The 144,179-nt window shown below is 38.5% G+C and overlaps 7 protein-coding genes and 3 pseudogenes across 10 annotated transcripts; 9 read left to right on the top strand and 1 right to left on the bottom strand.

The window, feature by feature from the left end:
* Positions 1–52,665: 52,665 nt before the first annotated feature.
* Positions 52,666–53,670, bottom strand: LOC113350360. Its single transcript, XM_026594475.1, has 3 exons — positions 53,635–53,670; positions 53,107–53,553; positions 52,666–52,734 (listed from the first exon to the last, which is right to left on the bottom strand). The coding sequence occupies exons 1-3, from the start codon at positions 53,638–53,640 to the stop codon at positions 52,666–52,668; spliced, it is 522 nt and encodes a 173-aa protein (XP_026450260.1). The 5' UTR covers positions 53,641–53,670.
* A 7,553-nt stretch (positions 53,671–61,223) lies between these two features.
* Positions 61,224–65,140, top strand: LOC113299376 (cinnamoyl-CoA reductase 2-like). 2 transcript variants are annotated; one of them, XM_026548398.1, is made up of 9 exons: positions 61,224–61,386; positions 61,864–61,989; positions 62,128–62,203; positions 62,300–62,551; positions 63,099–63,268; positions 63,374–63,559; positions 63,925–64,087; positions 64,350–64,539; positions 64,787–65,140. In XM_026548398.1, the coding sequence occupies exons 4-9, from the start codon at positions 62,386–62,388 to the stop codon at positions 64,917–64,919; spliced, it is 1,008 nt and encodes a 335-aa protein (XP_026404183.1). In that variant the 5' UTR covers positions 61,224–61,386; positions 61,864–61,989; positions 62,128–62,203; positions 62,300–62,385; the 3' UTR covers positions 64,920–65,140. The 2 variants fall into 2 exon arrangements, with proteins under 2 accessions (XP_026404183.1, XP_026404190.1); XM_026548405.1 differs by having other exon boundaries at positions 62,294–62,551.
* A 115-nt stretch (positions 65,141–65,255) lies between these two features.
* Positions 65,256–67,295, top strand: LOC113299417 (annotated as a pseudogene).
* Positions 67,023–70,925, top strand: LOC113299391 (cinnamoyl-CoA reductase 2-like). Of its 2 annotated transcripts, none has more exons than XM_026548414.1 (7): positions 67,023–67,152; positions 67,377–67,943; positions 68,034–68,200; positions 68,301–68,486; positions 68,654–68,816; positions 69,067–69,256; positions 69,379–69,767. In XM_026548414.1, the coding sequence occupies exons 2-7, from the start codon at positions 67,787–67,789 to the stop codon at positions 69,509–69,511; spliced, it is 996 nt and encodes a 331-aa protein (XP_026404199.1). In that variant the 5' UTR covers positions 67,023–67,152; positions 67,377–67,786; the 3' UTR covers positions 69,512–69,767. The 2 variants fall into 2 exon arrangements, with proteins under 2 accessions (XP_026404199.1, XP_026404206.1); XM_026548421.1 differs by lacking the exon at positions 67,023–67,152 and adding an exon at positions 70,790–70,925 and having other exon boundaries at positions 67,174–67,943; positions 69,379–69,512.
* Positions 70,153–72,439, top strand: LOC113350350 (cinnamoyl-CoA reductase 1-like). The gene is made up of 6 exons (XM_026594465.1): positions 70,153–70,267; positions 70,790–70,959; positions 71,077–71,262; positions 71,446–71,608; positions 71,687–71,877; positions 72,054–72,439. The coding sequence occupies exons 1-6, from the start codon at positions 70,153–70,155 to the stop codon at positions 72,060–72,062; spliced, it is 834 nt and encodes a 277-aa protein (XP_026450250.1). The 3' UTR covers positions 72,063–72,439.
* Positions 72,377–75,546, top strand: LOC113299404 (cinnamoyl-CoA reductase 2-like). 2 transcript variants are annotated; one of them, XM_026548428.1, is made up of 7 exons: positions 72,377–72,436; positions 72,529–72,907; positions 73,699–73,866; positions 74,101–74,286; positions 74,482–74,644; positions 74,750–74,939; positions 75,219–75,546. In XM_026548428.1, exons 3-7 carry the CDS (start codon positions 73,735–73,737, stop codon positions 75,358–75,360), a joined length of 813 nt encoding a protein of 270 aa, XP_026404213.1. In that variant the 5' UTR covers positions 72,377–72,436; positions 72,529–72,907; positions 73,699–73,734; the 3' UTR covers positions 75,361–75,546. The 2 variants fall into 2 exon arrangements, with proteins under 2 accessions (XP_026404213.1, XP_026404220.1); XM_026548435.1 differs by lacking the exon at positions 72,377–72,436 and having other exon boundaries at positions 72,612–72,907; positions 74,099–74,286.
* A 369-nt stretch (positions 75,547–75,915) lies between these two features.
* LOC113350344 lies at positions 75,916–80,755 on the top strand (annotated as a pseudogene).
* A 1,089-nt stretch (positions 80,756–81,844) lies between these two features.
* Positions 81,845–82,606, top strand: LOC113350336. The gene has a single exon (XM_026594449.1). The coding sequence runs from the start codon at positions 81,845–81,847 to the stop codon at positions 82,604–82,606; it is 762 nt and encodes a 253-aa protein (XP_026450234.1).
* Positions 82,607–82,666: 60 nt separating this feature from the next.
* LOC113350326 lies at positions 82,667–83,248 on the top strand. The gene has a single exon (XM_026594442.1). It carries the CDS (start codon positions 82,667–82,669, stop codon positions 83,246–83,248), a length of 582 nt encoding a protein of 193 aa, XP_026450227.1.
* A 36,190-nt stretch (positions 83,249–119,438) lies between these two features.
* Positions 119,439–121,000, top strand: LOC113350314 (annotated as a pseudogene).
* The last annotated feature ends 23,179 nt before the right edge of the window (positions 121,001–144,179 follow it).

The raw sequence follows: 144,179 nt of genomic DNA, 5'->3' as shown, positions 1-144,179 counted from the left end.
AAGGTCTAAGTTATATGGATAATTAGAGCCTGATGAGGAAAATAGAGTTATCTTTATTTTGGTCTTATCGAATGAAGCGGTTGAATTTGTACAATCGGTTTAGCAAAGGGACTAAGGTGTTTAGTTGATTTTTGGTTTTTAAACTAAATTGGAAAAATAGCTTCGGGAAATTATTTCCTTGATAACATATCAAAACAAATTACTTTATAGTTTCGGTTTTGATATTGGTTATCAGAAATGGTGTGTGGAACCCTCGTGCTTAACTCTATAGGTTTGCAAGTCTATTGTGAGATTTGTAAGATTCTTTTCGGTTTGTCCTTTATTTTTTCGTTTCTTTGTCAATTTGTGATAAAAAGGGGGAGAAATATATGGAGTAAACAAGTGATACTGGCATTGATTTTATATTGATTGGTATCACTAAGGGAAAGGATAATTGTGCTTAAACGTTTATCTAATGAAAGAGTGAAAGCATAGACTAAGGGGGAGTAGCATATCATATTAATTGGTATAACAAAGACGTGTGGATTGATAAGATCTACTTATCTCACCTTTAGTGGGAGTATTAGCTTTGTTATTATAATGTCAACATCGGCATTTAAGGATTGAATGTATACAGGTTATTATGTTGTTGAATTCGGGAATCAAGCGTATGTGTAATGAATTCTTGTAATTTGTTTATCCATATGATTGTAAGAGTTTTGTCACTAAAATTGACAAAGGGGGAGATTGTTAGAGCATGGCTCGGTTGAACCCACCAAGCGTTGGTATGTCAAGTTTGGTTGTCATATTTTAGTGAATCAGAACTCATTTTAAGAGTCGCTTGATTATGTACTAGAGTCAACGTCGTATAGGTTCGCTTGAAAGTATAAGGATATGAGACATTACAAGTATTGCAAAGACTTGAATAAGTGAAGAAGTAAGAAGCTAAAATGACAACATCATCCTTCCACTTGAGGTTAGTGATATTTGACTTGAACTGTTTCATTCCCTAACGTATCTTTCAAGTCGTGCATATTGAAAACAAAACTGCGAAACATGAACACTCTAGATAGACATAGCATTAAGGAATACAATATGAAGTTTATTGCTTAACCATTAAACTTTGTAGATAAGACATCGACATAATCGTTTAAATGCTATTGTGATTATGTATGGGTATGAGGTGAGGATTTCATCCTAGGAAACAATGTTTTACATGTGTTTTAAGGAAGTAAGTTCATAAACTTGTTTATGAATCGAAAAGGAAATCGCCAGGCGTTATTGGTATTGTTATTCATTGCATATCTTGTAAACAACCAATATGTGTGATTTAGTATAACCGCTCATGACTTGTTTGTGTTCTTGGTAAAACTATTCACAAAGGCCTTACTTATGTATTGGTATGACTTTTATAAGTGAAACTGATCTTAAGTAATCACCTGAGATGGTATGATCGAGTTTGTGATTTGTGTATGACCGAATCTGGGTAAAGGGGAACCTATCCTAGTAAGAGGTGAAACACATCACAAAGGGGAATGGATCCTTGTATGCGGTGCAACAAGTTTTTAGCAGAAAGGGGAACCGATCCTATGAACATGTGCAACACGTTTTTAGGCAAAGGGAAACCGATCCTATGGACATGTGCAACACATATAAGTTAGATACCATATATATGTGGGGAACCGATCCTAGTACCTAGTTAGCCGAATTTTAGAAAGCTAGTGTGACTATGCACAATACTCACATGGAGGTAGAACCGAAACTCGTTTTGGTAGAACCGTTAAACCCATGATTTGTGATTGAGTGTTTTATCAATCACATAGTTCTTGAAAGTCAGATGAACCAATTCTAAACTTGTTTGGAAGGGTGGAAAATCGGTTTCAAGGTTGTAAGTATGAAAGAGGACTTACAAAGTAAGGATGTCAACATACTTTGAACACGTACAGTAATGTTTATCTTTTATTGTTCAAAGTTATTCCTTAATAGATGAAGGAAGAAAATACCAGGATCGAAATATAATAAGTTAAGAATCTTTTATTAAGGTTGTTAATTTTATTTTAGGAAAATGAGAATTAGTAATGTGCATTTACTAGTTAAAGATTTTCCAAAGAGATTTTCGGTCATTATTTTGGACAGAGCATTTCCAGGAATTATGGAAACCGAATTTGGAATATATTGCATATCTTGAGAATATTTTCGGTTTTGGAAATTCCTTGGTGTCCAACCTTCCTTGTCTATAAATACTTGAAGTTTGCATTTCAAGCAAACTAATCCTTCGTGACAGCAAACTTCCTCGGTTGTGCTGTTACTGGTGTAGCCGCCTATTCGGAGAGGAGAGTAACCTAATTAGGCGAAATCTCTTACGGCCGCTCAATTTAAAGTCTTCTTTGGGATTGAGAAGCTCTATTAGTACCGTTGGTGGGAAACTAGATAATTGCGGTTTATCTTGTGTTTTCGATTGATTTGATTGACTAACAGTGGTTGAACTTTGATTGCACCTAGTTTGTTTATGCTTGAGAATCTTCTCTTCTGATATAAGATTCACTTAAACTAGATCGAATCTTTAGACTGTTTTTAATTCTAAATACGATCTTGTGATAATTCATTGTTAACAGACTCCGTTCTGCACGTTATTGATCACAAGAGATTCAAGTTGTTGTGTGCAGGTTTTTATTGAAGATCTAAGAATATTAGAAGACAAAGAAGATATTGAAGATTTCTGATTTTGGGTTCATAATCTTTGGTGTGCACAATACTTGTTTCGGTATAAGAGGATTCAACTATAATCGGTTTATCCTTGTGGTAGATTGGATTGATTAGTTGTGTAGATTGGCATCAATACAATTCTTTGTGATTAAAAGTATTGATTGCAAAATCTTAACAATTACCTTTGGTAGTTAAGAATGAGATAGATCTAAGAACCTGGAGAAGGAGTTTATTTGAGATAAACAGAAGAGCCTTTGTCGAACTCACATCACTTGGTTGAAGAGAGTTGATACCAAACATATTTGTTGTTCCTTCACTATTTGGAATACGAACCAAGGAATTGTTCCAAGTACGTGACTTATTCATAAGTTGGAGGCGTGGGAATTCAGACGGAACTAGGTGAACTATAGGTTTAGTTGCTTGGTCTCAACTATACGAAGTTGGTTTAATTTTGTGTAGCAGCTTAATCCTGAGAGTATACAATTCTGGACAAGGTCCCAGGGTTTTTTCTGCATTTGCGGTTTCCTCGTTAACAAAATCTTGTTGTGTCATTTACTTTATATTTCCACATTATAATTGTTTTATTATAATTAAAGTAAAATTACACAAACGTTGATTCCTATTTACTTTATAAGCAATCCTATTATGTTTGGTTAAGTCCGAACCTTTTTATCAAGTAAACATACTTCGTTGTTGTATTGTCTCGATCTTGTATCCATAGACGATCACACGAAGTGTGAACCGATTAGTTGCATTGTCTCGACTCAGTCCATAGACAATCACTTTCGGAGAAAGGACTTATAGGTAGGAAAAGTTTTAGCTTGAGGTATATTTTGGTACCCTCGACTTTTCACATTTGTACAGTATCATGAGAGTAAAGATGATCATGAGAATTGTACTTACAATCTCGAGTGACACTCCTGAATGTCCTGATGTGCTTGCATGATCTTGGTGTCGGGTAGAAGTGTGCTTCGCCTTTGTATGGGCTCGTATGCCCTTCTCTGACTTTTGTCTCCTTGTAAACAAATAAAATAGTCAGCTACTGTACGACATTGAATGCCCCTCAACTACAGAGGCGCAAATAACCATCATGAGCTGAGATAAATGCCATTACAACATACTTTGCACAAATTTTTCATGAGACACCTGAAGCTCCAACAATATTCCCTTCCAGCTGTATGGAACAATTTACCTAAAGGGTTAGTGATATTATACATTAAAACCTCTATATAAGAATATCCTAGGGACCACAAAAAATATTCTTATATGGAGGTCTGACTTGAACAAACCAAAAGTTTTTTTTTCATATGTGTATTTGGGAATATTCATGCATATGCATAGAAAACACAATAAGTATATACAAAAACTATTTAAATGAGGATTTTCTTTTTATATTTATGTATATACAAAATTTGTAATAAAACAATTCACATAAATCACAATTATCACAACGAAAATTGACAATTAAAATTAAATGAACATGAAGATATTCGTACTAAGTTGTGCACAAATATTCAAAAAATTCATCTTGAAGCAAACTAACTTGTACTATTGTTACAAGAATCTCTTTATTTTAAAGTTTTATGTATGTCAAGTGTTACATATTTATATTATGATGTCAATTATTCTTATATGGAGGTAGGTAACTGTTGATGGTGGATTTTAGTTCAGGGCTAAAATTGTAAAACCAAATTTATACGCTGACATCCTGCAAAGGATAAAGCCACTGATAAGTGATGAATACTTCTCCACTTTACTAATTCACCTAAAATGGAGCATGTAGCAACAATCCCATATACCTTGTGAATTTATAACATTATTAATGTATGACCAGCCTTGTATTTCCTGTACTGCTCCACTCTTATCATTGGTGCGGCATGACGACTGAGTGTTGCTCTCAGCAGAGCAACATGAATCTCCAAGCATTAATAATGAAGCATGTACGAAATACCTGTACAGGCTATAACTCTCGGAGTGTTATACTAGCCCGATTGAGCATCTGGACTGTCCATATCAGTCTCAGAAACGATCACGACCATTCAACTTCACCAACATGATTGGACAGCTCGTATCGAATCCATAAGCCTCAAGCAGGTATTGGAGTATTCACCACCGGACCAATGCGGACCCCGCATGGTCGGCCTCCCCAAAAGAGTAGCATGGCTTGCCAATTCGTCCAGCCAAAGCAGCATGGACGAGAAACCCTAAATTAGGGTTTGCAGCACATTACATGTGTCGCAAATCAGTCTCAACCATCCATCTTCGCAGGCATAGATGGAGGGTGTAGATGTAGATTCAAAGGGCCAGGAGCATGTTAACACAAACACCATGGGCCCGCCTACATACATGACCGATCGGTAAGGACCAAACATGGATGGTCGTCCCAATTAGTGCGCCCAAACAAGGCATGACGCACGGCTGGCAAAATCCTAATTAGGGTTTTCGATCACGAGCGTCCATTTTCACCTGATCGAACGAAGGGCCTTGGAGTCGATTAAGCAGGTCCAGTGAGTATCAACACGATCGTTGTGGGCCCACATATCTCCACACCTGATCGGCCAAGGCATATCATGCCTGGTCGTCTCGATTCGCACGCCCAAACTAGGCGTGGTCACACCTCCCAATTGCAAACTAATCTCGACCACTCAACTTTGCCGGACAAATTGAGTGGATCATATCACGTTTCTATGGGGTATTAAGGTATGGACGTGTACACCAGCCCGCCGTATGTATACCAGACTAATCGTCCAAGACCGACCAAGCTTGGTCGTCTCGAAATGTGTGCCCAAAGTTGGCTTGACGCGTGGCTTTTCGGCACCGGATTTCTTTCGCAAATTGATCTCAACCACTCAACATCGCCGGAAAAATTGAGTGGCATAGATTATACTTTCACGAGACAATGAGGTATGGGCGCCTACACCGGCATGCCGTATACACGCATGCACGATCAGCCCGGCCAAAATTGCGTCCCAAGCTTGGTTTCGACCAAGTTGAAGAGTGATGCTTGCGCACCTCTTCATAAACCCTAATTCCACTAACGGTCGCAGATTAGTGTCTCAAAGATCATCTCGTCCGTTCAACTTCACCTGCTTGGTTATACAACCCTGGTCAGGAATTAACTGGTCAATGAGGTGTCGTGGTGATTACCATCCGCCACTCTACCACACCAAGTGATCGGTCAAATCAGGACTTACCTGTACAGCCCCAAACGATCACTTGAAGATGGCTAGACATGCATCTATTTTAAGACGCTTAATCGTGACTTACTCCATTAAGCCTTAAAACAACGATGCTTCATACATGCTGAATATATTCTATGCATTACATGCATAGAATTCACGTGATATTTTACAAGTATCAAATTCCAAATAACTTAGTTATTTAACGTAGCATTACATGCTACCTTCTGTGGGTCCCACGATCTACACACTTGAGAAATCAATCATGTCACAAACTGGGGGATACATACTGAGGTATTGGACTGGCGGTTTACAGCGTGCAGCGCACAACGCGCCATCACAAGAACGTGTCAGGAAGTCATGGACGGTTAGTGATGATGGGAGAAGTGGGCAAGACTGATCGTGTAACACTAACACCCGCAACTCCACTACTCCATCACTCCACTTTCTCCATTTCCCACGAGATACGTGAGTAAGGCTCAATGACTTGTATAAATAGGTTCTCCTCCCTATTTCGACAAGACAATACAACAGAAGCAAGTGTTGATACAACCGTATTCAAACGCCAGAACTGATAGCTTACATTCTGCAAGCCAGTTCAGCTTTCTGATACAAGTCATACATAGCCAACACCTTCACAATCTCAACACCTTCTTCGCTTCCCTCCCTAAGATCAACCTCATTTCCTTCACTTTGTGACCGAAGCAAGTCCGGAACGGCCATTTCTTGGTTTAGGCCAGAATTGTACAGATTGATTTCTCGAATCACAAAGCACTCCCGTGCAGTGCATTTGTTTAGGGTTTAGATTCATTCCTCATCCACACACTCAAATTACCAAATTCGGCAGGAATAATTTTCACCCATAAACAGTAACTTTAGACGGGACCAGAAAAAATTATGACTTATTCCAATATGGAGTTTATTCTTAAATATAGCTGGCCCAAGTCGGGATCGTAGAGTTTTATTCTTATATGGAGTTTGTTCATACAGGGAGTATTCTCTCAGAGAGGTTTTGCTGTATAGCCTAATCAAAATGAAAAAAAATGAATGTGATAAGAATTACCTGCATAGGTAACACTTCTGATGTGCTTGCATGCTCATGTGTCAAACTGAGAGGAATTACGGGGAGCACAAAATTACGAGGACCCTGTCTTACAATGGAAACACCAGGAATGGAATTCAAACGTGCTACTTGTTAATCAAGATTGCGATTTCTTCTTAACCTCAATTTTCTGGATAATCTCCAGATTATAAATCTGCGAAGCGTCTCTTGAATGCAACCATACAACGCTGTCCAGATTACTCCACCAATAGCCAGTACTTTTCCTATGAGAGTACCTAATCCGGAATGAGTACTTTTTCCCCCATATGGATATACGGGATCATCAATCACTTTAGGATTGGGCTGAGGAGATTCACATGAAGAAATGCAATTAAAATATTCTCGTAGTAATCTAGCAGAGCAACTTTTCTGCCAGTATCAGCAGTAACAGTACAATGACACTCTTCATTTTGAAAACAAATAGATGAAGAAGATGATAATGCACAGAACAACAAAGTGAGGGGATAACAGAAGAGTGAAAGCTTATATAAGTGATGAAGGAAATGCATTTGGGTAGCTCAAACAAATGGATTATCCTAGGTAGTTAAAACTACCTGGGATTCCAGCTACCCTGAACTCCCAACAACTAAAGAAACGGTAAAAAAGGCACTACTGCCATATTAATTTACTAGTGAAAACCAATGAGTCGAACTACTACCAACTACTAAGAGTTGCATGGACACACACACACCCAGCGTCTTGTTGATGAGCAAACGTGTATGTAAGGCGTGTTCGTCTTAAAATATAAAAATATATGTCTTCCAATTAATGAGTGACTGGCAAGTTCGGAAAGTATGTGAAAACAAGCGGTGGTTCCAGGGTGGAACTAGGATTTGGAACTAGGAGTAGCTTGGAAAAAGTTTATGCATGTTAGGAGTGTCTTGTAGCAATTTCAGCTAAGTTTGCATTGGAGTTGGCTAAGCTCCACTGCCTATTTAAAAAAAAAAAATCCAAGTTTGGGGGTGGCTTAAGCCAGTCCAAGTCTGGATGTAGATCCGCGTGGTTCAATGATTTGCTAGCAATAGGCTTGATCTTTGTGTTCCATTTGAAAAAGAAACATGGTGCGCAGTCTACGCATGACATAATTGGAATGTTCAACAATCAAGGGGAAATTTTTCAATGATATTTCTAGGAAAAATCCCATGAATTCTGTGTGCACATATTTCATCATCAAAAACGTGTATATAGGAACATACGTGGAGAGCATGTGGACAAAGTCATCAAAGCATGATGACACGCGCCCACAGCCAAGATACCCATCCCGTCGACGTTGGATCTTTGCCCGAACAAATCTAAGGGCAGAAGTTAAAAAGATGTACCGGTAACACGATGTACTGCGGAGCACCAAATAACTCTCGAAGAGTTACTTTATCTCATCCCCAAAAGAAGCCAAGATCAACGGTGGAGAGAAGGTGAACTGACATGGATGTGACAGGGGCAAAAGACACTTGCCTGAAACGAGCAGGCGCCTCAACTACCCGCATTAAACACTCTGAGCATCATACGTGTCGATCAACCCGTGGAACGAACGAGGACGACTCTGCGTGATGAAGTAATGAACGAAGACCCCCGCGTGATGGACACAAAACACAAGAAGATAAGGTTCCAACGGCCCTCAGAGATGGGTCCCACATTCTAACCCTATAAATACCCCCTCTCCACCAAGAGTAAGGGGATCAGAAAATTGAGGAAGAGAAGGAGAGAGAGATTGTGAGTGTAAGTTAGTCCTTTACAATATACAGACTTATGTAAACCCCAAAGTCACTCGACTATCTTTGTAACTATCAAGTATATAGTGAAACAACAACCCCGTGGATGTAGGCCTTAGTGCTGAACCACGTAAATCCCAGTCTTATTTACATTTCAGCACTTTATATTTGTCTAACGCTCCATGAGTTTTACTTTTATGCTTCGTTTTCTTTATCTTCCCCTACGTAAACGCCCCTCGCGATGTTATTAGATGAGGCTATGATAAACCCGAAGGTTTGGAGCCAAGAAATCAATGTCATTGTATTATCAGTGCGAGTCTGTACCTAGAGTGCGAACATTGTTTGTGAACATATAGATGCCTTTGTGATTTACGTGTTCACAATTTGGCGCTAGAAACAGGGACTTCGTCCCGGTAAAAGATTTATCTTATCCTGTGATTTCATATTAAATTAGCATATGATTGCTCTATTTCATTAGCTCTAGCAGTATTTACCTTTTGTTAACTTTACTATATTCAAAAACGCACCTGTTATCTTCGATGGTCCTGGCAGTATCTGTCGAAGCAATTTAAACTGGTTAAAAGATTTATCGTTAGATCCATGAATTTACATTTTTTAGATCTCGTACGGACCTGTCTTTCCAGTGGGTCGCTTTAAAAAAATTTCAAAAAGATCTACGTGCATTTTCAAGGGGATCCTTTCACGTTCCCGCGTACCTTCAATGAACCCGCATTTTTAAAAGTTCTCTGTGGCCCTCGGGCAGTTTTTCCCGGTCTTGGAGTAAGGAATTTTGTAAACTAACCCGATCCGCACGGACATTTCTGTTTCTCGCTGTTTGAAATTCCCTTGTGCAGAAAGAAAACGAAAGCGACAAAAGGACCCACGATGGAAAAGATGCAGGAAGCAGGAAAATCCAAAGCCACGTCAAAGGAAGCACCAAGGACAACCCCGGTCATCACCCGGAGCAAGCAGAAAGGAGACAAAGCCAAAATGACCAGTCAGAGGCAGGACACTGCGGAAATCACTTCACCTAAGAACGCTAACTCCGTCGCAGCCGCGGCCCTCAGAGCAGCGGCAACAAAGTATAGTACAACAGCGGCAGCCCCAAAGGCTGCGGAAGCCAGCAAAACTTTTGCTACGAATCAATTTCACCAACCAAAAGAAAGGGTGGATGAATCCAGAACACACCAACCCGCGCACCCGCCGACCTTCAGAATGCCATCAACAAACGAGCAGAATCAATCTGTGCCGGCGGCTCTAACGCCGCAGATGCGCACTACGCCCGATATGGAAATGCCAACAATCGAAGCTGAACCTCCCGCACCTTTAGTGCAAACCATAGAAGAAGGCGGCACCATGGACGTAGTAGCACGAGCTGGGACTCCCAATCAGGGGTCGAACCAATCACATCGATTGATGGTCGAGCTTGAGGAATTAAAGAAGAGCCAGAAGGTTTACGCAGATGTTGTAGCTCTGTTGGCCAGAGAAAACCAGGATTTAAAAGACCGGATTGCCCTAAGCACAAAGACGAGCCAACAACTCGATGAAGCAAATTCAAAGGCACCAGAACCAAATCGAGACCGAAGAGTCATCGTAGCAGCTGATGGAAACGCGGCTAGGGGAAGTAGCGCATCCGACCCGGATTATAACGACGGAGAGTCAAGCTATCACGAGTAGAAGAGCGTAGGGCACCACCGCGCGATGGAAGAGCTGCGTGATGAAATGATGGCAGAGATCAGGCAGTTAAAAAGTAGACAAGGTGGGGGAAGGTTAGAAGAGGTCATGAGAGAGGCTAACTCCACGCCCCTAACTCATCGCCTGGCCAACACCCGTATTCCACTCAAGTGCCCTGTCCCGACATTCGAATGTTATGACGGATCCAGTGATCCCGCTGCACACATTCGGTATTATAACCGTGTCTTGGATAGATGGAGTCAAAACGACGTAGTACTCTGTAGATACTTCCCATCGAGCCTGAAGGGATCGGCATTGTCTTGGTTTGATAATCTGCCACCAGACTCCATCCACTCCTACGACCAACTCGCAGAAAAGTTCTTAAGAACTTACATGTACAACAAGGCTGTTAATACTGGAATGGATAAGCTCTTTTCGCTGGCAATCGGCTATAAGGAAACCACGAGGGAATACACTAACAGATGGCACAAGGTCTGCCAAGCCATAAGAAGTGTGGACCCGGTGGTAAGTATCAACTGCTACAAGTGGGGATTAGACCGAATGAGTCCACTATTCTTTTGAGATTCATGGAAGCGTACCTAAGACAGAGGGAGATCTTCGAATAATTATTGAAAAACACACTCGTCTTGAAGAAATCCGGCGTGAAAACCCGAGGGCGTACACGCAGAGGTCTCACCGTACCAATTCAGCAGAACAAACCAATGGGGCCAAAAGGAATTGTTCAGCGGAGCGGACTCACGAAGACAGGAAGGAACGAAGGGACGAACGACGAACAGGCGACCGAAAATTCGAAGATCAAGTTTACACGAAGCTCAACGCTAGCTATGCTCGGATCCTGCGAGATATCAAAGGAAGGGAAAACCTGGAGTGGCCATGGTCTAAGGGAAAACATCCCCCGAGAACCGAGAAGTCTAAAGATTACTGTGAATATCACTGCTTCAACGGACACCAGACCGAAAAATGTAAAAACCTCAAAATAATGATCCAAAAATTAATCGATGCTGGCGAGCTCAAACATTACATACGAAAGGATGTCGCCGAGGATAGATCCAAACAAACCAAGCCAGTCCAGCTTCCAGAAGGGAACCGCACAATCAACACCATCTCGTGTTCTGAAGCCGCAGGGCCCTCACTTACAGCACAGATAGGAAAGAGGTTACGGAAGCAGTTCGAAGACCGCTGCGAATTGTATAAGATCGATGGGATAGAGGTGGACGAGCACGAAGAGTGGATGGACTCACCTATTATTTTCGATGCTGAAGATATCGAAGAAGATATGGAAGACCATAACGACCCCCTGGTCCTCACACTACCAGTGGCTGGATGTAACCTCAAAAAGATCCTCATAGACGGGGGAAGATCAGTAAACGTTCTATTCTATGACGCATTCAAACGAATGAAACTCCATGAAGAAAAGCTGATGACCTCTTATTACACCATCTACAGATTCAATGGGGCACCCACGAAGCCATTGGGAGACATCGTGTTGCAGGTTAACGCCGGACCCATGAAAGTAGAAACACGATTCAGCGTGGTTGACGCCCCATCCCCCTACAACGCCATTATCGGACGAAAGTGGCTACATAAACTCAAGGGAGTGGCGGAAACGTACTACCAATATCTCAGATTCCCTACACCTGAGGGAGTAATGCAAATCAAGGGAGATCGGGTCTCTGCAAGAGAGTGCCAAGCCACTCAGGATCGCATCAACAACGAACAAGAAGAGCAGCGAAAAACCCGAAGAATTAAAAATAAAGAAGCCGCGAAAGAGAAGTCCATAGACCTGTTCCTCAAGGAAACTAAAGGAAGGGGTTTGACCAAAGATGATAATGTCCTAAACACAGAGACAAGTACTTCAGCAGCCAACGAAGGACAGAAACACACCAAATAGCAATCAAAGAACGTCCCAGTTCTCGGGGATCCGAAGCCGGTGTTCACTCCAGTAGAGCCCGTAAAAGAAATCAACATAGGAACGGAAGAAAACCCGAAGATGATCAAAGTAGGGACCATAATGGACGAAAAAAGAGAAGATTCTCTAATCAAATTACTTAAAGAATACGCGGATGTATTCGCCTGGAAATTAGGAGATATGCCTGGGATTGACCCAAAAGTAATCCAACACGCGCTGCGCATCAAACCAGGCACACCACCTTTCAGGCAAAAAATAAGAAAAGTTGCACCGGAGTATCATAAGGCAGTGGAAAAAGAACTTCGGAAACTACTAGACGCAGGTTTCATCAAGGAAGTCAAGTACCCTACGTGGATCTCCAATATGGTCGTCGTTCCTAAGAAAAATGGAGGGGTTAGGATATGCATCGATTTTACTAACCTCAACAAGGCATGTCCAAAGGACATCTATCCCCTGCCAAGCATAGATCAGTTGGTATAAGCAGTAGAAGGATATGAAGAACTGCCATTCATGGATGGACATTCTGGCTACAACCAAGTAGCTCTGGCAGAAGAAGATCAGCCATACACGGCGTTCTACACGCCACATGGCCTTTATTGCTACACTAGAATGCCCTTCGGACTTCGAAACGCAGGGGCAACATACCAAAGAATGGTCGATGCTATCTTCATGCCATGGATTGGTAGTACCTTAGAAGTCTACGTTGACGATATGCTCGTCAAAAGTAAGCTGCGCAAAGATCACCACCAGGATTTGAGAGATATCTTCGAAGCAATGAGAAAACATCACATGAAAGTGAATCCAGAGAAATGTACTTTCGGTGTCACCTCGGGGAAATTCCTTGGGTATCTGGTAACAAAAAGGGGCATTGAGGTAGACCCAGTAAAGATTCAGGCCATAGTAGAAATGCCATCCCCTAAGAATTTAAAAGAAGTGCAGAAACTCAATGGGTCCATAGCAGCCTTGGGCAGATTTATTGCTCGATCCTCGGACAAATGCAAACATTTCTTCAATATTCTCAAAAAAGGGAGCAAGTTTGAATGGACCGCAGAATGCGAAGAAGCCTTCCAAAAAATCAAAGAATACCTAGCTTCAATTCTGATCCTGCAGAAGCCGGATCCTGATGAAGTTTTGGCATTATACATAGCAGCAACAGAAGACGCAGTCAGCGCAGTGTTGGTCAAAACCAATACGAAGATAGAACAGCCTATCTATTACGTCAGTAAGACCCTCAATTCTGCGGAAAGGAAATACACAAAGATCGAACAGCTTATCCTAGCATTGGTATGGGCTACTCAAAAGCTGAGAACTTACTTCCTAACTCACTTCATCTGGGTCCCATGCAAAGCACCACTGGAAGCAGTCCTCAAAAGCGCGGGAAAAGTGGGAAGAATAGCCAAGTGGAAGACCCACCTGGACCAATTCAACATCATTCATGAAATTCAACATTCTCGAAAATCCCAAGTTTTGGCGGATTTCTTAGCAGACCTCCCCCTGGACAACGACGAAGAGATTGAGGGAATACCAGAAGCCTAGGAAGAAAGCAGGATTCCAATGGATATCCTCGAACCTGCGAGTCAAAGACAATGGGAAGTCTTCGTCGATGGTTCCAAAAATAAGGAAGGAGCAGGAATAGGCATTGTCATCACCACCCCAACCGGGGAAAGGATTGTACAGGCACTCAGGTTAGAATTCAAAGAGCATACCAACAACATCGTCGAATACGAGGCAGTCGTACATGCCCTCCGTGTAATAATAGAGATGGGGGTAACCGACGTAAGACTAACAAGTGATTCGCAGCTTGTCATACGGCATATAGGGATCGAGCACAATGTGTACGATGACACCCTCTCAGCTTACATGGCCTTGGTCCAAACATTGGCATCACAAATTCCGAACATCAAGTTCCGGCACTTATGCAGAAGGGATCTCAGGCACGCGGATGCCCTAACATATATATCATCCATGCTGAAGGACGAAAGCGTCGAAGCTATTAAAATAACAAGGGTATAAGAGCCATCGATTGCATCTCAATTCTCCTTCGCTACCAATCAAGATACAGTGGAAGAAAATATCGAAGACCAGGTAGGAGAAGACATCCATAACGATTTTGACGAAGAAGATATCCTGTCAAGAGCAAATCAAGACGAAGACTTCAGCAACGAAGATGATTGGAGAATGGTGATCCATGCGTTTCTCTAAAAGGGCAGTTTACCCGCGGACTATAAACAGGCTAGGAAAATACTCTCCAAAGTAGGAAGATATGATCTTCGGGATGGGGTTCTGTACAAGAAATCCTTCCTCGGACCGTTACTACGTTGCTTATCTCGGAAAGAGGGGCATCGAATTCTAAAGGACATCCATTATGGCGACGCAGGGAATCATAGCGGTATGAGATCACTAGCCGACAAAGCAAAGACGCAAGGATTTTACTGGCCCACGATGATACAGGATGCCGCAAGAATGTCCCGACGATGTGAAGAATGTCAGCGTTTCGCCAAAAAGATACACGTGCCGGCAACAATGTTAAATTTTGTAGATAGCCCGTGGCCATTTGCAAAATGGGGCATAGATATCGTCGGGCCTTTCGTCGAAGGATCAGGGAAAAGACGATTTTTGATAGTATCCACGGACTACTTCAGTAAATGGGTAGAAGCTAAAGCCTTAGCCAGGATCAGAGACGTGGATGTGTTTACTTTCATATTCCAGAACATCATTTGCAGGTTCGGCATACCAGCAGAAATCGTGTCCGATAATGGTAAGCAATTAAAGGGGAAAAACATAGACATGCTCTTCGATACTTTCAAGATAAGGAAGAACAAATCCACCCCCATATACCCTCAAAGCAATGGACAGGCGGAAGCCACTAACAAGACCCTCTCTCTTATCCTCAAAAAATAATTAGACGAACATAAGGGGCGATGGTGTGAACAGTTGCATAATGTGTTATGGGCATACAGAACAACAAGAAGATCTGCCACTGGGGAATCCCCGTTTCTCCTCACTTATGGAGCTGAAGCAGTCATCCCAACAGAGATCCTCATGCCAACCACAAAGACCGAAGCATGGGAGAAAAATCTCACAACAGACATGATGTTAGAGAGATTGGACGATCTAGAAGGAAGAAGGGAAGCAGCATTGCAGAAGATGGAAAATTATCAACGAAGACTAGCAAGGGAGTACAACAAAAAATTAAAGCTTCGAAATTTTGTAGAGGGGCAGTATGTGTTGAGAACAATCCCACAGTATCAACGAGAAAAGAGATGGGGAAAGTTAGCACCTACGTGGGGAGGACCTTTTATAATACACGACATTGCGGGAAACGGTTCCTACTACCTTCGCAATCTGAAAAGCGAGGTCCTCCGGCATCCTTGGAATGCTAAGTGGCTTAAACTATATTACCCATAGGAGCAACGCAGCTTTGCATCTGCGTGAAGAAGACCAGAAGAAGAAGGCAGCGTGACCGCTCTACATGTTTCTATCTCTGGACGAGGAATTGCAGGCCTCAACCTATCAATCAAACAAGCTTTCTAAAATTCAAGTAAACAAAACCTATCAACAATATTGGGGAAAGTAGTTAATCTACAATCTCTCAGGGCTCCCCCATCAGTGTCCATAAGTGTAAGACCAGGGGGAAGGCACCCAGCAGAAAGAGATACCCAACCAATCTTAAGGCAACGGGTCGACGGAATGGGTGTATGTAAATATTTTAACCCCATATCCTAGAACGTTGCCTCGGCCCCCATCGTCTGGGAATCCTCTGGCCAAGGGTTCGCCAGCGGGGTGACAGGTCTCAAGCCGATCACGAAGGTACCTCCCTTCGGTATCGCACCCAAACACTTAAAAAACTCTTCTTTTGTTTTTAGCTTCTTTCATCACAATGCTTAAAATAAACAACAAACTGATATTGCAGGTATATCAAAAAAATGATCCATTTCATAAAGGTTGGTTACAAAAAGCGGCAAGGCCAATACAAGGAATACACATCAAAAATATTCTTTTTACAAAATACTAGCAAAATCTAACGGAAGGATAATGATGCCGCGGTCTCTACTTAGATGATGTCGCCCCATCAGCAGGTTTGTTCCGAAGAGTTGAAAGGACGCTCCCACCAGATGAGGGTCCCGAGGAGCCAGGCAAGGAAGCAGGCACTGGACGACGCGGATAACTCTTCACGAGGCCATGCTCGGTCTTGAGGCCAAGCTCAATCTTCTCCAGCATCTTGTTTGTCTCCTCAGCCAATTAACACCGAGCCTTATGCATAATAACTGTCGTCCGTTGTTGGGCTTGGGATAACAACGAAGATAGACGATTTACTTCTTTAGAAGCAGAACCAACGGCCTCCTCGCGGGATGCCGCCAAACTCTTAAAATGATTAGTCTGTTCTTCCTGTTGCGCTAAGGAAGATTGAGCCTTTTCAAATTTTTCATTTGAAACGCGGAGTTGTCCCTCGAGCTCTGAAAAAGACAACACCAGGGAGTTAGCACAGAAAAGAAGCAATCACACTCGATGAAATAGGGTTATACCTTCGACACAAGCCGAAGCCTCTTCATACTCATTAACAACCGCATCTTGCGCTTCATCAAGATGGTCATATTCCGCGGATAATTTATTATAATCTAGTTGAAGGTTGGTGAGAGTAAATTGACTGGCATCTAATTCTACCTGCTTCATCGAATCCATGTGACGAAGATGGTTGACTTCGTTGTTTATCTCTGATACCCCTTTGCTAAGTCTGTACATACATACTTCAAGATTTTTCTCAGACTCAGCCTGGCGAGCTATTTCAGCGCGAGACGCAGCAAGGGCCTTGCTTAGATCCCCAACTTCGTCTCGGGCATCGTCCCTTTCTCTGGTAAGACACATCATGCTCTCCTTAACTCCCGGAAAAGGAAGGGAGTGAGCCTTTCGTAATTCCTCTTCCAGAAGATGTATCCTAGACTCCAACAATGAAGTGCGCTCATGGGATTCCCGCAGATTCTCACGTGTCCACAGCTGTGTACCATTGAACAAAGTACGGTCATGGTTATACAGATTCTGCATATCAACCATTTGAACATGCCTTGCGCGCCATACCTCAACCCGAGCGTCCCACTTTTTGGCTTCGCTCTTAATTTTCTCGACCAGCTCTTTGATACGAGACTTTTGCCGTGCCCTTTCGTTTCGAAGCCATATCAGCTCGGGGACGCCACCTGCTGGAGATAGGGTGGGGAGACTCAGACAGAACAACTAAGTAATATAGAGGAATTACGACGCACTACAAGGGTAAAAGAGGAAAAAGAACCAAACCTGTGAAAGCTGAAACTTGGCCGCGAGTTTTCTCTAACTCAGCGCGAACGGCAGCAAGCTCTGAACGAAGACCAGCCTCCGCTTCACCCATCCTTTCTTTCTCTTTAAGGCTTTTCTTCAGTTCTTCTATTTCCACCTCAGCCGCAGACAATTCCTTTTCTCTGTGACGAAGCTTAGCCTCCAGCTTCAAAGATTTCGCTTTAAAGAACTGATACAGCACATGGTTACAATGCTCACTCCTCATCATCTACACATCAAAACAGCAAACATTATTACACCGAAGGATTCAATCGTCACGAAGAGATATGTACGAAGACACGAAGACTTACCTCCAAGACACGCTGCTGAGGAAAACCATATTGATACCCATTGGCTATGGCCATCATATCCGCGACAGAAGTAGGAGGCTCCGATACGAGGGAAGCTTCGGGAACACTCAAGATTTTCCCCCACATCTCAGATACCCGCGCCTTGGAAGATAGTACCATCATCCGACGGGTATACGCATTAGAATCCTTTTCACCAGCAACCACCGGGGCAGGATGAGGGACAAACAGCAGACCCTTTTTCTTGAGCCAATCCATTATGGCGTCCTCACCCTCAAACGTCAGCGAATGAGGGAAATCCTCGGAAGGCGAGTCAACCACGGACTTCCCCTTTGCTGATATTGCCCCATCAGCACAAGTTTCGGCATCAACATGCGCATCGTGATCATCCGCGCCTCCATCCTGAACAGCAGCGTCTTCCTTACCAGACCCCCCGAGCACATCCCAATCATCATTGGGGGAAAGTAGAGAGAAGTCTTCAGGAAAATCAAGAGCATCGTCAAAGAGTTCCCCTGCGGAATAAACCCTGTCAAAAGAGAACTCTTGAGAAATGGTGGGGAGAGTTTCCGCAGCATCACCAGCAGGAACAGACATATAAGCGATAACACTGCCGTCAGCTACCGCTGCATTATTTCTCCCTCCATCACCATCACAACCCGTACCAATCTCCTCCTCCGTGGCATTAGTATCAGTGCGTTCTTCCCCATCAGAAATCTCCTCATCCTCGGCAAACTCTTCGTTTACCGGACTGGTAACTTCTTCATGAACCTCAGCCTCACCCATCACAATGGTAGAAGACTGCTTCGGCCCAATCTTTTTCTTCTTCGAAACCTGCAAACCAACACATGTTCCACAGAGTTATTTTTTCGAACAGTTTGATTATCAAAAAAAAAAAAGAGGCGCGGCCAGAATCTGCAATAACCATACCTTGGCAGTAGTGGCACTCTTCGGTGGAAGTATAGCACCAGAACCTTCCTCCTCGTCTCCTTCAACGACGTCGAGGGCATAAGGAAAGTTCATACCTGCGAAGTTTAAACGCCAGGGACAGAAATCTCCATAACGAGCAGGAGGAGATTCACGTGGCCTGCTACTCTCAGAAGGACGCCAACCGCGTGGACCGGGAATCCAACCATACGCCCAAGGACCAACAACTTCGATAACAGTAGCGTGCCACTCGTAGTCATGGTCACGCTTGATCCTCTCACGTGCCGGAAAAAGTTTCCGCTGACTAGACCCCTCGGTGCCTGGAACATACTTCAGTTTTGCATCGCTGACCTCACTTAACAGACGAACTTCGCCCCGAGGAGCAGCGAGATTCCGAAGGCTAACACTCCACGGTTTACGGTTCCTACTATTGACGTAATCACCAAAGGAGCTGTTGAAGTTTTCAGGAGTATACCATTCCCTCTCCACGGGATTTGGAACGTAACACGTCATCGTCGTCTCCCCCTTACTCCGCAGATAACACTCCCTCAGTGCACGGAGATAATTCCCCGATAATTGCGACACAGAACGACTGTGAGTATTGGTGGAAGAGCCTTCACGACCAGCGAGCACATCGTAATAAAAGGATTCACCAGACTTGTACAACGGCAGCATAAGGCCCGCCTCGAAGGCTCCAACTGTAGTCAACAAGTGAAATTCATCGAACTGATACTTCGAGATGAGCTCGTAAGTAATATCATCCTCAGGGGCATAGAAACGAACCTCGAAGGCTTGAAGCTCATGCTTCTCCTTGAAAACTTCAAGGTCAATATGTTTAAACGTGACTTTCTTCTTGCTGACCGAAACGCTGCGTATCACCGGGGCAGCCTCATCCCCTTCCGCGGGAACGGACGAACCAGCAAAAGCTTCGGAAGATTCTCTTTTCAAAGGAGGATTCTTAGACGATTCGGCTCTCGGCACAACACCTTTGGAGTTCTTCCCTTTGAAATAAAGTACTGGAGGCGGCGGCAGAGGGTGCTGCACGGGCACTACTGAACGCAGAGACGGAACATCAAAGGAAACAGCACGAGGAGGTGTCTGCGTACACCTAACGTCATCACGAGGACGAGAAACCGCACGATCGTCAGCGTTTCGAGACCCGGAAGGATTTTTTGAGGGACCCTATTTCCTAGGAGAAGAGGCCTTCGCCCCTGAAGAAGAAACTCTAATACCATGGGGATCCATTTGAGACTCTCTGCGTGGAGGGGATCTCGGTAGACGAGAACCCGGAGTTTGATAAGGAATCCGCGGACGGTCAGACATGGCTGCGAAGAGGTACAACATAAACAACTTAGAAACAAACACAAGTATATCAACAAATATCAAAAAACCACAAAAATAGCAGTCCATCTCAACATAGCACAGAAACCCTAAAACTAGCATACATGTTTGAAATTCCCCAAAACCCTAAAACCCTAAACTCAAAAGTCCAATCAATACAAGTAAAACAATGGCCTCCTCGATTTGAGATGAAGAACAAGGGCAAACTAGCATACAAGCATTAAAAGAGGTTCTTCATCACAAACAAGGGACGACAGCAGCAGAAATAGGAGGCTACAATACGATCAACACCAGAAAATTTACAATCAACACAGCTTAAAGCAACAGGAACAAAGAAAAGAAACCTTACCACCACAAACAGCAGCAGAAAGAGGACAACAAACCAGAAACAATGAAGAAGTGAGCGTGATTAATGCTAAGACAGAGAATTTAATGGTTGAAGAACAAAGAATGAAGACTGACAGAGAATGAAATTAATTTTCAAGGAGAATGAAATTAATTTTTCTCCCCTCCTTAATATACTCGAAAGAAAGAGAAGGAAGTTAAGGGAGGAATGGGAAACGTGCCCATTAAATGAGCAGTTAATGCACGAATAAGAAACATGCCCAAGTATCTAGGAGAAGTTATTAGGAGAGAGGAAGAATATGTAACGACTGTTTTCTTCAATGCTCCCACTAAACACTCAAGCCCGAAGAAAAGGGGCAAATTGTGTGCACATATTTCATCATCAAACACTTGTATATAGGAACATACGTGGAGAGCATGCGGACAAAGTCATCAAAGCATGATGACACGCGCCCACAGCCAAGATACCCATCCCGCCGACGTTGGATCTTTGCCCGAACAAATCTAAGGGCAGAAGTTAGAAAGATGTATCGGTAACACGATGTACTGCGGAGCACCAAATAACTCCCGAAGAGTTACTTTATCTCATCCCCAAAAGAATCCAAGATCAACGGTAGAGAGAAGGTGAACTGACATGGATGTGACAGGGGCAGAAGACACTTGCCTGACACGAGCAGGTGCCTCAACTACCCGCACTAAACACTCTGAGCAGCATACGTGTCGATCAACCCGTGGAACGAACGAGGACGACTCTGCGTGATGAAGTAATGAACGAAGACCCCCGCGTGATGGACACAAAACACAAGAAGATAAGGTTCCAACGTCCCTCAGAGATGGGTCCCACACTCTAACTCTATAAATACCGCCTTTCCACCAAGAGTAAGGGGATCGGAAAATTGAGGAAGAGAAGGAGAGAGAGATTGTGAGTGTAAGTTAGTCCTTTACAATATACAGACCTATGTAAACCCCAAAGTCACTCGACTATCTTTGTAACTATCAAGTATATAGTGAAACAACAACCCCGTGGATGTAGGCCTTAGTGCTGAACCACGTAAATCTCAGTCTTATTTACATTTCAGCACTTTATATTTGTCTAACGCTCCATGAGTTTTACTTTTATGCTTCGTTTTCTTTATCTTCCCCTACGTAAACGCCCCTCGCGATGTTATTAGATGAGGCTATGATAAACCCGAAGGTTTGGAGCCAAGGAATCAATGCCATTGTATTATCAGTGCGAGGCTGTACCTAGAGTGCGAACATTGTTTGTGAACATATAGATGCCTTTGTGATTTACGTGTTCACAAATTCATCAATCAACCCGTGTTCAATTTACTATTAGCTTGAGTGGGAATAAAAAAGTGAAAGGTTCAGAAAAGGGTACATATAGGTTTCTTAGGTTTTCGCCGAGCAAAAGCGTCCACATTGGTAACGTCTTGGGTGAGCCTAACACATGTCTGGCACGGTCTCGTGTTAGCAATTTCAATTATCCTGCTGACTTCCATATACCTGGTAGCAAGTTACCAAAACATCACATCCAGTCGAACTTTACATAATTCAATACTATGACCGAAAAGGTTTCACAGCATTAAGAATTAGGTAATTACGAGTGAGCATGGAAAATATGTATACCAAACACGCTTTTAGGTTTTCGATCCCAAATATTAGGGAACTAACAGTCAACTGCAACAGCTGACATATAATAAGTGAGAAGGATGTTGAAGTTAGTTTTTAAAAGCGTACGTTTAAAAAAAAACAAGTTGTCAACTGCAACAACTGATACTATGACCGAAAAGTTTTCACAACATTAAGAATTAGGTAATTACGAGTGAGCATGGAAAATATGTATACCAAACACGCTTTTAGGTTTTCGATCCCAAATATTAGGGAACTAACAGCCAACTGCAACAGCTGACATATAATAAGTGAGAAGGATGTTGAAGTTAGTTTTTAAAAGCGTACGCTTAAAAAAAAAAACAAGTTGTCAACTGCAACAGCTGATATATAATAAATGAGAAGGATGTTGAAGTTAGTTTTTAAAAGCGTACGCTTAAAAAAATCCCCTAGTTCTAGGGGATTCGAACCTCGGACATCCAAACATCCCATTCAAGGGGAGTGCATTGAACCACTGTACCAGGTTCTTTGTTTTTGAAAATAACTAGACATATATAAAATTTATATAAATATTCTCCTTAGGTTTATGCTTCACCAACCAACCATAAATCAACGCTTCAACTTACGCATCGCTTGGAAATGAAAAACGAGTCACGTTTGCTTCACGCTTTCAAAACCTCAGTTGAACCAAGTACTACCAGAGGTGGTACATGCTCAGGAATAACTCAATTGGAGACTTGTGAGTTCGACCGAGCAATGCTCTAACAACTTGACTCACTACTATTGTAATGCATGTTTTGAGATTGAGAATGCATTCTACTGAGCTGTCATCTCACCTCATTTGACATTCTTGTTAATTTCTCGGAAGTTGGAAGTGGAAACTATAAAGTTAGTTTAATTATTTTATTGCTATGTAAATTCAAAATAAAATGTTTTAAAGTTTTTTAGTAAATTCATGTTTCATAAAGTTTCAATTATGTCTAGTACAAACATTTAAGTAAGAAAAATATATGCATAATTCTCTTTCCGACCTGTTACGCTTAGAATCTGGATACCCATACGGGTTTGACCCTGGTCTGGGAATCTGGGTGTTACACCAATAGCCATTTACATCATGCTTCTTGGATTTGGTTGATTTTTTCGACATACTAGTCCGTTTCTGGTTATCCATAATGACCAGAAAAGAATGCATAACAATGTAGTCACATGGGAAACGAAAAATTATTGCAGGAGTTGGGAGAGTGTTGTTTGAGGGGTTAGAATAATGAGGGAGAGTAGGAGGTTTCATGAATCTATGACGAATGGAAAATAAAGGAGAATGTGAGCGGCAGTTTCATGTTCGTAGTTGCATTGCGAGCACGAGGTGGTGTTGGTGAGTGGATATAATTTAAAATAATGAGGTTCGGTAGACCTTCGTTGACTGCCTTCCACAAGAAGAACTGTACTTTTGGGGGACACCATGGTATCCATAGGAACTTGGAAGGTGGGAAGGGGTATTGATGCAACTTATCCGATGTGCCAATGAGACATTTGTATTCAGAAGTCGTAGTATATCTTCCAGATTTGGTTAAATGCTAAATGATATTTGAAAAGAGGAGGGTACCCAAATACACCACAATCTTTTTGTTTCAACCTATAAGTTCTCTTCCGAATGTGATCGTCTATGGAAAGAGTCAAAACAATACAACAATTCGGTTTCACACCTTGTGTGATTGTCTATGGATACGAGATCGAGACAATACGACAACAATGAGTGCACTTGATAATAGGTTCGGTAATAACCGAAACTCTATACGATCAATATCAAGTGTTATGGAGTTAACCCACTTGTATATTTTAATAAATTATAATAACAATTATAATGTTTTATGGATAATTTATTTAAACGATTACAGAGTATTTAGTTGGTAGCCGAGCAACAAGCTGAGCACCAACTCCTTTTTGAATAGCAACACCCAATCTATGAAAAATAAAACTACCTAGACCGCTACCAGCGTCATGATTAACTAAACAATTCTTAAGACGCTTGAAAAAACTAATAGTATCTTCACTAAGTTCTCCTAAGGTAGTAAAGGCTAACACACCCAAACCATATCCATGCGAAGTACACTCGTCCAAATATTTAGAACATTTGCGCGCAACTGCTCTGGAGATAGCTTGGCATGGGACAAAAGAACAAACACCATCACCAGTAAAGGGTGAGACACCTGTGACATCCATACACACATCTTGGCCGTTCTCCCAATTGAGAACAAGGATATCCGCCGGAAGAAGACATAACAAGATTTTGTTAACGAGGAAACTGAAAATGCAGAAAAACTCTCGGGACCTAGTCCATTTTTGAATACTCTCAGAATTAAGCTGCTATAAAAAATCTAATACCAACATTGTACATGTGAGAACAAGCAGACTACCCCTAGCTACTTAGTTCCCTCAGTATACATGCGCCTTCGACTTCTAAAGTCACGCATGTGAATCACAATTTCCTTTGGATCGTATTCCACAGAGTAAAGGAAAAAGATGTTTGGTATCAACTCTATTCAAACTTGTGGTTTGAGTTTGACAAAGGCTCTTCCGTTTAATATAATAAACTCATTTGTCAGGTTTAGATCATTTTATCCAACAACTATAGAAATAGTTAAGTTTAGATTTACAACAATCAGATTAGGACACTGAAGAATTCCACCAAATGATTGTTGCGGATCTCAAGAAACTAGACAATCAAATCTATCAAAGATAAACAGATTCTAGTTGGATCCGAGCCTGATCAAGGTTTGTGCACTAGATCCACAAGATACGAAAACTAATAGGAAATCTTCTTCGTCTTCAAATCTTCGATTGCCTTCAAATACCTGCACAAAAAGACTCGAATCCTCTTGTGATCAATCACACACAAAACAAAATATGTTAACAATGGATTATCACAAGATGTCTTTAGATTTAAAAACATTTCTACAGATCCCATCGATACTTTGATCTAGTATGAGTGAATCTTATATCAGAAGAGAAAATTCTCAAGAATATACAAACTAGGTACAATCAAAGTTTCAACAACCGTTGGTCAATTAAATCAAATCGAAAACTAATAAAACTGCAATTATCTAGTTTCCCACCAACGGTACTCGTAGAGATTATTGATCCCACGGAAGTCTTTAAACGAGCGGTCATAATAGATTTCACCTAATGAGGATACTTTTCTCTCCGATTAAACGGCTCCATCAGAAACAACAAGAGATGAAGTTTACCTAACCCTTAAGATGTTTTGCTAGAAATTCAAACTTAGGTATTTATATACCAAGGATGTTTGGACACTATGAAATTTCCGAATCCGAAAATATTGTCAAGATACGCAATGAATGGCAAAATTCAGTTTTCCTAATTCCAATAAATGTTTTTCCAATATTTCTGAAATCTCTCAATAGAAAATCTCCAATTAATAAATGCACATTACTAATTTTTATTCTCTAGAGTTATGCATTAATTGCTGGTAATTAAAGCATATAAAATCAAAAACCTTAATTAAAAAATATTCTTAATTTATTTCTGTACAAGATCACAATGAGTACCAAGGAATATCTTTGAACAATAAATCGTAAGAGTTACGGCTCGTGTTCAAAGTATTGCTCGTTTGAAAGTAGCATGACCAATTAAAATATTGGTAGTTGGACAGAATATTATATAATTAATCAAGATGTTGATTGATCGTTCAACATAAAATTATTAGTGGTTGAACTCGCTCAGAATTATGATTTGCAGAGCATTCAGTTCAAAAACCTTAATTTTAATCGATTGTTGATCAATTGATTACTGAAAATCGATCACTAAGTGAAGGAAGGACCGGCTACATAGGATGATGGCTGACCATGTAGTGCCCATATGCTCATATGAGCAAACACCAAAGTCTTTTGCAGACCAGTTGATGAAAGGATGATTAAATACTGGTTTAATCATTTATTAACATAGTGATCCTCTGAGCATTAGGAAATAAAACCTAATTATAGAGAGATGAGGGACCAACCAAGGGGTATGAAACCGGCCCTTGGTGGTTGTGGGACCAGCTGGTGGTCGATTGAGCAAGTTCCAAGTTGGTTGGAAAGAGTTTGAACCCAATATGAACTGTAGAAAGTTAATTAGGTCAAAATTAAGAAGATGTGTGGGACCAGCTCCTTACAAGCCTAAGGGCCAACATTGGTCGGTCAAGGTGGCATGGACGTGTCACCATATTGTCCATGTCCCAATCCTGAGAATTTTGGTGTTTTCTGGTGCGCGTTTGAACAAATATTTTGGATTTTCAGAAGAGTTTGATCTTGACTGAAACTCTCGATTTTGCTCGAATGAGCAAGTAGAGCTTTGCTCGTGCGACCAACAGTTTGAGAATATTAAAATAATAATATATTAGTATTTGTCGTGAGTAGCCTAGCTGGTCGTGTGACCATTTGACTTTTTGGCTTTGGACAGTTTGAGCAATATTTGAGAAAATATGGAAAAACCAGGGTTTTTGCTCAAACGGAGGAGTTTCATGAGATGAAGGAAATAATAATAATAATAATAATAATAATAAAATAAGGGATTATAAGGTCTGGGACCGACCACGGCTAGGGCATGGCCCGCCGGCTAGTAGGCCCTGTCCTGTGACACTTTTCCCTATTTTTAATTATTTTTCATCGTGTGATGGAGATATGGAGAAACTAAGAGTTTTGCTCAAATAATAAAAATAATAAAAATAAAATAAAATAATGGGAAGAGGCATGGGACCGGCCGGTGGGCCCGTTCCCCTAGGCGCCTCTTTTATTATTTTACTATCTTTTTTCTTCCCTATTTTGTATAGGTTTCCTCGTTCGTCCATATTTTTGAGTGCTCGTTTGCGCGCTCGAGTGCTCGTTCGTGCATTATTGCTAAATACACTCGCACCATTTTGTCGGGGCTTACTCGGTGGTGGCCCAGATGCCCGATCAGTGAATATTTATTATTAATTCATGGAATTCAGCTGAGAATCAACCATGAAACAGAGTAATAAAATAAATTGAGTATCTATTACTAATCCATGGAATTCAGCTGAGAGTCAGCCATGAAACGGAGAAATGAGATAAAATGATTATCTATTACTAATCCATGGAATCCAACTGAGGATCGGCCATGGAACGGAGTAATGAGATAAACAGATTATTTTCTAGGAATTCAATTGATGAATGACACGCCATAATTAATCTATGAGTTGCTCTATAATAGCATGCGATATTTCTAGGAGCAGGTTTATTCGAGAATCGAGGTATGAGATAATTGAAGCATCATACTCGTTTTGAATATTGGGGGTGTATAGTCTGGGAACAACAAACAGTGTGACGCCCTGAAGACGTTAGCGTTCTATACTAGCATGCAATATGTATATGAGCCGTCCAATCGTTAAGAGATTCTATACACATTCTCTCTACATAGTCAGGGAACAACAAATAGTGTGACGTCCTGAAGACATTAGCGCTCTATACTAGCATGCAATATGTCTAGAAGCCCTCCAATCATTTTGATTCTACGTAGAGGTGATGATGAAATGTGTAAAGCATTGAAAGCTCAGCTGAGAGGCTTTTTTGAGAAACATATTCATCATATCTTTGAGAGGATATTCGCTCAGTCAGAGATTGTGAAATAATTCACGGATCATAAAATATGAGTTTGACATACATTCCTGAAGCCGAGTCAGAAATATGCATTATCATGATTTTACGATTTTAGCCTTTGTCGAAAATCCACCATCAACATTAAGTCCCCTGCTTAGTGAGGAACGGTCATGTTCCGCAATAAGCACTAGATGGTGATTTTCCAGTATATGAGATAAGTAATTGAACTTAGTCGTAAAAAGAATTTCCAGAATGCCCGATCTACTCCAATGATGTCATGTAAAAGCAAATGCCTGGATAAGGACTCTGGAAGTATTATAGAGTGTCATCCCATAAGCACGGAGAGATAAGGCACTGCTGGTTCGGACGGTCGGACGCCCAATTTTGGTCGGTTTAGCGTTTACGGGCCCGGGCCCAGAACAGGAAATCCTTGTTTTATGAACGGATGTTCGTTTGTTAGTTTAAGAAACAAACAATAATTCCTATCATAAGAGAGATTTTTTTAATAGACCTGCGTCTAATGATAAAAATTTTGTCTATGAGCTTTCACGAAAACCAAAATTTTATTTTTTAAATGCTTTCACAAAAATGGAACAAACTCACATTTCAAAGGTGGATGCTCGTACGAGAGAAAAATGTTTTTTTTCTTTAATAATAGACATGCGTCTAATGATAAAACTTTTGTCTATGAGCTTTTACGAAAAGCAAAATTTTATTTTTTAAATACGTAAGGTTTCACAAAACGGAATAAACTCTCGTTTCAAAGGTGGATGCTCGTACGAGAGAAAAAAGTTTTTTTTTTTTTTAATAATAGACCTGCGTCTAATAATAAAAATTTTGTCGATGAACTTTCACGAAAACCAAAATTTTATTTTTTTAAATATGTGATCTTTCACAAAACGGAATAAACTCTCGTTTCAAAGGTGGATGCTCGTACGAGAGAAAAAAGTTTCTTTTTTATGTGAGTTGCTTTACGGTTTCATAAAAATCAAATTTTGGTTTTTGAATAATGAACTTTGCTCGTCTTTGCAAATTTGAAGAAACGAGCAAGTTATTCAAGCTTTTGCGGTATAATCACTACTTAGTGAAATTGTAAACAAGTATAAGTTGAATTTTTACCATTTTTGTTGCGTGTTTGTTATTGGTATATCCATGACCCATGTCTTTCTCCTCAGATAATGGTGACTTCTAGCTACAACCACTCTTCTGGATCTTTCGGGGAACACTCCAGAAATACCAAGCCAAAGATGAAGACTTTTGTTGATGTTCATGCCAAGGTGAATCAACCTTTAGAAGATACTGGAAAGCTGATACATGGTATGTCTCTCGATCATAGCTTATCAGCGAAAACAACGCCGACTTCAGCAAGTGAGACTAGCGGCTGAAGATGACGTTTGACATCCTACAGACAGTGTAGCTTATGATTCAGATGAGGAGGAAGTTGAATCCTTTTGGAACCTATCGAACGTGAGGTTGAGCCATATCCACCGAGAACAAGGGTTGAACGATTGGTCAAAGATGATCTCCGAGCCAAATGTGACGAAGACGACTATTTGGATGCAACTTATGATGATCCTGAAGACCATCTGGAATAAGTTCTTAAAGAAAATTCAGAACATAATTATGAAGAAGAATTTGAAGAAGATTCTGACTATGAAGATGATGACTGACGATCAATCATTGTAGTAATTGAACATTTTTTAATTTTTGTAGGTATAGATGTTGCCTTGACCATTTCAGTATTTTTGCTTCATGAATATTAGAAACCTTGTTGGTCTCTTTTCCTATGATTGAATGGAGTGGATGAACATCCACATACATGAAGGACCACGATTCTTCTTCAAAAAAATTTAGCTTGTTCATCCAATGGATGTGGATTTTGGACATGTTGTAATGGACTTCCGTATGGAGAGAATGAGTTGTTCTTAGATTCTTCGTTAATTACTCCAAGTTGTCACTTTGCGCAGGATAATGCAAAATTTCATCAAATGAGCTTGTTGCCAAAACAAAAAAAACACCCATCTGCTTACGTCTTCAAAACTTATGGAGCCGTCATGGAGAGACGTGCAGTATCACGGTGGCAAACTGTCAGTCCCCAGTATTAGTGGGGATCTAGGGGGATAAATCGCTCGACTGTGAGTGTTATGAATCCCGTCTAGAAAATTCTGCTAGTACGTCATCCGCTCTGGAAGTTGTTAAAACTTCATACGATTTCGGAATTCGATGCTTGACCCAACTTTCGAAGCTGAGAGACTGAGGAATCATATGCAAAAAGAATCCTTTATTTTGGAGATGTCTAGGGCAGTCAATGACGCGTGCACATTCATAACTTATAATCCCGTGCAAATTTTCAGATTCCATAAGCCTGAGTGCGGAAGTCATATCTTTCTGCTCGTATGTCCAATTGATCTTCCCTTTTGGTATGTTACAGAAGAGACATAGACGAACATCTTTCGTTGAGGAAGAATTGTCCCATTCCTCACCCATTGGCACTTTTTTGTAAACCCATGTCCTGAAGTGTATTGTATCTCATTTGTAGAGGTGATGAGAACATCTTGTAGAAGACTTTGGCTTGTGCCTGCCTATCGTGCAAGCTTTGGTAAGACTTTCATGTGAACATGTTTTCATGTCTACACATCTTGATATGAATCATTAGTTCTTGGATAAGTAACACTTCAGAGAATGGTTAGTTGATGAAGCCTTGTCATGAGGATGTTGCTCCTGAGACTGTTGTTGATGATGAGATCACGATTGAATTTTATCCAGACATTCTTGTTGATGTTGAGACCATGGATAGAGTTCCTCTAGATATCTTTGTTGATGTCGATACTATGGTCGGAGTTGCTTCAAAGACCGAAAAGGCTAGAACCATGATTATCCACATAGTCTTTGCTCCTCCATCCAGTGAGCCTTTACATTCACGAAATAGTTTGTGGGTTGAGAATTCCTAATATGAAGATGTACTAGGAGTTCAACCCGAAATCTCCTGAACAGTATGACTTTTTTGTGAAGTGGCTTCGTCGATGTTGTTGTGGCAGATAGCAGCAGCAGTCTCCATTTTGGATGTGATCGGTGACGAGAGGAAGTTCCTCAGTCGCGTAGGGGCTTGTGACGTAAAGAGGTCCCGTTGATGAAGTTTCATGGAAGCACATCAGGTTGCAATAACTTGTTATGCGTATAACATTTATTGAAACAGATTTGAATCGATCTTTCCTGTAAGATCAAGTCCCCAACGCATGTTGAAGGAGTTTGTGCCATCCATGGATGAATAATGTTGCATATGCTTCAGAAGTCTTATCATGGGATAGTGAAGACCTATCGATTGTAGTTCAGTTACACTTTGATCGTGTTGGTGTTGAATCAGTGAGTCATCATCGAGATATTTATGTTGGAGCTAGAGGCGCCATTATCGAAGGTATATTCTTTGATTGGGAGTACGTTTTGAAGACTTCTGAAGAATGTAGCACTCAGAGATGGGAGATTTTTGACTTTCATTTGGCTTTGGAGAAGTAGGTGATTGACAGTGGTAGGGATTTTCTTTTGGTTTGATAGATTCAATTACCTAATGCAAGTATTGCATATATTTTGGAGGAATTAAAAATAACGGATAAGTTAAGAAAATCATAAATGCTTCAAACCTTAGATGCTTGAGCGTTGAAGTCTCACACCCCTTAAGCATCGAATGTCTTAGGATTGATATTCTCGGCCCCGAGTATCTTCTGCTGATTAAGCATTATTTTCGTTGAGGTAGTGGAGTTCAACACTTGTGCAGACGTCAGAGCATTCTGATTTTGTGGCACACATGGACACTCCTGCAAGGCTATAGAGAAATTCCCAAAGTGTTTCTTGCTATGTTTGGACATCATCTCATTAATGATAGTCTCAGTGAGATGCTCGATTCTAAGAGGTGTCAGACTCAACCACTTGGTAAAATATTAATGTGGCGAAGCTACCCATTCATAACGTCATGTAATAGCAGAGTTGCTAGCAGAATTGAGTCCCCATGGTAGGATAACATGTGAGGAAATAAATGACATAGACATGGGAGGAATGATACTTGCCTAGGTACGGAACCTCTTGATGAATGTTTATGCATCTTTTGCAGGTTCTTGCTTCAACCTCGTCAAAGTTCGAAATTCCTCCAAGAGTACTTTGATGATGGAAAGTCTGTCAAATCGTCTGAATCAGAACTTTCTTCATTTGAGAGATTTGCAACCAAAGGCGCTTTGCCAATAGCCATATTTTCAGCATGGACTCACGCTCGTATAAGGATCATGTCATATCTTGGATCTTCCTGATTATGTGAAGCTTGGTTTCTTTCTAGGTTGAACCTACTTTCACTTTGAGAGTGATGTATCCATAAACATCTCTGAGCACTCCTTCATGGTCTCTGATTGAGATGGGAGCATGAATAGCCTCTTGTCGAGTGATGCCTGCGACTCTGAGGGATTTCCAGTGGAATAATATTGATAGAGGTTCCAGCATCGATCAACGTTCTCCCAAATTCGTTTCCTTTGAGATTGATTGTGGTAAGAAGTCCACAGTCGTACATCTCTTTGTATATGGTTGAAGGCTCCGGAAGTATTTCTGGAATGGACTTCCTGACGCGATGTGATTCAGTGCTGCGAACATGTCTCTCCTTTGTGTTTTCAACAGATAGAGCAATTCTTATATATGTTCGACCAAGGATTAAACTGCTTCATCACAAGGTTGTTCGGAGATATTGATGTCTTGATTGGGAAAGGGTCCATGCGTACTCCTTCAGTCCCCAGTTGAAGCTATTGCGGCTCAACCTTGTCTTTGAAGATGTGCTTCAAAACATTGCAGTCACTTGTTGGATGATTGATAAACCTATGATGGCGACAATACTTGGGATTCTCCATTTTTTTATTCAGTTTACTCTCTCCTGATGGACGGCAATTTGATTGCACTATCTTGAACCCAGACTTCCAATAAATCGATCACTACTTCAATGAGAAGAGGGAAGTTTGAGTATGTATGATCATTTCCCCATTTGTTGATGTCGGGTCAAGGTTTGTGCATTTCAGGATTGGTTATCCTTTTTTAATTTTTTTGCAGGCTGGGATGTTGGAGAAGCGTTCTTATGTTGTTGTGCCTCGGCTTTCCTCTTGCTCCCTTCAGCAACAACATTCGTGGAAGGTTGGAGATTGTATTGCTTATTGATCAAGCGCCTGGTGTTGCCTCGAGCTTTTCGCGGTTCCTCGACTTTTGTAGCTTTTCCTCTTTCTAGTAAGGCCAGAGCAGTGGTTGCTGACCGTTTGGTTGCTTCGTGAAGTTATGAGAAAGTCTGGAATCGAAGATTCTCCAGTAAAGCTGTGTATGCCGGGATCATTCCATTAACACACAAGTCTACAAGTTATTGTTCAGTGACATTTGGATCGTAAGAGTCCAAATCTTGGACTCTGAATCTTTTCCCATAGTCGTTCGGATGTTGATTATTCCTCTGAAATATCTTTCCCATATCAGAGAGAGTAACTTGTTCAAAGACGAAGAAATATTTCCGGTAGAAAGCATTAACCATTTATCCCCAACTGGTGATGCTTCCTGGTGCGATGTTATTGTACTAGGTGTACGCTCGTCCGATCATAGATTTTGAAAATTCTTTCAGACGAACAACATGATTGTTCTCATGTTCACCCAATGATTCCAAGAATCGAGAAACATGTTCTCGAATGTTGCATGTTCCATCGTAAAGTGCGAACATTGGAGAAGTGTAGCCCTTCGGAAGAGGAATTTTATGTATAACAGCGGGAGATGGAGGTTGTTGACGGTGGACAGATGATGTCTTGTCTTTTCCTCGATCCTCCAAAAGGCGTTCCAGATATTCACGAGTGATGAAACCTGTGGATTCCTTTGTTGGTGGGTTTTCTGTAGCAACTTTATTATCTTCCGGAATCTGGATTGGAGAATGTTAGGATCAGCGGCCGAGGATACTTCTTTGGCTTTTCTTTTTTCTTTCTCTGATTGACGCTACATCTGAGCTTGTTCAGGAGACAATTTGTCTGTGAGATTCTTAAGATGGGTACATAGCTCCTTCTGTGTTGTATCCATGTCTATCTGATTCTTGGTGAGAATTTCCTGAATCTTCATGAGATCAGTCATAGTAGGTGGATTTTCTCTGATTTCTTCAAGAGACCGACCAAAGAGAGGATTACTTCCGATGTTGGTTTGAGGAGGGGTGGTATAAGTAGCGCCACTATTGGAAGCCAGAGTGACTGGAGTACCACAATTGTTGTTGCTAGTGCTAGCACTGTTCGAGTTAGGATTTGTAACTGAACCTGACCTAAGATCAACCATTTTGACGAATTGAGATTGCAACCGAGAGATTAATCTCCCACTGTGGTCGCCAATCTGTTGATGGGACAAAACCATTTACTGGTTTTCAAAAAAATGAAGAGACAACCATGCAGACGATGACTCCTCGACTGAGTAAACTGCTTAACCTCAAACAGATACACTGCACGGGAGTGCTTTGAGTTCGAGAGATCAATCTGTAGGACTCCGGGCTAAACCAAGAAATGGTTGTTCCAGAGTCAATTCAGTCACAAAGAGGGAAGATGGTCGATCTGTAGGAGGAAAGCTGAAAAGTGTGTGAGATCAACAGTGATCAAGGATTGCGAATGTGTTGTAGGTTTCTGCAAGTTTCATGAACTGCTGGTTTAAGATGAAAAATAAGTTCCAAGTGATTGAGTGAATTCTGATCTGTTGAAATTTACTGTGAATTCTTGGTTAGAGAACGTTGTCTGTCTTGTTGTCAATCATGAATTCAGATACTTATTTATATTTCCAGAATGTAGACACACTGATCTCCAGTAAATGTGATGGTTTCTCGAGTGAAAGAGTGGGAAAGTGAGAAATCGTGGTTAAACCAGTTCCAGGTCGTGCTGAGACTTGGTTGATTGCCCGCCCACTACTTTGCTAACTCCCTTAAATGCTTGCACGTCTTAATCACATTTCTCATCATGAATGAACACACGCGCCATAGGCCGCCAAACCAAAACCCTAATTAATATCCCCCCATGTGACATGATTGATATCTCATGATGTGTGGAGTCTGCAAGGCAGACGTGTACTTGATTAGTCCGTTGTTGACTTGATTAGACGATGAGTCTAATAATCATTGGGTCGATCATGACTGACGAATGATCTATGATTCATGAATTAAACATGTCTGCTGGGACATATGTGTAATTATCGGATGAATGTTGATAACTGAATCATGAATATTGATCATTTGAGCAAATATTGCTCGTCCGAGCGAATATTGTTCGCTTGAGCAAATATTGCTCAATTAATGAATTATTAAACATTAATAGTTGAATCAATATTACTATTCGAACAAATATTGCTCGCATGGTGGATTATTGAATATTGATAGTCTGAGCAAATATTGCTCGTTTGAAGGTAACATGACCAAATAAAATACTAATTATTGGTAGATGGACCGAAGATTATATAATTAATCAAGATGTTGATTGTTGGATCAACATAAAATTATTAATGCTTGAACTTGCTTAGAATTATGATTCGCAGAGCATTCTGTTCAAAAACCTTAATTTTGATCGATTGTTGATTAATTGATGATTTACTGAAAATCGATCACTGAGTGAAGGAGAGACCGATTATATAGGATGATGGGTGGCCATGTAGCGCCCAGAGGCTCGTATGAGCAAACACCAAAGTCTTTTGTAGACAATTTAGTGAAAGGATGATTAAATACTGGTTTAATCATTTATTAAAATAGTGCTCGTCTGAGCATTAGGCAATAAAGCCTAATTATGGAGAGGTGAGGGACCGACCAAGGGGTATGAAACCGGCCCTTGGTGATCATGAGACCAGTTGGTGGTTGATTGAGCAAGTTCCAAATGGTTGAAAAGAGTTTGAACCCCATATGAACTGTAGAAAGTTAATTCGGTCAAAATTAAGAAGATGTGTGGGACCGACTCCTTCAAGCCTAAGGTACGACCTTGGTCGGTTAAGGTGGCATGTCCGTGTCCCAATCCTGAGATTTTTGGTGTTTTCTGGTGCGCGTTTGAGAAAATATTTTGAATTTTCAGAAGAGTTTGATCTTGACTGAAACTCTTGATTTTGCTCGAATGAGCAAGTAGAACTTTGCTCGTGCGACCAATCCTTTGAGAATATTAAAATAATAATATCTTAGTATTTTTCGTGAGTAGACTAGCCGATCGTGTGACCATTTGACTTTTTGGCTTTTGACAGTTTGAGCAATATTTGAGAAAATATGGAAAAACCAGGGTTTTTGCTCAAACGGAGGAGTTTCATGAGATGAAGGAAATAATAATAATAATAATAATAATAATAATAAAAATAAGGGATTATAAGGTCTGGGACCGGCCACGTCTAGGGCATGGACGACTGGCTAGTAGGCCCGATCCTGTGACACCTTTCCCTATTTTTAATTATTTTTCATCGTGTGAAGGAAATATGAGAAAGTAAGAGTTTTGCTCAAACGGGGGAGTTTGATCAAATGAAGGAGTTTTCATGAGATTGGGAAAATAATAAAAATAAGATAAAATAATAGGAAGAGGCGTGGGACCGGCAATGGCGGCATGGCCGGCCGTCCGGTGGGCCCGGTCCCCTAGGCGGCTCTTTTATTATTTTTTCCCTATTTTGCATAGGTTTCCTCGTTCGTCCATATTTTTGAGTGCTCGTTCGTGCGCTCGAGTGTTCGTTCGTGCATTATTGTTAAATACACTCACACCATTTTCTTGGGGCTTACTCGGTGGTGTCCCAGATGCCGATCAGTGAATATTTATTACTAATTCGTGGAATTCAGCTGAGAATCAACCATGAAACAGAGTAATAAAATAAATTGAGTATCTATTACTAATCCATGGAATTCAGCTGAGAATAAGCCATAGAGTAATGAGATATAATGATTATCTATTATTAATCCATGGAATCCAACTGAGGATCAGCCATGGAACAGAGTAATGAGATAAATAGATTATTTTCTAGGAATTCAATTGATGAATGACACGCCAGAATTAATCTATGAGTTGCTCTATACTAGCATGCGATATGTCTAGGAGCAGGTTTATTCGAGAATCGAGGTATGAGATAATTGAAGCATCATATTTGATCTGAATGTTGGGGGTTGAAAAGACGAGGGTACCCAAATACACCGCAATCTTTTATTTATCCACTTATAAGTCCTCTACCAAAAGTGATTGTCTATGGACAGAGTCGAGACAATACAACAAATCGGTTCACACTTCGTGTGATCGTCTATTGATACAAGATCGAGACAATACGACAACAAAATAACTTGTGTGATTGACTATGGATACAAAATCGAGACAATACAACAACGAAGTGTGATATTTGATAATAGGTTCAGACTTAACCAAACTCTATAGGATCACTATCAAGTATAACGGGGTCAACATTTGTGTATTTTACTTTTAATTATAATTGCGGAAATACAAAAGTAAAAGACATAGAAAGTTTTGTTAACGAGGAAACCGCAAATGCAGAAAAACCCCGGGACCAAGTCCAGAATTGAATACTCTCAGAATTAAGCCGCTATACAAAATCTAAACCAACTTCGTATAGTTGAGACCAAGCAACTACCCCTAGTTAACTCAGTTTCCTCAGTATCCTTACGTTTCCGACTTCCATGAGTGCACGCACTGGAACAATTCCTTTGGATCGTATTCCAAATAGTAAAGCAACAACAAATATGTTTGGTAACAACTCTATTGATTATTTGCTCAAAGAAGTCTTAAGTCATATGGAAAGGCTCTTCCGTTTAATCTAATAAACTAATTTTCCTGGTTAGATCAATCTAACTTTAACTACCGAAATAGCCAAGTCTAGATTCACAATCAATTAATATAGATCTAAAGAGAAACTATAAACCGATGCTGATCTCATGCAACTAATCAATCGAATAAATATGATTCTAGTTGGATCCCAACCGATCAAGGTTTGTACTACACAAAGATATGAGAAACCAAATAAGAAATCTTCTTTGTCTTCAAATCTTCTTCAATCTTCAATTAAAACATGCCCAACACCATTTGAATCTCTGGTGACAATTACACACAGAACGGAGTCTGTTAATAATGGGTTATCACAAGATGTCTTTAGATCTACAAACAGTCTAAAGATCCCGTCGATACTTCGAACTAGTTTGAGTGAATCTTTATATCATAAGAGAAGATTCTCAAGAATAAACAAACTAGGTGCAATCAAAGTTTCAGCAACCTTTAGTCAATCAAATCAATCGTAAACTAATAACACTGTAATTATCTAGTTTCCCACCAACGGCACTCGTAGAGCTTCTGGATACCACAAAAGTATTTAAACGAGCGTTCGTAAGAGATTTCTCCTAATTAGGGTACTTTCCTCTCCGAATAGACGGCTCCACCAGAAACAACAAGAAGATGAAGTTTGCCTGACTCTTAATATAGTTTGCTAGAAATGCAAACTTAGGTTTTTGTAGACCAAGAATGTTTGGACACCAAGGAATTTCCAAAACCGAAAGTATTCTCAAGATATGCAATAAATGCCCATTCGGTTTCCTAATTCCAATAAATGTTTTGTCCAATATTTCCGAAATCTCTCAATAGAAAATCTCCAATTAGTAAATGCACATTACTAATTTTTATTCTCTAGAAATATGCATTTAATTGCTGGTAATTAAAGCATATAAAACTAACAACCTTAATTAAAAGATTCTTAATTTATTTCGGCACAAGATCTCATTGAGTAATAAGAAATATCTTTGAACAATAAAAGATAATAGTTACTGTACGTGTTCAAAGTATGTTGACATCTTCTTGTTTGTAAATCCTCTTTCATATTTACAACCTTGGAATCAATTATACCACACTTCCAAACAAGTTTAGAATTGGTTCATCAGTATTCCAAGAATGTGATTGATAAAATATCAAAACACATTCATGGATTCACTCGGTTCTACCTCACTAGGATCGGTTATACCTTAACTATGGAAACACTTGTGATCGGTCACACAAGTTACCAGGACCGGCTACATCAGTTACCAGGATCGGTTACATCAATTACCAGGACCGGTTACCATAAACTCATGGTATTGCTTGTGATTGGTCACACCAATTACTAGGACCGGTTACACCAATTACCAGGATCGGTTACACCAATTACTAGGACCGGTTACACCAATTACAAGGATCGATTACACAACTCTCTATGATCGGTCACACCAAATACTAGGATCGGTCACACCAATTACAAATATCGATCATACCATCTCAGGTGATTACTTAGGATCAGTTACACTAGTTAATGAAAACCAGTCATACCAAATCATAAGTTACGCACTGTCATTAGTTATACCAAGATACATAACAAAGTTACGATCGGTTCTACCATCCTACACATATTGATAATCCAAAGATTTGCAATGAATAACGTACCAATAATCCTAGAGATTTCCCTTTCAAAACTCACTAAAATATGACAACCAAACTTGACATACCAACTCTTGGTGGGTTTAAGCGAGCACTGTTCTAACAGGGGTGTATAGTTAGAGACCAACAAAAAGTGTGACGTCCTGAAGACATTAGCGCTTTATACTAGCATGCAATATGTCTAGGAGCCGTCCAATCGTTAAGGGATTCTATACACGTTCTCTCTACATAGTCAGGGAACAATAAATAGTGTGACATCCTGAAGACGTTAGCGCTCTATACAAGCATGCAATATGTCTAGGAGTCGTCCAATCATTTTGATTATACATAGAGGTGATGATGAAATGTGTAAACCATCGAAAGCTCGATTGGGAGGCTTTTTCGAAAAACATATTCATCATAGATCTGAGAGGATATTCGCTCAGTCAGAGATCGTGAAATAGTTCACCACTCATAAAATTTGAGTTTCACATACATTCCTGAAGCAGGGTCAGAAACATGCAGTATCATGATTTTACAATTTTAGCCCATGTCGAAAATCCACCATCAATACGTGGATAATAAGTAGTTTTGTTTGCATGATATGGTTAACAATAGGGCTCGGGGAAGATTTTACGAGTGATAGTCTCCCTGCTGGGGTCAGGCACGTTATCATCCATATTTTTTGCTTTGTGTGTTAGCCGTTGAAGAAGGGGTGCAATAATTTGTCGAGAATCTCTTTCCTATTTAAATTGCACTACCATATATATGGTGATGGGGGTGTGATCGGTCGATGTTGTTTGTATGTCCAAAGCTTGACGAAGTACATCCTGTTTTTATTGGTCAAGCCTTGGATGATGGATTATTGTGGATTTTGAAGCGTTAATTTCAATTGACTCACTGAGGTATATGTTTGAGTTGATTTTTGGTGTTGCTTTATATGTTATCGAAAGATCATCCGCATACATGAGATGTAAGATTGGGGTAGCTTTCTGAGAAATGCAGAGCTCTTTCACCTTTCTGAGAGAATTTTCGTACAAATAATGAAAACATTCCTGAGTCCTCGAGTTGGGTGATGTATCCATTCGGCGTGTTGTTGATATTAATTTAATGGATGAACGTTGAAATGCATAATATAATGTAGTGCACAAATATCGTTGGGAATGCTAATTTTGGTAAATGCCTGTTAATGAAGCCCCAATCTAAGGAATTGTATGTTGTATGAATATCCAATTTAAACGTTATTTTGGGGTCTTTGGCGAGTATGATGATTTGATATGGTTAAAAATTTCTTCATCGATTGTTATATTATCATGAATAGATCTTGGGGTACAAAGGCGCTTTGATATTGGCTTATCAAGATTTTATACGTTTGACTTTGATTTTCGAAATAATTTTACATGTGAAATTGCATAGCCTTATAGGTCTGTATTGTGAAGGTTTGGAAAGATGATCAACTTTTGGGATTAATGTAACGTTAGTAAGGATGCACATGGGCCGGTACGGTCCCGATTTTTTATGAACCCGGTACTTATAACTGGAGTTATACCTGTACCTGTAAGACCGGCCCGGTACAAGACTGGTACCGGGTTTGTACCTGAATTTTGAGATCCAGTCCGAAGAAGAAATCGTAAAGTATCTGAGAAATGGACCAATTGATGAACAATGAGATCTGATTTGTACATACATCATAAGATGAACAAAGTAGTTAATAGTTCTCTTATTACAATACATAATATACAATCTAGTCGTTTAGCAAACAAAAATCTTATAGTATTTCGTCATACATTAAACAAAAGAGTTGTATTCTCAGTGATTATTTATGAAACCTCCTGCCTAATAGCCGTCATCGTCAAGTCATTTTATTTGCACCAAGTCACCAACTGATGAACCAATTTGCTTGATACATTAATCAAACATGAAATAGATAAGACCCTAAGTCAATTTAAATTAATCAGATGGATTATTTTACATGTTGTTGACTTTTTGTTAGTTTTTGAAATAACTGACGAAGAAGAAGTGACGGAAACAACGAAGATAGATTGGCTGATTGAGAGTAAAAAAGATCAAGTGATTTGGTTCTGGTGGTGTCGTTTAAGAAGAAGAACTGATCTGATTATGGTGAACAGAAGAAAAACAAGGAAAAAACGATGAGAGGTTCATTGATTAAGAGATTAAGTGAAGTATATACCTAGCATGAACGGCTAGGATTCACGGGAAATCAAGGGATAACGTTATTTGGAAAGTTTGGTCTGGTGCACACCGGGAACCTAGCAGAACCGGTCCATGTACCTCCATAGACACCGGTTCTTAAAATTGGAACTGTTCCCTGTACCGCCTTTGCCGGTTGCGATTTTGGTTCTGGTGCGGTTCACCGGTTCCGCTCTGGCTCCTGTGCAGCCTTAAACTTTAGTGTGGTTTATGAAAGGATGGATGTCTAGGGAGGTAAAAAACCGCGTACCACAACAATAATTTGTGAATGAGTCGTTCCCCAATTCTTTTTAAAAACTTATCGGTGCATTCGAGAAATATTTATCTTGCTTGCAAATTTATGCAGGTACCACTAAGACTATTTGATTTTCTTTTTTAAAATACACTTATCATAGCCAAGTTGGGACCTATGTTAGTTATGAAGGAGTTATAGTTTAACAACTATGATTAATATGCTTGAAGTTTGTGATCAACGAGACCGTTGATATCCTGGTCTAGGAAAATATGCGATTAACAGTAGGTCCCGATAGCCACATGTAGGTATTATTACATATTTTAGGAACAAAATTACATTCCTGGACCGTTGTTCGTTGTTCAAATTACGCTCTAGTGATACCAAATTTTCTGCCGAATTGAGCTAGCTTATCAGCAGGTATTATTACATATTTTAGAAACAAAATTACATTCCCATCGTGGAATACTTTTTTTAAACTTTTCCATGGCATCTAGAAAAATGACTTCTTTCTCCCAAGCAATGACCGGTGAAGATTTGTTAATGTAGTCTTCAATCCCTTTTAGATCAGTTTTAAAGATAATGTATGTATTTTGTGAATCATTGCCCCACCTGACTGCTTCAAAAAATGCTAGACACTCTGCCTGTTCAAAATTCTTTACTCATGCATAGCATTTCGATTTGCACCCCAGCCACTTTCCTGCAGAATCACACAAAACAAGAGCAATACCCGTTAGTCCAGTATTAACATCATATGAAGCATCACAATTAATTGTAAAGTACGGATACGCAGGTGGTTTCCACTTTGTTATGTTTAGCCTAGCCGAATGCATATTACTACAACTAGCTAGATGTTTGGTGTTAATTTTCTCAAGATGGAAAAACTCAAAGTGTTCCTAGCAGTAACTACAGGGCCATCCTTCTTGTTTTAAGATTGTATTTCACATCTCTCATTCCAGATAGTCCATGAAACTATCATGGAAGTGTTTAACCAGGCAGCTTGAGCAGACTGATGTTGTGCTTGTATCATCCAACTTTCGAACAAAGCAGCAATATCATTATGAGTCCATGTTAAGATACTTGCATCTCCAGGAATTTGCATCAAAGCCGCTCTTGAGACAGGACGGTAGAACAAAATATGCATCAAAGATTCATCGGATTGATTGCATAAAGGACATAAACAGTTTATGTGCCTACAATTCCTTGAGAGCTTGACTTTGGTGGGCAAAGTATCAGATAAGCATTTTCACCAGAAGTGCTTAACCCCTGGCCAAATCTGAATACTCCAGAATTTCCTCCAACTGATGTTAGAGTTTTGGATATTTTGAGAAACCTGCAAATTACCCAGTCTATTCTCATGCAGTTTATTGTAAGCCAATATTAGCGTGAAAACTCCATTTTTTGTTAAGTTCCATATGAGTTTATCTTCTGCAAATCATATTCAAAATCAAATTTACCGTGGCAGGATCAAAAAGATGATGAAGTAAATCAGAATTCAATTCGTTATCTTGGTTAAAGTTCTTGAACCCATATGTACCACTCACTATTTTCTATACCATGTCTTGGGGTTGGTGGACTGTTCATGCCAGATATCCACATATCAATCCATATTTTTATATTATTCCCCTTCCCTAATCTCCATCTGCTATGAAGCTTTATAAAGGAATCTGTTTTTGAATACCCTTCCAGGCCCAAGAACAATTTGTCTTGATAGCTTCATGAAGTAAGCTGGTAACTGAGAAGTATTTAGCTTGCATTTCCTTAACCCATTGCTCAACGGGATTAGTGCGTATTCTCCAGGCAGCTCTGACTACAAGGGATTGATTTAGAATTCTTAGGTCTCTAAAACCTTGACCACCAAGCTTTTTATGAAGACCTAATGTTTTCATGAAATGGGTACAGGTTCCTTTATGATCCTTAAAACCCCACAAGAAATTGCATTGTAAGGAATCAATATGCTTGATAATATTCACTGGTATTTGCAGACAACTCAATGAATAGGCTGGAATAATATTAGTGACAGTCTTTATCATTAAGGATTTACTGCATTGAGGCATTTTTCCACCATTCCAACTAGATAACCGGTTCTTAACTCTGTCCACCAGTCCATTAAAACATTGTATCTTATTATTACCAATAATAAGAGGGTTACCTAAATATCTTTCATTGGGATTTATTTTGAGAAATTTTAACCTTGTAAGTAATTTGCAGAATCTTTGAGGCACACAAACACTATAATAAACACTTGATTTACTAAAATTTACCATTTGTCCAGAAGCAACTCCAAAATCTTCAATAATTTTAAGAAGATTATTCACATTATGAAAATCAACATTTATAAACAATAAACAATCATCAAGAATAAGTGAGAAATTGATGGGGGACCTGGAGCAATATTGATACCTTATATCTTATTGTTTTTCAGCACGAATAAGTTGGCTAGAAAACGCTTCCATAACAATGATAAAGAGATAAGGTGACAGGACCTTGTCTCATCCCCAAGTTGGTTTATAAGAGTTACATGGAGCTTTATTTAGAAGAATAGAGATTTTTGTGGTACTAACACATTGCATAATGAGATTGCACCAATATGGAAAAAAAACCATCTTCAGCATAACATCCTTGAGAAAGGACTATTCTAGCCTATCTAAAACTTTAGACATGTCTATCTTTAAAGCTAGATGCTTATCCATCTCATTTTCATTCTTCATGGTATGAACAATCCCTTGAGAAAGATAAATATTATTTGATATCTGTCTCCCTAAGACGTAAGCATCCTCAAGGGGAGAAATGATTTTCCCCATAACTTTCTTCAATCTTGATGACAAGATCTTAGCAATAGGTCTCAAGTCTGAGGGAAATTGCTTATTCCTAGTTTTAGGAATTAAGAACACATTTGTAACATTAAGGCTCTTAAGAATATACCCTGAATGAAAAAAATTGTTGCACTATTTCCACAACATCTGAACCTACAATATCCCAGTGACGTTGAAAGAATACATGAGGAAAGCCATCCGGACCTATGGCTTTATAAGGTTTCATATCTTTTAGATCTTTAAGGATTCCAGTCATTATTTATGATTGCTCTATCAAGCCGTGATATTTTAATACACGGGCCATGAACATTGCTTGACCAAGTAAATGATCTTACTGAATATCCCAAATCCTCCAAGCCGGCTTCATGAATAAGATTAACATAGAAGGAATCCCTTGATGAAGAAACCAGAGAACTTGAAGTATGTGAAGTATTAGAAGCAGATGAGGTAATACCAGATATAAATAACCTTTCTTCATTTTTGAAAACCAAATTTAAGTCACCAATAACAACCCACGGCTTCTAAATAGTCTGACTTCAATTCTTTATATAGGTCCGTTGTTTTTCATTATTATTATGGTATGGAGATCCATACATACAGGTAAGCAACCACTCCGGCTTTGAAGGATCTTCCTGCACCAAACAGTTAATAATCCAGGAATTTGCATTCACAACATTAAATTGGAATCCATCTTTCCAAAGGAAAATTAAACCTCCTGCCAAACTTCTAGAAGGAATAAGTTTATCGTGTGGGAATCTATATTGCATGATAATTTTTTTCATATTACTTCTCTTATTTTGGCTTCTAATATGAAAATAACATCAGGGTCGTATCTATAAAGCAGGTCCTTAAGATGGTCTCTAGTTTTTTTGTTAGCAAAAACCTGAAAATTCCAGGTTAGGACTCTCATGGTTCTATAGAGAGGATCAATACTATAAAAAAAAATATGTTTATGCTGAATTAATAACAACTTATCTAATGAAGAAAAAGAAACTGCAGTAATAAAACAATAAAAATTTGGATAGTTGTAATTTTTTATCGTAGTTGCATGGCTCCCCAGATTTTGCATGACATTCTTCTTTGTGCTAGCTCCATGCGCTTCATTTTCTCTCATTTCTATCACATCCATTGAGTCAGCATTAGAGTTGTTATGAACATTATCATTCAACACCCTACCATGATCAACAAGTATAGGCCCTTGGATAGTTGGGTTAGAGCCATTATCCTGAATAGCTTGGTTTCTAGCTCTTTTAACAGTATTTTCCTCTTCTACTTCATTCATGGCCTCATTATCTTCCTCTATATGAACATAATCCCCATATAGATCTTCTTCCTCACCCACAGTCTTATTTTTAGCTTTATAGTGTTCTTCATACTCTTCAGCCGTCATTGCTCTTTCACGTAGAATTTCAACAGCTTCTTCATAGATTTCACCATCATGATCAATTAAGTAACATTGATCTCACAAACGACGGGGTTGTTTCACCCAATGATATCTAATCCAGACAGGTTCACCTTGGTTCGATTTCCACCAATCTCCTCTTTTTAGTGGCTTGTTTAAATTTATCTTTATATGGGTAGTGATCATGTTCCCTGAACGTGGTCTGCAGTTTTTGGGCTCCGTAAACATTTCCTTCCTAAATCTTCAATAGTTTCATTAACTACTGCTACATGGGGATTTAAAAAATAAAACCCTTGAACTGGACATTATAAGCTTGTTTCGTGAAAACATAATCTGCATAAGCTATTTCCATTGAGTATTCTTGTAACACAAGCAAACATATTTGAAAATTCCATGCTGATTTTTTCAAAACATCATTCATATCCTTCTGGGAATTGAACTTGAATACAAACAAGTATTTCCCCACAACCCTTATCTTTATTTTCTTATAATTTTTCCATGGAAGATTCAATTCTTCTTTGACAGCTGAAGTTTCAGTATCATCATCCTTAGTTATAAGTTTCCCAATCAAACTGTTTGACCAGGCATTTGCCGCATCATTTAGGTTTCTCACATAACCTATGGCACCCCTGTTACTTCGAATAGAAGTTCCCTTCATCTTTTCAGTAATAATAGTGAGACTGTTATTGTTGTCGTTGTTGTTACTTCCAGACTCCATTGATTCTCTACGATACTTTTTCCTAGGGTTTGAGGTACTCTTTGGTTTGTGCAGGCTCCAATGTTTATCTCTACTTTTATTTAGGAAGGAAACTAGGGGGAATAATTTACGAATATTGTGTTTCCTAAATAATATTAAGGGATAATTTTGAAAGGAAAGAAAATCTTTTCTGGTAGATGTTGACTGCATGAGATCCGAAGAAAAATGAATACTCCAGAAGACTCGGTTGAGTTAAGGCGGAAAGTAAGAAATTTGAAAATTTTGAATTTGAATAGGTATTCGAATCGAAAAACAAGATTGATTACTCATGGTTTCAAATATTTGATTAGGGGGATAATGTTGATTCTCATGTTGAGAAATACTCAATGCTGATACTATAAGGTTTTGCAGAACTGCAGGATATAATAGAACTATAGAAGGCAATATAGCCAAAGATGACAATACAGTCGCGAGAATGAAGTTTAAGTTGTGCAGAATGATCCAGAACTGGAAGGGATCCATATCAAATATAGAAAAACCTGCAAGAAACTAAAAATCTATCAGTGATAAACAAATTAATTTCAAAAAAATAAAAATCTAAAAGAAAATAATGACTTCTTTGAAATAAAACTAGGGGATAACCGTATAAGCTTTTAATGCGAAATCATCTAAGAAAACCAGTTGAGGCTAAAGAGATTATGGTTAAAACAGAGTAATCATAACATACAATAAATTGCAATTTGAAAAGAAGAAGAAGAAAAATAAAATCTAAAATGAAAAAAATTCACTGAGTCGACTCATTATGTTGCCCAATTTGCAGAGCTCTTTTTCTTCTCTCTTTTAGCTTTCTTGGCTTGCATTGTAATTATCAAATTATATTTTAAATTATAGTATATGATATTTTTTAAATAGGCATATTGTAATTATATTCTTTTTTAAGAAAATATTATAATTATTTTTATCATTTAATACACAATTTTTTAATTATGATTTGCTACAAAAAATAATATTATTGTAATTATTACTCCCTCCGTCCTATTTTAGATGAAGGGGAAGGGGTTTTTTCTAGTACCAAAACAGATGAAGATTCCATAATTTTCACACTTTCTTCCTACTTTGGCCCTGCATTGGAATCAACCACTAGAAACAAGGAACAAAAAACTAGGAGATTTAAATATTTTAACAATTGTTATTAAGGGATATATATGGAAAAAAATTAATCTCTTTTTATTTTCTTAATCTACGTGAAAACACCTTCCCCTTCATCTAAAATAGGACGGAGGGAGTATTTATTATTTCAAATAAAAAAATGATAAACAGAGGAACAAAATAAAAGTTAAAAATATAATAATAGTTGTACAATATTTTAAGGTAAAATTTGTCTTTATAATAAAATAATAAGGTTAAAGCAGAAAAATAATTTAATTAAATTTAATTACCTAAGCCCACAAATTTTGTTTTTCCGGCTTTTAAAAGCTAATACCAGGTAGCTTTTAAAAGCAGATCTAAAATGGAAGTGCTTCCCTTGAAAACCACTTTGAATAAAATTGAGCAGTGGTATCCCAGTCGACACTGTATAACACGTTTATAAGCTAACAGCTTTTAAACCGTTGGATACAAAAGATCTTTATGTTTTGTTTCTTTTAATAAAATCTTAACTAGTGACAGCTATTAGAAAAGTGTGCATTCACCTTGCTTCATGGCCAACAAAAACTTCTAGACAAACGATAATACCCTTCATATATATACACGGCTTTTTCCTAGTAACTGTATCATGGTATTGACCATACTACAAAGATGGAGTATCTAGGCCGCTCCCTGCCAAGCTCATGAGCCAGGTTTTTCCGTGTTTAATGTTCAATTAAGAAACCAAGATGTAGTTGTTGGGCTAGTCACATAGTCTAAGCAAAACTCTCTCCACTATCGTAATCCCAACACAACATGAGCCAGTACGCAAATTATATGAACCAAATGATAATGGTTGATGGTGGATTTTCATTTAAGGTTAAAATTGTGAAAGCAAAAATTATGCGCTGACATCCTGTAAAGCATAAAGTCATTAATGAGTGATGAATACTTCTTCACTTTACTAATTCACCTAGAATGGAGCATGTAGCAACAAATCCCATATACCTTATGAATTTATAGCATTATCAATTAATGCATGACCAGCCTTGTATTTCCTGTGTTGTTCCCGCAGAACTCTCATTATTAGTGCGACATGATGACTGAGTGTTACTCTCAGCAGAGTAACACGAATCTCCAAGTATTAATAGTGAGGCATGCACGAAATACGCGTACAGGCTATATCTCTCGGTGTGTTATATTAACCCGATTGAGCATATTTGAATCTGAACTGTCCATATCAGTCTCAGAAACAATCATTACCAGGCAAGTTGGCCGCACGATTTAACCAGCCAAGACGATCCTCAGCAGGAGCAGGCTACTACATTAATGACCACCAGCGGGCCCACTTATGCCCTGGTCGGTCGAATACCTACCATGCCTCCCAAACTACCACCGAACACCAGCCTGAAGTTGGATGTCCAGACTGGTATGGAGCAGCTTGGAGGAATCGTACAAACAAAGGCCGCCTATGGCAGTCTCAAGTTCATCACGTCCGTCCAACTTCAACGGCGTGGTTGGACGGCGTGGATCAGCCCAAAGCCGGTCGAACAAGCGCCGTGGTGTACACCGGCGGACCTTTTTCCTACCTGCATGACCGACTCTTCCTTAACCTGACCAGATTGCAATATACGATTGTCCGAAGTTGTGTCAGCTTGAAGAATTGAGGGTCGCAGGAAATTCCACTAAAGGTCCCAAATTGATCACGACCATCCAATTTCACCGGCATGATTGGATGGCTTAGATCGGACCCATAGCCACCAGGCAGGTATTGACGCGTTCACCACCGGCCCAACGTGGGCCCCACATGGTAGGCCTCCCTAAAGGAGAAGCGTGGCTTGCCAATTCGTCCAGCCAAAGCAGCGTGGACGTGAAACCATAATTAGGGTTTGTGGCACATCCCATGTGTCGCAAATCAGTGTCAACCATCCATTTTCGCAGGTATAGACGGAGGGTGTAAATGTAGATTCAAAGGGCCCAGAGCATGTCAACACAATCATCATGGACCCGCTTACATACATGACTAATCAGTCAAGACCAACTATGGTTGGTCGTCTCGATTCGTGTGCCCAAACTAGGTATGGCCACGCGTTTTCAATTGCAAATCGATCTCGACCACTCAACTTTGCCGGATAAATTGAGTGGCTTAGATCACATCTTCACGGGACAGTGAGGTACGGACGTGTACACTGGCCTGCCGACTGCACGCCTGACTGATCGGCCAAGACCGACCATGGCTGGTCGTCTCGAAACACGCGCTCGAAGTAGGAACGACGTGCGGTTTTCAATTCCTTTACGGCATGGGATTTCTGTCGCAAATCAATCTCAGCCGCTCCTCTTTGCCAGACAAATTGAGTGGCTTAGATCACATCTCCATGGGACAGTGAGGTACAAACACCTACACCAGCATGCCGTCTACACGCATGCCCAATCGGCCCTGCTAAAAACGTGTCCCATGCCTGGATTCGACCAAGATAAAGGTTGGTGTTCGAGCACCTCCAAAACCCTAATCCGACGGTCGCAGATATGGGTCGCAAGCCAACTCGTCCGTCCAACTTCACCAGCCTGGACGGACAGCCTAAGACAGGAGTTAGGCGACCCGTGAGGTATCACCACAATCACCGTCCACCATTCTTCCACACAGAGTGATCGTCCAAGTCAGGGCTTACCTATACAGCCTCCAAACGATCACTCGAAGATTGGACATGATGTTATGCTTAATCCGCGACTTACTCCGTTAAGACTTAAAACAACGATGCTTCATACACGCTGAATATATTCGATACGTTACATGCATAGAAATGCACACAATATTTCATAAATATCGACTTCCTAAATAACTTAGTTATTTAACCTAGCATCACATGCTTTCTGTGGGTCCCACGATCCACACACTCGAGACATTAATCATGTCACAAACTGGGGGATATATAATGGGGTATTGGTCTGGCGGTTTACAACGTGCAGCGCACAACGCGCCATCACAAGAACGTGTCAGGAAGACATGTACGGTTAGTGATGATGGGAGAAGTGGGCAAGACCGATCGTGTGACATTAACACACGCAACTCCACTACTCCACTTCCCACGAGATACGTGGGTAAGGCTCAATGACTTGTATAAATAGGTTCTCCTCCTTATTTCCAGGACAAGACAACAGAAACCAAGTGTTGATACAACCGTATCCAAACACCAGAACTGATAGCTTACATTATGCAAGCCAGTTCAGGTTTCGGATACAAGTCATACACAGCCAACACCTCCACAATCTCAACACCTTCTTCGCTTCCCTCCCTAAGATCAACCCCATCTCCTTCACTTTGTGACCGAAGCAAGTCTGGAACGGCCATTTCTTGTTTTAGGACGGAGTTTTACAAATTGATTTCTCGAATCACAAGCACTCCCGTGCAGTGCATTTGTTTAGGGTTTAGATTCATTTCTCATCCACACACCCCAAATTACCAAAACCAGCAGAAATAGTTTTCACCCATAAACAATTGGCGACCACAATGGGAGATTAATCTCTCGGTTGCAAAATTGGATTCTCAATATTCTTGTTCCAACCTTCTCAATTTTGGGATAGATCTTGTGTCCGATTCAATCATTAACCTATTCATTCTTTGGTTTTAATATCGGTCTTCATCTCACGATGTATCCTCGCCCACTAGATTCTTCTGAAACCATAGAGGATTCATGTATCATGGTAAGTGTGGCTAGGATGCTGGAGGATGTCCTGGAAAACCAAGCTGGTATTGATAGGAGGCAAAGCGAAACATTCCGCCTTTTGAACGATATAACGGCTCAATTACAAGGAGGTTCGTCAAGCATTTATCCAGAAGGTGTAAGAAACGTTGAATCCTTATCTAGAAGTCATGCCTTCACCGGTGAAGATGCAGAGAGAGCACGTGGCCACAGGGGACTCAGGAGAGACGAACAACATGGTCTGGTTGGCGATAGAGACTCGAGACAACTCCACAGAAGAAAAGACTTGTCCGGGATGCCACAACGTTTGCCGGATAAAGAAAAGGATCCTGCAGCTTACGTAGAATTGCTGGAAGATTTATATCTCAAGACTCTTGCTGAAGCTCAGAAGACTTCCCAATCCACAACGACCTTTCAGCCAAGTGAAGAAATGCTCGAGGAGGGAGAAATCAATCAAGGAACACGTGAGTGCAGAAGATGGGAGCGTTCGGCTCATTCACCCCGCAATGATATTATGACGCCTTCCGCATTCCGTCATCCAGTCAAGCGAGTCGCGGATATGATGACACACACTGCTTTTCCAACTCCGTCTCCAAAACGTACTCCACATCAAAACCACAGAGAGACGTTACGAAATCCACTAACACAATAAAGGATGGACTCAAGATATCCACGTTTCCCGCTTCCAATGAAGAAGATATTGGAATTTCTGGATACATGGGTACGAGACGGAGAAGTATAACTGTCGTCTGTGTGACGTCTGCCGACTAATCAAGAAATGACAGATCCGAGGTATTGTCATTATCATCGGTTCCTTCATCACTCTATCAGTGAATGCAACGCCTTGAAGCGCATCGTTCAGGAGAAGCTTAATTCAGAGGAATTTCCTTCCCTCTCTGGAAATTAATGCGTACGGATTCCTTGAAGAGGTTGCTTGGGAAGTTTCAGTTTCATGCAAATGAGGTTCCAAAGAGCAAGTAAGTTCTATCAAACAATTTTACAAGCAATATAGCTTTAGAATTTACTAGGGTCTTGACATCCCACACGGAGAAAGAGATTCAATGATCAAACACCATGTTTGTTTCCCTTCATGCTTTCCTTTTCGCACGATATTTGCAGTTATATGACATGTATAATCATTCATAACCAAGACAGAAATTATAGAATAATCTCTTTCAGAGAATTAATCGTTCATAAAACTATCTCAAAAAATAAACCAATTCAAAATTCAACCACCTATTAGTTCAAAACCTAAAATCAAATTGTGAAAGGAAATCCTCACAATCACTCAAAACGCATCTAAATAAAGAACACAAGTAGGCGCCACGAATCCTTCAAGGAAAGTCCTTCAGCAGCAACTCGTCCTTCTGGGCAAGAGCAGCTTTCATCCTTTGGAGCGCTTCCTGTTTCAGCTTCAACTCCTTAGACAACTTTTCAACCTCTTCTTCCTGGCGAGCAATACAGTCTGCAGAAGGAACTTCGTCTTGCAGTTTCTGAAGCTCCTGGATTTCAGAAAATCCCTTGAAGAACCAAGGAGCGTTGAAATCATACTGCACAAACACGTCTCGGTGGCACTTCTAGTCTTCAATCATCTCCTCAGAAATACTGCGACCGGTCGTGACACTCATCCCATGAATGGAGAATAAAGCTTCTTGGACGCGGTTGACCAATGCAAGGAGACTTTTGAGCTTCGTGGTGGTAGAAATGTGGCCATGCTTCTTCTATATCACCGTGTATAACTCCTCGAACCGAGCCGACACACTGAATCCCCCAACCAACACATGACCTGCATAAGGGGTATCGAAGGGAGGATCGAAGATAGCACCGGGAACAACAGGTTGCATTACCAATGCTTCACCAGTCACAAGAGGAATTTCAGAAGAAGTCACCATGACGGCTTCATCACTTGGAACCTGCTCAGGAAATTCTTTAGGGGGAGTCGTCTCAACAATCGCAAATGTTGTTTCTCCTGCATTCCTCCTGATATTTGCTTCAATCTGAAGGTTGATTTCTGTCACGGCCTCATCTACAAGTTCAACAAAACGCTCTGACACATTGCCGTTCTGGGAAACGCTTCTTGCATCAACCACTGAGCCTGCATCATCGTTTTCATCATCGCCAAGAGGATCAGAATCGCCAGACTTCTCATAAAGACCAGCGTTGCCAGACCCCTCGTTCTGAATACGTGCCAATCTTGTGAAAATATTTTCTTCCGGGATCCCCTGATTCCAAACAAGAATCACCTTTAGAAGAAATTACTCTGGAAAGATAAAGGAGTCGACATAAAGGGATTTTAAAAGTACCTGCATATTTGAAGAATTAAAAGCCACGGAACTGCATGCCTGTTTCTTAGACCTCACTCCTTCTTGGGGACTGCAGTCATCAGCTCTGGTTCATTTACCTGGGAGCGCCTTCAACCGAAAATGCTTTTTCAAAGTTTCAGAAGATGGTTCGCCGCGGGGAACTGTTACAACATCCTCCGAGAACTCCTGGAAAGCTAACAATTGTGTCCTCCAAAATTCCTTATACTTGCTGGTTACCGTCGTATTTCTTCCGATGGGAAAGAAATGAAGGTTCTGCACTGACGAAAACGTGTCAGCATTAAGAATATCCGGGAAAAGTTCTTTGGAGCCTCCAACGGGCAAAGAAATGGAACACCCTGGTCAAATCCCATTTTCCGAGCAGCTCTGTCAATATTGTACAGAGTCACAGTAAATGATTCGTCAAATAAAGACGGGACATATCCCGGAATGCAGCTTCGCAAGTAAATGAGTTCTCTAAGACTTGCGGTTTCAGCATCAGTACGTAGCACGGCATCAGGAACAGTGGAAAAATTCTTTGGCTGAACAATGGAGGGATGGATCGGTCCCCATGGATGAAAATATATGGAGAGCACATTGTCGAAGGCATCCACGAGCTTCACACCGGTTTTGGGACGTCTCTTCTTCCAACGAAGTATTCTCGAACCACCATACAAACTGCTGAGTGAAGTTGCAGGAACAGGAGCATAGCTTTTGAAATGTTCCCACAAAAACGCCTAAAGAAAAGCGATGTGGATATGCGACTCCACCTTCTTATACCCATTGGAAGCATGCATATCCGTCGCTAAGGCGTCCAGATGAGAATACAGTGATCCAAGAAACAAGGCACCTAGGGGAAGGACCTCACCTTTTGCCAGCCTTATAGCAAACATAACAAGGTCACCTCTTATAGTCTTCCTTCCAGAACCGTCGTCAAATATGTCTCTGGATAACCACAAAGACAGGAATGCAATCACGCTGAGCTCGTCTTCCAACTCCTGACTGGGTTTCGGGTCTGCAGGAGACCACTCCGACACCCACCAAGTGAAAGCATTTCGTGTCTTTCTTCTCCTTCTCCAGATCATCGAATTCTCCCGCCTTTAGAAGTATAGCATTATAATCACGACATTCTGCATCTGAAAGTTTATAGAAGAAGCTTCCAGCGATAGGCAGTTTCATCAATACAGCTACGCTTTCCAGAGTAATGGTCATCTCTCCCCATCTACATATGGATGTATGAGTAGAGGGACGCCACCGAGAAATGAAAGTGATCAAGCCTGCATCATCTTTCTTAACTTGAAGAGTGGCGGATGCCATGACCGCATCAAGGATTGCTTTGATCAAATTAGTCTTAATACTCTTATTATTCAGCATGCGTCTCATCCATCCTTCATAAGGACCCAGCGGGGTATGACAAATCTTGAAGTCAATAGGTGAAGGTGGATACTCATTTCTCCGAAGACAGAATCTCATCACAAGTGCTGAAGAATAGGATAGATCAACTTCCATAGTTTCTGAACCAGAGAGCAGGACTATCTTGTGAGAAGGATGCTTTCTAATGTTCGGAAAAGGCACGGTGAACAACTCATCATCTATGTTTGGCATATCTTTGAAGCTGTCAACACTCCCTGACTTGGCATCATCATTATCCCCAGACGACATTTTAACAGGAGCCCTTTTGTTCATTCTACAATAAAAGGCAGGGGAGTCAGTACTTGCATGAAAACGCATGGGATGTGTAGTCACACACGACAAAACATGCATTCATGTTGGAGCACACAAGGATGGGACAATCATACAAGCAAGGCTGGTATTGGGTCCAAACAAGGCTGGTATTGAGCCACGTCATCAAACGAGGCCGGTGTTGGTAAGTCCACGAAGACGGTCGAGATTACAGGGCTAATATCCCCAAGCAAGACTGATATCACATCAGTCAAACAGGTATTGGGCCACGCAGACAAGACTGATATCATGACAGTAGGCTGGTGTTGGGTCACGTCAAACCGGTATTGGTCATCAAGGTCATAAGTCTGGTGTTGGGTCACGTCAAGCCGGTATTGGTCATCAAGGTCACAAGTCTGGTATTGGGCCACGCAAGTCGGTATTGGTCAGGACCGATCAAGGTCACAAGTCTGATATTGGGCCACGTCAGCAAGCAAGACCGGTCAAGGTCACAAAGCTGGTATAGGGTCGATGTTCAATCAGGCGTACATAGTGAGACTCACGTTCAACCGAGCATATATGGTGGGGCCCGCATTCATTTGCACGTATTATAACACGGTTTTCTGTATTCATGGGAGTCGTGTCTACGAAATTCAAGCCAAGGGTTTTTCAAGCTATAACCTAAAAGCTAGGTTTTGCATGCAACAATGGAAAAATAAGCAAAAACAACATATTCATGGATTCACGGCTTGTTTTACTAAACAATCCTAGCAATATCGGCGGTTTTGCTATCAATTTCATCAAAAATTAATCATATGAAGAAGTTTCGTCTACGATGAGATGTTTTTATCAAGAGTGGAAGAGGTTTACCTAAGAACTAGGGTTTTACCTCTCAAAAAAAAAAAAAAAACGTGAAAGCAAGGAAGGACGAAGTACCTACCTCATATACGTGCGGCAGCAGCAACGAAGTCCGGCAGCAAAGAGCGACGGCGGCAGCAGGTCCGACGATGTCAACGGCGGCGGGAACGGCGGTGGAAGTCGCGGACGGGAGCTGCTTAAAAAAAAATATGTGAGAAAAGAAAAGGGTCGGTCCACTTTTATAAACAAATAATTGGAAGAATCCCAATGGAAAAAGGATTCCTCTTTTGATTGGATTCCTCTTTTGATTTAAACGCCCAAAGAAGGAAACCGGTCCCACCAAAAGAGTCCATGCTTTCACGGCGGCGTTCACATGGACAATTACTAACAGTCAAAGTTCTTTCGGGTAAACTTCATTTATCTTGTCTTTCTCATATATGTATGTCACCATCTCATGCCTACCCCACAATAGTGTAACCATTATGCGCTAGGCAGGGGACTTAATGTTGATGGTGGATTTTCATTTAAGGCTAAAATTATAAAAGCCAAAATTATGCGCTGACATCCTGTAAAGGATAAAGCCATCAATGAGTGATGAATACTTCTTCACTTTACTAATTCACCTAGAATGGAGCATGTAGCAACAAATCCCATATACCCTATGAATTTATAGCATTATCAATTAATGCATGACCAGCCTTGTATTTCCTGTGTTGTTCCCGCAGAACTCTCATTATTAGTGCGACATGATGACTGAGTGTTACTCTCAGCAGAGTAACACGAATCTCCAAGTATTAATAGTGAGGCATGCACGAAATACGCGTACATGCTACATCTCTCGGTGTGTTATTAACCCGATTGAGCATATTTGAATCTAAACTGCCCATATCGGTCTCAGAAACAATCATGACCACGCAAGTTGGCCGCACGATTTAACCAGCCAAGACGATCCTCAGCAGGAGAAGACTACTACATTAATGACCACCATCGGGCCCACTTATGCCCTGGTCGGTCGAATACCTACCATGCCTCCCAAACTACCACCGAACACCAGCCTGAAGTTGGATCTCCAGACTGGTATGGAGAAGCTTGGAGGAATCGTACAAACAAAGGCCGCCTATGGCAGTCTCAAGTTCATCACGTCCGTCCAACTTCACCGGCGTGGTTGGACGGCGTGGATCATCCCAAAGCTGGTCGAACAAGCGTCGTGGTGTACACCGGCGGACCTTCTTCCTATCTGCATGACCGACTCTTCCTTAACCTGACCAGATTGCAATATACGATTGTCCGAAGTTGTGTCAGCGTGAAGAATTGAGGGTCGCAGGAAATTCCACTAAAGGTCCCAAATTGATCACGACCATCCAATTTCACCGGCATGATTGGATGGCTTAGACCGGACCCATAGCCACCAGGAAGGTATTGGCGCGTTCACTACCGGCCCAACGTGGGCCCCACATAGTCGACCTCCCCAAAGGAGAAGCGTGGCTTGCCAATTCGTCCAGCCAAAGCAGCGTGGACGTGAAACCCTAATTAGGGTTTGCGGCACATCACATGTGTCGCAAATCATTGTCAACCATACATCTTCGCAGGTATAGACGGAGGGTGTAGATGTAGATTCAAAGGGCCCAGAGCATGTCAACACAATCACCGTGGGCCCTCTTACATACATGACTAATCGGTTAAGACCAACTATGGTTGGTCGTCTCGGTTCGTGCGCCCAAACTAGGCATGGACGCGCGTTTTCAATTGAAAATCGATCTCGACCACTCAACTTTGCCGGACAAATTGAGTGGCTTAGATCACATCTTCACGGGACAGTGAGGTACGGACGTGTACACTGGCCTGCCGACTGCACGCCTAACTGATCGGCAAAGACCGACCATAGTTGGTCGTTTCGAAACGCGCGCTCGAAGTAGGCACGACGTGCGGTCTTCAATTCCTTTGCGGCATGGGATTTCTGTCGCAAATCAATCTCAGCCGCTCCTCTTTGCCAGACAAATTGAGTGGCTTAGATCGCATCTCCATGGGACAGTAAGGTACAGACACCTACACCAGCATGTCGTCTACACGCATGCCCAATCTGCCCTGCCAAAAACGTGTCCCATGCCTGGATTTGACCAAGTTAAAGGTTGGTGTTCGAGCACCTCCTAAACCCTAATCCGACGGTCGCAGATATGGGTCGCAAGCCATCTCGTCCGTCAAACTTCACCAGCCTGGACGGACAGCCTAAGACAGGAGTTAGGCGACCCGTGAGGTATCACCACAATCACCGTCCACCATTCTTCCACACAGAGTGATCGTCCAAGTCAGGGCTTACCTATACAGCCTCCAAACGGTCACTCGAAGATTGGACATGATGTTATGCTTAATCCGCGACTTACTCCGTTAAGACTTAAAACAGCGATGCTTCATACACGCTGAATATATTCGATGCGTTACATGCATAGAAATGCACACGATAATTCATAAGTATCGACTTCCTAACTAACTTAGTTATTTAACCTAGCATCACATGCTTTCTGTGGGTCCCACGATCCACACACTCGAGACATTAATCATGTCACAAACTAGGGGATACATACTGGGGTATTGGTCTGGCGGTTTACAGTGTGCAGCACACAACACGCCATCACAAGAACGTCTCAGGAAGACATGGACGGTTAGTGATGATGGGAGAAGTGGGCAAGAATGATCGTGTGACATTAACACACGCAACTCCACTACTCCATCACTTCACTTTCTCCACTTCCCACGAGAGACGTGGGTAAGGCTCAATGACTTGTATAAATAGGTTCTCCTCCCTATTTCCAGGACAAGACAACATAAACCAAGTGTTGATATAACCGTATCCAAACACCAGAACTGATAGCTTACATTCTTCAAGCCAGTTCAGCTTTCTGATACAAGTCATACACAACCAACACCTCCACAATCTCAACACCTTCTTCGCTTCCCTCCCTAAGATCAACCCCATCTCATTCACTTTGTGACCGAAGCAAGTCTGGAACGGCCATTTCTTGGTTTAGGCCGGAGTTGTACAGATTGATTTCTCGAATCACAAGCACTCCCGTGCAGTGCATTTGTTTAGGGTTTAGATTAATTTCTCATCCACACACCCCAAATTACCAAAACCAGCAGAAATAGTTTTCACCCATAAACAATTGGCGACCACAGTGGGAGATTAATCTCTCGGTTGCAAAATTGGATTTTCAATATTCTTGTTCCAACCTTCTCAATTTTGGGATAGATCTTGTGTCCGATTCAATCATTAACCTATTCATTCTTTGGTTTTAATATCGTTCTTCATCTCACGATGTATCCTCGCCCGCTAGATTCTTCAGAAACCATAGAGGATTCAGGTATCATGGGAAGTGTGGCTAGGATGTTGGAGGATGTCCTGGCAAACCAAGCTGGTATTGCTAGGAGGCAAAGCGAAACATTCCGACTTTTGAACGATATAACAGCTCAATTACAAGGAGGTTCGGCAAGCATTTATCCAGACGGTGTAAGAAACGCTGAATCCTTATCTAGAAGTCATGCCTTCACCGGTGAAGATGTAGAGAGAGTGCATGGACACGGGGGACTCAGGAGAGACGAACAACATGGTTCAGCCGGCGACAGAGACTCGAGACAACTCCACAGAAGAAAAGACTTGTCCGGGATGCCACAATGTTTGCCGGATAAAGAAAAGGATCCTGCAACTTACGTAGCATTGCTGGAAGATTTATATCTCAAGACTCTTGCTGAAGCTCAGAAGACTTCCCAATCCACAGCGACCTTTAAGCCAAGTGAATAAATGCTCGAGGAGGGAGAAATCAATCAAGGAACACGTGAGTGCAGAGGATGGGAGCGTTCGACTCATTCACCTCGCAATGATATTATGACGCCTTCCGCATTCCGTCATCCAGTCAAGCGAGCCGCGGATATGATGACACACACTGGTTTTCACCTGTAGTATGTGCAACTTAGGCCTTCTTGAAACTTCTGAACATATAATTCTTCACTTTCCATTTGCAAAGTCTGTTTGGTATTTAACTCCTTATGCAGATCTAGTGGAGCAAGATAGTGTTTCTAACACTACTCTTAAAGATTGGGTGATAAAATGGGCTTCTGACACTACTCCAAAAGATAAAGTTTGTGCAGTTTTCTCAATTGCCTGGAGCCTTTGGAAAGAAAGATGCTCACACATCTTTCAAGGAAAAACTTTAAATCATCATTCCACAACTAGATTGTCTTTGAAACTAGTTAACGATACATATTTATTTTTGAACAAAGAGGATGAACAGGGAAGAACTACACCGTGTCCTGTAGTTGAAAGAAATCTGGAAAATGTTATCAATGACTTACCTGAAAATTGTTCTATTATCTTTAGTGATGCAACATTTGATAAGAACACTAATATGTCTGGAATGGGTTTGGCAATGTATGACACTACAAGTACCTTCATTGGGTGCAAGATCAAGCCAGGCACAGTAAGGAATGCAGAGGAAGCTGAAAGTCTTGCTTTATTGAATGTTGTAGAGTGGACAAAGAAAAAAGGAATGGAGCGAGTTTGTTTTATTAGTGACGCTAAGTCATTCATTGATTATCTTAGTTTAAATAATAACGAGTTATATTGGTACAACAGTTCAGTCTTGGATAACTGTAAAACCATTTGTTATTCTTTTGAATTCATTACCTTTGATTTTGGCCGATCAGGCTGCCAAGTTTAGCAAGAAATCTAGAATTTCAGGGAAATGGATGTAAGTTATTCCAGACTTTCTCAATTCTGCTCTGTAATAGTTCTATTCAGCAATAAAAAAAGACAAATTCTAGCAAAAAATTTTTTTTTACAAAGACTTGTTTGGTGATATAATTATTGGCAGCTGTTAATTTATTATTAACGTCTGCAAAAAAAAAGTGACTTATTATAAATGTTCCGTGAGCTGTCGCGCTGAGAGAATTTCCCAATAAAATTTACCAAGCAACTTTTGGTGAAAGTTTTTGGTAAAAATCCGTTGCAAAGTGCTTTTGTTCAAAGAAGAAATCCCAAGCGGGGCTGAGTGGTAGTTTGGTACCGAACACAACTTAGGACAGGTGAAGTGAACATAACCCAGAACCAGTAGTAAGAGTGAGAGTTCAAAGAAAGAAAAGGTGAAGTAGAAGAGGCGGAGATACAGAGAGTTTGTTTAACTGGCGCTGGAGGATTTCTAGCTTCTAAGGGCTACATCGTCCATGGAACTGTTCGAGACCCAAGTAAATCTCTCTCTCTCACTCACTCAACTTTCTAGTTTATAGTATTATTAGTAGATTATTATCATATCTAATAATGTTCCTCTCATCCGGTTGATTCACCTCCTCTGAATTAAGTTTGATCTTGGATTTTCATTTCATCCATCCAACTTTACCTTGTTTTTATTGCTAGTATGAAAGATGGTTCGCTGTTAGATTTTGAATGCATTGATTCTTTAAAATAAGAGCTATGCAAAGTATGATTAAAAAGGATCTTCGCGAATATATGTACTTTTGATAATTGAATACTGCAAAATTATTCCTTTCGTGCATAAACTTTTAAAGATACGTAGCACAGTATACTTACATAGTGATATTCCAGTGATTTTTGTGGTTTCAGCAACCATTTTAGATTCCCGTTAAGCCTATTTGCTTTCTGAATTCTTATTCAGAAATTTGAATGTCTCTCTCTTTTTCTTGTTTATTTTATATCTGCAACAGAAGTGGAAGGCAATTGGAAGCTGAGTTGTGAAAAATTGCAAAACGTGGGATGGTGATACATAACACTAGAATAAATCCTTGTTGACTCTGTTAACAGATACCAAGAGAAGGTTATTTTGACTCAAGGTACCGGAAAGATATAGCCATATCATGTACTTGTTTAGTTTGATAAAAAAAAGAGTTTATTTCTAAATGTTATGTGTTAAAACAGTAGTAAGAATTTAGTGGGCGTCTTGTTTCATCATCCGCGTCTTCTCTTGGCAGGTTCTGCTTTCACTTTCCAGAATAAGTGACATCTCTAGGTGCTGCCTTGCTGATGTATCAAGCTGTAGGATACAATGTATGTAGTATCAATTTAAGGGTGCAATGGTTAATAAAATACAAATGTTTAAGTATCACCCATTTAAATAATGCTCCCATTTATTTTAAGTTGTAGAGGTTGGAGTTATTCCCCACTCACTCATCTCATGTCATCTTAATTGGTGAGGGACCACTTGTTTCTATAGAGACTCCATATTATAAATGAGAGATGATTTGGAAATATTTCTGAATAGAAGAGGAAAAGTAAGAGTAAAAGAGATGGAAAAAAGAGTGTGTGTAACAGGTGCAGGAGGATATCTAGCTTCCTGGGTCGTCAAGTATCTCCTCTCTAAGGGCTACATAATCCATGGAACTGTTAGAGATCCAAGTAACTCCCTCTACTCTGCCTAGCTCTCTTGAGTTATTTATTTTTGTAAATTTTGTCACCTTCTTTCGTACTATTGTTAGTTTGATTTGTTAATAAGCTAATAATATTGAAGCTGGTCTTTTTACTTAACTTAGTTGCTTTTCATTTAGATGTCGTTGAAATGTATTGAAGGATTCCAAATCAAAGGCCAGTCCTCTTGTTGATTTCCTTATTATCTTCAAAATCTGGATACTAGATGCTATTGCCTGCTGTTAGTAATCCTAAGTGTGGAATCAGATTTATTTAATGTGAAAAGTTAATATCCACCAAGTAGAGTAGAACTGAAATTTTCATAGATACTAGAACATGATTACACAGCTTTTGCCACTCTTGAGTATTGAAGCTGCAATTTATAATCAAAGTTCAATGATGAGCCCTTACAAAATAGATGCGTGTCGTGTATTTTTTAACACACTAGTGAAGTCTCTGGATTTTCCTCAATTAGTAGAATTTCCCTGAAGAAAATCTTTTGCATCATGAACTTTACTTTCTTTTAAATGTGTTTCAGATGATGAGAAGTATGCTCATTTGAAGAATCTGGAGAATGCCTTGGAAAACCTGCATCTCTTCAAGGCAGACTTGTTGGATTACGACAGCCTCTGTGCTTCCATGGCAGGATGCAGGGGCGTCCTTCATATAGCGAGTCCAGTTCCTTCAGGTGCCGTAATCAACCCCAAGGTAAGAATATCTTGAACTAATGGTACTGATGCATTTTTCCGTTTTGTGTACACTTGTTTTATGTAAAGAATTTTGTCGGTTTACTTTCTTTGCCGGACGTTACAGGTAGAACTACTTGAGCCTGCTTTAACGGGTACATGCAATGTACTGAAGGCGTGTACTGAGGCAAAAGTAAAAAGGGTTGTGGTTGTTTCATCTGTTTCTGCCGTTATCTGGAACCCTAATTGGCCAAAGGATCAATCTATGGATGAATCGTGTTGGTCTGACAAGGAATATTGCAGATCAAGTGAGGTAATGATCTACTGATTAATGCAGCCATGATATAGCTTATTAACCATCAAAGATTTCACTTGAACTATTTACTTCCTAAAATATTTCTAAAATGCAATTATAATCGTTTTCTTGTATTAAAGCCAGATTTGTTTTTATCATTTACAAAATTGGCCTATTGCTCGTGTAACTTGAGAATTTTCATTTGTTCAATCTTACTTGCCAAAGGCATGTTTACCATGTTCCATTAGCTCAATGCCTTGTATATATATATCGTTGCCATCCAATTGTGTAATGGGGTTTGACTTATCTTCCTTCATTTGCCTCTGCGTTGAATTGTCATGTATGTGTATAACCTAATCCCCATTTATTATTACTGGTGCCAGAACTGGTATAGCTTCTCCAAAACAGAAGCAGAAAGTGCGGCTTGGGAGTACTCAAAGAAAAATGGGCTTGATGTGGTAACAGTTTGTCCATCACTTATTTTTGGGCCACTGTTACAATCTACTATGAACGCTAGTAGCTCAGTTCTTGTCAAGTTATTGAGAGGTATCACCTTTTCTCCTTTCCGAGTTTGGCATTATGAATACTATGAGAAGGAATTAAAAAAAAAAAAGAGAAATCTATAAGATTCATTTCTGCCTTCTCTGCCACAAACAAAAAGTTCTTCATATTTCAGTTAAGCATCAATTTTGGGGTGAATTTGTTTGAGAAATCTCACTACTCCACATGTGACGAGCTTTGATAGTTGTAAATTGTTATATAAATTGCATTATGTTTCTAAGTTACACTTCTGGCGTGGTCAAATCAGATGGCGTTGAGGAAATCGATAATAATGAAAGGAGGATTGTAGATGTGCGTGATGTGGCTGAGGCAGTGTTACTGGCATATGAGAAGCCAGAAGCAGAAGGGAGATATTTATGTTCGACTTATACTGTCAATACACAAGAGTTGATTGAGAAGCTCAAAACCATGTACCCTGATTACAGTTACCCAAAGAAGTAAGTCAATGTCGTAAGTCTCTTTCCTGACATTTTCTTTTTTAGATTGAACTGCCTCATCTTAAAGATGGTACAATGGATTGCATGGTGAAAATAAATTCTGCTTTTGCAACCATTTTTAACAAGTACGTTTGCGGTCTGAGTTCATAAGTAATCCTAACTACTTCCTGATAACATAGATTCAACTATTCAAAGAATGTATTTCTTTTTTATACTTTTATTCAGTTTTGTTATGTTCCCTTAACAGAATTGCTGAAGTGAAGGAATTGCCCCAGAGAAGTTGCGAAAAACTGCAGAAGTTGGGATGGAAATGCATAACACTGGAAGAAAGCCTCGCTGACTCTGTCAAATGCTACCAAGAGATGGGAATCTTGGATTGAGGTACAATCGAGTGTGTAGTGGAACATGTTTCGCGGTGAAAGGGTTGCCTCTGTAAGCTCTCAACAAAACGAATGTTTATAACTTATTAATGTAATAGTAGTTGGTGGGATTCTTGTTTCCTGCGTGTAATAGAATAGATGATATACCATTTGGTGGGTATAATCGTTAGTATCAATAACATACCAAATTCTACCGTAAAAAAAAGAGAAGAAAAAGAAAAGCATAATCTGATGTCACATATATAGTAAAGAAGTGATCGAATGAGCTTACCTTTTTGTTGTTTTGTTCTATACTGAATCAATATTAGAAAGAGAAAGGTTGTGATCTAAATGATTAATCAGAAGGAGAGATAGAAGGTAGAGATGAAGGAGATAGTGTGTGTAACAGGTGCAGGAGGATTTCTAGCTTCTTGGGTTGTCAAGTATCTCCTTGCTGAGGGATTCATAGTCCATGCAACCGTTAGAAATCCAAGTAACTTTCTACTGTCTTTTTAGTCTCTGCTTTATTCTTGTTGATCCTATGCTGTCGTATGTTTTCTCCTTCATTTTTCTTACAGTTTAATATTCTTAAAACTACTTTTGGTTACGGATGTACACTTTACTTGCTTTCGTTAATTCTCTCTTTGCCTTCAATTGATTTTAGTCTCTTATACATGCGTACCTAATTTCATTAATGGTATTTGAAAATTAGTTCCATCGGCTTCTACTGTTTTGTCATTACTTCTTTTTTGTATATTCTGATTGTGTAGTGAAAAGATTCAGTTAAGGAATCTGGACAAGTGGTAAAACTGACTTTTTCACCCTTTTGCCAGTTTATTATCACTCTCCACCGACCCCCCATCCCCAGCACCAAAAGAAAAGCTTAGAATACTTTACCTATACTAAGTAATGGAACTGAAAAATCTTCCAACACATGTGGATTGCCATATGCTATTCTTCTGAATCCCGCTTTATTGACGTCTTTCAGGTGATGAAAAGTATGATTATGTGAATAATTTTGAGAATGCCTTGGAAAACCTGCACCTCTTCAAAGCAGATTTGCTCGATTACCACAGCCTCTTCGCTGCCGTTGCAGGATGTAGGGGTGTTTTTCATGTAGCTAGTCCAGTTCAGCTCCTGTGGCCAATCCCATGGTAGTAAGCTATTTCATTCACTGGATGCTTACTTAGATTTGTGTTCAAATATTTTATGTGGAGAGGTTATGGATGCTTACCTAGATTTGTGTTAAAATATTTTATGTGGAGAGGTTATGGATGCTTACCTTCTTATTTGATTGCTTTAGGTAGAACTGATCGTACCCACTTTGATAGGAACACGTAATGTATTAAAGGCATGTACTGAAGCAAAAGTTAAGAGGGTTGTGGTTGTGTCATCTATTGCCGCTGTTATGTTAAACCCGAACTGGCCGAAGGGTAAACCCATGAATGAATTGTGTTGGTCTGAGAACGAATACTGCAAAACAAGTGAGGTAACGATACAATATTTATACATTAGTTGTATGAGAAGCTTGATATCCTTGAAAAATATAAGTATTATATATCACAGTTCTGCTTTTTGTTGTTCATGATGCAATGAGAATGTTGTTAACTTCATTAAGGATCTCTCCCTCTCATTTTTTTAAAGCATCTCTTTCTCATATCAAATGCATCACATATATGTATAACTTAAACTCCTTATTTATTCTTGGTGCTAGAATTGGTATTGCCTTTCCAAACAAGAAAGAAGCAGAAAGAGAAGCTTGGGAATATACAAACAAGAAAGGGCACGGTGTGGTGACAGTTTGTCCGGCACTTACTATTTGGCCAATGTTACAGTCTACAATTAATGCTAGTAGCTCGATTCTGAAAGGTTTCTTACTTGCATTCCCCCTTTTCCCATAGTTCTCCGGTGACTTTAGTTGAAAAATCCTCATGTATAACGTGTTAAATTCATACTCAAATCAATAGTTCCCACTGAATTTCTGTTTCTATCAACAGAGCTTCAAAAGTTGCCAAGTAAATTACTTTGTGTCTCTAAAGTACACTTCTGACATGATAAAATCAGATGGCGCCGAGACAGTGGTAAACAAAGACCAAAGGATTGTAGAGGTGCGTGATGTGGCTAGAGCAATATTGCTGGCATATGAGAAGTTGGAAGTAGAAGGGAGATACATATGCTCCGCATATCTGGCCAAAACATGAGACTTGATTGACAGGCTGAAGACCATGCATCCAAAGTATAATTATTCCAAAAAGTAAGGAATATGTTGTCTTTCTACTTTTCTATTTGGTTGAACTGTTCAACGGATTTGATGGTTTCAGTAATGCTGCAATTCATGCAACCATTCTTGCTAGGATATTTGCCTTATTTTCATAACTAGTACTTATTTTTTCTTGATGAAGTTGTTTCAGTTACAACCCAGAATGCTACTTTTTGCCTTCCTCTGATCATATTGAGTGTTCTCTAAATCATTAACAGAATTACTGAAGCTGGTGACCAACGATTTTCTTGAGGTCAAATTAGTGACTAGACCATAAAGTAAAACTGTAAAACGCTGGAACTAAACATTTACTCCTACTCCCTTCTCTACAAAAGTCGATTAAAAAAGTCCTTGTTCCACTTGAGTTCCACATAAAGGCTCCTAGAATATTCCGGCTATGTGAGGTTCCCTGTGGTCACTGTAACTGTCAATTTTATCTGCCCCTAAACCTTGGCTCTTTCTTGTAGGAATCGACCTTTCTATATATAAAAAACAAAATTTGTGCCTAAATTAAAACTTGATTCAAACAGAAAGAAAACATCATGTGTTGACATTTAGGTAATGCGTGACAACATTGAGTCACCTAATATTCCTTGCTTTTTCAATAAAAACAAACTGGGGAGAGGATATGAAATCATTGACTCAGAGACAAAAAGGTAAAGCAGCAGAGGAGATGGAGAAACAAAGGGCTTGTGTAACTGGTGCTGGAGGTTTTCTAGCTTCTTGGGTTATCAAGTTGCTCCTCTCTAAGGGCTACACTGTTCACGGAACCGTTAGAGATCCAAGTACACTATCTCTACTCATCATGTATTGTTTAATCTCCTCGCATTATCAGACAGGTTATATCATCTGATTTCCTGTAAAATTCTTTTCAGGTGATGAAAAGCACGCTCATTTGAACAATCTGGAGAACGCCGCGGATAATCTACAGCTCTTCAAGGCAGATTTGCTGGACTACAACAGCCTCTGTGCTGCAATTGCAGGATGCAGCGGTGTTTTTCATATTGCCAGTCCATGTACAACTCCTGTGGCCGATCCTATGGTGAGAGTTTCTAGGGCTAATAATCGAAAAATTTCATCATGGGCTAACAAGTTTTATGTAGAGAGGTTTGGCAAGTTACATTCTTAATGGGTTGTTGCAGGTTGAACTGATTGAGCCTGCTGTCAAGGGTACGCGTAATGTACTGAAGGCGTGTACCGAGGCTAAAGTGAAGAGGGTTGTGGTTGTGTCATCTCGTGCTGCTGCTATTTGGAACCCTAATTGGCCAATTGATCAACCCATTGATGAGTCTTGTTGGTCTGACAAGGAACACTTGAATACAATTAAGGTACGCTTACCAAGTTATATATAAAGTACTCGTTCTATTTTGTAATGGGAATGACGCAATGAGCTTAAAATTAAAGGATTTCAACTACTCTTGCTCTTCACTTTCCTTGAGATTGACTTCATCATTTATGTTGGTAACCTAAGCTCCTTGATTTGTCATTGTTGCAGAATTGGTATGCCCTCTCCAAAACAGATGCAGAAAGTGAGGCTTGGGAGTATGCAAAGAAGACCGGGCTCGATGTGGTAACAATACTTCCATCACTTATCATCGGGCCAATGCTGCAGTCTAAGATGAATGCAAGTACCTTAACTCTCATCAAGATTATAAAAGGTATCTTCGGTGTATTTTATATTTCTCCATTTAGAGTTTCACATTCTGAAAAGTGAGAACACTATAGGATTCCCTTTCACATTTTACACTACAAACAATAAAAGTTCACATTTCAGTTAACTATCAGCTCTAATGATGTGGGGTAAATTTTGGTTGACAGACCCTTTCACTCCTTGTCTGTAAGGCCTTTTAAGTTGCAAATTAAAATACTGTCTGTTTCTAAGTTAAGCTTCTGACATGATTAAATCAGATGAAGCTGAGGAAATGGTTAACAATGACCTTAGGATTGTGGATGTGCGTGATGTGGTTGCAGCAATACTGATGGCATATGAGAAGCCCAAAGCAAAAGGAAGATACATCTGTTCTGCACATAATGCCACAACACAGGATTTGGTTGACAAGCTTAAGACCATGTATCCAATGTCTCATAATCCCAAGAAGTAAGTCAATTCATGAAGTCTACGTGCCTTTAATTTGAGTTGAGAAGTAATCTTTGCTGTCTATGAATTTACTGCTGGTGTCTTTATTATAATTTTTTTTTTCATCTACATGTTCTTAACAGAATTACTAAGGGGGAAGATAAGCACAAGCTAAGTTCTGAAAAGTTGCAGAAGTTGGGATGGACATACATACCGCTCGAGAAAAGCCTCGCGGACTCTGTTAAATGCTACAAAGAGAAGGGTATCTTGCTTTGAGGTACACACATGTTTAAAAGTGGGACGGATGCTCTATGTAGTATCTCAATAAAAAGATATCATATCTTACTGCTTTGTAAAAATAGTAGTTTCTAGGCTTATTTTATCTTGGTATGTTCTGGTTTTTGCCTTAAAAGAAGAATTAAATATATTGAACAGCCTGGGATAATGAAGTTGTGAGTGATTGAAAGGATACTACCAGTTTTTTAAATTGCACCAAACCTGCCAGTATTTATGGTTGTAGGCCTTCCAGTTATTTATTTGTTCATCTTTCAACCACTATCAGTAGCAGTAGTAGTTGGTTATAGTTGTCTTGTATGTCCTATTTTTGTTGGCCTCTATTCTTATTCTGCTTAAAGCATGCATCCATTCAGCTTTTTATTCAAGCACTGTATATTCTGGAGTGAAACCTCTTAAATTGTGAAATGGTAATAAATTACCAATTTGTAGGAGTTTTATTCTGAGGTCAGAGAAGATAAATTGGTATGGCAGTGACCACATGGACATACCATAAACATCTCATTCATTGGTTACGGAAGCTTCGATTAATCGACCCACCAAATTGTAAAAGCAACTACTTTTCCATTAAAATCCATAGCTTAATTGGTTTCAAGTATCAGAACAGAACCGGTGAGAGTGATATGGTGGACAAGGAGAGACTTTGTGTTCATGGTGCAGGAGGATTTATAGCATCCTGGATTGTGAAGTTTCTCCTTTCCAAAGGCCACATTGTCCATGGAACTATTAGAAATCCAAGTAATGCTTTCTCTCACCTTGCTTCTCTAATTTTAGTCCTCTTCACTGTCCTCTAGGTATATCAGTTAAACTATTTGATGATATTCGAACTGTCAATGACAGTCGTGATCTATGACCCAAACATACTACCACAACAAAACTAACGGCATTGTATCTTAATGTTGGTGCATTCGCATTTTTTGAAAGTAGTTAAATGGAGCACTTGTATTTACTTCTCACATTTGTGAGCTTAGAGCTTAAGATAATTTGCTGCTGCTCTTTTGTATTCTTTGAAACTGAAATTTGTACTCTCTATGCTTAGGAGGAGTATTTAGTTTCCTCCGTAAGCATACGAGTCTGTTTCACTTCTCAACTTGTTTGAGGTTTCACTGAATTCGAGGATTAAACATAGGCATTTCAGTTGAGAATAATCTCAATAAGTGCCTTTGGATTTTCGAGTGCTTACCTTAAATTCGATGTGCTTGTTGATACCGAAATTTAGCTGCTAGTCTACATCTAAACTCTTCTAAAACCTCTTCTCAGGTGATGAAAAGAATGCTCACTTGAAAATATTGGACAATGCCACTGAAAACCTCAAACTCTTCAAGGCAGACTTGCAGGACTACAGAAGCCTCTGTGCCGCCATCACAGGCTGCACCGGAGTTCTCCATGTTGCCAGTCCAGTTCCTGTGGGTCCTGTAGCCAACCCTAAGGTATAATAATTTTGATCGCTAATAAAAGTTCAATAGTGAGTTGAATCACATGTTCCATTTGTACAGTAAGTTGTCCTTACAAACACACCTTCAGTTATTAGTAAATTACTGTTGCAGGTGGAGGTTATCGAGCCTGTTATAACGGGGACGCGTAATGTATTAAGGGCATGCAGCGAGATGAAAGTGAAGAGGGTTGTGGTTGTATCATCTATTGCTGCTGTCATTATGAACCCCAATTGGCCAAAGGATCAACCCATGGACGAGACATGCTGGTCTGACGAGGAACACTGCAAAAAATTTGAAGTAACTGAACTGACCAAGCTATTCTTCTGTTAATGTTATTGCATTCAATGAGCTGTACTTAACTAATGACTCTGAGTTTCCTCTTTTACTTGAGTGTCCTTGTTCATATGAAAAAGTTATAAAGAGCACATTCGAAACAGATTGAGCTCGTCTTACTAATATTAAATTAATGCATGGGTCCAGAATGAGTACTACCTCGCCAAAACAGTCTCAGAAAGTGAGGCATTGCATTATGCAAAGACAAAGAACCTTGATACCATAACGATCTGTCCGTCCCTTACTTTTGGGCCGATGTTGCAGTCCGAGTTAAATTCTTCTAGCATGATTCTTGCCAAAATTTTGAAAGGTATATCTGGGTCATCTGTTTAAACTCCTTAGAATATTTATTGTGTAAACTAAGAGATTGTTGTTTATATGATCAAAGTGTCAGATGAATGTGAGACAATGTTAAACATTGTACGGTGGGTCGTTGATGTGCGTGATGTTGCTCAAGCAGTTCTGCTGGCATATGAGAAACCTGAAGCAGAAGGGAGATATATTTGTTCGGCCTTCTTGGTCGAAAAGCAAGATTTTGTTGAAAAGCTGAAGCGCATCTATCCAAACTTCTCCAATGAAGTAAGTCTTGATCAGGCTATCATTTTAAAATATTAAGTACTAATCAAACGTTGTTAACCCGGTTGTAAGACAGGGTTCAAAGTGTGCAATCAAAGACTTTTCACTTAAACTGTGAAATGCAAGTGGAGATATTTTCTACAGCTGATATTATCTTATTTATATATGAACATTAACAGGATTTCTGAGGAAGAGAAGTATCAGGATTTGAACTGTGAGAAACTAAAGAAATTGGGATGGACAACCAGACCATTAGTAGACACCCTCACCGACTCGGTTCAAAACTACCTGGAGAAGGGAATTTTAGAAACTCATTTGCTATAGAACATTCTGAAGGCTTACATTTCGGTCTTGTCATTAGGTTGAAATCGTCTGTGCCCAACAAATTTTCAAAGTTCTCAGCATAAAACAAATCATTGTTATGAATGAGTTTTATAAGAGACATGATTGATCAGTTTTCTAGTTGGGGCCTTATTTATCCATTCATTTGTTTGTTTCTGTGTAGTTTGGTTTAGATGCTTTGTGATATTCCACCTTCAGCCTATTATTCTACTTAAATGCGGTATATTATTTTGCTTAATTAAATGCTATTAGGATAATCAGGTGTCTGGGTCTTTTTCTTGTTACAAAAATGTTCTGTTTTCTTTGTTTCAGAAGAAATACTTTTGTGACAGCCTGGGTGAATCAAGTTGTGTGTGATACATGTGGATGTGGGATATATAATATTATGTTTTGAATCAACTGTACTTCTAAAGGCTGAAACATTCTATCTTGTTTGAAGTGAAGTCAACATCTTGATTCTTCATTAGGAAAGGTAGTTTTTCCTTGAAAAACCCTAGCCATTTCTGCAATCTATTTCACCTACAGCAGAAGACAGAGATAGAGAGACGGCTTGAAAATATGCAAAGTGAGAGAGAAATTGTGGGGAAGGAGAGAGTATGTGTTACAGGTGCAGGTGGATTTATAGCATCTTGGATTGTAAAGCTTCTCCTTTCTAAAGGCTACATGGTACATGGAACTGTTAGAGATCCAAGTAAGTCTCTATCGCGTTCCTTATCAAGTGTTTGATATTTGCTTACTGCCCATCCATTATCATTTTTTCGATTAGGTAGTGGAAGACTTCAAATTATATGCTTTGGTACACTATTTACCTTAATTGGTTATGCATTTGTTTTCTTTAAATTTGTAAAATTCGTATCTGTTTATCTTCCCGGGCAGTCGTACTTAGTATTTTTCATATTCTCAACTTGTTTGACATTTCACTGAATTTGGGGGATAATACTTGAGCATTTTTTCAATTGAGAATTATCCCTATAAGTGCCGTGGTGGTTTGCTTGTTTTCATGTATGATTTTACTTGTATTTATCCGACAGCCTCTTTCTTTTCGAAGTTTTCTGCAGTGTTATCAATGTAGAAACTTGTTTGGGCACTGCTAGTACATATTCCCTCCGTTAATTTTTAATAGGCCAGTTTCTATAAATAAATATTTCAAAAAAATAGGTCAGTTTCCTAATTGTGAAAGTCAAATGTTACTTTAATTTTTCTGGGACCACTTTTCTTTTAACTTCTTTTGATGATAAGTGTTATGTGGACCATTTCTCTTATTTCTTTGGCTGACAAGTGTCATGGGGACCATTTCACTTCACTTTTTTTATTGACAAGTGTGTAGATGACCACTTTCAATAATTAGTTCTCTTAATTTCCTTAATTTTCTCAAAAAAAGAAACTGGCCTATTAAAAAGTAACGGAGGGAGTATTAAACTAAACTGGATGTTGTTATATACTCCATGTCTACCTTTAAACCCCTTTAGAACCTCTTCTCAGGTGATGAAAAGAATGCTCATTTGACACTTTTGGACAATGCCACTGAGAACCTCCAACTTTTCAAGGCAGACTTGCAGGACTACAACAGCCTCTGTGGTGCCATTGCAGGATGCACTGGAGTTTTCCATGTTGCTAGCCCAGTTCCTGCTGGTCGCGCAGCCAACCGAGGTAAACAAAATACTGAACACCGAGAGAGGTGCTAGGTGAGGCGCCTTGGCCTAGCGCCTGTGGCGCTCAGAAAAAATAGTTCAAGGTACTAGCTCCCCGCCTTTTGCGCCTAGGGCGCCTAGGCGGGTGCCTAGCTCGCCTTTCCCATCTACTTCGGATTCAATCACATGTTTCGTGTGTATTATAAGTTGTCACTTCAATACATTCTAAGTTGTTAGTATAATACTATTGCAGGTGGAAGTTATCGAGCCTGTTATGAGGGGGACGAGAAATATTTTAATGGCATGCAGTGAGATAAAAGTGAAGAGGCTTGTGGTTGTATCATCGGTTGTTTCTGTTATTAAGAACCCTGATTGGCCGAAGGATCAACCCATGGATGAGTCATGCTGGTCTGATGAGGAGCACTGCAGAAAAACTGAGGTAACTAAGAAAGTGGATGAAGAAGGATTCTTCTGTTTGGTAATGTTACATTCGTTAACATAAAATTGATACATGATTTTAACTTCTCTCTTCACTTAAGCTTCTATTAATATCAATAGCTGCAGAACACGCACATTTGGTTGCTTAAATGTGAATGAATTGACTCCCTGGTTAATTTTTAAAAACTGGTGCCAGAACTGGTACTACTTCGCCAAAACAGCCTCGGAAAGGGAGGCACTGGAGTATTCAAAGAAAAATGATCTTGATGTTATAACAATTTGTCCGTCTGTTGCTCTTGGGCCAATGTTGCAGTCCACAGTGAATTCTAGTAGCATGATTCTCATCAAGATTTTGAAAGGTTTATCTCCTCATTTACCATCATTCAGCAATAGCTTGTTTAGACTCCTAAGTGAAATATCTCTAGTCTAACATGTCATTAAATTTTACATGATCAAATTATCAGATGGATGTGAGAGAATGTTCATCATTGTACGGCTGGTAGTTGATGTGCGTGATTTTGCTGAAGCTGTATTGTTAGTATATGAGAAGCCTGAAGCAGAAGGGAGGTATCTTTGTTCAGCACCCTCAGTCGAAAGACACGACTTCATCGACAAGCTAAAGAATATCTATCCAAAGTTCAGCTGCTTGCCAATGTAAGTCTGCTTCGTGTTATCATTTTATCAGTATAAAACCTATCTACCTGACCCTAAACCGGCTTACAAGGGCAAAGCTGTCTTAGGTTTACACACTTCAGAAACTGAGAGTGCTCTGGCGATTTGGGGACCATATCTAACAAATAGTAGTATGATTCCTGTTAAACACGGTTGTGAGCCATGTTTCGAAGTCTCGTATCAGCGGTTTTTAACTTGAACTGTGAAATGCAAGTACAGGTTTGCTATGTAACTGATTTTACCATATGTATCTGTGAACAGGACTCCCGGAGAAGAGAAGGGTCAGGAGTTGAATTGTGAAAAACTACAGAAGTTGGGATGGACAGCCAGACCTTTAGAAGAGACACTCCTTGACTCTGTTCAAGATTACCTAGAGAAGGAAATCTTAGAAAAGCATTTTTAAAAACGTACGAATCATTCATCCAATGTTTCTTGGATACATATCACGTCCTTGGATACATATCACGTCCTTGCAGTCTGTTAAAAGTCGTTAATTTTCTTCTCATAAGTTGGTTGAAATTATTGAATGTTGGTACAAAAATTGAATGACTTCTAAAACAATATGATTTGCTTTTATAAGTATGAATAAAAGTGCTAATGAGTTTCAAGCTCAGGTCGTGTACGTTTGTTTTGTCCATTCCTATATGATCCAACTTCAGCTTATCATTCTGCTTAATATTGCTTTCGCATCCAGCTTTTATCTGAGATATGAATTACATTTTTATTTTTTTTCATTTTCAAGAGTTTGTTGAAGTGTACCTATATATTTAAGGGACCAACTAGATTTATTATAGACTTAAACTACTATGGACCACCAGTAGTAGCAGTTGTTGGGTATAGTTGTCTTGTATGTTCGTTTGCCTCTATTTGATCCACCTTCAGTATTTTTCTCTTGGGGCTTGGCCATTGTTGGTTTCAGAGAAGAGCAGAACATAGCAATTGCAGAGCAAAAGAGAAAATGGTACAGCCAGAGAGAGTTTGCGTCACAGGTGCAGGAGGATTCATAGCATCATGGATCGTAAAGCTTCTTCTAAGGGTTACATAGTCCATGGAACTGTTAGAGATCCAAGTAACTCTCTCTCATTTTCTTTCTTTCCACGATTCTTTTTCTCTTGGGTCAAGAAGCACAACAATAAACAATAAAGGATTCATGTTCTTATGCTCACCCCAATACTTGTTGTATTTAAGTAACATCTTCTCACCCATATGGCTTAAGTGAGGATCATGATGAGCTTTTTGCCATTCATTTAACTCTCCACGTACATCACAAATTTCCCCCAAAAATGTATGCGAAGTGACATACGTAGAACCAGAAAACTCAACAGTGGCTTCAAAAAATACCTGTAGAAACAGTTCTAATTGTTATAGAAACTTCATATACAGATCATATTAACTCGTAAGCAACACAACAAGCTACTCAAAACATTCTTACAACTTTACATGTAAATGTTTACCTCCTACAATTGACGATCCCCAACTTACAACTTTCTCTTGGATATATTCAATTGCTTTTTTATTTGCAGATGCATTATCGAGCGTGATGGTGAACACTCTCTCAAGACCCCACTCTATCAAACATTTCTCCAATGCTCTTCCAATATGCTCACCTCCATGACTAGTAATTTGACAGAAACATATTATTCTTTTGTGTAACTTCCAGTGGTCATCGATGAAGTGGGCAGTAACTACCATGTAGTTGTAGTTCTGAATGGATGTCCATGTATCGGTTGTGAGACAAACTCTAACCTTGTTCGACTTGAAATAGTTCACCAAATTGGCTTTTTCACTCAAAAACAGTCCACAGATATCACGATAGACGGTCATCCGCGATGGAAGTTTGAACCTCGGCACAAGATATCTACAAAATGCTATAAATCCTTCTTTTTCAACCATTCGGAAAGACTGTTCATCTGTGATAATGAACTTTATCAAGGCTCTCCTACATCCATCTTGACAGAAGGTAACCCCAACTGTTTGCTGCTGATCTCCCAGATTGCTAGGCTGACCGAGAGAGTCCAACTGCGCAACTTCTAGTGACTCCATATACTTCCGACACTTGGTCAAATGCCAGTTCAAATTTGATGTGCCATACTTCTTACCACCAGCCCTATATTTACCACCTTCACAGTAGTTACATTTCCCCCATTTAATACCAGCTTCATCAACACTCTTTTGGAAATGCTCCCACACCGAAGATGTTCTGTTCCGCTTCATACTTTCCCTGACCTCAGGTTGAGAAGATGGTGGAGGTGGCGGAGATATAACAACACTGACCCTTTGTTGCACAGATTGATATGAATCTTGAGAGGGAATATGAGGTCTCGTTGACATCAATTCTGTAATCTCAACCATGCTTCCTCACTAGTCACTTCTGCAACCAGTAAAGAATACTGCAGCTAGTAATGCTACTGCAACAATTACTAAGCCTGAGAACAAAGTAGAACTTCTACTGTAGAAGAATACTGCAGCTAGAGAAAAGGTTCCCAATAGAAATAGAAGTTATAAGGCAAAGAACAAGTGATATGAATAGAAAGCAAACAATTAAGAAAGCAAACATTTAAGCAGAGAGTAACAATTGATATGAATAGAAAGCAAGATACACCATTTATGATTGAAACCCTATGATTTTTCAATCAATTTAACACACAAAAAAAAATGAAACAAAATTCCTATTATCAATTTGACTCTCATCTCTCCCTGGATGAGAATAAGAACTCTTAAGGGGTATGAGTGTCTAATCATGCTCATCATATGTGGGATGTATAGGTTTTGTAACAAGGTATAAGCTCTGTTCCCTGAAACAATCTGTAATAGAACAAACCTACTTTTTGTTCTCTAAATTCATTTATTGAGCTATGTTAAGAATTGTTTTATAAGACAAAAGGTTCCATAAGCTACACTTAAGTCAGTTGATTTACTTGAACAACAGTTGACCATATATCATACATGTTAAACAACGGACAACTAGAAGCAAAGACACGAAAATTCATCTAAAATTATCAAAGATACAGATCAAGAAATGTGTCTATAAGGGAGGGAACCAAACCTGATAACGGTACTTAACAGTTCAAAGCCTAAGCAGATTGCAAGTGAGGGAAAATGGTCACCAACATCGTTTCTCTTAAGAAATATATGTATGCATAATCAAATAGATGAAGCAAAGAGTTAATACACAATAAATCAGGGCAACCACATAGCAATCTAATTCAAAACACTTACATTATGGAAAACCAAGTATAATCAAATAGATGAAGCAAAGAGGGTTTTATATAACAAAGCAAACAAACCCAAGCAAAAGAATACCGAGAAATCCTAATTCCCACGTTCTATTTCAGTAGTATAGGATTTTTCATAAAAATTTCAAAATCAGTTACTAATATAAAATAGAAAATCTAATTAACACATCAACACCTTAATGAAAGCCTAATCCAAAAGAACAAATCGAAACCCAAATCAAAACACAAACTGAAAGCTTTAAACACTTACATCTTCAGATCGAAACCCCCAAAACCTCAAACTGCACTTGCAGCCTGAAACCCTAAATTCTCTTCTGCAGAGATAAGAAAGTGGATTGAGATGAGCAAAAAATAGATTCAAACACATAACGATACACAAATCGAACACACAAATCACTTACATCTTCAGCTTCAGATCGAAACCCAGACTTCACTTCGCTACTGCAGAGACGAGGAGATGAAATGGTTCGAATGAAAAGAGAGAAATGGTTCGAATGAAAAATAGATGAAATGGTTCGATAGAAAGTAAAATCCATTCAAGGGTTACTTTGTCTTTTACCCCTAATATGTTTTAAAATAACAAAAAAATAGACAGGAGGAGAAAACAATACAAGGGTTAATTTGTCTTTTCAGTATTAGACGGGTAGGCGGGTAGGGTAGGGTAATTTCGTGTTTTACCCGTCATCATCCTACCCATTTAACGGCGGGTAAAAAAATCTCTAACCGTCACCCTACCCGCCAAATAAAGGGTAGGATAAGATAAGGTTACAACACTGACGGGTATGGTAGGCTTGGCGGGTATGGATAGGGTATGTGCACCCCTAGTTTGGATATTATTTACATGTTGTCTTTCGATTTCATTATTACTAAAGTGGTAAATCTTTTAATATTTTCCTTAGCAACTATTTAATTCTTTCCCTTTGGTCGTTCAATCGCTGTTGACGGTACTTTGTTTCTGAAGTAGTTAATGGTAGACTTGATTAGCTACTTTTTTCACCGTTTAGCTTAGTTGGGTTCTTTTGCTCTTTAAATTGTTCCCAGTTTTCTTTCTAGGCGTTTGTGTGTAATAGTCCTCAACTTGTTTGCAAGTTTTACTAAATTTCAACTGACAATTATCCGCATATTGAAACTTGAATGTGCTTGCAAGTTTATATTTTGAGGAAGATTTGGGTTTTAGTACTCTATGTTTATGCTCCGTTAAACCTCTTCTCAGGTGATGAAAAGAACGATCATTTGAGAAAATTGGAGAAAGCCGCTGAGAACCTTCAACTCTTCAAGGTAGAGTTGCTGGATTACAACAGCCTCCATGCTGCCATTGCAGAATGCAATGGAGTTTTCCACGTTGCAAGTCCAGTTCCTGCCGATCGTGTAGCCAATCCTGAGGTATGCGATTTGCTTACACTAAATTCTATTCTATCGGGGGTTCTATCACATGTTCCATATAAACAAAAAGGATGCTTTAACTGTTACATTCGCAGTCATTAGTAAGCTATGTTGTAGGTGGATATCAAGCCAGCTGTTATGGGGACACTTAATGTAGTAAGAGCATGTAATGAGGAAAAAGTAAAGAGGGTAGTGGTTGTGTCATCTGCTGCTGCTATTGTTATGAACCCTAACTGGCCGAAGGATCAACCTATGGTTGAGTCTTGTTGGTCTGACGAAGAGCACTGCAAAAACCTTGAGGTAAGGATTAAAGAAGTAGAGAAGGCATTTGCAATGAGTTTGAAATTTACATCCCAAGAGTAATCCTGTTTAGTGACCATAACTTGATTAGTTATTGAACACACAACTGACACAATTATGTTTAATGGTCTCACTCTTTTAAACAATTCATTATTTGTGCCAGAACTGGTATTGCCTCTCCAAAACAGCAGCAGAAATTGAGGCATTTGACTATGCCAAGACAGTTGGGCTTGATGTTGTGTCGATTTGTCCATCTATCACTTTTGGACCAATGTTGCAGCCTAGACTGAATTCTAGTAGCTCTCTCCTCGTCAAGATATTGAACGGTATTTCTCTTGTTTATCAATATCTGGCTTTGATTGCTGCTTTGCAGAATAAACCTCAAAACTTTGCATGCTGTTCCTGCAATGTAGCATAATGTTAACATAATGATCAATTTTTCAGATGGATGTGAAAGAAGCTTAAGCTTTGTTCAGCGAGTCGTAGATGTACGAGTTGTTGCTGAAGCAGTTCTGCTAGCATATGAGATGCCCGAAGCAGAAGGGAGATATCTTTGTTCCGCATTCATGGTGGACACGCGAGAATTGGTTGACAAGCTGAAGTTCATATATCCTAACTACAGTCCCCCCAAGAAGTAAGTTAATCATTACGAACATTTTTTTAACTTGGCCTGCAAAACTAATGGAGCGCGATCTCTTCTATTTTTATTGATTCTTTCTTCTTGCATGTCTCAACAGAGTCACTGCTGCAGACAAGGTTCAAGAATTGAACTGCGAGAAATTGCGTAAGTTGGGATGGACAACTAGACCACTGGAACAGACCCTTGCGGAGTCTGTGCAAAACTACTTAGAGAAAGGGATTTTAGATCCTCACTTGTAATAAAACACAGTGAACAAGTCATTCTTGAATCTTGGATACTTATCTCCATGTTAAATTCCGTTGCAGTAAATCAGTAGGATTCAAGGAATGTCGGTCGGTTCAAAAAAAGAAAAGAGGGAATTTGTTTTTTTTATTTGGTTGTAGCCTTGTCGTTATGATTGCTTCTACTGAAGACTTTCTATACCCAAAGGGAGAGATTATATGAATAATAAAGAAAAAATACAGCAATAAAGAGAGAAAGAATCCAAGAAATAATGTACTATTCCAGCCAACAGATAAAAAGAGCAGGACGACTCACTTTATAAAACATTGACCCACCTTCTTCCTGAATACCGTGTGCTATGGACCCAATATTCAAGAATGAAACCAATCAGAACACGTTATCTCAGAGGCGAGAGAAAGAATGGCTGTTAGATGTTGAGATGTAGACGGTGTTTCCCGAAATGGTATTATCGGACACTGTGCTCCTATTAGTCACATGAGTACATGACATTCTACCAGATCCTAGTACGATACCTACTCATTTTCTTGCAAAAAAAAGTTCTAAATGAACCACTGCATTTTGACAATGTTTTCTTGTTTGTTGGGTCTGGCATTCAACGAGAGACCCACCACCGTTCCTAAAAATTCTAAATGAACTGTGCATTTATACAACGTTAAAACAATCACTCACATATTTTATTGTTTGTTGGGTCGCATGGCATTCGGCAAGGGACTCACCGTTCCCAACGGGTCATCATCACCCTCCATTGGGGTATATTATTTTAGAATTTTTTTTTATGTTGTTTGTCTATAACTACTTAGTTAGTTATAAAACCGTGCATTTAGACAATGTCAGCAAGGGACTCACCGCTCCCAACGTGTTCATCATCATTCTCCATTGGGGTATATTGTTTTAGAGTTATTTTTTGTGTTGTTTGTCTACAACTACTCATTTGCAAAAGATGCAGGCGGGTTAGGAATTAGAACTCTGCAACACTTAAATAGAGCCATGATTGCTAAACTTGTCTGGAAATTCTAGAAAATGATGATTGTCTGTGGTGTCAGCTTATGAGGGCTAAATATCTCCAAAAAGACAACTTCTGGGAAATGACGAAACCCCAAAAATGTTCCTCTACATGGTCTGTCATGTTAGGTTGCAGAAGTGAGATGAAGAAAGGGTGTTGCTGGGCAGTTGGTAATGGAGAGAAGATACATATCAAGAATGACCCTTGGATTCCGAAACTTCATAACAGGAGGCCTATCCCCAATTTGCTTTCAACAGAGCAGTATGTTTTAGTTAGTGAACTTATCCTACAGAACCCTCCAAGGTGGGATATAAACAAACTCCAGCTATGCTTCCAGTCGCATGAAGTCGAGACTATATTGGATATCCACTTACCTAACATCAGCGAAGAAGGGACTGAGGATAAATCACTTTGGCTTCACCATCTTAATGGGGTCTTTACAGCAAAATCCTTCATCAAAACTTTAAATGACAGAGCTCCTTCTTCTTCTCATTATGGTAATACTGAACATATACCTTGGAAGAAATTTTGGCAGGTAAAATTTTTGGCACCCAATCTTCAAATATTTGCTTGGAGAATTCTTAATAATGGTATTGCAGTTGGTAGCAGGATGATGACATACTGCAAAGATATTAATACAGAGTGCAGGATGTGTAATGGTGTTGTTGAAACTTTGGAACACTTGTTCCCATACTGCCCTGTATCTCAAGCTGTTCTTTTTGCTTCTCACCTGACTCTCAGAATTGATGCAAGCCTAAATATTTCAGTTCACCACTATATCAAGAGTTGGTTATTAGAAGGTGGAAACTACTCAAAGTTAAAAATGGGGATTTGTCTGTTCTAGAGTATATGGAAGACCAGGAATAACATAGTCTTCAACAAAGGCATTGTGCATATTCAGAAAATGCTTCAAGAGGCTTATTACTGGTTCCACCGTGATACCAACATTCAAGACGATATCACTCTGCCTTCTGAACAAGACTTACTAGACTCTGCCAAGACTATTTGGGCTCCTCCCACTCAGTCAAAAATAAAAATAAATTTTGATGGTGCTGCTGGAATTAGAGGGTTCGCCTGCGCGGCAGTGGCAAGGAACTACAATTGTGAGTTTAACGGGTGTCAGACACAAGTATTCGCATTCAACACCGTTGTAGAAGCTGAAGCTCATGGTGCTTTGGTGGGAATTGAGCTTGCCATCAGCAAGGCTATAAGGCACATTATCATTGAAGGTGATTCACTCACTGTGATCAATTCTCTCAGGTACAATAATTTCCCAGTCCCTTGGCGTATTAAGAATACTATTGGAAAAATCAAAGACAAGCTAGGGAACTTTACGTCTGTTGATTTTAACTTTATTAAAAAGGAAGCCAATTTCATGGCTCACTCCTTAGCAGCTTATGTTGTTCGGAACCAACTGTCTAATCAGTGGTTAACCTCTCCTCCTTCTTGTATTACTCACTTGTTTAGTGAGGATTCTTCTTCTTAGTTTTTGTTTTTTTGTTGGTTTTTGTTTGTTAACTTTCAAAAAAAAAAATAAAAAAAAATAACAATTTTGTTGGGATGGGATCCGCCTCCTCCCCATGAGATTAGCAGAGGATCAATTTTGGATGGGTTGGGCCCTACTCATGTGAATGAGATTTTCAAATCGGTTTAAAGAAGTTTTTTTTTTGTAATGTTTGTCGATCATTTTTGAAAGAAGAAAAAAGGAAGAAAAAAAAAGTATTACAACCCACCGTCTAGTAAGTTTGGGACGAGTTCCAAACGATTTTTCCATCCCAGTAATATAGAATACATGGATGATGTGTGTATTACCAGTTTTATCGTACCGCAAGCAATTAGTTAGATGTTGAACAAGTTGGGTACGTATTTTTTAAAAATCATTTGTAGCCCAAATTTAACAAAAGCCAAAAAGTTTAGTTAAATGTATGACCGTCCGAGATTGATTGACGTCGTTTTTGCATAAGACCTATCTTTCTTCCAATAAATAATAATTGGAGTTTGAATGGTTAGATTAAGAATTAGAATTGGACCGGTAAGGAGTATTCTTATTTCATTAAAAGGACTAAAACTCCAAAGGAGCCTGTAATACAAAATGAGTAGAGCCATCTGATATCGATCTACTGTCAGATCTTCTGATATTAGATTTATCTACTAATAGTTATTGTTGAATACGTTCTGGAGGGGTAGTTCCCCATGGAATAGGTAAATTTAAAGTTCTAACAAATTTAGTTAAAGTATTTGCTACCATATTTCTTGATCTTGGAAAGAAAAAGAAACCCAAAAAGTTGTTGCATAGATGAGCTAGCATGTTTGCTTCATCTAGATAAGCTTTGGAACGCCAAGATAAATCAGAGTTCTTTCCTTTAAAGTAGTTAAACAGGCTTTCACAGTCCCCTTCGATGCTGAATCTTTCTAGTCCTTTTTCCTGCTCCCATCTAGCTGCCTATAGCACTCCTAAATCCTCCGCTTCTTGTGGGCCTGAGGTTTTTGACTGTCATGCTTTTCCTCCTTCTGAATTGACTGCATCGTCTCTCAAAATTATAGAATAACTTGAGGGTGAATTGTCAGAAATCCAAGCAGCATCCACATTTATCTTGAGAGTGTTATCCTGTGGTGCTTGCCAAACTGGCTTTGAGACTTTCTTATGTTGTTTTTTTATTTTGTCCTGTGTATTCCTTTTATTTGACCAGAAAGAAATATGTGCCTGTATTTTTATAACTAAGGTCCTAGGTGCTTTGGATGTGTCCTCAAATACTCTATTACATCTTTCCTTCCAGATAAACCACATCTTAGTAAGCATTAATTCTAAGAAAATCTCCTTTCTAGGGTTATTGATCCAATCCTTACAAATATCTAGAATAGTTCTTGAATTATCTAAATTAATAGAGAGAGGGTTAGAAGCTGAATTCCATACTTCTTTAGCAAAAGGGCAATGAATTAATAGATGTTCTGTAGTTTCTATTTCAATTCCACACATGGTACAATGAGGTTCAACATCTTTCACCATCCCACACAATCTAGAATTTGTACATAAATCATTTAGTAAGCATTTCCATAAAAGTAATTTAATTCTCTGAGAAATATCAAGTTTCCATATAGCTATCCAGAAAGAATCAGGTAGGACTAGACTAACAATATCAGTACCAGTTTCATTCAATTTATCATATAAGGACTTAACCGTATAGTCTCCTGATTTATTTAAGATCCATCTAAGTCGGTCTTCTTAAGGTTATGATTTTTATCCTTAAAGAGATGTATTTTTATCTTTAAGGAGTATTCTTATGAAATTGTCAATTATGAAGCTAATATGAGCTTCTCAAATTGATAAAATGGTTGTTCAAACGTGAAATTTGTCTGAGCATAGCAACATTGTCCTATCACTCGGCAGAGCTATTGCTTAGCGGTAGAGCTATTACAGAGGAAAATTGCTTGGCCACTAAGTGGCAATTAGTAGACCGTTCGGTTTGAAATTAACAACCAATTCGATGGCTAGAATTTGAAACATATAAATATACAATCTAAGCTAATTCCATCTTACACCTTCTCTACTTCTCAAATCTCACATAAATTCCAATACAAACAAATCTCCACCAAATTCCAGTATAATTGCTTGTAGTATGGCTTTATCTTAACGTCCCAGTGTAGCAACAAAGATCATGGTTTAAAGTTTCATATAAAGGAATGTGAAGTAATTTGAAGGGATTACGTACATTTTACACTAGTTTATGTAATGGTTCACAACAACAAGCACTCACCTTTTGGAAGAACATTCTGTGAAGAAAAGTTAAACCTCAGGTTACTTGATGTTATAGGATTGTCAAATCTTTTACATTCAATCATAAATAAGTGAACTTTATGTTGTTGCGCATGGAAGCCAATTGAGATAGAAAAAACGGTGAAACATATGTTTTCGTGGTAAAAAAAAATTAACATTTAGGCAAGTTCTTAAAATTTTAATTTTTAACTTATTGTGATCTTTAATAGATTCGTTTTTGCAAATTGCATGAATGAAAATTTAGAGAGGATTGGCATAAAATACATGGCAAAACGTTTGCATACAAAAGTTGTTACAACATCATAAATTCGCTGAACACATTTAATCCAAGTTTGTTGGATGGTCGCAGCCACTGCTAGCTAGTTCCCCATATTCTCCTGCTACACCTAGTTCTAGGAAGTTCATAAGAAACAAATAGAACTCAACAACTGTTGACGGGCCCATTGGATAATTTCTCTGCAAACTCAAATTTCAATGCTGGTAATAACAAAAAAAAAATAGTTAACGGTCAAAAACAACCAAAAAATGAGAGAAAAGAAAAGCCTAAGAAGGATCTTTGAATGAATTTAACATTGCTCAGTGCATATGAAACCAACATGCAAATGAAAAACAAAAAATCAATTTAGCATTCTGCTGTGGCAAAAAAGAGTTTAGAAAAACGGTCTTTCGTAAGAGAAGCAGACTTCCAATCGGGCCAAGAATATGACTTTCAGCGGACACTTTAAAAACGAATCCACAATATAGTTGGAAGAGATTTTACCAAGTTACATAAAGTCATGGATAAAAAATAATACCAATACAGTACAAACTCTATAAATTAATGTTGTCGGGACCATCAAAATTTATTAATTAAACGAGATATTAATTAATCGATAAATTAATAATTATTAATTTATTTATTTATTAATTAATATTTTATTAGCTTATAGATTAACTTCATATCAAATAATTAATACAAACAAAATACCATATCAATGCTTCAAAACAACAAAATACCATATCATATCTTTTCTATTTCCTATACAAATATAATATCAAATCATATTTTTATAAACACAATATCCAATCATATTTTTAATTACCTATCTAAATACAAGTTTAGACAATCTGGATGAACATACAGACAGTGAAATCACTCAAGACTTGCAAAATTTGATCGAGAAGTTGGGCTACGACAATTAAATGAATGTCGAAGATGTCCTAAATTATCGAGAAGAAAATGAAGTTACACAGTTGTTGACTGATGAAGAAATAATCGAGAACATTATGGAAACTGATAAAGATGTGGAAGAAGATGATGAAAGTTCTACGATAGAGCCCCCTTCACGAAACGATGTTATTAAAGCGGCAATCACATTGAATAGTTTCTTGTTGAGCTATGAGAAAACAACACCAAAAATTCTTACAATGATAAGAAAAATTAGAGATGAAATTCAAAGCGATATTGATTTTAGCAAAAAACAGAAGACCATTAAATCATTTTTCAAAAAGTCTTCATAAATCATTAATGTATTGAATATATATATAATGGATTATTAATTTATATTTCATATTGGGCCTATGTAGGTACTCAAAAAAGTATTATCTTATAATTTTAGCGAATTATTAATTTGGCACGTTGTCTCCGACTCGGGACCGGCCAAAAATATTATTTAATAGAGTTTATTGAATAATCGAGTATTAATTAAAAAAGTTTTTACTGTATTTTGTTAATCTTGACGGCTCGATAGAGAAGAAGAACTCGATGAAGTTGCACAATATAATGATGAGTAGATGTAAAAAGTAATTAGAATTATTTTAACTTAAATGTGATAGTTTTAGTTATTTTAAACTTAGATTAATTAGTTATTTACATTAAATGTAATAGTTTTATTAAATCCATATGGTTCACGAAAACTTTTTTGTTTTGTCTAATACTAATAGTTTTAGTTATTTTAAGCTTAGATTTATTAGTTTCTTTAGCGTAAATGTAATATGATTAGTATAACTTCTATGTAAGTTTCTTGTTAAATGAAATTCATACCATATAAAACTAAACTAAACTAGTTAAAAAAATAACAATTAAAATAATAAATATCAAAATAAACTTCACATGAGTCCCCCTGGTTCAAATCAGACCAAAGATCCGCGACTAGATTGTCTCTTAGCCTCTTATACACATTTCAGACTTGAACTCTATTACTGGCAACCTTAAGGGTTGGAGTCACTTTTTGTTCAGGATTATGTCCTCGAATATGTCGCGCAACATCATGATAGATTAAATTTAGGTTGTACCTGACAAAAGCTATGTAATAAATCTTTGAAGCAAGTGACGGCCCACATGGAATCTTCACTAGAAATCTTGATCAGAGTAACCACAATCAGGAAGAAAATAATCATGAGTGCATCAGCTTTTAGTAATAAAACTTCTGCACTTGAAACATCCATCTCCTTGAGTAAAATTATCTTGGCTATAAAACAACAGATCTTTTACCCTGATTGTAATCGTAATATAATGGTTCTCTCTTGTATATTCTCATATGAATTATTACCCATTGTCGTAATATCTGCAAATACTTTAGTTGCCTTTTATTATACATATCGATACTCAATTCCATTTCTTCATCAGAAGAATCAAACTATGATCCATTTATCAATGAATAAATTGAGCAAATTGGGCAATTTATATTAGAAAAAGGTAGAACTTGCGAAAATTGATTTGTATAAGAGAGATGTGAGTTAATTGAGGTATGAGAATGGAAAAGTGGAATGCTCCTGAAATGACGAGGGAACAAAGTACACCACAATCTTTATGATATCAACATATATGTCTGATACCTTGCGTGATCTAACATAGACATAGACTGTCAAGAAGATATCAAACCACAAGGTATACACTTGGTTTATAGTACAAGTTCGAAACCGGAACCTTAAACTATATGGATCACCCCAAGTGTTGGATTAACGTACAAGTGTAATTATTTTAATTATAACTTAAACAACTATAATGCGGAAAGTAACGTAAAAGCATACAACAAGATTTTGTTAATGAGAAAACCGCAATTGCAGAAAACCCTGGAACCAAGTCCAGTTTTGAATACTCTCTGTAGGATCAGAATCTCGCAGCAATAATGCCTCGAAATTATTAACAACACAACACGACAGTGTCGCAGAGCAACTTCAGAAACGACATAGTAAACGACATCAACCAAATCATGAGAAAAGTGTGACGGTCCTGCGAAAATAAGGAAGTTTTGCGAGATTGATAAGGTTGTGATAATATCGCAAGTCATATCCAAAAATAAAAGACAGATTAGCTGTCATCCACTATGTAATTCCCTATAAATAGCCGTTCAGTTGTAAAGGAAGGAGAGAGATGTTTTTGAGTGAGAAGCAAGTAAATAGGAGAGAGAAAATTTAGAGCAGTGGTTATTCTTGATTCCTTTATCTTTTCTTGTAAGATTTTTCAAAGATTCATCAATAAAATTAGGATTGTTAATCCAAAAATGAGTTGAATGTTAATGAAATCTTGTGAGGGGTGTAGTGTAGGATTTCCTGCAACTACATAATGGCGCTAGAAACAGGGAGGGGGTGGAAGATTGAAGATTGTTCTAGAAAAAGTTGAAGATTAATATTGTGATTTATTAGAATTGAAAGTAATTGGTGAAAAACTTACATAATCTCTTACAATTTGTTAGTATTGAAAGAATGGCTAGAAGGAGAAATGTATCGGAATAACCGACAACTGCTAGAAGAAGAAGTAAAAGACTTGCTGGAAGGGAGAGAAGTGAAATGAGAGAATCTACTAGAAGGAGAAATAATGGAGAAAATCAAGTTCAACCGCCAGTTCAGCAAACACCGGTACAAAATGGGACAACAGATTATGATAGAGTGAGTGTACGCACTTGGCGATCAAATTCAGCAGAAGAAGTAGAACAAGAGCAACAAACCAGGAACCATAGACAGGTAGAGAGAAATCAAGAAGCATATGAAGGAATAAATCATGGAGATGAGGAAATTGGAGCGTTAGAAACGTTGAGACGAATAATACATGAAGAAAGAAGAGCTGAGACAGAAGAACGTGCAAATCTAACAAGGAAAAATCACGAATTGAGGATGGAAAATATGAGACTATAGAGTAGAATATCGAGAAGTACTTCAAGATCATATTCAAGATCGACTAGAAGAGAGATGAGAAAATATGATCCACAGTTAATGCTGGAAATAGTATTCGAGAAGAAATACCAAATCCTAATGAAAAACATCGCGAAGATAGAGAAAAGACTGATGATCCTTACGTTCCACAAAATGAAATTTTTGATGATAGGCAAAATGATAGAAATCAAGAGAATGGACAACGTCAGGGACGAAATAATCAAGATGGCGAAGGGAATCGAGAGGAAGGAAGGAGAATTTTACATGAGAGAGAAGCTCAAAGAAATCAACAAACGATTGAAGAAGAAATTTAAAGACACTATGCTGAACAAGCACATTTAACTCACGAACGTGAAAGATTGAGAGCGGAAATGGAAGAACAAGAGCTACAGGAAGCGATTCGCCAGAATAATCAAGACAATTGAGAAAGAAGGCGTACACAAAACCGTAATAACGGTAATCTCAATGAAGAGTATGATAGAGTACAGAGGAGGGCTGAAAGACAACGAATGGAATTGATAAGAAATGAACAAAATCATGGAGGGGAAAATGAGAGACATCATTATATGCGAATTCAAGATAGAGATGAGGAAGAGAATCGCAGGAGAAGACGAGATGAGAATGATGAAGAAGAAATGCAAAATTTCGCGAGAGAAGAAAGACATGAACGCAGAAGAAGGGAGGCGAAATTAAAAAGACCAATGGATTAAAATTTAGGCGTAAATGAACAAATCTTAAAAGAATTGAAAGAAATGAGAGGAATGCTAAATAATAGAGGAGAATTAGGCAGAAGACAATTAGATGAAGCTATAGAAGAAGCTGCGAAAACTCCATTTACAAGAGAAGTACAACTAGGAGGAATACCTCCGAAATGCAATTTGCCCGGATTAACCAACATCTTTGATGGAATAACTTGTGCAATTCAACACATCAAAGCCTATGTGAGATGCATGTTACAGTGGAAAAATCATGATGCCGTATTGTGCAAGTATTTTGCATCCATTCTAACAGGAGAGGTGTTAAAATGGTTTGAAGGTCTACCAAAAAATACAATAACATCTTTCAATCATTTGCAGACCACATTCTTGGGGGCATACATAAGTAACAATTCTTCGCGACCTGGTATTGAAGATGTGTTTGGATTAAAACAAAGGATTGGCGAAAGTCTGAAGCATCTGACCAAAAGGTGGAGGACTATGTGTAGTGAGATGGCTGGCCGTGTGGATGAGAGATATCTTATCTTGTTATTTATCAATGCTATGTTCACAACCAATCTATTATATGTCCAAATTTTCAGAGTCAAGAACACCATCACAATGACCGAACTGCGAGAACTTCAGGAAGAGTATATTTCTCTAGAGGAAAGGCAAAATGAGATGGAATCATACCCAATTGTGAATACCAGTTCACAAGCAGCGAATACAAGCTTATTACCCAAACTAATAAACACAGTGGCGAGCACTTCGCAAGGACAACAAGAAAAGGTGACGGGAAACAATCAACAGAAACTGGTGGCTATGGGAAGCCGAGATCAAGAGGAGTATGAAAGAGAAAGAAATTTCTACAATCGTGGTGGAACTAACAAGATTCAAAGATTTGATCAGCTGCGAGAAACTTATGGAGGTCAGAGGCAAAACTATCATATAGGACGGGGAAGCCACAAGATAATGTGGGAGGAGATCAAGATGCCACCTCTAAATGCAAGCGTGGAGAAAATATGGGAAGCTGTAGTTTTGATGGAGAATATACCGACACCACGGAACATGGGAACTGAACCACCTCCAAGCAACAGAAGTCATGAGTTCTGTTCTTATCATCATTTCCATGGACATACTACAAATGATTGCAGAAATATAAAGAGAATTATTCTGAGAATGATAGATCAAGTAAAGCTAAACCACTTTCTGGTAGGGCATCCACAATCTCAACCATTGCCGCCACCACCACTAGAGCATCACAGAGTAAACACGCTAAAAGAAAAGGAAACATTCTTCGTAGAAGTTGGTGTAAAAGCAAAGAATCTATTATGTCACTCTATCGTACATTCATACAAGACAATTGAAGATTTTTATGACAAGGTTTTGAGTAGAGTGTTCGCAAGAGACAAAGATGGAAGAGAAATTATGAATATTGTGAAAATCTCGCCGCTAGAGGAATGGCAGAAACAGACTATTTCTTTTACCGCAAAAGAAGTCCCTGAAGGTGGAGAAGTACATGATAATCCATTAGTGGTAAAATTAGAAATTAATCCAAAACCGAAAGAATATGAAGATGATGAAGCTGAAGACTCATGGGAAATTAATAGGATTCTAATCGATACCGGAAGCTCTGTGAACATCTTGTTCTATCATACTTATAAAACCATGGGAGGGAGAGATGATGATCTTATACCATCAACATATAAGATATATGGCTTTAATGGTACTGCCAACAAGCCTAAAGGGGAGGTTACTATACGAATTCCATTGAAGGGAATATCTTCTGAAATCCTGTTCTGTGTTGTTGACGTAGAGTCACCCTACAATGCATTAATTGGTCGACCTTGGCTACATGGGATTCTAGGTGTAGCTTCAACTTTACACCAGTGCATCAAATTCCCTCACCCCAGCGGTGTAGGAATCATAAAAGGAGATTGGGTTGAAGGAAAGAAATGTTACGAAACTGAGGTAGAATCCTGCGAAGGAAGAGCAAACAAGAAGGAAAGTTGGCGACGCAAAATCAAAGAGACACAAAGAAGTGAGAGATTGATGGTGGATGCAATCGAACGAAAAGAAGAAGAAATGTCGCGAAACTAATGCTAGCTCAGAATAAGAAATGGTGAACATACCACTACCAAGGAAGCAGTAGAAGAAAATAAGATGTGTATGAATGGTTGATTTGTTGCGAAAATTTTCAAAAAGTACATTTTACTGAATGATAAAAAAAGAGATTGAGAAGTACAAATACGATGTGATGATGTGCGAGAATATCGCAGAGATAATGAATTCTACAAAAGACAATCAGAGAACAATGACAAAAGAGAAAGGGGCGTACCTTTATGGCGTACACCCTAGTTCGCGAATACAATTTCGCAAGAGGCAAATGTAAGACCTAAAGTACATCATATAAGGAGGTACCTGTTGCATGGCTCAGGAAAAGTCTACACCACCACCGGAACAAGAGTCATGGAGATTTGTGGTCAATAAATCCCATCCGGGAGAGGCACCTTGGATTCTCAGCTTAAGCATATGACTTAAGTTGGGCGACTAAGGTAATAAGGACTCTCCCAAGGAGTGCAGAATATGACCAAGGCGCTGAGGTACACGGTTGAGTCAAGAGTGCCAGGGGCGTCTGGAGCGTACCTTGCCATTCTTGACAAGTCTTGGCTTATACTGCACTCGGCCCGAAGAAAACCCCACTTAGGGTGCAGTGTCGTAACCATAAACCCTATAGGTAAAAGGGATAAGAGGCTGCGAAAACAACTGGTTGTTGTTAAGACAGGATGGGAGGAGCCAACCTTGTATGGTAGAGGTACGCCTCCTTGAAGGGGAAACCAGGGGGGAGATAAGGGCGACACCCTCCATTAGGGAGCTGATAAGTATCTTAAGACGCAAATGTCATGAGGCTTTTTACTCGCAAGGGTATTAAGGCGTGTCATATTTGTGCGACAATCCTGAAGAGGCAATAATACTAAAGAGAAAGATAAGACGAGATCAATGGATTTTCGCATGAAAGTGCGAAGATGTCCTGCGATTTCGTCGCAAGACGGAAATGTCATGGGGCTTTATTTTCGCAAGAAAATTTAGGCCTGTCATATTGTCGCAACTATCCTAGAGAGGCAATAATACAAAGAAAAAAGTTAAGGCAAGATCAATGGGTTTTTGCATGAAAGTGCAAGGACGTCCTGCGATTTTGTCGCAATCACAAGAGGTGGCATAATAAGACCTTTAACTAGGAAGGAAAAATAAGACCACACATGAATGAGATTTTGAAAAGAATCAAAATTCAATTCGCATATGATTGTGAAATTATACATAAACAACTGCGAAGTTGAGGCACAAAATAAGAAAAATCTGCAAAATCTCTCATTTGGATACAAATAACAGAGGCAAGTATGGGAACGAATGAAATTAGAAAATGTTATTTGTCTCCAAATGATAGATTTACGCAAAAATTCAAAAATTAATGATTATGTTGATTAACCGTATTGCAAGGAAGAATTGTTTTAATGAATGCAGGTCGAAATGAAAGGAACTCATATATTAAGGAATATGGGGAACCAAAAGAATTCGCAAATATACAAAAAGAATGAATAAATGTACAAGTATTACAGAAGATCAAAGAAAGAAACAAAGACTACTTCTTAGTTGATCCTTCATCATCTTCATCAGACTTGTTCTCTTCTTCGTCTGCATCAGAACTTTTATCTCCATCAGAACCTTCATCACCATCAGATTCTTCATCATCAGCTTCGCTATCAGAGATGGTCAGACTAGGAATGTTCTTTTGGATCTCCTCCAAGAGACAAGGATAATCAGAGTGAGGAATACTATGGTCATCACAAACCTTTTGAATAGTTTGATTGCGAAAATGCAGAGCGTCGTTCTTAAAGTTCGCAACAGTGATCTTGGTTTGATTCTTTAATCTAGAATATTTGTCGTTGCGAGAAGAAAGATTCTTTGCGAGTTCCTCTTTTTCAGCTTCAAGTTCCTCAACTCTTTGGCGATATCTACTTTCAGATCCTACGAAGCATATAGAAATTAATCAGTAACTTGATAAAAACTCGTGAAAAACCAAAGATTAATAAAGGAAAAAAGTTAATGACCTTCTCTCTCAGAAATCATATCTCTAATCAAGGCTGTATGCTCAACTTGGAGACTAACATTTACACCTAAATGTTTTCTGGAATTATCCAAGATTGTCGCGGCCCAAGCGAACTCATCATCACTATTTATGAGAAGACGAGAACGAACTTGGTTTTCTCTCTCGCTAAGCACAACATTTTGACAATTGGCTTCATCTCGTTCAAGTTGAACCTCAAGAAGAGTCTCTTGGAATTTCGCCAAAGCCTTAACACCTTGATCAGAGATACGATCTTTATCATCTATAAGTTTGCTAATCTTGGTTCTTAATTCATTGATCTTCTCTTTAGAATTGAGATAAAAACGTTTAAATTGGTTGGCTAAACCTAAACTAGATCTATGATCAATCTCTAAGAGGCGAAATTTGGATTTAAGTTCATTCAAAGGAAGAGATGAAATTTTATCATTAGAGAAACTATTCAAAGATTTATTAAGATGTTCAAGAAGAGTGTCATTATCTAAGGCATCGGGAAATGAACGAAGAAGAATGGCTTCATCAGAAAGACCATAAATGTCTGCAAAAAGGATTAATCAAATAAGATAAGACAATAGGATGAATGAATGAAAGGAAAGGAGAAAAATTGCATACCATAGAGTTGATCATTAGACTTTTGAAGAGTAGAAATTTTGTTCCTTTGCGAAGAAGTGTCGGTTTCCAGTTGTTTGTTCTTCTCGCGAAGACCTTTAACTTCAGCTTCTAATTGTTCGTTCTTCTCACGAAGACCTTTAGCTTCAGTTTCGAGTTCTTCATTCTTCGTACGAAATTGAAGATTCTTCTTTTCAAGAATTTCGCGTCTCCTCTCCAAATCTGAGGCAACAGCGAAAGAAGCTTTTCCAGCCTGCGAAGAAAATACAAAAAATAATTAAAATAAAAAGAAATTTTGAGTCACAATAATGAAGAAGTAAAAAGACGAAAGCATACCAAACTATTGAGGGAATTTAGGAAGCTAGGAGTCACTGATCTGGAGACTCCACGAAGAGAACTATCACCATCCAACAAAGCACTATCGCAAATAGTTGCAAGAGATTTGCATATATTGGCGAGACAATTATCTCCCATCCCTTTCCAAGAATCAGAGAAGATACCAGATAACTGTGCCATAGAGGATTCAGGTGGAGAATCTTTATTCGCAGCAGAGTCGTCATCATCATCTTTGTTGTCTTCATCATCTTTAGAACCATCAGGGAAATGAACATATGAAGGAGGAGGAGAATTCCCTCTCTTTCTTTTCTTTGAAGAGGATGCAAATGATTTTCCTTTGCGAAGAATATCTTTACCCTTATCACCAGCTGTCACATCCTTGGTGGATTCCTCTACTTCAGCAATAACCTTCACACACAAATGAAGATAAGAAACAGAGGCAACAATATATTGTTTAAAATCATAAAAGAATATTTCTTACCTCATCTGTGTATGAGCGAAGAGCTAGCAAGGTATTGGTTTTACCAGTCCTGCGGTAGCTATCTTTCAGTTTCTGGATCTGTAGAATGTCACAAGAATCAGCGAACAAAATAGTAAAGATAAATAAAGAAACATAAAGTGGGCGAAATTAGAAGAAATATACCTCTTTCACTTTATCAGGCCAAGAGAATACACAGGGTCGATAAGCGGTGAGATTCGCATGAATGATATTAGAACCAGCAATATAGGGTCCTTTCAGCATCAAGGGGAAGACGCACCATTTATCATCTTTGGATTGGCGAGGGGTTTTATTTATTCCAGAATGCCAATCAATGTCATGCATGAGCATTTTATCTTCATCAATAACATCCTTCCTTTTCAAGCGAATACCCCAACGAGTATTCTTTTTCTTCATGGATATTAATTCATAATTTTCGAAGAAATTCGCTACTGTATACTTCTCAGCGACTATCTCTAGATCTACGAATTTAGGATCCCTAAGTTCTTTGGAATAAAGATATCCTTTACCAGCACCACGGTTAGCGAACTCCAGCATCAGACGGATGCAATCCCCACTCAATTGGAAGATAGCTCGCGAAAATCTCGAGTGAGCAAGAATCTCATAGAACAGAGGAATATCTGGGTCATAAAGAGGAATGGGGAGACCTGCGAGAATTTGACCCAGCGAAACTATGATTGATTGATCATCACAATGTTGCTCAAAGAAAAGTTTGATAGAAAAAATTGATTTGGCACTTTCACCAGGAATGGTAGAAAGTGTGAAACCTTTCTCGGCAAAATCTTTTTGAACTACCTTTAAGGTTTTATCATGTTTTTGACCACTTGGAGGCATATCTGAATATAGAGTATGGGAATGGACGAAGAATTAAGAAGATTGAAGAAGGAAGATAGAAGAAAAATTATAGCAGAGGAATTTACGGAGAAAATGATGAAGTTGCAGAGAAGATGAAAAAGAGAGAAAAAAGAAAAAAATGGAGAGTAAGAAGAGTATATATAGAGGAGATTTTCGAGAAGATAAACACAATTAATGCGAAAAGACGTGAGCGGTTGAAAAGCAGCGGTTACAGAAGATGTGTCAAGAAACAGATGGGAGAAAGGATACGTGTGATAAATGCAGAATATGAAGTGATGGATAGATGCGGCATTTCTCACATCGTTCTCTACTTCGCAGAGAATATATGAGAAGAGGCAGGATGTAGGATCAGAATCTCGCAGCAATAATGCCTCAGCGAAATTATTAACAACACAACACGACAGTGTTGCAGAGCAACTTTCCAGAAACGACATAGTAAACGACATCAACCAAATCATGAGAAAAGTGTGACGGTCCTGCGAAAATAAGGAAGTTTTGCGAGATTGATAAGGTTGCGATAATGTCGCAAGTCATATCCGAAAATAAAGGACAGATTAGCTGTCATCCACTATGTAATTCCCTATAAATAGTCGTTCAGTTGTAAAGGAAGGAGAGAGATTTTTTTTTGAGTGAGAAGCAAGTAAATAGGAGAGAGAAAATTTAGAGCAGTGGTTATTCTTGATTCCTTTATATTTTCTTGTAAGATTGTTCAAAGATTCATCAAAATTAGGATTGTTAATCCAAAAATGAGTTGAATGTTAATGAAATCTTGTGAGGGGTGTAGTGTAGGATTTCTTGCAACTACACTCTCAGAATTAATCCGTTATACAAGGAACACTACCAACTTCATATAGTTGAGACCAAGTAAACTACCCCTATTACCTAGTTTCCTCAGTATCTCTGCGCCTACAACCAATTTGGCCAGCGCACACGAATTCTAAAATAGATTCCACTATCTTAAGTTGCTTCAGCCGCTGTGAAGACTTCAAGCACTCAACTCCTTTGGATCGTCTTCCAAACAGTAAAAGACTAATCTATTTGGTAACCGCCTTTTAACCTCAAGAAGTTAATCAAATGTTATGTTGAATAGGACAAAGTTTCTTCCGCTTCAACTAATACACCCCTTGTCCACTTTAGATCATTCGAGATCTGAATTACCAAAATAGTCGGATCTAGATTTACAAGATATTAGATTTGGATACTAAATAATACCATCAAATGATAGCTTGTCGATCTACTACGACTAATCAATCAATCGTCTATCAAAGATATACAAGATCTAGTCAGATCCCAGCCGATCAAGTTTGTGCACGAAGCAAATCACAAAGATACGAAACCAGTAAGAAATCTTCATGTCTTCAATTATTTTATATTCTTATGTACCTGCACAACCAAGATTGATTCCAACTTATGAATGATCACACACATAATGCAGTCTGTTAACAATAGATGATCACAAGTCAACGTCAGATCTAAAGAATCTGAACTACCGCTAATCTCTTGATCTAGTTTTAGTGACCTTATGTTAGAAGAGAAGGCTCTCAAGAATAATCAAACTAGGTGTAATCAAGAGTGAACAACCGTTAGTCAATCAAATCAATAATTGAAAACTAAAATAACAATGTGAATTCCAGTTTCCCACCAATAGTACTATCTAGAAGATCCCGCGTAAGTCTTTAAACTAGCGGATGTAAGAAATTTCACCTAATTAGGTTACTCTCCTCTCTTAGATAGTATTACAAGTAATAATATTAGTCGGCTACAACAGTGACTACAAAATGAAGTGCCTACCTCAGGATGTGTTTTGTAAGAAGAAAAAACTTCACTATTTATAGACCAAGGTAGTTTAGACACCAAGGAATTTACATAACCGAAATATTTTCAAGATATGCAATAAGCACCTATATTCGGTTTTGTCTAATTCCAACCAATATCCAACTGTATAACCGAAATCCCTCTTGGATACAACTCAATATTATCTAGCATACAAGATATTTAACTAAATATCTTCCAAAGATATGTTTTGCTTGCTGGAAAAACAAAACATATATGTTCGAAAATCTTAACAAATAGATTCTGAAACATTTCGGTTGAGATCTCACCTTGAGTATCAAGGAATATCTTTGAACAATAAAATATAAAATTTATGCACATGTTCAAATTACTCACTACAACGATATATTGAACTTTCTTGGCTATTTCACAAACCCAATTTCCAAAATCACACAAACCTTAAAGTATACGTGACTAGAGAAATCGATTGCATATGGGGATCAGTTCTACCAAGACTCTCAATGTAGGTAGGGATCGGTTCTACCTTGATTTCCAACATAGGTTAGGATCGGTACTACCTTAACTCCCGACATAGGTAAGGATTGGTTCCAGACATGGTTCCCAATATAAGTAGGGATCGGTTCTGCCTTAGATCTTCAATAAAAACTGGACCACCAACCCTATTGATTTCTTGCAACTACAAAACAAGTTTGTAAGTCTACTTCCTTAAACTCATGTAATCAAACATATTTTTCTAGGCATGAAATCAATCCTAAGTTCACTACACAATCTAGTAACAAGTTATAAAGAGTATGTCTATGTCGCAATTCCAAAGTTCAAAAGATAAGCATAATACCTCTTAATTCAATATACCTAAGTTGTAAAACAACTTGTATACCTAAGATGATCAAGCCTCTAATATTATGGTTTCATGTATATAACTTCGCTTGTTATGTTTTCAATCTAAACAACTTGATAGTATGATATAGAAATGGAAACAAGTCAAGTCTTGTATTTCTAGCCTCAAGTAGAAGGATGATGTCTTCGCTGATGTCGATGCATCTTAAGAATCTTCAGGTCTTCAGAGTAATACTTGTATGTCTCAACATTTCTAGACTTTCTAGTCTAACCTAACGAAGTCGACTCTAGTAATATCAATCAACTTTTGAGTTTTGATACTAAAATATGGCAACCAACCTTAACATACCAACGCTTGGCGAGTTCAACCGAGCAATGCTCTAACATCTCCTGGTCCAGAAGGATTTTAAGCTGGGTTCTATAACGCCTCAACGACACATAGAAGAGTATGCATGACAGTTAAAATGTTTTCCCACACAAGGCATAATATCAAACAAATAAATAAGACCAATGTTTCCTTCATTCTTAATAAGCAGCTGATTATAGACCTGTTGGGTTATGTAATACCTCTTACAAAACTATTTCAAGGATTCTTGTTAACAGGATGAAGCCTCTTATGGAGAAAATCATTTATCCATACCAAACAGTTTATGTCTCTAGTATGCATATACAATAAAATTGTTATTGCTCAAGTAATCATACATCATATAAAGAGAGGTCAGATAGGGTGGCTTGCTTTAAAGTTGTACATGTCAAAGGCTTTTGAGAGATTGGGAAGTGAAGTTTTCTTATCAAAGTTCTCAAGCATTTTGGTGTATGTGACGAATGGTGTGAGATAATTTTCCAATGCATTCATACTACTACTTTATAAGTGATGCTCAATTGTTCAACGTGTAATCAATTCATCCTACACAAGGCACCAGACAAGGTGACCTCTTGTCTCCTTATTTATTTATCTTAGTTGTGGAATTTCTTTCCAGGAGACTCTCCGCAGCTCAAGAAGATAAATCCATTAAAGGTATTAAAAGTGGAAGCCACTGCTCTAACCATTAATCATTTTTTATTTGTAGATGACTGCTTGAATTTCACTCAAGCAACTCTTTCTTCTTTCAACAATCTACTTGATCTTCTGAACGAGTTTAATACAAGATATAGACAAGTAATTATCTTTGATAAGTTTGTGGTGCATTTCAATAAGAAAACTAAACCTGAAGTTTTGGAAACTATAACTCACATCCTTGGAGTTAACACTGTGAATTTACAAAAAAAAATAATCTTGAATCTACTCTCATTTTAGGACATTCCAAGCAAGAACTTTAGTTCAATCAGAGAGAATTATTAAAATAGATCAAGTTGGCCTTCTAAAGCTCTCCATCAAGTAGGTAGAAGAATTATGATCAAGCATGTGCTGAATTTTGTCCCCTTGTACCAAATAAAAACCTCTAGACTAAGTCATGTGGGCTAGATTTGGCAGCTAGATTAGCCAAAAAGCGTTGCAGAATAAAAAAATGTTGTCTATTTTTTAACACTACTTCTCTCTCTAGATATATCTCGCAGTTGAAGTAGTAGCGAGATAGTTTCGCTGAATGGAAACGCGCAGGTTCCCTGCGCTGAACCATACAACACAAATAAAGTTTGACAAAAAAAATCCTATTTACACCACCAACGGCTATGTTTTCAAATTTTGAACTTTGAAATGTTTGACAATTTGTTCCAACAGTTGTTTGTTTCAAAATTTGAAAATTTACCAAACTAAGGAATTCTTTCGTTACATTGCAAAACAAGGTTACAATGTTTTTTGAAGAAATTAAAAAAGTACATTGGAATTAAAATTCTACTTCTAAAAATTAAAAAAGTACATTGAAATTAAAATTCTACTTCTAAATTTTTTAAAAGTACATTGAAATTAAAATTCTACTTCTAATTAAAACTTAAAAATGAACTTCTAAATAACTTAATTTATTGCTAATATATCACCTTAACTTAGGGGATAAGTTCTAAGCCATTACAGACCAAAATCTCGTTCTTCCATTTTTTGTAGAGCGATTTCTCCCAATCCTCTACTTCATTCATATTTTGGTGTAGGATCTTCAAGTCGGCTTCTCTTTGTTGGGTTTGTGCCAAGATTGTAGAGTTTTAAGGTACTCTTCCTATGTTTCATACTTTAAAACCCTTTGTGCTTGCTCTTTTTCGAGAAGTTAGACAAGCTTATCCATTTTGTCATCTTCTCTCTGCGATGCTTTAGCCTCACGAGCCCTTCATTTGGAAGAATCTCTCTCTGCACCTCTAACATCATCTGTTTGTTCGAAATAACGTCTTCTCCGCGATATGTCTGAGATTTCAGATCTAGGAGTATATGGTGAGCTACCAAACATAGCCATATCCTCCAAATTGTCATCCATAAATACTGGAGTAGAAGTACCAGCTTCAGTGTTTTGACTAGGTTGACTGTATTGAGTAGGTTGAGTGTTTTTAGTAGGTTCATCATCATTATTCACCTATGGATTGTAGTATGGTTGATAGGTCTTCAGGACATGGAAAACCGATTCATGTCTCCAAGGTCTCTTAACTTCTGCTTCATAATTCTGTTTTCCAAGACGGTACCGGGAAAAAAAGGTATTAGTGTCTCGCTCTTTGGGGAAAAAAACATCAAAAAAAATTCGGGCACTTACATAATCGTGGACCTTCTGATACAGGTGTATCTACTCCTCTTAGGAACTTAGTAAACCTCAAGCTAAGTTGAGGTTCCTAAATTAGGGAGGAAACCTTATTTGGGCGGAATTCCTGGTTAGGAAGAGTTTCGTTTTAGGAACCCATTGCAAGCAAACAGGTCATGTTATCGACAAGTGTTAGGTAAAGAACCCTCATCTAAAGCCCAAAGGGTTGCAGAGGAAAGAAGTCAAGAAAGCAGCACTAGTCGCTCAAACTCCAAAGGAAGTCCACAGACTAACTGAACCCAATTCAAAGCTCTCTCTTATGACAGGGGAAAAAAAAGACCTTCAAAATATGATCTTAGGGAGCGACTCTTCATAGTGAAGATGCAAGTCAAAACATCACTAGTTGATGCTGTTACTGACCCGGGAAGTCAGAAGAATTTACTTTCAAATTCTTTGGTGCAGAAGTTAGGACTTTCAAACATCCAAAACCATACCCTTTGGGATAGCTTCAAAAACAAGGGGGCTTACAAGTTATACAGCACTGCACGTTCAAATTTGCTATATATAATTCATACATTGACGAAGTTACATGCGACGTAGTTCCTTTGGATGTCTGTCAGGTAGTACTAGGTAGTCCTTACCTATGAGATAGATATGTAACTTTACACAGGAGGGAAAAAATATATACCTTTACCAAAGATGGGGAAAGTTTTGGGATTCGGGCTATAGATTCTCCTCTTGAGGGAGCAAGCCTGATCAAAACCACTCAGGCTAAGCGGTTTATGAATTCTAGAACAAAATTCATTTTTCTTGTGATCCGTTCTCTTTAGGAGAAGCCGAGTAGAGTTTGTTTAGCAGCCTTGACTGCACAACAAGAAGTTGGCCTAGAAAGGTTGAAGTTGAAATACAAGGATTTATTTCTGATGTCACAAAGTTACCGCCAAAGAGGTGTGTGGAGCATGAAATTATGTTGACTGGATAGAGATCTCTTCCTAATGTAGGTCTTTATCGCACGTCTGTAGAGGAATTTGATGAGATAAAGAAACAAGTCCAGGAACATCTAGAATTAGGAATGATTGTGCGAAGTGCTTCACCTTGTGGATCAGCGTTATTGTTGGTACCAAAGAAATATGGAGGCTGGTGTACGTGTATTGATTATAGAGCATTGAACAAGATCACTTTCAAGAATCGCTACCCTCTACCTAGGATAGACGACATGATGGATCAGTTGGAAAAAGATCGAGTCTTTACAAAGTTAGATTTCAAATCCGGATACCACCAAGTGAGAGTTCGAGAAGATGATACATGGAAGACCACTTTCAAAACCAAACCAGGCTTGTTCGAATGGTTAGTGATGCCTTTTGGTTTGTGTAATGCTCCAACGATGTTTGTGCGTTTGATGAATGATTTGTTACGACCTTTGATAGAAGATTTTGTGATCGTTTATTTGGATGATATACTAATATACAGCAGAACTTGGGAAAAGCATCTCGTTCACGTTGAGAATGTGTTTAAGGTGTTACATGAAGGCTAGATTAAGTTGAATGAAAAGAAGTGTGAGTTTGGAAAGGAGGAGTTGGTGTATCTCAGATTCATTATTGGTGATGGACAACGGAAGATTGATCCAAGGAAGGTTGAAGTGATCACTAAGTGGCCAAGACCTAGTACTGTAACTGAAATCAGGAGTTTCTTAGGGGCTTGCACATACTTGCGTAAGTTTATCCGGAATTTTTCGACTATAGTTGTGGATGAGGAAAAACGGGTCGCTGGTTTTTTGGGAAAGTGGAGAGTCGAGCGTGCTGTCGAGACTCCTCAGCCGGGCAAAGTGTTAATCCTCACACAGATGCACCGCTGCAAGGGGAGTGCTTAGATTAGGGAAATAAATCTGTATGACTCCGGCCTAAACCAAGATAATGGCTGTTCCAGAGTCAATTCGGTCACAAAGAGGGAGATGGGTTGATCTGTAGGAGGGAAGCTGAGAATTGTGTGGGATCAGTGATGATCGAGGATTGTGGGTGTGTTAAAGGTTTCTGCAGTATTGGTGAACTGTTGAGTTCGAATAAGCTCTGGGTGATTGATGAATTCTTGAGAGTGACTACTCGTAGAATTCTTGTTAAACGTGTATTCGAGTGTTCGAATGTTGTCCTTCAATCATGGACTCAGAGACTTATTTATACTGTCAGAGTAGCAACACCATTGATCCCTGTAAATTTGACGGTTTCATGAGTGGAAGAGTGGGAAAGTGGGAGATCATGTTAAAGTCAGTTCCACGTCGTGTGGAGACTTGACTGATCGTGCACCCACTACTTTGCTAACTCCTTCAACCGTTTACACGACTTATGCACATTTATCGTTGTGTATGAATCCACGTGCCGTAGACCGCCAGACCAAAACCCTAAGTGATATCCCCCCATTTGTGACGTGATTGAAATCTCACAAATCGTGGAGTCTGCAGGGCAGACGTGTTTTGATTAGTCAATTGTTGACTGATTAGACAATGAGTCTAAGTTTGGTGAATCACGCATGAATGATAAATGGTCAGCGATTCATGGGTCAAGCATGTAGTTCTCTGAAGAGATGTCAGCATGATGAATTACTGACGAGCGAGCGAGTATTGCTCAATTCTGCGAATTACGAGAATTTGATGAGCAACTGAGCAAGTATTGCTCAATTCACCAAATTAATGATTATTGAGAATTTGATGAGCAAGTATTGCTCAATTCAACAAATTATTGATGAATTGTCGAATATTGATTATATTCGGGCAATTGAGCAAATATTGCTCAATTGAGCGAATTATTTACTGGTGACGTGACCCAGTAAAATATTAATTAAAATATTGGTAGATTACCGAATATTGTATAATTAATTTAGATGTTGATTGCTGGATCAACATAAATTTATTAGCGTTGTTTGAAGAGTGCTCAGAATGATGGTTTCACAGAGTGTTTATTCAAAATCCTAATTTTTGATCAATTCTCCATCAATTGGCGAATTGCTGAAAAATTGATCATGAGTAATGAGGACCGACCACATGGGATGAGGAACGTCCATGTGGTGCCCAGTGCTCAAGTGAGCACGCGCCAGGATTTTCAGTTTGAGAGTTGGTAAAAAATCATGAATAAATGGTGGATTCACCATTTACTGAAAATATTGTTGGGTTCAGCATTAGGTGTAAAACCTAGGTATGAGAGATGGGACCGACCAAGAGGGCATGGGACCGGCTCCTGGTGGTCACATGACCGATTTTTGGTTGTTTGAAGGATTCTCCAGTTGGTTGGAGAGAGTTCGGGCCCAGTATGAGCAATTGAGCAAATTAGGTCAGAATTGCGAAAACCTGTGGGACCGTCTTCGTGAAAGCCCTAGGAACGACTTGTTCGGTCATGGAGGCATGCACGTGTTTCCATGATATCCATGTTTCCATACTGAGAGTTTGAGTATTTTCTGACGCGCATTTGAGCAATATCATGAATTTTCAGAAGAGTTTCATCTTGGTTGAGAATTCTCGATTTTTTTGTGGAATGAGCATGTATGCTCAATTCATCAATTCTAAAAACATTAAAGTAAAATGTTTTAATATTTAAAAATTACCATGAGAGGCTAGCCGGCCGTGTGACCATGTTGGCTTTTGGTTTTTTCGTGATTCGAACAATATTTGAGAAAATATGGAGAAATCACGAATTTTTGCTCAAACCCAGGAGTTTCATGAATTGAGGAAAATAATGATTATAATAAATTAGGGATTTCAAGGTGTGGGACCGACCATGACTAGGGCATGGCCGTCCGGCCATGTTGCCCGGTCCCGCACACCTTTCCCTATTTTATTATTATTTTTCATGAATCCTTGAAGTTTTGGAGAGTCCTCTAAGATATGGAAAATCCATGAGTTTTTGTTGAAACCAAGGAGTTTCGTGAATTTAGTGAGTAATAATTATAAAAACCAAGTATTTGTGAGGTGTGGGACCGGCCACGGCTTGGGCATGGCTGGCCGGCTGGGATGCTCGGTCCCGCACACTTTTCCTTATTTATAATCAAAACTAGTCATAAAAACCCAACGTGACCAAACTTGTGGTACAAAAACCCCACTCAAATGTTGGGATCCATTAAAATTCGATCTTAAACAAAATTGATACAAAAAAAACCCCAAATTTTTAAAAATTGATACAAAAATCCCAAATTTCAAAATTGGTTTCATCAAATTTTACGATGAAACCAAAATTTGGTTTCATCAAATTCTTTGGGGTTTCATCAAATTTTATGATGAAACCAAATTTTGGTTTCATCAACCGCGAGTTACTTTTGTTTTGTTGGGATTTTTGTGTTACTTTTGTTTTGATGGGTTTTTTGTGGATGAATAGTGACACCTTTGGGGTTATAACTCGCGAACATTATTTGAAGAATCCACCAAGTTATGGAGAATTCACAAGTTTTGCAAAAATAGGGAAAGTTGCTAAAATCAAGGAGTTTTCGTGAGTTCACGAAATAACAAAAAATAAGGAAAATAATGGGAGAGGCACGGACCGACCATGGCTAGGGCACGGCCGGCCGGCTAGTGGGCCCACCGTGAGCGCCTCCTATTATTTTATTATTATTTAATATTTTCTCCTGTTTTGCGAAGGATTCCCCATTATTTCACATATTTTTGACACTCGTTCGTGCATCCGGGTGCTCAGTCGTGCATCATTGTCGAGTACACTCGCACCATTTTTGTGGGGCTTACTTAGTGATGATCCAGATGCCCAGTTGTTGAGTATTTATTACCAATTTATGAGATTCAGTGGAGAATAATTCATGAGACTGAGTAATAAAAATGAATAGATGTTCATTATTAATTCATAAGATCAGCTGTAGATTCGACTACGAATTCAGAATAATAAAACAAGCATTACCATCCCATGGGATCGTGGATTCGACCATGGAATAGGAGCAATAGTAGATTATTCTGGGAATTCAGTAGTAAATGTCACGGCAGAAGTAATCTATTTCAGAAAAGATATTAGCCAGTTAAAGCGTCACATCTATTCTGAATGGTGCATAGTCAGGGAGTCACGATGTTGTTTACGACCTGAAGGCGTTGATACTCTCAGTCTACGGAGAACCGCCTGAATCTATGCACTCTCTCCACATAATCAGCGAACGGTGAGTGTCACCGACGTCCTGAAGGCGACCGCCGCCCAACTATTCTTCTATGTGGAGGTGGGTCACTCTCCTGCAGTCAGGGAACAGTGAGTATCACCGACGTCCTGAAGGCGTTAAGTTCTCAATCTATGTAGAACCGCCCAAATACGTTATTCTTCATAGAGGGCACGATGAAATGCCAGGGATCGAACGCTAAGCTAATGGAGGCTTTTCGAAAACATATTCATACTGACTTCGTAAAATACGAATCGTTGCATGTCTGAAAGCCGTGTCAAAAACATGCCTCATGATTTTACGGTTTTGCTCTTTGTTGAAAATCCACCATCTACATTAAGTCCCCTACTTAGTGGGGACAATCATGTTTCGCAGTAAGCATTAAATGGTGATTTTCAGTCGACGAGATCAGTGGTTGAACTCAGTCTACAAAGGTAGTTTCGGAATCCTCGATTTACCCCAATGATGTCATGTACGATCAAATGCAAAGGTGAGGATCCTGATAGTAAGGTAGAGTGTCATCTCATGAGTGTGTAGAGATGAGGCACTGCTGATTTAGGCGTTTGGAGGCTTAGTTACGGTCGGTTTAGGATTTGCGGGCCCAAGCCCAAAAGAAATCTTTGTTTTAGGAATAGGCGTTTGTTTGTAAGTTTAAGAAGCAAACAAAATAGACCTGAGTCTAATAAAATTTTTGTCTATGAGTTTTCACGAAACCCAAAATTTTATTTTTTAAATATGTGAGATCTCACAAAAGGGAATAAACTCTCGTTTCAAAGGTAGATGCTCGTACGAGAGAAAAGTTTTTTTTTTTTGAATAGGCGTGCGTCTGTTAGTAATAAAATTTTGTCCATGAGCTTTCATGAAAATTTTTATCTTTGAAAATATGCTTTTGTTTCAAAGACGGATTCTCGCACAAGGGAGCAAAATATATATTTCCAAATTTACGTGAGTTTCACGTTAAAAATATTTTTTTTGTAAAATGAATGTTTTGATTTTGAACAACTGCTGAAAGTAGACAATCATACATGGTGAAATAATGTCTGAGTTTTCACAATTGTAGAATGGACGTCTGTCCAATTTTTGAAAAATTAGTGAATGTTCACACAGTAAAAATTTATGTAAAATCAGAATTTTGATTTCCAACAATTGTTAGAGGTAAACAATTTTTTGATAAAACGTTGATTGTTTAGGTTCTGTGATTTGTCAGCGTATGCACAAAAACCCAGAAATGTTCACCTATTGGGAGTGGCTCACAAAGTGAAAATTATGTGAATTGTTCACATGATGGCAGTTTCGTGAATTGTTCACAGTTTTATGAAAATCACGTTATGGTTTTGAATAATTGTTGAAAGCAAACAATTGTATACGTGATGAAATAATGTATGTACGAGTTTGGCGATTTTATAGTGTATGCACACATGTAGAAAATCAGCGAATGTTCACATGAAAGGGTATGTGAATTATTCATAGTTTCATGAAAAGTCAGGTGTTGACTTTAAATAATGAATTTTGCTCGTCTTGGAAAGTTTGAAGAAGCGAGCAAGTTTTTCGAGGGTTTTACGTTATTATCACTAAGTTCGTGAAACCGTAAATAGGTAAGAGTTGAGGATTACCATTTTTGTAGACGCTGTTGTGAGCACCTTTATTCCATGATTTATTGTTTTGTTGAATCCTGCGCTCTGTATGAACGACGTGCTGAAGTAGCCACTTTGCAAGAATGACTGACTCCCATGATGACACTTCCAAAGATGGTGTTTCCAGAGATAACATCTCTACGGACGAAACTTTAAGAAATGGTACTTCTGAGACCTCTGAGTGGTGGTGAGATATCCTTCATACTGAGTTGTACTCCTGGTTATTTCATTAGTTTTACTATAGTATGATCGTATAGTGAGATCCTTGATCAATATAGACTCCACGGAAATGAAAGAAAGTCTGCGGGAGCGGAGAATCCAGAAGTAAGGACTGCATGATGTTAGCAAATGACGTGCAGTCCCTAGCTGTTTCTTTGGTGAGTTGTTAGCGCTCCTTGTGTCATGACTTTTCCCATGCAATTAGGATCACGAGACCAAGGTTTGTTATTTCTTTTCAGACTTTTACTCCATCGATTGGCGGTCTTCAACTTGTTCTCGGGCAAACAATTCATGAATCCAGCACTGATGAAGAAGTCGATGTAAGTATATTTTTTGTGCAGGTGATCGTGGCATCTCCTTGAATGAAATAATTGTTGTTGATGAATCCAGGAAGAAATCATTGTAGATAAGCAGCATGTTGATGAAGCGTGCCCTTCTTTGGGATATGGGAATATGGAGAATTCCCGAACCGAATGGAGATAGTGGCGTTTCCAATGGAGATTCCGGTATTGCCGATCCTTCGAATGATTTAGAGACTCCCCTAGTAAGCATATCTCCAGAAAATTTCAGACTTCAGCTTTTAGTAAAAACACCGTAGAATCCTCGTTTAGAGTCGGATTTTCAATGTCTGCATATGTATCCTCAAGCCCAGAAAATTTCCAAGCCTTAGAAAAGAATATTTTTGAATTTTAAGCATGTTTAGGGCCTGAAAAAGGCGAAACAATAAAGTTCCAGGAGACTTCCAGAAATTTTTCAGCTGGCATGTAGTACAATGTTTTGGCCACATCTCTTTGCTCGCTTCTCAAATTGCTGTGAATTTTGGATATGTTGTAGAGTACGTCCATACAAAGAGAACGGTATATGACCCATATCTAGATTCTTCACCAATTTCTCCCAACTCATCGCTTTGTACAGGGCAGTGTAAAATTACTTCAGACGGATTTGTCGCAAAACACTCATGTTCTGTCTTTAGACCATTCGCTTGTGTCTTGAACGGTTGGTGAAGGATTTTGATGTCATTGATTCAATTGAGATAAGGACTCCTTGGTTGATACATGCTCATGGTGCTTGCAATGCCATCTTGTTTATGTCAGTCGTAGAAACATCGCTTCTGAAATCCTGGTCATGGGGCCATAACTGAGGTTTCTCTCGAGAGGGAGTGATGTAATGACCATGGTTTCATGTCCCGGTGGTAGCATTCCTTTTACGATGAGTGATCAACACATGAGATTCTGGTGCCACGGGTCTTGGACTGTGAAACTAATCGCCATGATCAGTGGACCGTCAGTCCCCAGTAGAGAACCAAGGTAGAGAAATCTCCCATTTTCGTTTTCCTTTCTTCTGGAAAGACCTAGAAAGAGGACCCAGATAGATAAATTGATGTAAAGACCTAGATGGTCAAAGTTGGAGATACCTTGATGAAGGACTTAGTGGGAAGGCGTGGCGGACACCGATCGACTGTGGAAGTTATGAATCCCGTCTAAGAATTGCTGCTTGCATGTTGTATGCTCTGAAAGCTGTAGAAACCTCATACGATGTCGGAATTCAGTGATTGACCCCAACTTTTGAAGCTAAGAGAATAAGTTATCACATGAGACAAGAATCACTCAATTTGGAGTAGCAGAGATCATACAACGAAACGTGCACATTTGTAATTTGTAATCCCGTATAAATTTTTCAGATTTCGTAGACCTGACAGTAAAGGCCATATCTTTCTGCTCGTATGTCCAATTGATGCGCCCTTTTGGTATGTTGTAGAAGAGACATAGACGAACATCTTTTGTTAAGGAAGTATTGTCCCATTCCTCACCCATTGGTACGTTTTTGTAAACCCACGGTATGAAGTATGTTATATCCCATTTGTAGAGCCGATGCGAACATCTTGTAGAAGGCTTGGGATTGTGCCCGCCAGTTGTGTAAGTTTCGGAAAGACTTTTGTGTGAACATGTTATCATGTCTGCACATCTTGATATGAAGCATTAGTACTTGGAGAAGTCTGCTTCATGCGTAACACTTCAGAGAATGGTTAGTTGATGAAGCCTGTCATGGGGATGTTGCTCGTGAGACCGTTGTTGATGCTAAGATCACGAGTGATTACACTCCATAGATCCTTGTTGATGCTGAGATCATGTATGGTGTTCCTCTAGAGATTATTGTCGATGCTGATACCGTGGTTGAAGTTGTTCCAGAGATCGAAAAGACTAGAACCATGATTATCAACATAATCTTTGGTCCTCTATCCAGTGAGCCTTTACCTTCACGAACTAGTTGGTGTGTTGAGCATTCCAAAGATGAAGGCGTACTGATCATCCGAAGTTCTCTGGAATCGATGTTGTTGTGGAAGACAGCAGCACCAGTCTTCATTGTGGTGAAGAGAGGAAGTTCCTCAGCCGTGCAGTGATTTGTAACGTAGAGAAGTCCCGTCGATGAAGTTTCATGGAATCACATCAGGTTGCAAATTCCAATAAGATCAAGTCCCCGGTGTATGTTGAAGGAGTTTGTGTATCCATGGATGAATGATGTTGCATCTACTTTAGAAGTCTTATCATGGGATAATGAAGACTTATTAATTGTAGTTCAGTTACAAATTGATTGTGTTGGTGTTGAATCAGTGTCGAGGTATTTGTGCTGAAGCCAGAGGCGCCATTATCGAAGGTGTACTCTTTGATTGGGAGTACGATTTGAGGGCTTCTTAGATGCTTGAGCGTTGAGCATGTCTTAGGTTTGATCGTCTCGGCCCAAACTATCTTATGTTGATTCAACATTTTTTCGTTGCGATAGTGGGATTCAACACTTGTGTAGGTATCAGAGCTTTTTGATTTTATGGCACACATGAACACTTCTTCAAGGTTATGGAGAAACGCTCAAAGTGTTCTTTGCCATGCTTTGACGTCATCTCAGTAATGAATGTCTCAATGCTCGATTCAGAGAAACGTCAAATTCAACCACTTGGTAAAATACTAATGCTGTGCAGCTACCATTCATAACGTCTAGCAGAGTTGCTAGCAGGATTGAGTCCCCACGCTAGGATAGCATATGAAGAAATAAATGACATAGACATGAAACGAGACTTTCCTGAGTGCGGAACCTCCCGATGAATGTCTATGCATCTTTTGCAGGTTCTTGCTTCTACTTTGTCAAAGTTTGAAATTCCTCCAAGTGCTCTGATAATGGAATGTTCGCCAAATCTTCTGGACCAGATCTTTCTTTTTTGGAGATATGTGCAACTAAAGGCACTTTGTCAGTAGCCATGTTTTCATCTTGGATTCACGTTCGTCTGAAGACCATGTTATCCTGGGTCTTCCTGATTACGTAAAACCTGATTTGTTGAACTCATGTTCACTTTGAGAGTGATGTAGCCACAAGCATCTCTGAGCGTTCCTTCATGGTTTCTGATTGAGATGGGATCATGAGTAGCTTCTCGTCGAATGATGCGCGGATGCGTCTGAGGGTTTTCAGTGGAATGATGTTGATGACGGTGTTAGCATCGATCAATCATTCTTATGAATTCATTTCCTCTGAGATGGACTTTGGTAAGTAGTCCACAGTCTTGCATCACTTGTCCGTGGATGAAGGTTCAAGGAGTATTTCCGGGATAGACAGACGTCTGACACAATGTAATGCGGTGCTGTGAACATGTGTTTCCTTTGTGCCTTTGACAGATAGAACATATATGTTCGACCAAGGATTGAACTGCCTATTTGATAGGTTGTTCAGAGAGTGTAAAGGTTCTGGGATTCTCCATTTTCCTTCAGTTGGCTCTCTCTGATGAACAGTAAATTGCATCATCTTGAATCCAGAATTCCAGTAACTCGATCACTTCTTCAGTGGGAAGATGGAAGTTTGAGTCCCCGTTTGATCATTTCCTCGTTTGTTGATGCAAGCTTGAGGTTTGTGCATTTCAGGATTGGTTATCCTTTCTTTGCGATTCTGAAGGATCCTGAGAGATTGGATAAGTATGCTTTACTGCTTCGGCTTTCCTTTTGCTTCCTTCAGCAACAACGTTCGTGGAAAGTTGGAGATTTCGCTGATTGTTGACTAGGCGTCGGCTGCTTCGAGGTTCCTCGATCTTGCAGACTTTACTCTTTCCAGGAAAGAAGGTGCAGTAGTCGTTGATCGTTTGACTGCTTCATGAAGCTTTGAGAAAGTCTGGAACCGGAGATTTTCCAGCAAGGCTCTGTACACCGGTATCATTTTGTTGAAGCACAAGTCCACCAGTTGTTTGTTCAGTGACATTCGTGTCATGACAATCCAAATCTTGGACTCTGAACCTCTTCACATAGTCGTTCGGACGTTCATTTTTCTTCTGAGACATTCTTCCTAAGCCGGAGAGTAATCCGCTCTGAGACGAAAAAGTATTTCCGGTAGAAAGCGTTAACCATCTCTCCCCAACTAGCAATGCTCCCTGGTGCAATGTTGTTGTACCAGGTATATGCTCGGCCTGTCAGGGATTTCGAGAATTCCTTCAGACGGACGACGTGGTCGTGTTCGTGCTCTCCTAGTGCTTCCAGGAATCGAGAGACGTGTTCTCGAACATTCCCCGTTCCATTGTAGAGTGTGAACGTTGGAGAAGTGTAGCCCGTTGGGAGAGGGATTCTTTGTGTAGCAGCGGGATATGGAGGTTGATGACGGTGCACGGATGGTGTATGGCCCTTTCCTCGATTCTCCATAAAGCGTTCCAGGACTTCACGAATGATGAATCCTGCAGGTTCCTTTGTTGGTTTGAGAAGGAGTGGTATGACCAACACCGATGTTGGAAGCAAGAGTAGTTTCTGGAGTACCACCATTGTTATTAGTGATGGCGTTGTTTGCGTTGGGATTTGTGAGTAACCCATACCTAAGACCAGCCATCTTGTGAAAATGTGAAATTGCAACCGAGAGATTAATCTCCCACTGTGGTCGCCAATCTGTGGATGGGGAAAAACGGGTCGTCGGTTTTTTGGGAAAGTGGAGAGTCGAGCGTGCTGTCGAGACTCCTCAGCCAGGAAAAGTGTTAATCCTCACACAGATGCACCGCTACAAAGGGGGTGCTTAGATTCGGGAAATCAATCTGTATGACTCCGGCCTAAACGAAGACAATGGCCGCTCCAGAGTCAATTCGGTCGCAAAGAGGGAGATGGGTTGATCTGTATGAGGAAAGCTGAGAATTGTGTGGGATCAGTGATGATCGAGGATTGTGGGTGTCTTGAAGGTTTCTGCAATATTGGTAAACTGTTGAGTTCGAATAAGCTCTGGGTGATTGATGAATTCTTCAGAGTGGCTACTCGTAGAATTCTTGTTAAACGTGTATTCGTGTGTTCAAATGTTGTCCTTCAATCATGGATTCAGAGACTTATTTATACTGTCAAAGTAGTAATACCACTGATCCCTGTAAGTGTGACGGTTCTTGAGTGGAAGAGTGGGAGATCGTGGTAAAGTCAGTTCCACGTCGTGTGGAGACTTGACTGATCGTGCAACCACTACTTTGCTAACTCCTTCAACCGTTTACACGATTTACGCACATTTCTCGTTGTGGATGAATCCACGTGCCGTAGACCGCCAGACCAAAACCCTAAGTGATATCCCCTCATTTATGACGTGATTGAAATCTCACAAATCGTGGAGTCTGCAGGGCAGACGTGTTTTGATTAGTCAATTATTGACTGATTAGACAATGCGTCTAAGTTTGGTGAATCAAGCATGAATGATGAATGCTCAGCGATTCATGGGTCAAACATGTAGTTCTATGAAGAGATGTCAGCATGATGAATTACTGACGAGCGAGTATTGCTCAATTCTGCGAATTACGAGAATTTGATGAGCAACTGAGCAAGTATTGCTCAATTCACCAAATTAATGATTATTGAGAATTTGATGGGCAACTGAGCAAGTATTGCTCAATTCAACAAATTATTGATGAATTGTCGAATATTGCTGGATCAACATAAATTTATTATTGTTGTTTGATGAGTGCTCAGAATGATGGTTTCATAGAGCGTTTATTCAAAACCCTAATTTTTGATCAATTCTCCATCAATTGGCGAATTGATGAAAAATTGATCATGAGTGATGAGGACCGAACACATGGGATGAGGAACGTCCATGTGGTGCCCAGTGCTCAAGTGAGCACGCACCAGGATTTTCAGTTTGAGAGTTGGTGGAAAATCATGAATAAATGGTGGATTCACCATTTACTGAAAATATTGTTGGGTTCAGCATTAGGTGTAAAACCTAGGTATGAGAGATGGGACCGACCAAGAGGGCATGGGACCGATTCCTGGTGGTCACATGACCGATTGTTGGTCGTTTGGAGGATTCTCCAGTTGGTTGGAGAGAGTTCGGGCCCAGTATGAGCAATTGAGCAAATTAGGTCAGAATTGCGAAAACGTGTGGGACCGGCTTCGTGCAAACCCTAGGAACGACCTGGTCAGTCATGGAGGCATGTCCGTGTTTCCATGATGTCCATGTTTCCATACTGAGAGTTTCAGTATTTTCTGACGCGCATTAGAGCAATATCATGAATTTTCAGAAGAGTTTCATCTTGGCTGAGAATTCTCGATTTTTTGGTGGAATGAGCATGTATGCTCAATTCATCAATTCTAAAAACATTAAAGTAAAATGTTTTAATATTTAAAAATTGTCGTGAGAGGCTAGCCGGCCATGTGACCATGTTGGCTTTTGGTTTTTTCGTGATTCGAGCAATATTTGAGAAAATATGGAGAAATCACGAATTTTTGCTCAAACCCAGGAGTTTCATGAATTGAGGAAAATAATGATTATAATAAATTAGGGATTGCAAGGTGTGGGACCGACCACGGCTAGGGCATGGCCGGCCGGCCATGTTTCCCGGTCCCGTACACCTTTCCCTATTTTATTATTATTTTTCATGAATCCTTGAAGTTATGGAGAGTCCTCGAAGATATGGAGAATCCTCGAAGATATGGAAAATCCATGAATTTTTGATGAAACCAAGGAGTTTCGTGAATTTAGGGAATAACAATTATAAAAGCCAATGATTTGTGAGGTGTGGGACCGGCCACGGCTTGGGCATGGCCGGTCGGCTGGGATGCTCGGTCCCGCACACTTTTTCTTATTTTATAATATTATGTGGAGAATCCACCAAGTTATGGAGAATTCACAAGTTTTGCAAAAATAGAGAAAGTTGCTAAAATCAAGGAGTTTTCGTGAGTTCACGAAATAACAAAAAATAAGGAAAATAATGGGAGAGGCACGGACCGACCATGGCTAGGGCACGGCCGGCCGGCCGGCTAGTGTCCCACCATGAGCGCCTCCCATTATTTTATTATTATTTAATATTTTCTCCTGTTTTGCGAAGGATTCCCTATTATTTCACATTTTTTGGACACTCAGTCATGCATCCGGGTGCTCAGTCGTGCATCATTGTCGATTACACTCGCACCATTTTTGTGGGGCTTACTCAGTGATGGTCCAGATGCCCAGTTGTTGAGTATTTATTACCAATTTTTGAGATTCAGTGGAGAATAATTCATGAGACTGAGTAATAAAAATGAATAGATGTTCATTATTAATTCATAGGATCAGCTGTGGATTCGACTACGAATTCAGAATAATAAAACAAGCATTACCATCCCATGAGATCGTGGATTCGACCATGGAATCAGAGTAATTAAGTTTTATCTATTACCATTTCATAAGACCACTAGATTCGATCATGAAATCGGAGTAATGAGATAATACAGTTGTGTCATTGTTATTATATGAGATCAAGTCGTGGATTCAATCATAGAATCAGAGCAATTGTTATTGCCATTCCATGGGATCAGGCCTTGGATTCGACCATGGAATAGGAGCAATAGTAGATTATTCTGGGAATTTAGTAGTGAATGTCACGACAGAAGTAATCTATTTCAGAAAAGATATTAGCTAGTTAAAGCGTCACATCTATTCTGAATGGTGCATAGTCAGGGAGTCACGATGTTGTTTACGACCTGAAGGCGTTGATGCTCTCAATCTATGGATAACCGCCTGAATCTATGCACTCTCTCCACATAATCAGGGAACGGTGAGTGTCACCGACGTCCTGAAGGCGTCCGCTGCCCAACTATTCTTCTATGTGGAGGTGGGTCACTCTCCTGCAGTCAGGGAACAGTGAGTATCACAGACGTCCTGAAGGCGTTAAGTTCTCAATCTACGGAGAACCGCCCAAATACGTTATTCTGCATAGAGGGCACGATGAAATGCCAGGGATCGAACACTCAGCTAGTGGAGGCTTTTCGAAAACATATTCATCATGGCTTCGTAAAATATGAATCATTGCATGTCTGAAAGCCGTGTCAAAAACATGCCTCATGATTTTACGATTTTGCCCTTTGTTGAAAATCCACCATCTACAATTGCAGGACCAATATATGGTTTGACGGGAACTAAGGCAAAGTTTGAATGACGACAAACCCATGAAGACACTTTTCAATTACTAAAAAGGTAGATTTTAGAAGCACCAGTGTTGGTATTGCTTAACTTACAACGTACTTTTGAAGGTGAGACCGATGCTTTTAACTATGCAATGGGGGGAGTGTTGTTGCAGGATGGTAAACCAGTGGAGTACCATTCAGAAGTGTTATTAGGTGCTATTAAGAATTTTATTCTATGAACTACGCACCTTATGACAAATAATTTTATGCTTTATATCAATGTATCAAGCATTGACGATTGTATCTCTTATGTAAAGAAGTAGTGGTACATTTAGGTCACAAACCATTGGAGTATCTTCACACATAGACGAAACTACAACAAACCCTACACATGAAGTGGATGTATTACTTGATGAGTTTTAACATTATCATTAAATACAAGAAGGGAGTAACAAACAAGTTGGCAGATATGTTTTCTCTTCCACTAATCCGAGCGTTAATGGTGGCATGAGAATTCAGCCGATTGTTCTTCAAGAGTATGCATAGTCATAGACATCTAGCAAAGACTTCAAGAAGGTGTTAGAAGGTGTAAAGAGTGGTTTGAAAGGCGAGTTTGAACTCCGAGATGGATTTTTATACAAGGGTCAGTTACTTTGCATTCCAGAATATGGAGATCGTTTACAATGGTTGAGAGAGGTACACTCATTGTTGGACACTTTGGGATGAATAAAACTCTTCTTAACCTTCGTCGTTATGTCTTGTGGCCAAAGATGCAAGATGATGTGGCTAAGTTAGTTAGAGAATGTAAGTTGTGTAGCATATCTCAACCTTCCAACAGAAAACGTGGGTTATATGTACCATTACCAGTACCATAAAGGCCTTGGGAGAGTAATTCTATGGATTTTCTTGGTGGGTTACCAAAGACCAAGTCTGGTCATGATTATTTGTTAGTTGTGGTCGACCGATTCAGCAAGATGATTGCATTAATTCCATGTACAAAGACGGTAACGGTAGCCGGTGCAACAAGCAGAGAAAAAAAAAAGATTCTCGCTCCATCGATCTTCGCTGAGGACGTTTACGTATTACAGAAGAACGAAAGTAATCGATTTATAGATTTAATCGATTTGATTCAAACAGGTTTAAGAACTGATCATCAATCTACAAGTTCGAATCAGAGGACGAACTTCAAATCTCTAAAACTCCGGCACAAATTCAATTTGAATCTGAGTATAAAGATAAGTTTATCTTCTTTTGTGCTTCATTTGATACATTTAAGTTGTTCGATTTTGAAAAAGAGGGAGAGAGTAAAAAGCTAAGGTTCCAGTGAAGAGGTCGATTTCGAGAAATTTCAATGACAGAAGTTATTAAAGGAAGTAGTGGAAAACGAAGGGGAAAGACAACAACTGAAGCTTTAAGTACCGAGAAATGAAAAAGAGAAGAGGATGATTTAGATCTTAATCTTTCTAGGTTGTAATCTTTATCTCTTTCAGTAATTTCAATTCTCGGATCTGTTTATGAAAGATCTATTGAATAATATTTTGTTTTCTGAATTTTATTTTTTTGATATTTTTCAGTGATATTCAAGGTATCACTGAAAAGCTCATAAAGATATAAGAAGAAGAGTGAACAAACGATTGCTAGGTAATATCTCTTTTTGTTTGAATTATTTTCAGATATGAAAACTGCGATAAAGGAAAAAGACGATTTCGGATTTGATTTTATTTGATGAATTTAGGGATTTGATGTGTTATAATTTCCTCTTAAGTTTTTAATGTTAATTCGCAAATATCTGATTTCTATTGAACAAATTGTGGTGGAATTTCATGGTTTGAACTTATTTTCTGAATCAGTGTGTCTTCTGAAGTCAAGACAATACTAAGTGATGCCAAATCAAAACTCGAGAAAGAACGGTGAGAGCTTGAACAATTTGATGTTCTTTTAGACCTGATTGTGTATTTGGTTTCGTCACTCTCTTGTAAATTGTTTTATGATGTTTTTAATTACATGCAGACTTTTGTGAAGGCACTTTCAAATAGCTCTAAAGAGGTATAAACACATAACAAATTTGTTAATATTTTGGGTTTACAGACAGTTAGATTATGAGTAAAGATTCTGAGTATGCTGGTTCTGGTGGATTAAATGGTTTGTTTGAATTGCAGTGTGAGAACTCTCTCAAGGATGAGTTTGCCAAGTTCCAGTCAGTTTATGAGAAATTTTCTAAGAAGAAAAGCAGCACATTTGCAGGCGTTTGAAGGTAACTGTCTTTAAGAATAGGAGATTTCATTTGCTGGTAGATTCTTGTTTGAACTCTTGGTAATGTCAAATTAACATTACAGTAGCAAATATTGGGAAAAAATTATCTGACTAGGAAATCATTGTTGTTCATATCAAAATGTTAGCCTAACTCGTTTGGAAAATGAGATTCATTAATAACGGCACCACTTATTTTGGAATCACACTGAATGTTCAACTAGCGGAGTGTACTCATTGCTTCTGACCAACTAGCGGAGCGTACTCCCTGGGAAAGGCCTGTAAGGTTAAACAACTCGGTTGGTATTCCTCTATAGATTAGTATAAGGTACTTGGAGTTTTGGAACATGTCTAAATTTCGTCATCTGTGCGAACAAAGATTCACTAGTGAATCTTTGAGATCGAACTGTATGTACAACTAGAATGGCTTCGCAAATTTTTCCAAAAGGTATTAGATAGATGAACTAATTATCATTTCGATCCACTTAAAAATACTGAAACTTAAGAACTGTATGATTTACTCAGGTAAAGACATCCTTTTTGCATTTTAGTGTTTTTTGATTCAAGTTGCTTGATGTTTGATGTTTCAGGTGGCTGTTTCACGTGGTTTGAATGGGATTGGACTTGTTATAGTTATACCAGCTATTCAGTCCCTTGTGGCTGACTCAACTTATGACCATAATCGCGGTGTAGCTTTTTGGTGGCTTCAGGTAACAGGAAATATAGGGACAATTCTCGGTGGTCTGTTGTCAGTTCTTCTAACTTCCACATCATTCATGGGTATTGCTGGTTGGAGAATTTCCTTACATATTGTTGCAATTATTAGTGTTATCGTTGGAATTTTATTGGGATTGTTTGCCAAAGACCCTCGGTTTGTAGATAAAAGTAGTACAAATGGTTCAAGTTTTGCAAAATCATTATTGTTAGAGTTCAAGGAATTGTTTCAACCAACAAAATCGGTGATGAAAATCCCATCCTTCCAGATTATTGTAGCACAGGGAGTTGGTGGATCATTTCCATGGTCAGCTTTGTCGTTCGCACCAATGTGGTTGGAACTTATTGGCTTCACTCACAAATAAACATCACTTCTCATGGGTATGTTTACAGTTGCTAGTTCTATTGGGGCACTTCTCGGAGGAAAGATGGGGGATGTACTCTCCGTCCGTTTTCCGAATGTAGGCATGATCATTTTATCTCAGATAAGTTTTATGCTGCTAGGTTTGCCTGATGATACCAACACTGCATTCAGACACGACCTAATTTTGTTCATCATGGGTTTGTTCATAACCTGGAATGCTACTAAGCTGATTCAATAAATCATTATATAATCATTTACGTTGTTGCATTATAAGTTAAATATTTAGTGTTTTTGCTTTATATGTACAAAGATATTTCAAATTTACATGCCATATGTATATGTAATTATTGGTTACACATGCCAATATGCATGTGTAACTCCTAATTACACATTCTACATGCATGTGTAATTCTCGGTTACACTACCCATATCCATGAGTAAGTCCTAGTTACACATGCTAAAATGAACAACAAAATTATTTTTTGCATCAATTGATTTTGCATTTCTGAATCTAAGTGCATTGTTGGATATCTTTGCTTATGCATTTAATTTTTGTTGATTGCTTCAGAAGGGCTTAAGCACAAAGTGTTTGAGGTATGTTTTGCTGATCTACAGAACGATGAGGATCAGTCCTACATAAAGATGCGACTGAGAGTGGAGGATGTCCAAGGAAAGAATGTTTTGACTAACTTTTGGGTAACCATTACAAACTTAAGGTCTCTCGTCCTACTTAAAGAGTGAAGGATCAGTCCCACATAAAGAATGGTTTGACTAAAAAATTAAGGTCTCTTTTCTGTAAGTGGCGGACTTTGATTAAGGCTCATGTTGATGTGAAGACAACCGACAACTTCACTCTGAGGATGTTCTGTATTGGCTTCACTCAGAGGACCACATATGCTCAATCAAGCCAAATCTGTCAGGTAAGGGTTTCAGCTTCACTTTACTCTCTTCCTTGAACTGATTGGCCCTTGCTTGTTGTTCTTCTGGTGCATCCATTTTATTTTTGTGGAAATATCACATGTACTAAAAACGTTAACCGATACATGTACTAATATCTCCATTTTATCATACTGAAGTATGCCATACGTTGTTGTTGTTGATCCTCAGTTATGTCCGAGGATATACTAACTGGATGTGTAACTGCTAGTTACACTAACTGATTGGATGTGTAACTTCCGATTACACATGCCATATGCATGTGTAACTTCCGGTTACACAAGTCGTATTACACATCTATTTAAGCTTTTATTGCAACTGATCTCTTAATTGTAATTTATTCACTTAGTTCCTGCAAATTAGTAAAGTAGTTTATTTGCCAGTTGTACATTTTTTTTCCTTTTTAAGTTTCCTTGTTATTGGGATCCGACCATAAAAACAACTTTTTCGTAGTGTGATTGCAATTCAGGAGATTTCATCTAACAAGAAGAGCAAATACTATATTTTAATCTGATATTATGATACCTTTTTATCTTATTACTTTTGCAGGAAAACTATAGGTCTGGAATGGTTTCACTTAACTCATACATCTGTTTAACTGCACATCACACAAGCCATATGCATGACAATTTGCACGTTTAACTAGCATTAGCAGACTATGGATGTGTAACTAGTAGTTACACATGCTAATTAAATATGTAACTTCTAGGTACACAAGCCAAATAAATGTGTATCTACTAGTTACACATGCAAATTAGATGTGTAACTTATAGTTACACATGCTAATTTGATGGGATATGCATATGTAACTTATAGTTACACATGCTAATTTGATGGGATATGTTATAGTGGTTATATTTATGAAATTGAGAAAAGAACATCAAGTCCTAGTAGTAGGGAGTAGTAGTGGATGCAGATTAGACTAATTAGATGCAGATTATACTTATAGTTACACATAATAATTAGATGTGTAATTTCTAGTTACACATGATGATTGTATGTGTAACTTATGCTAATATGCATGTGTAACTATTGTTTACATGTGTAACTACTGATTACACATGCATTTTGTTTTCCTGGGTTCATATCTATACCCTGCTGAATCAGTTGTGTGATCATTTTTTGCGATATTAATGTGCTAGCACAAGGTTCCCAGGTGTTTGTATTATTCTGCCAGTATAATTACTGTCTGAAGCTTTACTTTCTGTTGCTTAAAATGTCCTTCGTCATCGATAATATGAAAATGGCTTAGGTACATCTAGACTAGCGCTGTAAAACGTCTTTCTGTTAATACAGTGCTAACAACGTCTTTCTGCTGAAGCAGTGATATCTTAATTAAGAGCTTCTCATTCACTTGCAAGGTTAACTGTATTATTTTATGACTGGTAATTGCTTGATAGTCACCTCTCGTTTTTGCTAGTGTTATTCATTTAGAGATGGATTTGCTGATTTTATGTTGACATATCTAAGTCAGATGCATGTGTAACTCCTAGTTACATAATTCAGATGCATGTGTGTCTGCAAGTTACACATGTTAATTAGATGTGTAACTTTTACTTACACATACTGATTTTGGGTACACATATCAATATGTATGTGTAACTCCTAGTTACACTAGTCATATGCATGTGTAACTGCTAGCTACACTAGCCAGATGAATGTGTATCTCCTAGTTACACATGTTATATGCATGTGTAACTCTCAGTTACACAATTCAGATGCATGTGTAACCGCTAGCTACACTAGTCAGATGCTTGTGAAACTGAAATATACATTGTTTTATGTACTGTTCATTTTAATCGTATAAATACTGATTGCTTGTTGTTATATTTCAGGTTTTAGATAACTTCATAAAAGCTAATTGCTTAAACGTGGTAATGGTCTCGCTGGAACTGGAGTTGACGCTGAATACACAAGTCAGATGCATGTGTAACTCTCAGTTACACTAGATAGACACATATGTAACTCTCAATTACACTAAACAGATGCGTGTGTAACTTCTAGTTACACATGCTAAGAAATTATTGTAAATGAATATTAAAGTAATAACTTTTTTTTTGTGTTTTTTTTTTGATGTCTATTTATTTGCATATATATACAAGTGTAACTTTGCATTACACATATCATAAGGATGTGTAACTTCTGGTTACACATGCCATATGCATGTGTAACTTCTGTTTACACCTTCGCACTGTATTTTAATAATTTCGGGCCTAGGTTTAATAATTTTGGGCCTAGATTTAAATTTTATTTAATTATGGGCTTGACAATATGCATAAGGGTATCAAGGTCTTTTAAAAACTCGGGGCCTAGATTTAAACTTTTTTTAATTAAGGGCCTCATATTATGGGTTATCCATGGGTTGGGCCTGAGCCTAATTTCCCCTTTTGGTTTACCTACTTCAATTATTTATGATACAGATAGTCGATTCCTTAGTCATTTTTGGAATTCTTTATGGAAGATGATGGACACTAGGTTGAAGAAGAGTATAACTTTCATCCACAGACAGACGGACAGACAGAAGTGGTCAACATGACTATGGTTCACATGTTAAGGGGATATAATTCCAAGCATCCTAAAACTTGGAATGAGAGTTTACCATATCTACAGTTTGCTTTTAATAGAGCAGTTCACATTTCTTCGGGAAAATCTCCTTTCGAGACATGCTATGGTTACTTACCACCTAGACATTTCGATCTAGTATTTTTTAGTGACACCTCAATGGGGGGAAGGAAGAAAGTGAACGACAAAAGGCACATCAGTTCTTGGAGAAGATATCTTAGATTCACGAGGCTGTTGAAGCACAATAAAGAAGTCACAAGCCAAATACAAAGAAAAACATCACAAGCATCTTGTGCCTTGTAATTTTAGTATTGGTGACTTGGTATGGTTAAAATTAGGTAAGGAACGACTGAAGGTGGAAGGTAAGAAGTTGAGTCCATTAAGATATAGACCGTTTCGTATTCTCGATCAGATTGGTGACAATGCCTTTCATCTGGATTTACCACCTTATTTAGGAATGTACTCGGTTACAAATTTTGAATACTTGAAGTTGTTCAAACCACCATTACTAGATGATGAAGGTGACGACACTATGACCTTACCACGAGTAGAAGACTTATGGTTTGATAGAGAGGAACCACTCAAGGAAGACTTTATATTGGAGCGAAGAGTGACCAAAACACGACAGGGAGAGAAAGAAACTTTTATAATTGGATGTAAAGGTCAAGTTCCCAGCAAGGCCAAGTGATTTAACAAAGAAAAGGGGACTATTGAGTTCCCTAACCTTCATTTTTAACTTGCACAGAAGTTCAAGTTCTTAAAAGGGGGACGCATGATACATGTGTATCTATTCCTCTTAGGAACTTAGTAAACCTCAAGCTAAGTTGAGGGAAGAATCCTAAATTAGGAAGGAAACCTTATTTGGGAAGAATTCCTAGTTAGGAAGAGTTTTGTTTTAGGCAACACTCTTAGTTTAGGAAATAGATTCCTAATAGAAGACCTTGACGGCTGAGTACGATGAAAGTCTATAAATAGGGAGGTTTTGTTGTTAACTAGACACATACCTAGAGAAAGCTTGTAGACAGTTATTGTCAAAGGAAAGCTTTGAGTTTAGGGTTAACTACTGTTTAGAGAGGTTGTGAGCATAACAAAGAGAGAATTATAAATCGTTTTCTTGTTCATAATCTAGAAAACATATATTTCTTGGAATTACTACTTTGTGTTTGTTTTCTAAGTTTCTGTCTATTATTATTCTGAATTTCGTCTCTATAATAATAGTTACCAAGGTATAGACATCATATGTATCATCGTCAATCCCGTAGGTCTGTTTCGGAAGTAGGGCCTAATATTTGGAACATATCTCCTCACTTCTGATCTCAACGTGTTACACCTTGACTGCAATGACTTTTTGTCCTATTTTCACCATTAACAAATCTTTTAACGAACTCTTCCATATTCCTCTTCCAAAATTCTTTACCTTTTTGATCTTTTCCTCTAATCGGATGCTATAATCCAAGAGTTAATTAGTGCATCATCCTCTTTTGGTTGAAAGTGTGGCATATTTTGTATGAACAAAATTGTATTAGGTGAAGAAGAAGAAGAAGAAGAAAATCAATGAAGAAGAGAATCAATTGATTTTTGTATGAGGGATGAAGGAGAAGTAGTTCTCTATTTATAGGGTCTCCTGAAAATATAGTTGTTGATATTTCAACCGTCCAGTAAATCAGAATCTTTGAGATTAACAGTCATTTTTTATCTGATTGCTGAAATTAGCCCGCGCTGAATGGTACAGTGCAGCATTTCCAGTCGTTGAAAATAGCGGATATTTTCTTATCTGACGACCGATAGGGCTATGTGCAGAATGATTCAGCGCCGTAAGCTGTACCATTCATTGCAGCTCTAGCGTCTAGTAAAATCATTGGGTTCCGATCATTTCTCCTACCTATATTTAAACACAACACATGAACTCAACATACCCACCCCAAACTTGTGAAGTTTCACTCTTTTCTTCTTCTCCTACATTCTCAATTCAAGCATGGCTGGATTTTCTAGATACTCAATTGCCGAAGACAGTGACTTGGTGAGAAGTTTTTGCAAAATACTGCCCTGGTTTTCTCTACTTTTAATGTAGTTTTTCAAGGTAGCCAAATGAAAATGCGAGGGTACCCAAATATACCTCAATATAAACCTTTTCATATCTATAAGTCCTTTCTCCGAAAGTGATTGTCTATGGACTGAGTCGAGACAATACAACTAATCGGTTCACACTTCGTGTGATCGTCTATGAATACGAGATCGAGACAATGCAACAACGAAATGTGTTACTTGATAAAAAGGTTCAGACTTAACCAAACACAATAGGATTCACTTATCAAGTAAATAGGAATTAACATTTGTGTGATTTACTTTAATTATAATAAAATAATAGAATGCGGAAATATAAAGTAAATGACACAGCAAGATGTTGTTAAGGAGGAAACCGCAAATGCAGAAAAATCCCGGGATCTTGTAAAGAATTAAATACTCTCAGGATTAAGCCGCTACACAAAATTACACCTAACTTCGTATAGTTGAGACCAAGCAACTAAACCTATAGTTCACCTAGTTACGTCTGTATTCCCACGCCTCCGACCTATGAATAAGTCACGTACTTGGAACAATTCCTTTGGTTCGTATTCCAAACAGTAAAGGAACAACAAATCTGTTTGGTATCAACTCTATTCCACCAAGTGATATGAGTTGGACAAAGGCTCTTCTGCTTATCTTAACATAAACTCCTTCGTCAGGTCCTTAGATCTATAGTATGTTCAATTACCGAAGTAATCGTTTAAGATTAAGCCAACAACACTATTAATCCAAAGAATTGTGTTAACTCTGATCTACTCAATTAATCAAACCAATATATCACAAGTATAAACCGATTATTAATTGGATCCTCTTTTACCGAAACAAGTATTGTGCACAAATCAGAAATCTTCAATATCTTCTTCGTCTTCAAATCTTCTTAGATCTTCAATAAAAACCTGCAGACAATCACTTGAATCTCTTGTGATCAATCACGCACAGAACGGAGTCTGTTAACAATGGATCATCATAAGATCGTGTTTAGAACTAACAACAGTCTAAATATCCCTGTCGAAACTCTGAACTAGTTTGAGTGAATCTTATATCAGAAGAGAAGATTCTCAAGCATAAACAAACTAGGTGCAATCGAAGTTCAATCACCGTTAGTCAATCAAATCAATGAAAACAAAAGATAAACCGCAATTATCTAGTTTCCCACCAACGATACTCGTAGAGTTTCTCAATCCCAAAGAAGACTTTAAACTGAGCGATCGTAAGATATTTCGCCTAATTAGGTTACTCTCCTCTCCGAATAAGCGGCTACACTAGTAAAAACACAACAAAGAGGAAGTTTGTTGTTACGAAGAATTAGTTTGCTAGAAAGGCAAACTTCAAGTATTTATAGAAAAGGAAGTTTGGACACCAAGGAATTTCCAAAACCGAAAATATTCTCAAGATATTCATTAAAGCACAAATTTGGTTTCCATAATTCCTGGAAATGCTCTGCCTAAAAATAATGATCGAAAGCTCTCGGAAAATCTCTAATTAGTAAATGCACATTACTAATTCTTATTTTCCTAAAATGAAGTTAAATACCTTAATTAAAAGATTCTTAACTTATTTATGTTTCGATCCTGGGATTCTCTTCCCTTAGCTATTAAGGAATAACTTTGAACAATTAAAGAAATAAACATTCATAGCACGTGTTCAAAGTATGTCGACATCTTAACTTTGTAAGTTATCTTTCACACTTACAACCTTGAAACTGATTTGCCACACTTCCAAACAAGTTTAGAATTGGTTCATCTGACTTTCAAGTACTATGCGATTGACCAAATAACATTCAATCACAAATCATGGGTTTAACGGTTCTACCAAATCAAGTTTCGGTTCTACCTTTTATATGAGTATTGTGCATAGTCACACTAGCTTTCCAAAATTCGGTTGACTAGGTACTAGGATAGGTTCCCCACATATATATGGTATCTAACTTATATGTGTTGCACATGTCCATAGGATCGGTTCCCCTTTGCCTAAAAACGTGTTGCACATGTTCATAGGATCGGTTCCCCTTTCTGCGATAAACCTTGCGGCACCTCATACAAGGATCGATTCCCCTTTGTGATGTACTGCACCTTTTACTAGGATCGGTTCCCCTTTCCCATATTTGGTCATACATAAAATCACAAACCCGATCATACCATCTCAGGTGATTACTTAAGATCGGTTTCACTAATAAAAGTCATACCAATACATAAGTCAGGCCTTTGTGAATAGTTCTACCAAAAACACAAACAAGTCGTGAACGGTTATACTCAATCACACATATTGGTTGTTCATAAGATATGCAATGAATAACAAAACCAATAACGCCTGGCGATTTACTTTTCGATTCACAAGATCAGAACACATGTAAAACATTGTTCCCTAGGATGAAATTGTCACCTCATACCCATACATAATCACAATACATTCAAATGATTATGTCGATGTCGATGTCTTATCTACAAAGTTTAATGGTTAATCAATAAACCTCGTATTGTATTCCTTAATACTATGTCTATCTAGAGTTCAAATATGATTCGCAGTCTTGTTTGCAATATGCATGACTTGAAAGATACGTTAGGGAATGAAACAGTTCAAGTCAAATATCACTACCTCAAGTGGAAGGATGATTTTGGTCGTTGTAGCTCCTTGCTTCTTCACATCTTCAAGTCTTCGCAATACTTGTAAAATATCAAATCCTAATACTTTCAAGCTAACCTATACGAAGTTGACTCTAGTACATAATCAAGCGACTCTTAACATGAGTTTTGATTCACTAAAATATGACAACCAAACTTGACATACCAATGCTTGGTGGGTTCAACCGAGCTATGCTCTAACAATCTCCCCCTTTGTCAATTTTAGTGACAAAACTCTTAAATCATATGGATAAACTAATTACAAGAATTCATTACATACACGTTTGATTCCCGATTCAACAGCACACTAAACTGCTTACATTCAATCCTTGAAAATGTCGTTGTTGACACTATAATAACAAAGCTAATACTCCCCCTAAGGAAGATAGGTAAATATTCAATCCGCACGTCTTTGTTATACCAATTCATATGATATTTTACTCCCCCTTAGTATGAGCTTTCACTCTTTCGTTTAGATAAAACGTTTAAGCACCAATTTTTTTTTTCTTAGCGATACCAATCAATATAAAATCAATACCATTATCACTTGTTTTCTCCATATATTTCTCCCCCTTTTTGTCACAAAATGACAAAGAAAATAAAAAAATAAAGGACAACACGAAAAGAATCTTAAAAATCTCAATAGACTTGCAAGGAAACAATTGTCCGAAACAAATTTTCCATTTTAGTTTAGCAAACCAAAAATCAACTAAGCACCTTAGTCCCTTTGCTAAACCGATTGTACAAAAACAATCGCTTAATTCGATAAGACCAAAATAAAGATAACTCTATGAAAAAGCGGGGGTCTAACAACACCACCCAATATTTCTCTTAGAAATCTGTATGGACTAACTCCGAAATACTTTGCTAGAGAATCCACTAGACAGTCAGACTCAATCTAGATTAAAGTATCTCAAGGAGTCAATATCTCTCACTTGTTTTGATTTACTCAAGCTAAAACAATAGCGAGTCTTTAATCAAACACAAGGAATAACTTGGATGGTACCAAAGACCAATTTCCAAGTGTTAATCAATGAAATCGACAACCACAAGGTCGGATCTCCAATCGATTAACCTTTAACGCACAACCTGTATTATTTCAATTATAAAGATAAACAATATAATGCGGAAAATAAAATAACACAGACACCAGAAATTTTGTTAACGAGAAAATCGCAAATGCAGAAAACCCCCGGGACCTAGTCCAGATTGAATACACACTGTATTAAGCCGCTACAGACACTAGCCTACTACAAGCTAACTTCGGACTGGACTATAGTTGAACCCCAATCAGTCTCCCACTAATTCAAGGTACAGTTGTACTCCTACGCCTCTGATCCCAGCAGGATAATGCGCACTTGATTCCCTTAGCTGATCTCACCCACAACTAAGAGTTGCTGCAACCCAAAATCGCAGACTTGATAATAAACAAATCTGTCTCACACAGAAAAGTCTATCAAAGAATAAATCTGTCTCCCACAGAAAAACCCTAGGTTTTTTGTTCCGTCTTAAGATATAAAATCAAGGTGAACAGGAACCAATTGATAATCCGGTCTTATATTCCCGAAGAACATCCTAGATTAATCAATCACCTCTCAACAATCCTTCTTGACTACACAAGCGGTTTGTCGAGGAATCACAAACAGTGAGACAAATATGTTTGTGACTTCTTTATCTTACCTATCGGAGAACTCTCACGATCTCAAGCCAATCAATAGATTGTACTCGTACGATAGAAGATACAAGATCAGATCACACAACTACGATAAAAGTAGTATCGGTCTGGCTTCACAATCCCAATGAAGTCTTTAAGTCGTTAACCTGGTTTTAGAGAAGAAAACCAAAGGTTAAAGGAGAATCGACTCTAGAGAGTGCACTAGTATCACACAGACGTGTGGGGATTAGTTTTGCACAATGCTAGATGTCACCTTTATATGGCCTTCAAATCATGGTTTTTCCTTAGTTACAAAGCAATCCATACTCACCGTTAGATGAAAACCTGATTTAGATTCAAGCAAATATTTCTCAACCGTTAGATCGAAAACTTAGCTTGTCACACACACTTGGGTAGACGTTTACTGGGTTTGTGAAAACCGTGCCCAAACGTGTACGTGTATGTTGGTTCAACATAGTAACCCAAAAGGTTAACCATATGAGCAATTCATATTAACCTAGTTCTTCTTCACCATAACTAGTTCAATTGACTCAAATGAACTAGTTAGAGAGTTGTTCAATTGCTATGAGATCTTATGTAACTACACAAGACACAATTGAAACAAAGATGATTCGATTCGATTGAATCGACTCATGAACTTTACAGCCACGGTTTGCATAAAGTATTCCTTAGTAATTTAAGTTTCATGTTCAGAGCACATCTTTAGATCATAACTACTTAAGCTCACAAAAAAGTTCGCGGACTTAAGGCAACTGGCAGAGTTTTCCAAACTCAGCAGAAAATCTCGACAAAGAGACTTCCGCCAGCACGCGGACTAGGTTCGCGGACTAAACACGCAAACGAGTTTTTGGAAAATCCCAGAAGAAATTCTCGGCAAGAGAACTTCCATCAGTTCACGGACTGAGTTCGCAAACTGAGTTCGCGGACTTGGCAAAGCCAATTCCTCCGGTTTCTCTCAATCAACAAAGATCGAAAACTTCGGATTAAGGAATACATGGTTATGTAATCTAAACTCTCATTCCAATCATTGAGACTTTCTCAGAGGACGTTATATAGCCGTTATTCACAGACCGTTTCACGTCAGAACAATTCTCAAAGTAATTGAAACTTTTCATGAATTTCTTCACTAGGTGAAGATAAACTTGATCAAAGCGAAACGCTTTACCAACACACGATTTCGAGAAAAAGATAAGTAGTGAATACTCAGCTCGAAATGTCAAATGTGTATGATCCAGTCTATATAGCATACGACTTTTTGTCTCATAAGAAGTAGGAGATAGAATAGATAGACTTTTGAGTGATTGATAAGTTCAAGTCTCCGCATACCTTTTTGTTGATGAAGTTCCACGGTTCCTTGAGTATATCTTCGTCGTTGTATAATGAATCGCCATGAAGTACTTGAGATCAAATACACTTTTCTATCCTAGTCCATGAATTAGCTATAATAGACTAGAAACCAAGACTCATAGTTTTGATCACTAACATTGACAAACATGCTTGATATAGCAACGCATGCGAGGTCGACCGAGTTATGCTCTAACACTCTATTTTTCTCATCAGGTTCTAATTATCCATAAACTTAGACCTTTCAATTTTAAACAAGACAAGTACTAGGTTAGTTAACTAGCATTTCTTGTTAAGGCATTCGATTAGACTTGAATAACCGAAGCCTCACTTCGATAAGTCTAACTAAGATCAGAATTAACTTAGTTTTTCTTATCCGGAATCGAATTGGACTAAACAACTCATCCCGTAAACCTTTTATTTCGTTAAGCCATAAATAATTCATACAAACCAAATAAATCAACTTGCATAATTATTCACCTCAACCGTAAGCAATTGAAACAACATAGACATTAATAGCACCGCAATTTGCACCGAAATTTTGTAAGCCTAAACAATTGATACCACACAATAAAGCAAGATAACAATACTTTTTCTTAACCAGAACCAATTGAATCATACATACATCCATACACACATAATGGACTAAACATCAATTGTACCGAAATTTTGTTAAGCAAAAGCAATAAATATATATGAAATAAACTCGGGTTTTTCTTAAACAGAAAACAATTAACTAACAACATTGTTACCTCAAATTTCGCATCCACTTCTCCAATATGATTGCATCTTCTTCCAGGGAGAATTGATATCGAAATATCATCATGTTGTCATCCTTATGTAAAAACAAAAGAATAACAACAACCAACCTTTACCAGAGAAAGGTCGAAAATCGGTTTTAATAATTGCAAGCAAAAGTTGAAAACCGTCGAAACACATATGCTTTTCTGCTAAACCAAGACCAATTCAACATATTGTGACTTTTTCACATATTGTTTCTACCAGAACCCCTCATGATTCTTTGATAAAGCCTACCAACATGGGATAGAACTTAATCCTGCTAAATCAAAAAGTCACCCAAACCACAAGGGTTCACAACTTATGAGATCGAATATTAAGGTAGTAAAACCGAAATCAAATATCCTATAAACATACATAGCAATAAGATAAAAGCATTCAAGCACAGGCTATGTAAACCGAAAACTATCACAAGAAAAATTATAAATCAAATAATTTTATTCATAATAGTTTTATTCATAATAGACTAATACAATCAATGAAAGAAATCAAAAATTGATGTCTATTTTTCTCATTTTCGAAACTCTAAAATCGACTTTTTAGAGTTTTCTTCCAAAACTGAAACCGGATCAGCAGATTTTACCGGATTCCAATCATCTTCTATAATCACAAGTCTTGATTCAAGACTAACAACATTGTCATTGACTTCTTTAACTTCCTTCCTTAAATCCTTTTCCATTTTCCTTACTTCACATAAAATTAGATCTAACTTTAATGAGAGATTTTTGAGAAGATTATCATTGAGAGAAGAGATCTCTTCATTAGGAACATCATGTTAAAGATCAGGAGATGAATCAGAATCGCCATCAGAAGACTCGAGACGAAGTTTCTTGTTGGGAAACAATATAGTCCAGACCTTTTCGGTTTTGCGAGAATTGCAACTAGAGGTAGACATTCTGTCAGAACTCTATGAAAATGGAGTAAGATATCTTACCTCTTATAAGCTATAAAACTTTTTATCAAAGATCTTTGAGAATATTATTTTAATTAAATTCATAACCGAAAAATCATTTTTATAAATATTTTTATCCAAATATTTACATTTATATCCTTATTGTATACTATCAAGGGTAACAATTAAGGATTCATGATAACCGGTTAGGCTGTCACAATTTGGTTGTTGAATTTTCTTCCTTTGAATATTTCAACAATATGTTTGAGCATTTAGATTCACCTCTTAATCTCGTTGTGAGATCATGATGCTCGAAGAGCTTATTCTCTTGTTTCGAAGAGACCTTTGATCTAAGATTAGATCTTGATTTTATGGTTTTATACAGTCTCTCTCTCTGTGTTTAGTATTCGGTCATTCCCTTTGAAAGTTCCAACCTTGTTTGCACAAGAAGCAAACAACAGAAATATTACGTTTTCTGGATTTAGATCTTTCAGATTTGTCTAGCCTTACCTTCTTGTCTCTTGAATCATTCATACACGGTGATGATTTTTCAAAGTAATTGAGTATGTCTCTCAGTTCCTGATTCTCTGCTTTTAACTTCCTGATCTCATCTTGACAATATTGAATATTGGAGATGAGTTTAGACACTTGCGCTTCTTCGGAGCATTGAGTACCTTCGATTTTATTTAGTCGCTTGTTAAATTTTTATTTATCATTCAGAAAACTCTGTTTGAGTTGATTAAGCGATGCTTTCATTTCAACAATGTCAGATTTAAGAAGGTGAGTTCTTTTATCTTTACAAGGAAATATCTCCTCGAAAATCAAAGGGTTAAACTCTTGAGTGTCTATAGTCAGAAGAATTCCAGAATCATAGACTTTTGTAATGGTTGCAACATGATTTATCTCATCAACTTGATTATTCTCATTGGGACAGTAATCAAGTGAGGCAGTGTAAGCATTTCTTTTCCACTGTGTGTCCTTGGTTGGACAATCTGGAGAAATATGGCCAAATCCTCTACACTTATAGCATTGAGGAATAACATCATCATCATCCAAGGTGTCTTCACGTTTATGTGGAGGAACATTTTTTTTTCTTTTTGACACATGTGATACTCTTTTTCGATGTCTCAACAGTTTCTTGAATCGTTGAGTAATAAGAGACAAATGATGATTTAGTTCAGCTTCATCTTCAGCAGTAAGATCTTCCTGATCATCGGACTCTTCCGAGTATTGAGTCGAAACCCCTTTTATGGCTTTATAGGCCAGATTGTCCTTTTTTTTAGACAAATTTTCTTGATCAAATATCTTCAGTTTTCCAACTAGGGAACTTCTAGATAGAGACGAAAGATCATTAGCTTCAATGATTGCATGTTTTTTAGAATCGTATCTAGATGGCAACGATCTGAGAATTTTGCATACTATGTCTTTTTTCAGAAATAGTCTTTCCTAACGAGAAAGAAGCATTGATAATCTCAGAGAGTTTAACATGAAACTCTTCAAAAGTATCGTTGTCATCCATTCGAAGATTTTCCCAATCAGACATAAGAGTTTGAAGTCTAGCTTCTTTTTCTGATGTATTTCCTTCGAATACAATCTGAAGATTATCCCAAGCTTCTTTCGAAGTTTGACATGTTGAAACATGATGTTGTAAATTATGACTTACAGCATGAATAATTGCATTCAAACCATTTATATTCTGCTTAGAAAAAGCCTTTTCTTCGTTTGAAAAATCCACTAAGCCTTTAGGCTAAGTTTCATAATTTTCTACCATTGGGTAATTGTAACCATCGACGACTAAAGCCATGTATTAAAGTCTCATGATTGAAGAAAAGATCTCATAGCATATTTCCACCATAGATAGTTTGTTCCGTCAAATCTTTGCGGTACGTTAATTGAAGTCGATTCATGAGAACTCGAGTTCATTCTTATAGGTTGGATCGGAACAAACACAGATTGTTAGATCTTTTCGTGTTTTCCTGCTCTGATACCAATTGAAAAGGCGAGGGTGCCCAAATATACCTCAAGCTAAAACTTTTCCTACCTATAAGTCCTTTCTCCGAAAGTGATTGTCTATGGACTGAGTCGAGACAATATAACTAATCGGTTCACACTTCGTGATCGCCTATGGATACGAGATCGATACAATACAACAACGAAGTGTGTTACTTGATAAAAAGGTTCAGACTTAGCCAAACACAATAGGATTCACTTATCAAGTAAATAGGAATTAACGTTTGTGTGATTTACTTTAATTATAATTAATAAAACAATTAGAATGCGGAAATATAAAGTAAATGACACAGCAAGATTTTTTTAACGAGGAAACCGCAAATGTAGAAAAACCACGGGACCTTGTCCAGAATTGAATACTCTCAGGATTAAGCCGCTACACAAAATTACACCTAACTTCGTATAGTTGAGACCAAGCAATTAAACCTATAGTTCACCTAGTTCCGTATGTATTCCCACGCCTCCGACCTATGAATAAGTCATGTACTTGGAACAATTCCTCTGGTTCGTATTCCAAACAGTAAAGGAACAACAAATCTGTTTGGTATCAACTCTATTCAACCAAGTGATATGAGTTGGACAAAGGCTCTTCTGTTTATCTTAACATAAACTTCTTCGTCAGGTCCTTAGGTCTATCTTATGTTCAATTACCGAAGTAATCGTTTAAGATTAAGCCAACAAAACTATTAATCCAAAGAATTGTGTTGACGCCGATCTACTCAATTAATCAATCCAATCTATCACAAGGATAAACCGATTATTAATTGGATCCTCTTTTACCGAAACAAGTATTGTGCACACCAAATATTAATAACCCACAAATTAGAAATTTTCAATATCTTTTTCGTCTTCAAATCTTCTTAGATCTTCAATAAAAACCTACACACAATCACTTGAATCTCTTGTGATCAATCACGCACAGAACGGAGTCTGTTAACAATGGATTATCACAAGATCGTCTTTAGAACTAACAAAAGTATAATGATCCCTGTCGAAACTCTGAACTAGTTTGAGTGAATCTTATATCAGAAGAGAAGATTATCAAGCATAAACAAACTAGGTACAATCAAAGTTCAACCACCGTTAGTCAATCAAATCAATGAAACAAAAGATAAACCGCAATTATCTAGTTTCCCACCAACGGTACTCGTAGAGATTCTCAATCCCAAGGAAGACTTTATTTCTCCTAATTAGGTTACTCTCCTCTCCGAATAGGCGGCTACACCAGTAACAACACAACAAAGAAGAAGTTTGTTGTTACGAAGGATTAGTTTGCTAGAAAGGCAAACTTCAAGTATTTATAGACAAAGAAGTTTGGACACCAAGGAATTTCCAAAACCAAAAATATTCTCAAGATATTCATTAAATTACAAATTCGGTTTCCATAATTCTTGGAAATGCTCTGTCCAAAAATAATGATCGAAATCTATCGGACAATCTCTAATTAGTAAATGCACATTACTAATTCTTATTTTCCTAAAAATGAAGTTAAATACCTTAATTAAAAGATTCTTAACTTATTTATGTTTCGATCCTGGGATTCTCTTCCCTTAGCTATTAAGGAATAACTTTGAACAATTAAAGAAATAAACATTCATAGCACGTGTTCAAAGTATGTCGACATCTTAACTTTGTAAGTTCTCTTCCACACTTACAACCTTGAAACCGATTTGCCACACTTCCAAACTAGTTTAAAATTGTTTCATCTGAATTTCAAGTACTATGCGATTGATCAAATGACATTCAATCGCAAATCATGGGTTTAACGGTTCTACCAAAACAAGTTTCGGTTCTACCTTCCATGTGAGTACTGTGCATAGTCACACTAGCTTTCCAAAATTCGATTGACTAGGTACTAGGATCGGTTCCCCACATATATATTGTATCTAACTTATATGTGTTGCACATGTCCATAGGATCGGTTCCCCTTTGCCTAAAAACGTGTTGCACATGTTCATAGGATCGGTTCCCCTTTCTACTATAAACCTTGATGCACCTAATACAAGGATCGGTTCCCCTTTGTGATGTACTGCACCTCTTACTAGGATCGGTTCCCCTTTCCCATATTTGGTCAGACATAAAATCACAAACCCGGTCATACCATCTCAGGTGATTACTTAAGATCGGTTTCACTAATAAAAGTCATACCAATACATAAGTCAGGACTTTGTGAATAGTTCTACCAAGATCACTAACAAATCGTGAACGGTTATACTCAATCACACATATTGGTTGTTTATAAGATATCCAATGAATAACAACACCAATAACGCCTGGCGATTTCCTTTTCTCACAAACAAGTTTATGAACTTACTTCCTTAGAACACATGTAAAATATTGTTCCCTAGGATGAAATCCTCACCTCATACCCATACATAATCACAATAACATTCAAATGATTATGACGATGTCTTATCTACAAAGTTTAATGGTTAAGCAATAAACCTCGTATTGTATTCCTTAATACTATGTCTATCTAGAGTTCAAATATGCTTCGCAGTTTTGTTTTCAATATGCACGACTTGAAAGATACGTAAGGGAATGAAATAGTTCAAGTCAAATATCACTAACCTCAAGTGGAAGGATGATTGTCGCCGTTGTAGCTCCTTGCTTCTTCACATCTTCAAGTCTTCACAATACTTGTAAAGTCTCAAATCCTAATACTTTCAAGCTAACCTATACGAAGTTGACTCTAGTACATAATCAAGCGACTTTTAACATGATTTTTGATTCACTAAAATATGACAACCAAACTTGACATACCAACGCTTGGTGGGTTCAACCGAGCTATGCTCTAACACCAAGGATATTGCATTAGTATTAGAGTTCCATGTACCATGATCTTTGAAACCTGGGAAATATATCTCATCCATAGCGACATATGTTAGCTCATTACCCAATTGCGGCATAACTACTGGTTGTTTACTAGGGTCACCAGTGAGAATTCCCGTTAACATGTGTTAGAGCATTGCTCGGTCGAACTCGCATGCGTTGCTATCCCAAGCATGTTTGTCAATGTTAGTGATCAAAACTATAAGTCTTGATTTCTAGTCTACTATATCTAAGTATTGGACTAGGATAGAAAGTGTAGTTGAGCTCAAGAACTCCATGGAGATCATCATACAAGACGAAGGACTACTCAAGGAACTGGCGGATCTTCATCGACTAAAAGTTATGTGGAGACTTGAACTTATCTATCACTCAAAAGTCTATCTACTTTATCTCCTATTTTGAGAGAAAAGTCGTTTTGCTATATAGACTTTGATTATACACATTTGTTATTTTGAGCCGAGTTTATCTCGCCTATCTATTTCTCGAAATATGTGTTGGTAAGCTTTTGCTTTGGCCAATTTCATCTTTACCTAGTGACGAAAGTCATGACACGTTTCAATCACTTTGAAAATTGCTTACTTTGACGAAATGTCCTCTAAGAATGTTTCAATGGTTGAAATGAGAGTTTAGATTAAATAACCAATGATGGATATAAGCATTGTGTGGCAACACATGTATGTATAAGTCCTTTTTCCTTGAACTGAAGTTTGCGAACTTTGTTGATCAAGAGAACCGGAACAAGAGTCGTGAACTCAGTCCGCGAACTCATTCCGCGAACTAGCGGAAGTTCTCGACCCGAGAAAATCTGCTGGAGTTTTAGAACTCCTTCCGGGAACTTAAGTCCGCGAACTAAGTCTGCGAACTTATGATGGTTATATCTAAATACGATTGTTTGTGAACTTATTTATATTAACTAAGGAATGCTAAATGCAAACCGTGGCTATATAGTTCATGAATCGATTCGAGTGAATCAAATCGTTTTTGCTTCGATTGTGTCTTGTGTAGTTACATAAGATTTCCTTGCAATTGAACAACTCTCTAACTAGTTCATTTGAATCATTTGAACTAGTTACGGTGAAGAAAAACATGGTTGATATGAAAGTGCTCATATGGCTAACCGTTGGTTAACTATTGTTGAACCAACAAATGTTCATGTTTGGGTACGGTTACATAAACCCAAAATAGTACATTTCATTTGTGTATAACAAGCTAAGTTTTCGATCTAACGGTTGAAAGATATTAGCTTGAATCTAATTAGGTTTTCATCTAACGGTGAATATTGAATGCTTTTTTACCAAGCTAACATTGATTGCAAACCCTGATATGAAAGACTATATAAGGGAGAACTCTAGCAACTGGAAAACCTAATCCCCACGCCTCTTGTGTGATACTAGTTGTATTAGCTAGAGTCGATTCTCCTTTAACCTTATGTTTCTTCTTGTAAACCAGGTTAACGACTTAAATACTTCATTGGGATTGTGAATCCAGACCGATACTACTTTCTCGTAGTTGTGTGATCTGATCTTGCTGATTCTATCGTTTGAGTACAATCGTAACTTTGGACTGAGATTTATATCTCCGATAGGCAAGATGGAAAAGTAGTCACAAACATCTTCGTCTCATCATTTTTGATTCCACAATATCTTCTTTTGCCGCGTTGATTAAGATTATTGTGAGGTGATTGATAATACTAGGTTGTTCTTCGGGAATATAAGTCCGGGTTATCAATTCGTTTCTGTTCACCTTGATTTATCAAAAGACGGAACAAAACTCGTAGGTATTTCTGTGGGAGACTGATTTATCTATTCTGTAGACTTTTCTATGTGATATAGATTTGTTTATTAAAGTCTTCGACTTTGGGGTAGTAGCAACTCTTAGTTGTGGGTGAGATCAGTTAAGGGAATCAAGTGCGTAGTATCCTACTGGGATCAAAGACGTAAGGAGCGCAACTGTACCTTGAATCAGTGTGAAATTGATTTGGGTTCAACTATAGTCCAGACCGAAGTTAGTTTGTAGTAGGCTAGTGTCTGTAGCGGCTTAATACAGTGTGGTGTTCAATCTGTACTAGGTCCCGGGGTTTTTCTGCATTTGCGGCTTCCTCGTTAACAAAATTTCTGGTGTCTGTGTTATTTCTGTTCCGCATTATATTTTGTTATATAATTGAAATATCACATGTTGTACGTTGTATCGATCAATTGTGAAATTCAACCTTGATTGTTGATTGGAAATTGATTGATCCTTGGATATTGGTCTTTGGTACCATCCAAGTTTATTATCCTTGTATTTGATAAAGACTCGCAAATTCTGATTTGCTTGGGTAAAGATTAAATCAAGTGAGAGAGATATTAACTCCTCAATATAATTTTCTCTAGATTGAGTCTGACTGTCTAGTTGATTCTCTAGAAAGTATATTGGAGTTTGTCCATACAGATTGCTAAGCGAAATATTGGGTGTGGTTGTTGTACCCCCGTTTTTCAACATGTACCAATATAATTAAAGGAATGATGCCAAGCTCAAACTCCTTAAAATGAAAAATCTTGGTTTTCCCCCACCATTTCTATGTTATGGCTTCTACTAATCCTTTATCCGCATTGGCGAAATCAAACGCAAAAACAGAAGAAAACCCATAATTATCACAGTATCGTTGTGCTGGCGGATTCTCTTTCACTACAATTTTATAAAATGCTTCAACCTCTTTCAAGTTATTCTAAAGTTTACACTCCGAGGATCACGCATATCATCTTTACATACATGGATATCTTTATTCTTTGCCGATACTATTTGCAAACCATCTAGATTTTCTTCCATACTCATATTACAATCAATAACGAACATGAAAAAATCAATCACAAGACTAACCCAAATTTCATACAAATTTTATCACGAATAATCATACAAATTTACCTACAAACTAATCATACAAATTTCATTTCTTTCATCACAAATAATCAAAATTTCAATTTTTTTCATCATTAATAATCAAATTAAACCCCAAAAATTCTAAAAATCAATTTCAATCACATATCATCTAAAAATCAATTTGGTAGGACTTAAAACAAGCCTACAATAAACTACAAGTGCATAATGCCTTATTGTGTATAGTGCAAATACAGGTCGATCCACAAGGACAAGGTGGGTGTAGAGTTGAAACTATGGCCTTACTACAACTGATTCAATCCAAACAGTGACAAAAAAAGGGTTTTGTTTGCGTCGATACGACAAAGTGATGGATGATTATACAAAAGAAATAAGATTACAGAGCAATAAATGGTAAACTAGGGCTTCAAATCCACCTCCTATACGCATAGAAATACCTAATTTGATATACTAGCTCTCCCTTCAATCAAGGAGCTATAGAAGTTCTAGCCTCAAACTACCTTGAAGATGTGATATAATCACTAACAAATATGATGATTTAATCCCAGCAAAAGATGTCAATTCCTAGAATTACCTATCTGTTTAAGGCATAGGTAATCACAAATTGAACTAAATCAATTTACATAGAGCTTGAAAACATAACAAAGAATTGATCAAACTACCAAGGATGCAAGACATACAAGGTGAAAGTAATTTGATATGCAATCAGAGATTAATCTTACTTTTCAATAAAAATCCATGGAGAACAAGTAAAATCAAACAAAGATAAACTATTTATTTACAGGTTTCATCTAAACCCAAAGAGAAAATTAAAACATTGAAAGTGTTGAAGATAGAAAACCTAAATTACTACTAGAGCTTGGTGCACCGGCTACTCCGGGCATGACCTCTTCATCACAATCCCATCCTTATTTATACTAGACTTTGCCCAATCAATTATCAATCCCTATTTTCCATACAGTATAAACAGAAAATTAGGTTTTCTAACACACAACTCACCAACTCCGTTAATTAATTTCAGAACCACTGCCTCTTTTATGCATGCTGCTACCAATTGTTGACAGATAATTTCAGATTTTCCTTCAATTTTGTGTTGAATTCCAACTACCCTAGCTAGTCATAGCTTATTGTGAAGAAAAGGGTTGAAAGAGCGAATGAGGGGGTAGGATGGTGGTGATAGTGTTGATTGACATGAGGGAGAGAATGGGTTTGGAGTGTAAGTGGGAAAAACAAGAAAGGTTGTTGTGGAGGTGGAGGTATGGGTTTGACAGAGAAATTGAAATGGGAAAGACAATTGAGAAGAAAAGTTTTTCTGATTGTGGAAGTGAAATGAAAAAGATAATAGGGACCGACCTGGGTGTTAGGCACTCATACCTAGCTTAGGTATATAAGAAGTAGATTGTTTGGGTTCCCTTTTGGTTTAGAAGGTGCAGAATATTTGGCTTTACACCAGGCCCATTAATATAAGCCATGATCATCATATGACTGGCTGCGCCGGCACTAGATTTTCTTCCACTTCTAAGCCACCATTTGCTGCAACGTCTCCACATTCCAAAATATCTCTGCCACTTCAGCTAGCTGAAACTTCATGGACCTCCCCATATTTATTAATCCTACAAACCAAACATAAATTATAAGTATTTACAACAAAAAGGATTATTGATGCCTCGAGACGCAAAATGTACAATTTCATTTAAAATGTGACATTAGAGCACTTGGGATGTGATAAAAGATAAAAAAAAAAAAGATCTAGAAATATGCATTATTAGGCACCGATCACACCCCCAAACCTGAATTTTGCTCGACCTCGAGTAAACAAAAGAAAACTAAGAAAATCCTACCTACACCACTGTCGCTGGTTTCTCGATTGCATTTAGTGAATGCAATAAGCCTTTTAAACCACTAAGTGTCCCTAGTGGACGAGTTGAAGTCTCGTGAGGGCTTGCTTAGAACATACCCACAAAGTTCTAGGTCAAAAGAGAGCTCACCTTGTATGATGTGTGACACCTGCTTTTAAGTTTAAGCTCACAGCAAAATGGATCTGTCAATCTAGCTTTCAAAGGCACAAGTGACACACACTGATTCCAGCACAAAAAATATTTTGAAATCCAAGAGTTCGAATAGTTAACATGTGATAAGAGTGTAAAGTGTAATTCTATCATGAGCATGCATAGAAACTGATTTATCAACCTAAGTCATGACTGCCAATACTAAGAGATAGTTGGGCCGATTCAAAGACAAGCTAGCTTTATGGGAGATGTGAATGTTCACCTGATGTATTGGTGATATTTCAGCTTACCTGTTTTGTATATTGATGGCATACACCCTCCCTTGCTTATTACAAGACTATTTACATGAGATATACAGAGACTAGTTACTTTGACTACTTTGAAACAAAAAGTAAAGAAATACTGACTTAAGAGAGCACAAGATGAAGAACAGACTCTCTTATCATATTCTTTTGATTATTTATTTTTTTTGTATTTTTTTGTATTTTTCTAACTTTTTTTTTAGATGAAAGAGTCACGAAGACAAGATGATAAACGACTTTACATAAAACAAACAGATACATTGAATTAACATTATAGCAAGAGGCATCCCTTTTTGATGCACAAAGTAACATTGAATGGTCGTTTTTCATAACGTATACACCAACTACTATCCCAGCCGACTAAAGAACAAGCTAGTCAAGCCTCATCGGTATTCTAGATGATTGGAAGTCTACTGGATTACGAAAATCAGACGCTATACATGCTTGATAGACCGTGCAAGTGCAAATTTCATATCACATTCTCAAAAAGTT

This window comes from Papaver somniferum, chromosome 1 (genome assembly GCF_003573695.1).
Source record: "Papaver somniferum cultivar HN1 chromosome 1, ASM357369v1, whole genome shotgun sequence".
NCBI classification, from domain to species: Eukaryota; Viridiplantae; Streptophyta; class Magnoliopsida; order Ranunculales; family Papaveraceae; genus Papaver; species Papaver somniferum.
This window is presented reverse-complemented; position numbering and strand designations above follow the sequence as displayed.

Bases quoted from the DNA above. Each gene is read 5' to 3' on its own strand.
- LOC113299376 (XM_026548398.1), top strand. From the start codon at position 62,386: ATGAGAGATGATTTGGAAATATTTCTGAATAGAAGAGGAAAAGTAAGA. The intron at 63,560-63,924 runs GTAATGATCTAC...TACTGGTGCCAG, and splicing joins AATATTGCAGATCAAGTGAG to AACTGGTATAGCTTCTCCAA. The intron at 64,540-64,786 runs GTAAGTCAATGT...TTCCCTTAACAG, and splicing joins GATTACAGTTACCCAAAGAA to AATTGCTGAAGTGAAGGAAT.
- LOC113350336 (XM_026594449.1), top strand. From the start codon at position 81,845: ATGACGAAACCCCAAAAATGTTCCTCTACATGGTCTGTCATGTTAGGT.
- LOC113299391 (XM_026548421.1), top strand. From the start codon at position 67,787: ATGAAATCATTGACTCAGAGACAAAAAGGTAAAGCAGCAGAGGAGATG. The intron at 68,201-68,300 runs GTGAGAGTTTCT...GGGTTGTTGCAG, and splicing joins CTCCTGTGGCCGATCCTATG to GTTGAACTGATTGAGCCTGC. The intron at 69,257-69,378 runs GTAAGTCAATTC...TGTTCTTAACAG, and splicing joins ATGTCTCATAATCCCAAGAA to AATTACTAAGGGGGAAGATA.
- LOC113299404 (XM_026548435.1), top strand. From the start codon at position 72,775: ATGCAAAGTGAGAGAGAAATTGTGGGGAAGGAGAGAGTATGTGTTACA. The intron at 74,287-74,481 runs GTAACTAAGAAA...AACTGGTGCCAG, and splicing joins AGCACTGCAGAAAAACTGAG to AACTGGTACTACTTCGCCAA. The intron at 74,645-74,749 runs GTTTATCTCCTC...TCAAATTATCAG, and splicing joins TCTCATCAAGATTTTGAAAG to ATGGATGTGAGAGAATGTTC.
- LOC113350360 (XM_026594475.1), bottom strand. The intron at 52,735-53,106 runs GTTGGGGGATTC...AAGCTGAAACAG, and splicing joins CTTATGCAGGTCATGTGTTG to GAAGCGCTCCAAAGGATGAA.
- LOC113350326 (XM_026594442.1), top strand. From the start codon at position 82,667: ATGCTTCAAGAGGCTTATTACTGGTTCCACCGTGATACCAACATTCAA.
- LOC113350350 (XM_026594465.1), top strand. From the start codon at position 70,153: ATGGTGGACAAGGAGAGACTTTGTGTTCATGGTGCAGGAGGATTTATA. The intron at 70,960-71,076 runs GTATAATAATTT...TTACTGTTGCAG, and splicing joins GTCCTGTAGCCAACCCTAAG to GTGGAGGTTATCGAGCCTGT. The intron at 71,263-71,445 runs GTAACTGAACTG...GCATGGGTCCAG, and splicing joins AACACTGCAAAAAATTTGAA to AATGAGTACTACCTCGCCAA.